The sequence below is a fragment of the Lissotriton vulgaris genome, unplaced genomic scaffold (genome assembly GCF_964263255.1).
Source record: "Lissotriton vulgaris unplaced genomic scaffold, aLisVul1.2 SCAFFOLD_706, whole genome shotgun sequence".
In the NCBI taxonomy this organism is placed as follows: Eukaryota; Metazoa; Chordata; class Amphibia; order Caudata; family Salamandridae; genus Lissotriton; species Lissotriton vulgaris.
The window spans coordinates 672,422-816,600 of NW_028253650.1; positions in this window are offsets into that span (position 1 = coordinate 672,422).

The window sequence follows — 144,179 nt, forward strand, 5'->3', positions numbered from 1 at the left end:
AATTCCACGTTGTCACAGAGTTGTTTTCCTGCAATAGGCTGCAATGTTGAAAGTTGTGTTACACTACTCCTGCAGTAGTTATCACGCGTTCTTTTGAATATACCCCAACGTTGCTACAATTGGATTCTGCAGAAAAAAACATAACTTGGTTTATGCTCTGAATTTTATGGGCATTTGGGCAGAGAAAGACCAGCCGAATGTGCAACAAAGTTCAAGACAGTGCCATATACCAACATTTAAAGGGCACTGGTGAGCTTTTTCAGTGTTTGTGGACTCCACTCAACAGCCAGCTACTGTGATGAGTCTCTCAATCTATTTCAAGTCTTGGGTAATTTGTAAGATAACCCTGTATTGAAATTCAGTGGCCCTAGATCTCGCGAGTGAACATACAGAACACGTTGACTCTTAGACGCCATCCCCAGCCCTAACTTTGCCCACAGATGTCACCTACATGGGCTTGTTTCTACTCATTGAGTAGCTCAGGCATTACATGATATCCTCGTGTGCTCTCTTTTACACTTTCCATGGATTTCTCCTCTTACTTTTCATGATAAGAAGTCTGAGGTATTGTGATGCCTGTAGGGCATCCACTCATCAGTGCAAGCTTGTCAACTATTGAAGAGCATATTTTACACTGTCTTCATTTTAGTAATGTATACCCTATTCTGTCGATCTATCATGTCCTTGTGTTCTTACCGAGCTAAACTGGAAGAGTGACAATATATTCACTAGCATTTAATGACTTTAAAAGTAAATTAATAACCTCGGTTTGGTCAATGTGACTGCCTTTACTCACAAAATGATATAAAGTGCAAGAATCTGTCCCTTTTATGGACATCAATTGGGCCCAAGGAGTAGCAACTGCTACTCCTGGCTTGCCCTTTGATGCCATTGGCTGTTGATGACAATGGTCTACGGAGTAATGCAGCCAGCAGCATGAACACAAGGTAACAGTCATGGGTGTGGTATCTGAAAGTGATGCATGGCCATCTGATGTCGGACCAAGAAAGAGAACAGTTCACTCATACAAGAGCGACGTCATTGTTTGTCTCAAAACTATCGGAGAATATTTGTTTTTATTTGTTTAATGAATACTTGCCGGAACCCATAGATACTGATACAGAGAGAAAAAAACTGAAGACATACCATGATATGGTTGTGCAGCATCAGAATAGAGGCGGGTTGCATACTTTGCAAACTAGCAAAGCATCTATTATGTTGATACACACTAAAAAACAAAAACATATATTGGTGTATCACAAATGGATGTTATTTACAGTACAGAGAGTCGTTTAAAACAGCTGCAAGGAACACTGACCGCTGAGTCTTCGAATACTTTACCTAAAAACTACAATTACGCCCTAATTTAATATTTCTTCCTCTGTGACCATTTTCATGTTGTATAAAAAAATCTTAAACCTCGTCAGTCGAGCATTCTATTACATTTTAAAGTCGACATAGGTATGCGCGTTGGTCGTAATATGTCGGAATAAGGGATGGCAGGCGTGCATAAGCAAGAGATAACATGCACAATCTTTGCCAAGTCCTTTGCCAGCAGTCTCCGGGAGAGCTAGCCAGCCTTATCTAGGCATTATTTTCGTCTGATCCCCTTTGTGTTTGAAAACTTGGACAATTGCATTTAAATCGCAAGTGGAACTGACTTCTCCTATTAACTGTCCAATTGACCTGGCCCGAGGAAGGTTAAAGGCCTCACCTAATATATGATCATTAAAGCGTTTCATGTCGCCCCTCAGACAAGGTAGTCTGGGAAAACCCGGAGACAAGTCATTTGTGGTGCCAGACTGATAAAGCATTTAGCGTATGTCAATTACAGCACAATGGCGGGTCATTAATGGCCACATCAGCCTAAGTACTGTGGAGGGAGAAAACTGGTTTGGATTAAGTTGTTCTCCGATTTCTAAAACATAAATGCATCCGAAGAAATTGTTCATTATTTTGCATTTATGAAGCCAGTGAGTCTGTTAAAACAGCATAGGTGCTCGATAATAGCACAGCACTATCACACACTGTCCATTATGATCAGCTGAGGTTTTCTTATTTCCTTTTTTCTATAGCGTTGGCATTAATCAAGCGAAGGTCAGAGCAATTTACATAGGTTAGACTATGATTAAATAACATATTTACATTCCATGACCTGACATGAGATAGTCATAGGGTTGTGTAGGCACATTTGTGTGACTTTACCTTCAGAGTAAACAGTTTCACATTACATTCAGTAGAGGTTGAGTTGAGTCAGGAATAAATACTTTTTCTATTTTACATTATAATACATATTGTGGCAACAAGTACGCATATTTTTACTGTCCATATTCAGATTCTGGCGCCAGCACAAAATCATGCGTTGAGAATAAAATGCGTTTAGCTAAGGAGATACTCGAAAGTGCCTGGGTATGTGCTTTAACGCTTTTCGTTTAAAATGGTTTATTTTTCATCTTTACGGTGCTTAATTATTTATTGTATAGTAGTGCTACTAAATTGCCCAGATTAAGCCACATGTGTTTCAGTATCGAAATGTTCAGAGTTAATCGATTAATAATTGAGTTTATTTTTTTTAACAAGCTCTAGGTTTTGAGAGCTAGATTATGAAAAAAGATTTTTCCTGAAAAGAAATCACAAAACAAGCTGCAGATGGCGCTTGTGTAATCAAGTATTTTTCTATTCTTGTTTCTGAGGGATATATGATGGTTCCACGCACCCCATTACCACGCATACCTTTACAACGCCTCCATTAAAACGCATATCCCATTACCACCCATGCCTTTACTAAACAAAATTGTACTTCACATGCCTTTTTGCATTTTGCAGGTAAGCATAGAGCCTTTATATATATATATACTAGCAGCCCGCCCCAGCGTTGCCTGGGGCAGAAGGGGGCTGGGGGCAGCATTTCAGGCTTGCGTGCACTCCCGCCCCGGCCCCCGCCCGCCACGACATTTCCACTCCTCCCGTGCTTCACTCAGCCGCACACGTTCCGCCTCCTCCCAGCGCTCCCGCGCTTCACCTACCTCAGCCCGACTTTACCGCTCCTCGTTCTGCCTCCTCACATCAGCCCGACTTCACCGCTCCTCGTTCCGCCTCCTTCCATCAGCCCGACTTCACCGCTCCTCGTTCCGCCTCCTCCCATCAGCCCGACTTCACCGCTCCTCGTTCCGCCTCCTCCCATCGCTTCTCTGAGCCGCACACGTTCCGCTCCTCCCCGCGCTTCATGTATCTCAGCCCGACTTCACCGCTGCTGTCCACCGCTCCTCCTCGCGCTAGATGATGTCAGCACGCACGTCCACGTTGTTAGCGCACACGGCCGGCGCTACTTCTTAGGGACTACTCTTTTTGTATTGTTTATTTTTTTTAAATAACGTTTATTTTTATATTTTGTATAGCCTATGTCCATCTACAGGACCCCCCTTTCCAACGCTGTATTGGGTATTGAGATTGGTGGTGTACTTTTCGAGTTTACCTGGCTCAAAGGACACAGTTCTCTCTTTATAATAGTAGTATAGATAATGCTTCGTAAATATATATTTCTTAAAGAGTTCTTCTTGGTGTGTGTGTATATATGTGTAGGTTTAGGGTGTCAGCATACCTGAAAAAGTCCTGCTCCAAAGATGTGTATGCAAACTATAAATCTCCAGTTGTATTCCCTGCTGGGCCAACTCTGCTGTTCACCATTCTGAGGTCGATAAAAAGGCATGCGCAAGGGTCAGATAATGCAGAACGGGTAACGGGCACTAAATGGCTGTTATGCGTATGCATGTGTGAGACTCTCTGTTCTGCGCCTAGCCGGGGTGGGGGGGTCGAAGTACCGCCAAACTTTTATTTATAGGTGTATGTGAAGTGCTGCATGCCATATATTTCCGCCTCAGGCGCTGGAAGGACAGCGGTTCAAGGAGCAGAGCCTCGCCTGGTGGTCTGGGAAGCTCTGGTGCGTCGGTGGTGGAGTCAACGTTTACAGACAGATTCCTCGAAAGTCTCTTGGTTGCATGTACAAACGGACAAGCCTAGAGCGTGGGCGCCCAGGCTGTCAAGTACCGGCCTTCGAGGTAAGTCTGCAGTGCACACCGACGAGAAGTGGCAGCGCACCGGAGAGACTACTGTTTGCCTACCGAGAGTCAGACAGAGTGCGTCCTCCAGGCCTCGGTTCGAACGCTCCACCTTTCAACACTCAGACAGAAATCAAGAGGAAAGAGAAAACAGCTTTTCTGTGCACAGATGGGTATTTGAGGTGAGACGGAACAAGGTTTAACTCGAGGCTGATGGAAAACCAGGTGGCTGCCTGCAGGAGAGTGTAGGCATTAAATCTTATTAGAGATACGGAGTGGGGTAATGGATGAGGGGGGGAGAGGCGGAGATAAGGATGGCAAGGAAGGGTGAACAGAGGACATGATAGTACACAGGGGGTCAACCAGTGGGTCAAGCCAGGGGTGAGAGGGCTTTAACAGAAGGAAAAGTGTTTTAATGGACTTGGATGCAAAGATGTCTTGTGTACTGTAAACACAACCTGGTTTAAAGGAACAGGAAGGTAGAGCGATTCATCCTTCCGAGGTCTATACAATCAGTTGCAATTTCGAGTGGGTATTAATCGTAGTATATTTGTTCTTTGTAAGGCGCTTTGACGGAAGCGCTATTTGATAACGGATTAATATTCACACAATGGGTAAGAGAAAAAACACAGTGGTTTAATGGAAGGGGGAGAGAATATCTGGGTGGGAAGGAGGCGCTTTAAAGCGTGGGACTCACGGGAAGTGCTTTACTTCATTTCCCGAAGGTTGCCAGGTATATATGCGGGAGAGACCAGATTAAAGGGGGCACTATTTGCTTATAGCTCAGGTGACTTTAAAAGGTTCGAGTGAAGCACTTGCACCAAGAATTCCGAAAACGATGGGTCCTGGGTCAGAGGGATCCCCTCCCAGCCCCCAGAGGCGGTGGATGCTCGCATGAACTGAGGGTGGTCTGTGGTCCCAGGTTCGTTCACTACCCCCCTCTCACAGACCCGAGGCAGCAGGGCTCGCACCCGCCCCCCTCAGCGGCAGCAGCCGGGGCTTTCCTCTCTTCCCTGTCCAGGGCAGTTCCTGCTAAAGTGGCGAAAGAAGGGCTCCTACAGGGCTTATGCAGGTCAGCAGCGCACCAGCAGTAAGGAGGCTGTTGTACCCGCTCTCCCCCTGCCCAGGTCCATCCGCAGGGTCAGACGGACAGCTGGCACCCTCCTTCAGCCTGTCCCCTGCCCAGCTCCATCTGCAGGATCACACAGACAGCTGGCACCCTCCTGCAGCCTGTAGTACCAGGAGTACCGCTCTCCCCCTGCCCAGCTCCATCCCCAGGATCACACGGACAGCTGGCACCCTCATGCAGCCTGTAGTACTCGGAGTGCCGCTCTCCCCTACCCAGCTCCATCCGCAGGGTCACACAGACAGCTGGCACCCTCCTGCAGCCTGTAGTACCAGGAGTACCGCTCTCCCCCTGCCCAGCTCCACCCGCAGGGTCACACAGGCAGGTGGCACCCTCCCACAGCATGTAGTACCCCTCTCCCCCTGCCAGGTCCCTCAGCAGGGTCACACGGACAGCGGGCACCCCCCTGCAGCCTGTAGTACCCGGAGTACCGCTCCCCCCTGCCCAGCTCCATCTGCAGGGTCAGCCCGCCCCGGCGTTGCCCGGGGCCGACTAGGGCTGGGGGCAGCATTTTCTGCTTTTCTTTAGTCCTGGCCGGGCCCCTGCCCGCACGTCCGCCCGCCCCCCCCCAGCCCCGACATTGCTTATACCGACCCCCGCCCGCCCCGAGTATAGATTATAGATATAGATTAGAACCACCGTCAGGATTCACTCAACGAATCAGAATGCAGGCATTCACTCATATTTGCCGCAGACTGAGGTGGGCGAGGGTGTATAACAGGTTCGAGAAGCAGACAGGCACAGTGCAGTGCGAGTGCCGGTCTGTGTTGTGGGAGATTGTAGTGGTGTACTTATAGCAGCGTTGCTCCCGCCCGCCTGCCTCCCACCCACCTGCCTCCCACCTCTGCCTTACCTCAGCCGCGCTCACCGCCACTCCTGGACCCCCGCCCGCCCGGACATTGCCCGGACCGCCTCCCGCCTCCCGCCTCCCGCCTCCCGCCTCCCGCCTCCCGTCTCCCGCCTCGCCTTACCTGAGCCGCCGCGCCACTCCTCGCCACTCCTCGCCACTCCTCACCGCTCCTCCCCGCCTGTCGTCATCACGCAGGTGTAGGTCGCGGTCAGCTCTACGTCGCGGCCGGCGCTAGTTTTGAGGACTACTTTGTTATTAAAGTAAAATTTTTTAATTTACGTTTTATTTTATTTTATGCAGCCTATGTCCATCTACACACCCTGAGGATTACAACAATGTATTGGGTGTGTGGATTGGCACTGTGGTTCCCGAGTTTACCTTGCCAAAAGGTGCAAGTTCTCTCTTTATAATAGTAGTATATATTTATATATATAGATATATATATATCTATATATATATATCTATATATATATATATAGATATATATATATCTATATATATATATATATAGATATATATATATATATATATATAGATATATATATATATCTATATATATAAATATATATATATTACCTGCTGGCGATAGCCAGTAGATATATATAGTTAGGGTTATTATTATTATTATTATTATTATATTTCTTATATAGCGCCAGAATCGACCCCCGAAGGGGTATCTCCGCGCTTGCCTTGGGAACCTGTCCTGGTTTTTTCCCTGTGAGATAGCCCCTACAGGGCATCCCCATGGTGAAAGCCAGGCATCCCGCCGCGGGGGGCCGTTGTGGAGATTAAGCAAGCTTAATGCCCAGAGTTGCAGAGTGTGAACCCATGATTAGGTCAGGCGCCGAAGCGAGAATTATCGAGTCCATGGACATTTGAGCTCAAGACCCTGCCGCGTCGGGAATTGAACCCTGGTCCTGGGTCTGACCTCTGCTTCAGGGTCTGCCTGCTCTAACCAGTGAGCCACACTTCTCCACAACCACTACCATAGGAAATCCGCAACATTCTATTAGGAATACCTTTGGCGCCGGTTGAGGAATTTGCGTGTATTTTTCCAAAATTTTGGCCAACTCCGCTCCTTCCCTGAAAGTTTTGGGGGGATTCGTGAAGTGGGGGCTGAGAAAAAAGGGGGGTCCCAAAACGTGTTTTCCCCATGTTAATTTCCATAGGACGGTCTGACAAGTCTACAATCCGAACTGCTGAACGGAATAACGCCAAACTTTGCAAAATTGTAGGGACTGGTACGCAGATGTGCCTTTGCTATGTTTGGTGAAAATTGCTCCAGTGGTTTTTATGAAAATTAACTTCAAAAACACATATATATCTGGGCGGAGCCTAACCACACATCTGATCTGATTGGCTGTCAGCACTTCATCCAAGAAGTGTTGGCAGCCATCTTGGGACCAATATACATGATAGCACCTCATTAAAAAGCATTGTGTTAATAGAGGGTTTTAGGACTTTAGTTACATTATAAATCATTTGCTGATGGTACCATACTCATTTTAGGAATTGTGGTGTGTTCTAAGGTGATTTTACCATGTGAAAAAGCCTTCTGCTGTGATATCATGAATCATGTTTGAAAGAAAACTATTATCTCATGCTTTTCCCACAGTGGTTTGGAAGGGGATCTATAAGCTAAACTGAAAGCATATTTTCTGTAAATTCACATTATCTTTCTCAGTCATGTGAGAATGAAGTCTGACATTTTCAGTAAAACATGTACATCCAACAAGGACAGAGACTGTCAGTTGATTCCTTTGTGTTCTACTGCAGCCTCCTAGAGTGTTCTAAAGAACAACTAGATGGCCACCAGAGACAAAAGAGCCCATATGTAGCCTAAATATCACCCAGATGTAGCCCAAGTATAGCCCAATGACAGAATGTCCCAGAGTGTTCTAAAGAACAACTAGAGCGCTAACAGTCCTACTTATTACAAAGGTATGGCACACCTGAAGCCATCTTGATTGGAATAAAGTGGTAACTCTTAAAACATTTAATTTAAAAAGGAACAAAATGAGGGGGTATATAATGCCATAGAAAGTATGATTAGTGCTGCAGAAAGAAAAATTAGGGCACATTTTGAGTGACTTCTCAAATCCTCTTCAATTTCATAAAAAAATTCTGACAAGCAGTCTCCCAAGATGGCCACCAGAGACAAAAGAGCCTAAATGTAGCCCAAATATCACCCAGATGTAGCCCAAGTATAGCCCAATGACAGAATGTCCCAGAGTGGTCTAAAGAACAACTAGAGCGCTAACAGTCTTACTTATGACAAAAGTATGGCACACCAGAAGCCATCTTGATTGGAATGAAGTGGTAAGTCTGAAAACATTTAATTTAAAAAGGAACAAAATGAGGGGGTTCATTTTGCCATAGAAAGTATGATTAGTGCTCCAGAAAGAAAAATTAGGGCACATTTTGAGTGACTTCTCAAATCCTCTTCTATTTCATGAAAAAAATTCTGACATGCAGACTGAAACATGCACTTTGAATACCAGCAGCAGACTTCCCTGGTGAGCAGTAGCTTTACTACAGTGATATAATGAGCAACTAGAGTGCTAACATTCAGAATTTATGGCAAATGTGTGACACATCTGAATGCCTTCTTGATGGAACCAAATTAAACAAGCATTGAAAATGCAATAGATCTCGCCCTCGTTTAAGTTAAAGCCATTCTGTTTGTAATGAGGTGGCTTTTTAGCTTTGCTTTTATTAGTGTTTTTTAAACTTTCATGTAAATAGCATGCATATGTATGCATATATGTATATGTATGCATGAATTTATATTTGTATTTATATAGATATACAGAATATATATGTGTATATATGTATGTATATATATATATATATATACATATAACGATTTGGCTCCGTTCACAATCGTTTGGCGCTCAATCCACCGGTGCCGTGACTCCTAAGCAGAGCCCCGGTTTGGAAATATTTTATACAAATCCCTTTCCTCAAGGGAATGAGTCAGCACTCATGGACCAGTCTTTCCCAAAGTACTTTATTTCTTTTCGTTCAATCTCCAACGATTAACACAAACCAACGCGTTTCGCAACAGAAGTTGCTTGTTCACGGTCATTTGGCACAGTGTTTACTCCTCCTATATTGCGAGGAACTCGCCTTGGATTTTGAACTCACTTCCTGTTGGAAAGCAGGAAATGAGTTGGGAAATGTAGTTTTTGCCATTCATCTGACCTCATTATACAATTGGTGAATTTTACAAATATCAGGAAGACAGGTGTGAGGGTGATAATTGTTTCCGTCCAAAGTATATATGTGCTTATTATACAACTGAGAAAAACAAGGTCAGCAAATGGGTCACATTATTCTCATGCCACGGAAAAAACGGAAAATTTGTGCCATTTAAAACCAAAATAAAGCCCTCTAGTGGGCAAAATGGTCTATACAAGCGCCGTGTACAATGCCTCCATTCTCTGGTCTATAATTAAGCCCTCCAGTGGGCCTGTAATACATAGTGACTACCCTTAATCACTCAATGAAGAATTATTATTACTGGAGGCTCCTGGTGGGCTAGTTCGCCCCCAGGGACCCCCAGTATGCAAGGGGAATTAGTTCCCCCTCTGCAAACGCGGCAGGGGGCTGCGTTGCAGAGAGGTGTAACAAGGGGCATAGCCTCATTACACCTCTGCAATGCAGCCCCCTGGCGCATACTGGAGGTTCCAGGTGGGCTAGTTGGCCCCCAGGGGCCCCCAGTATGCAAGGGGAATTAGTTCCACTCTTCAAACATGCACGGGGGCTGCATTGCAGAGAGGTGTAAAAAGGAGCGTGGCTTCATTACACCTCTCTACAATGCAGTCCCCTGGCGCATACTGGAGATTCCTGGTGGGCTTTCAGGTCTTATATAGTTAGGAATTAGCATTAAAAAAACCTTTGAAATTCACTAAAAAAACATGGGTTTCAGGCCTTATATAGTTAGGAATTAGCATTTAAAAACCCTTGCAAATTCACTGAAAAAACCATAGGTTTCTGGCCTTATATAGTTAGGAATTAGCATTTAAAAAACCTTTGAAATTCGCTGAAAAAACCATAGGTTTCTTAGTTAGGAATTAGCATTTAAAAAACCTTTAAAATTCACTCAAAAAACTATACGTTTTAGGGGTGTTATAGTTAGCTGGACATTTCACTCATACAAAACCACTGAAATTGCTCCTATATAGTTAGTTGTACTAACTATATTTCGCGCACCCGCAATCCACTGCTGATGATGTCACATATTAGATCATTCATAACATGGTCAGTGACATCACTGATGACATCTCCAATCACATCACTGATGACATCATCCACGTGACAATCACATACACCTTTTCATCCACTAGTAAAATCTTTCATCACTCTTTGTAAAATACAGAGTATCATATTTGAATCCATTGTCACAGCAATACAAGTATCTAAAAACCCAATCAGTGATTCATAGATGTATACGCGGATTGGTGTCAGTACAACGCGCTCTTTTACGTCGCATTCCGTTACAACGCTGATTTTACAACGCAGGATCCATTACATCGGATGCCATTACAACGCATGGCATTACATAGCAGATGCTATTACAACGCATGGCATTACATCGTAAGTATAGGTAAGTATACCTTTTTTTAAAAATGTTATTAAGTTAATTTAATTAATTTTATTTAAACAATTTAAATTAAATACATTTTAAAATAGTCATTAATTTATTTTAATAAAATAATATCTATTTAATAAATGTAATTTTAATAAAAATCGTAATTAATTTAATTTAATTAAAATAATGAAATTAGTTTTATGTACATATTTTTAAAATTGAAATGAAATGAAATTAAAATTATTAATTTATTTAATTTAATTAATTGAATTAAAAAATGTAATTAATGTAAAATAATAATTTAATTTATTAAATATATTTTAATTATTTTAAAAATGGTAAATATAATTTAATTATCCCTAAACACAAACCTACCCCTGAACCCTAAAACACCCCTGTACCCCAAAACCCAAACCCTGCCCTAAAACCTAAAAACACCCCTGTACCCCAAAACCCAAACCCTGCCCTAAAACCTAACAACACCCCTGTACCCCAAAACCCGAACCCTGCCCTAAAACCTAAAAACACCCCTGTACCCCAAAACCCAAACCCTACCCTAAAACCTAAAAACACCCCTGTACCCCAAAACCCAAACCCTACCCTAAAACCTAAAAACACCCCTGTACCCCAAAACCCAAACCCTAACCTAAAACCTAAAAACACCCCTGTACCCCAAAACCCAAACCCTACCCTAAAACCTAAAAACACCCCTGTACCCCAAAACCCAAACCCTGCCCTAAAACCTAAAAACACCCCTGTACCCCAAAACCCAAACCCTACCCTAAAACCTAAAAACACCCCTGTACCCCAAAACCCAAACCCTACCCTAAAACCTAAAAACACCCCTGTACCCCAAAACCCAAACCCTACCCTAAAACCTAAAAACACCCCTGTACCCCAAAACCCAAACCCTGCCCTAAAACCTAAAAACACCCCTGTACCCCAAAACCCAAACCCTGCCCTAAAACCTAAAAACACCCCTGTACCCCAAAACCCAAACCCTACCCTAAAACCTAAAAACACCCCTGTACCCCAAAACCCAAACCCTACCCTAAAACCTAAAAATACCCAAACACCCCAAAACATACTTATTAAAAAAATTACTTAAATTAATATATTTAATTTATAATATTTAAAAACATAAATAAATATTTTTATTTATAATTAATAATAATTAAAACAATTATATATTATTAAATAAAATAAAAAATAATTATATACTTACCAATACTTACGATGTAATGGTATGCGTTGTAATACCATCTGCTATGTAATGCCATGCGTTGTAATGGCATCCGATGTAATGGATCCTGCGTTGTAAAATCTGCGTTGTAACGGAATGCGACGTAAAAGTTGCGTTGTAAGTGTTACATACCGTATACACACATCTAATCACTTACCTGTAGATTCACTCATACAAGCTGTCAATGAACAATAGAACACTATAAAAAATACTTATACACCTATATCGACATTAAACAACAGCACACATTCTATTCACATATGACATCATCCAGTGACTGTGTGTTTTTAAAAATTTTAAATCGGTTTTACATATTGAAGAATGAGTGGATGTATAAGAGTATGGATGAAGGATTTGATTGTATCAGTGAGTAAGTATGTGTTAGTATAAGTGTGAAAATGTAAGGTGTTCTGTGTTTAACTGTATAGATGAAGAAATCAAAGAGTGATTGATTCTTTACAGGACTGACTAGGTGTGTGAGTAACTCCATGGATGAGTGGCAGTGTGTGAGTGTCTGCATAGGTGTATGAGTGCATATGATAGTGTTGCAATGATGAGTGACTGTATGTACGAGTGATTGTATGGGTGAATGAGTGAATGTGTGGGTACACGTAGGAATCAGTGAGTGCGTATGTAGTAAATGTTATTCGTGTGTCAATGATTTAAAAAATGATACTCTGTATTTTACACTAGGTGTAACAGAGGTTATATTAGAGTGTAAGGAGGTGCATTGTATTATCACATGAAGTATATCATCAGTGGTATGATCATTGATGTTAAATGAGATGTCATCAGTGATGTCATCAGTGATGTCATTTGAGATGTCATCAGTGATGTCATCAGTGATGTCACTGACCATGTCATGAATGATGTAATATGTGACATCATCAGCATTGGATTGCGGATGCGCGAAATATATAGTTAGTGCAACTAACTATATATGGAATTTCATTGGTTTTATATCAATAAAATGTGCAGCAAACTATATATGGTCTCTAACCTATGGTTTTTTCAGTGAATTTTCAAGGTTTTGTAAATGCAAATTCCTAACTATATATGGTCTATAACCTATGGTTTTTTCAGTGAATTTCATTGGTTTTTTAAAAGCTAATATCTATAGCTGTAAAATATATTCTTTATTACGTGACGTATCACGTAGCCACGTGAGACGCCTCATGGGTGAAAGAAATCTCTTCAGACGCGTTTCGGGCACGTCCGTGCCCTTGCTCACTGTGTGTGTGTGTGTGTGTGTGGAGGGTCAGTTAGCCTTACTGTGAATGGTATTAGGACAGGTATGTTTTGGCTCCGGTGTTTACTTTGACAGACTGGTGTACTTCATACCTGAAATTATTGTCCGTTACCTAGGTCACTCAAATACGTGTCCATTGTGCTTCCTTCTATGTATTGCTTAGTGAGAGGATCCAAAATTTCATATGGTTCAGCCACTGCTCCCAAAATCAGTTTCCACCCTGTGATGATAATCTCCCAAAACCGTTTTAGGAGTATGTCTTCCTTAAGAAGCAGCATTCATTCTACTTTTGTGACTGTATGTAAAACAGTGCTTTTCAATCATGCTGCACGGGCAGTTGTCAGGGCTGCGCATGCCATTGACTTCAGTGTATAGAAGACTTACGCTTAGCAGAGCTGTTTGTTTTCAGTGGATATCAGCGTTACTCACCGGCTGCTCTGCGGCGGGGGCGAGCACCGACAATGTGCCCCGCGCCCCCTCCGCCACTGCTCCAGCCTCCCTCTTGGTCTCCGGGGCTCCCTCGGCACAGGGGTGCCCCGCACATGTCCGTCCCGCCTCCTCTTCTTCCTGGTGCCGGCGGCTTCCTTCTCTCCTCGGGGCTCCCTCAGCACACGGGAGCCCCATCCGCAGACAACGCTTCTCTTCCAGGGGGCAGGGCTCCCTCCCATCACGGGAGCCCTGCAGAGTCAGCCGCCATCTTCCTTCTTCCCCCTCGCAGCGGGGGCGGGCATTTCCAGCCGGCCGCGCTGGGATTGGCCGGCCAGCCCCAGCACTACCGGGTCGCCGCAGGCAGCGCGGCGGCCCGATTTCAGGCCGGCAGGCGGGGACAAAAACAAGGTGGGCACTCAGCCGCAGACGACGCTTCTCTTGCAGGTGGCAGGGCTCCCTCCCATCACGGGAGCCCTGCAGAGTCAGCCGCCATCTTCCTTCCTCCCCCTCGCAGCGGGGGCAGGCATTTCCAGCCGGCCGCGCTGGGATTGGCCAGCCGGCCCCAGCACTTCCGGGTCGCCGCGGGCAGCGCGGCGGCCCTATTTCAGGCAGGCAGGCGGGGACAGTGCGCGCGCCGATAGATATATAATTGATTTTAAATGCAATTTTCTCAGCAAATACTGGACGGATTTACACCATTTAAAGAAAAGCGTAATCTGCGAACCAGTCTCTTCCATTTTACCAAATTTCAAATAATTCTGTTCAGCCGTTCGGGCTGTAGCCGTGTCTAAAGGTCCTATGGAAATTTGCATGGGGAAAACGCATTTTGGGACCCCCCTTTTATCTCAGCCCCCACTTGACGAACCCCTCTCAAACTTTTCAGGGAAGGAGCGGAGCGTAACAGGCCATCTTCTTTGAGAAATTCACGTAGATTCATTAACCGAAGCCAAAGGTATTCCCAATAGAATGTTGTGGAAACTAGGTCCTAACTATATATACCTACTGGCTACCGCCAGTAGGTAATATATGTATATATATATATATATATATATATATATATATATATCATTTTTTTCATTTTTTTGAACGAAGGACGCTACACTCAGCAACTTCGTTTTTAAGATTTATTCAACAGTGCCCAGTCTGACACACCAACGCATTTCAGCCTTGGGTCCTTGCTCACGGTAGGTGGCACTACTTTTTTGCAACTGTTTATTCTATTTCCTCTGTATTCTGGGACATGTAGTTTCAAATATTTACAAACAGATCACCTGTGACAGACATCATCCTGTTTCCAAATGATGTTACACGATCGTACTTTTCATTTCACAGTTACTCAATAGGAGTCATTGTTGGTTTGAATTACCCAAGTAATGTCACCATTCCATTTCAATTTGTACAGAAAACGGAAAGTGAAAAAAGAACATGTTGTATTACCATGATTATGTAGCCTGTGCAAATGCTTATTAAAACCACATATTTGTATAGTACATTGATTCATTATGCATCCTGTTATACATTCTGATTTTGTAGTAACAATGAATGATCAGATTGCACAAAATGTGGTAAAATGCTGAGGACTGCTCCAAAAGGTGTTAACAGTCCCGAAAAAATCGTTCTAAATACATGTGTGATGCCACTGGTATCAGACATGTTTAAGATTTGACTTAACATTTCTGCGAAATGTACTGGGCAGTTTGTTGATAACAAAGCATGTATCTCTGCAGAAGTCCTTGCAACTTGCAGATCATATGTTTCTTTAGACGAGGGTCAGTGGCACAGTTTTTTGCAAAAGAATGACTTTCATTCTACCTAAAGTATCAATTCGTATAGAAGAGATATTCAGTGAAGGCCATAGCGCCGTGTCCCTGTCTGTCTTGCTCTTTGGATACAATACTTGCATACAACAAGTGACCCTGGATGACACACTAACTAGATACGCTTTTCCTGGCATCATGCCACAACAGCTGTGGTCATTCAGCGCAACGTAGCTGCCATTGGATAGCTGCCTGAAAATTGGTTATATCACTGTGGAGGGTGTACTGTGCAGGTGGCAAGAGAGGTTATTTGCAGAACCTTTGCAGGCTCCGTATAAGTTAATACCTTGGCACAAAAGTGTACCACTTAGTGAGTTCTTACAATTTTTACCACTAAGGAATACCTCTTTTCCTCCACTCCAACATTTGTGTGTTTCAGGTAAAGTCCAGGTTGACTTAATGTATTCTTTACCCAACCTTTCATATAGGCCCGCTGGTATATGCTGTAGACAATACTGAAATTGGAAAATCGTCACTGGTATTGTAATGGTGCCATGTATTATTCATTCAATGACAGGCTTCTCAGAAACTGTCAATGGTAATCTCTCCAGTTTTTCAATGCTCAGCACAGTATAGTCTGCTCCTCTTTGTGCCAAAGACATTTGTTTATCTGTAAGGTTAAATACAGCAAACAATGACGTTGTGTTGATTAGACGCCATGGCACGTTGCCTGAACGAAGATTTTGTAACGTCCAGCCTGGCTACATTATAGAAGTAATTGAGACTGGCCATGTTGTAACATTAGCAAGTGCTGCTCTATTATGTCAAATGCAGATGATACAATGCTGTCCAAAGAATATATTCTTGAGAACAGAGTCATCAACCCATTGTCCACCACAGAGAGAGTTTTCTCTAAATTAATACGATCAATTTCTCGTATTCTTTCTGCAGTTTCCATTTGCGTTATTTTCCAAGCTTCGTTGTACGCAGCGTATATACCGGCGTATATGAAACGTTTTTGACGTGGTTTGCGAGGCCCCATTAAGAAATCTTGCAAATCATTGCCTTCTTTAAGTAAAGATAAGTGTTGTTTGATTTCTGGAAGAGTAGATTTCTGTAGCCATTCAAGGCATTCATGTTCTGTAAATTTATCTGACATTTCTAAGTCTGTCATCATGTTATTAACAGTTTCGAAGTCCCAATCATCAGAAAATATGCTGGGTGATACAAAGTCACTCAAAGAAACCTTGAACTGGTGTGGAATCTTGAGCAGTTCCACCGGGCCATAGATGTCATAATCAGTTCTGTACCATGCTATACCACCAGGTATAGGAACAGCTGTGATGTTCACTGATGACAGGTCTCTTAGTTCACGATGAGATGATTTGTGAAGTTTCAGGAGCAAGTTGATGTTCTTACTTGCCGTGTCCATTTTACTGTATTTTCCATCTATCATGTTTCCCAAGCTTAAAATCAGAATGAGCCAGTGCAAGAGGAAAAGAACACCTAACACAATCCGAAATTCAATCCATAGTGAAACCAGATATGTTTTTTCAAGTTGATTACAGAGTTCTGTTAATTTTTCTTTGAAAGTTCCATTTGCTGACTTATCTTCAGGTTCACTGGGATCCTCAGAAAATGTATCAAAGTTTATCAAATAGCCAGAGGCAGTTCTGTCAATTGTTGGAATTGCATCAGGATTGTTATTAATCTTTGGAGCTGCTTATTCCTTTGTCATATTGATATAGTCAGAGGTTACATCATTGTAGACAGGTGTTTCTTGACAAACTGATATTTATGTCTCAAGAGGCACAAGTTCCATGGCTTTGTTACATAGTCCTTCTTTTCTTACTGCAGGTTTATCGAAGGTGATAAGTCTTTCAGTTTGAACCTCTTGGATAGTAGCAAGATTTGGTCTTTTGCTACATCTTGGGAGCCCACTGGGCCTACTACTTATTATTGGCCACTTGATTTGGTTTTACCAGGTCGATGGACACAACTTTGTTCTTCCTTTTACCAGCAAGAGGCGGTATTACCACTGATCTTGCTCCTTGGATTGCCAAGATAGGTACTGCTTTTTTGTAAGAAGGCCCAAATTCCTTCTTAACCGCGATCTTTTCCCTGACTAAATCCACAATCTTTGGAATCCAGACAGGTCTTGCTGGGACAGGTGGTTTTTCTTCAGTGGTCGTTGGCTTCTGTCTGTATTGTGTTACTCAGACTTCTTCTTGTTTCATTTAAGTCCTGTGAAACAGCCAAACGATCTTCGACATCAAAGGGTTTTTGTTCCACGACTGAAGTTTGACAATTGAGGTCTTTGATTATCATTCTAGTACCATTCTAGTACCAAATAGTAATTCATATGGAGTGATTAAACCCAGAGAATTTCTTGGCAGATTGTTCAGACTACGTTGGACACTTATTAGATGTTTGACCTACCCATCACCCGAACCTAATACCTTAGCTGGTATGGATTGCTTTATGTCACGCTTTTTTCTTTCCACTACCGCATTACCAATCCAATCCAATCCAAAATTTCTTTATTTCGGTCCTTAAGACCATAAAAGATTCATACAAAATACATTTATACATCCATATTTGAAGAGTACATTACATTTTTAAAATACAATAATAAATAAGCTTTCATGATGTGCCAGAGATAAAAATGGATTGGAGAATCAGTTACATAATATTAGAAGGAATGATTTCAAAGTTTAAAAGGGATAATTCTCATTAGGAGAAACATTCAAATATTCTACATTTAGGCGAGTAGCAGTTTTTTCCTTATCTGCCACATAGCCATAATGAATTTAGCCACTGCAAATACAATATGGGGCAAAGTGCTTGTTTTTAAAATTCTATATACAGACAGGTAAAACCTAGATCCCAGGTTCCTGCATAAGGGCACCAGCCAATATTTTCTGGGTCTATTGTAGGCAGGGCAAAAGAAAAATAGATGAATTTCCTCCTCATCATGCATGTTACATCCAGGATAGGTTCTATACCACCCCTTAAGCCATTTACAGGTGAAGGTTTTTATGGGCAAAGTGCCTAACCTCCACTGTATAAACAATTTCCTCGCTAGGATGGGGAATATAATGTCCATAAAATCTTCAAATTCATAGGAATTCTTAAATTCCAAAAAGCGGTCAGTCAGGGTGCCGTTGGTGGTGGCGGACAGGAGAAGAGCTAGACTAGATTCCTTATGGATTTGCACCAGGTTTTTGCGGGAAATGGTTCGACATCCCTGCTCTGGGTCATCCCATAGCTCCTGCAATTTCAACCGATACAATTCCTTTTTGACAAAGGCCAGCCATGGGATTCTTTCGCGCTTGTTCAAGCTCATTACATGGGTGAGATCACGCCTGTAATGAGCGAGCTCGGTGGTCCATAGCCTGTGCCAGAATCTTAATGGCTTTGACTCCAGTTCTATGGCAATGGAAGGTAATCCCACATCTAATCTTAGGGGGAGCAGAGGTATGCCACGAGGGAGTGCCAAAAGGCGTCTTAAGAAGTTATTTTCCACATTAGCCAAATCACGCCCCGCTCTATACCCCCAAAGCTCGCTGCCATAAGATGCAGCTGCTTTGGCTTGAGTTTTATAAAGCTCTAATGCCGGGCTTATAGGCTTAAAGGTGGAGGTGTTCACAGCCTTTAGAATGGCACCTGAAAGTTGGCACAACTTCAACCGAGATTTTAATATTTGGGGGTCCCAGGAAAGATTCTCATGCAATGTGACCCCCAGGTATTGAAAAGTTGTAACCCTTTCCAGACTGGCTTCGCCCAGGGTGGGATTTGGTCTGGTCATTGGGGATGGGTTAAAGATCATGAACTTGGTCTTTTCGGTATTGATCTCTAGACCATGCTGTATACAGAAGAGACCAAATCCATGCTAGGATCCTTTGTATCCCCATCGGAGATTTGGAAAGCAGGAGGGTGTCGTCAGCAAACATAATAGCTGGCACCCTCCTGCCTGCCAAAAGGGGGGCATCATTGTCTCTAACGTTGTCCAGGTGGGATATGACATTGTTAACAAAGAGGCAGAACAGGGTTGGCGCCAAGATGCAACCCTGCCTAACCCCTCTGCGAACAGGAAACCTTGATGACAACGCTCCATCCCTCCCACACCTAACCTGTGTGTAATTGTTGTCATGGAGCCTAATTATGGCGTGCAGTATTTGTGAGGGAACACCTAGCTTTTTTAGGACCTCCCAGAGTTTCTTGCGTGGGACCATATCGAAGGCTGACCTCAGGTCCACGAACACCATGTACAGTCTCCCCCCCTCTATCCTCACCGTTTTCCAGTACAGGAGGACGAGGCGGAAGATCTGATCCATGGTGGACGTGTTTTTCCTGAAGCCAGCCTGGAGTGGGCTCAAGATTTCATTAGCCTCCATCCAATCCATGAGATGGTCCAGGAGAAGACGGGAGAAGAGTTTTTGGGGAACATCTATGAGGCTGATCGGCCTGTAGTTGGCTGGGAGCAGGGGGAACCCTTTTTAAAAATGGGCACTATCTCCGCCCCCAGCCAAGTACAGGGGATCTTCATGCCTCCCAAGATGGCATTAAAAAGAATTTAAAAACTACGGGCCCCAGATCTCCGGATGGTGTCTGAAGAGATCACCAGGCAATCTATCCAGTCCTGGGGCCTTCCCCATTGTTAGTCTCTCCATTGCACCCACCACCTACCCTAGGGTAAATTCCATACCAACTACAGAGGTGGATAAATCGCCAGGGGCAATATCGTCATTTGTGAGTTGTTCGGTCTCTTGATAAAGTTTACCAAAAATGCTCTTCCCACGCAGAGGATGCTATATTTTGCTCTACTGCGGCTTTGGGCTCTCCTGTAACAAAATTAACCAGGGCCCAAAATGTTTTTAAATCCCTAGATTCCAATGCTAGGGAGAGCTCCTGCCAGTGGTTCCAATCCCACTCTGACCTTGCCAGTGCCAGGGCCGCCTTATAATCCCTCCTTAGTTCGACTACCCTACCCCTGTCTTTGCCTGCTTTAATTGAGGCAATGAGCTCTGCTTTAGCCTTTTTGCAGGAGGAATTGTACCAGGTTGAGGTTCTGGTCTTTTTGCGTCGTGGGGGTGCCACGGGGTAAAAAACCTCACCTAGTGCTCCCACCAGGTTATCATGAATTTGGCCTAGTTGCTCGTTAAAATCCGGTTGCCTGGGCAGATTAATTAAATCCTCCATTTCTTCAAATTTGGGGAGTGCTACTTCATAAATTCTTCTTATATTATCTTCTGCACTAATTATTTTCCCCCATTTAACCCTACGTCTATTGGAGGTAAGAACCAAGTTCCCAGGGTCACCACATGGGTTGGAAGAGGGTGACTCGCCTACAGGAGCGGGGTGTTTCATTTCTAGTAACAGTGCGTTGTGGTCGCTATCTGTTCTAGGCAATATCCTAAAATCCTGGACCTTGGACCATAGGGAAATGTCAACAAAAATATAGTCCAATCTCGATTCATGATCCCTCCTATTAAAGGTACACAAAGAGGGGCTGTCGGACAGAGTTCGTCCGTTACAAGCCCTCATCGCATAGTTCAAAGTAAGGGACATGATTTGAACTGCAAGAGGGGACCAGGATTTTGGGTGAGGGGATTGACAAGGTGGAACACCCCAGTAGTCATCTTCGGTGGTGATAGCGCCCTCCTTTAAGCCTTCCAGAGGTTCAAAGTGACAATTAAAGTCACCACCCATCACTATTTTACAATCACTTGGCAATTGGCCCAGGAAAGACGAAAGGTCTTCAAGGGTAGGTGATTCCGAGGCCACACTAACAGGGCGGGAATATACATTAACAATTGCCAGGTCTACAGCATTTGGCCATCTGAGAAGCACACACTGGATGTCCTGGGAGAACGTGGGTATACTCTCCACAGAACACCCAATGTGAGTAGCCACCCAAACTGCCAAACCCCCCGAGGGACTCCCCCTGCGACACCAGCTAACCGGGATTTCAAGGACTGCATAGCCCGTTCTACTCAGGGAATCCCTTGCCCAGGTCTCCTGAAAGAGACAAATATCGCTCCCTTCCACTAGGAGATCCCAATCCTCTGTGTGAATTTTATTTGCAATGCCCGCCACGTTCCAGGACAAGAACTTCAAAACCTCAATAGAAGTTTTTGGAGCCTGCCCTCCGGATGATCCCAATGGATTTTTGGCTACATCGTCCGCTGATTGAAATGCGTGGCGGCGTACAGGAAATTCCAGAGTGGGCTGCAGAGTAGAAGTAGTGTTAAGGACACACTGAACTAGAGGTGTTGGGGTACTGTCACTTCTACTTTGGGGTAAAGTGACTGCAACCCTGCCAACGGTGGGGGACTTTAGTGTACTCCCTTGGATAGATACCAAGTCTCTGTTATTGTGAGACTCCAGCACGGTAGTTACCTCCCCCTGTCCCAGAGATTCACTCTCAATGTTTCCGTTGGATTGCAAGGAGACACCCCTACAGAGTCAATCCACTTCATCAAGGCAAGTGTATCTGTTGGGATGTGCGTAATTGACTTGGGAGGGGAAGATGTTATGCCTAGGCCTATATCTTGTCCCATCCACAGCAAAGCCCACCCGTGTCCAGCCTTCGTCCCTCCTCACAGTGTGAGATGGGGCATTAGGATAAAAGTATGAGAGAGGGACCAGCTCAATAGTAGTGTTACCTGTATTACCAAGCCAATTGCAAATATGTGTGACTACCTGGGGGTTCCTGAAGCTGACAATAATACAGTCCCCCACTCTTTTCTTGGCGGTGTACCCAACCCATGGGACCCTTCTAACCATAAGAACCTCTCCCTTTAAGTGCGGTGGTAGGGGTCTATTAATATTTAGCCAACTGATTACCTTGTTGCGCAAGGATTCATAAGGTTCCATTGCGCCGCTTGTGAGCTCAGGTGCCCCCTTCAAGATTACAGTGTAGCCCACCGCCTCTGGAGGTAAATGGACTGCCTTATGCCTGGATTTAGGGCCATCCGGCCTTTTAGAGCCGTTTTCCATCCCATTGGAAGGTCTCTCCTGTCTGGGTAAAGTGGCCGAAGTTAATTGCTTCGACCTTCTGGGAGCGGGTATCGGTGGCACTGACGTAGGAGGTGGTACAGGTGCTATTTGGCGCTCAGGTATAGCGCAATTGTTGATGTTTTCCCCAGGGAGAACTGTCGATGTGGTTGTAACTACGGGCAGTGTGGTCAGGGAAGAATGGGATGCTCCGGCGGTGGGCCCCTGTATGACCCGTGTACTGTCTCCCCTCCCCAACTGAACCTCAGTACCCGCACTTGATTTTTCAAGGGCTATTAGTCTAGATTCAATTGAGTCTAGTTTGAGGGCGAGGGGATTTAGAAAGCTCTTAAGGATATCAGTAAACGAGGTAATGAGAAGTTCTATGTTATTAGTGGGGACCCCACCGAAAATAAATGGCTCAGGGGGCACAGGTACAGAGGGGATGGATGAAGTTACCAGCACTTCCAAGTCGTCATTACCAGAAGCTAATAGCACAGAAGTACTTAAAATATCTTCCCTCACGGGCAATATGGGATCAGTTTTGGCCCTTTTAGCATTTTTGGCTTTTCTTGATCTTTTCCTTTTTAGCTTCGGTACCGGATCCACTCTACACCCCGCATGTTCGAATAAATTGGGATCCCCACCCTGAGCCCCGGACTGTGCCAGCTCCACAGCAGGGGAGAGCTCCACATCACTGATAACCCGTGATGTGTCCCTATCCCTCTGCGTGACTGATGGTGTCCTAAGCTGTTGCAGTACGGATTCTATAGTTTGGTCAATACTGTCCATTAAGGACAGGTGGGTGGCATCAAGCATTACTGGAGTGCTAGTGTTGGATACTAAACTAGAAGAAGAACACAGACCATTATTTTCTACACCCTCCTCTATTGATGTTACGGGTAACAAGGGGCCATTGCTGACCGTCATATTGAATTTAGAGAGGAATTTGTCCATAGTACCTGAGACCGCAGTCGCAGCATTACTTCTTGTTTCTCTACTGGCCATGGTGTATCATCCAACGGTTAGGGCAGTCAACAGGACGAGAGAGAACCGGAAGAACGGCCTTAGAGGGGTGGCCCGGTCCGGTCTCTTCCGTCCTCCAACGGCCTCAAACAGCCCGCCCTTTGCCCGGGCTTAGCCCGGCGCGTCCCGCGTGGCGCGTTACCCTCTGTGATCTTATACCCAATGATCCAGCTAGATTCCTGGGAGGAGGAGGCGGAGTCAGGGTTGAAGAGTTACACAGGTGCGGCCGATGACTGAGCCGCTGGCGTTCCTGGGACTCGCAGTCCCGCTCTTCCTACCGCCGTCTCGTCAGGTCACTTGAGCTCCCAGGGACACGAGGCAAACAGCAGACAACTCCTTCCACAGAGTCCTTTCACGCAGCTTCGAGCTGCACCCGCGAAGCAGGGGCCGCGAGGGGTGGGTTTGAGCACCTGGGAGGAGGCGGAGTCAGGGGGGAAGAGTCACACAGGTGCGGCCGATGACTGAGCCGCTGGCGTTCCTGGGACTCGCAGTCCCGCTCTTCCTACCGCCGTCTCGTCAGGTCACTTGAGCTCCCAGGGACACGAGGCAAACAGCAGACAACTCCTTCCACAGAGTCCTTTCACGCAGCTTCGAGCGGCTCCCGCGAAGCGGGGGCCGCGAGGCGTGGGTTTGAGCACCTGGGAGGAGGCGGAGTCAGGGGGGAAGAGTCACACAGGTGCGGCGGATGACTGAGCCGCTGGCGTTCCTGGGACTCGCAGTCCCGCTCTTCCTACTGCCGTCTCGTCAGGTCACTTGAGCTCCCAGGGACACGAGGCAAACAGCAGACAATTCCTTCCACAGAGTCCTTTCACGCAGCTTCGAGCGGCTCCCGCGAAGCGGGGGCTGCGAGGCGTGGGTTTGAGCACCTGGGAGGAGGCGGAGTCAGGGGGGAAGAGTCACACAGGTGCGACGGATGACTGAGCCGCTGGCGTTCCTGGGACTCGCAGTCCCGCTCTTCCTACTGCCGTCTCGTCAGGTCACTTGAGCTCCCAGGGACACGAGGCAAACAGCAGACAACTCCTTCCACAGAGTCCTTTCACGCAACTTCGAGCGGCTCCCGTGAAGCGGGGGCTGCGAGGCGTGGGTTTGAGCACCTGGGAGGAGGCGGAGTCAGGGGGAAAGAGTCACACAGGTGCGGCCGATGACTGAGCCGCTGGCGTTCCTGGGACTCGCAGTCCCGCTCTTCCTACCGCCGTCTCGTCAGGTCACTTGAGCTCCCAGGGACATGAGGCAAACAGCAGACAACTCCTTCCACAGAGTCCTTTCACGGTGCTTCGAGCGGCACCCGTCAATTAAATAGGCACGTCCAAGTTAGCTTTTAAAGTACTATGAAATCCCACAACGAAGTCACTAAGTATTATACTAAAAAAAAAATAGGTCATTCCTTATAAGTTGCAGAAAGAGTTACTGCCCCTGACATGCATCTTACCAGCATGGCTTCTGCCTGACTGCAGCAGGGCCCATGCTGCCTCATATTAGCAAACTGAATCGAGGCACCAGAATCGCAGACTACATATTACTGAGACTGCCTTTTAGTGAGGCCTGCTGCGCAACACGCTACTTCCGTCCTCTGTCTTCGGCGTCCAATTAGTAATGAGGCTGCGCAGTATCCGCATTACCCTCAGGATGGAAGGGACTAGAATACCGCAATGCAACGCCCGAGCTAGCCATGGCCTCTTTGTAAGCTCAAGAGCTAAACACTGTACCCTGGTCAGTATGTATCGTGCCGATTGCGTATGTGCCGATAAAGACTCGCAAATTCTTTATAACAGTTCCAGCATCAGCCGAATGAATGAATCTTGTGCAGGAATCCACTGCGACCATGATATATTTATAGTTACCATCCCTTATTAAGGGACCACAGTGGTCCAGGTAATGTAGAAACTTTCATTTTTTGGCAGATTTCACATTCTAGAACATAGTTTCTAGTTTGTTTCCTCATAAGTGGCCACCAGTATCTCTGTTTTAATAATGATACCTTGGCGGAAACTCCTGAGTGTGTAGAGGTGAGTCCTTCATGTGCTGCTAAGATTAGTCCTAACCTATGTTCCATGTTTGGAATTGCCCTATCCCCCACTCCAGGGATTCGAGCAAAAGGAACATTATTTGCATCAGTTATATATGAGTATTTTACTGGAAATCCTTTTGGGAGATTCTTACCACTGTCTTTGACTGAAGCAGTGAAGGCTTGCATTATCTCGCTGTCTATTTTTATTTTTGACCGAGTGATTGCAGCTACGAAAGCCGTTTGCACAGCTGCCTTAGAGACCCCTGGGTTATAATGCGCTATACAAATCAAATAAGTAAATAAATAAATAAATTAGCAGCTTCATCAGCCAATGAATTCCCTGCAACGTGGTCGCCATCACGCTGATGACTTTTGTAGTTCTTTCTGTAAAAGAACTATTTGTTCCCAAAGCATTTTATGCTTGATTGTGCCAACTTTTGCGTCTTTGAAACTATTTTGAACTCAGTTTTGCAGATATTCGTTGTAAGACTGGACGCAGTAATATGAATCGCACACTATTAGTGTGGGGAATTCGCGATCGGTATTTTCAAGCGCCATCTTGAAAGCCTGTAGTTCAGCTCGCTGAGCTGTACAGTCTCCGAGTGATTGAGTTTTAGTGACCATAGGTCTAGATTTACCTTCATGCCAGCGACCTTTAACAATCGCGCACGCAGCACTATAGGCTTGTTTACCCCCAATTGCGGGCTGTGCTGATCCCTCTGTATAGATTATACATCCTTAAAGTTCTAGAGGCAGAATCTCGGTCGTCAGAGGACATTCGTGTTCGTATTGTAGGAATTCTTGTGTCTTCAAATAGGGGTCAAAGACGTATTCAACGTCTGTTGCAGAAAGAGAGTTAGCCCATTGTATCCATCTTGAATGTAAAGCTTTAGCATTCCAAATGCTCGCTTTCGTCACTGCTTCTAAAGCAGGCACAGGTGTAACGATCATTATGCGTTTACCCTGTGCGAGACCTCTCTCTTTTGCTACTGCAGTTTGAACCGCTATCAGAATTTTTTCATTAGAAGTGAATTTTATTTCAGCTTGTGTGTACAAGTGTGATTTGTATGCTATTGGTACCTTTTCACCTTCATTAAAGGTCAGGTACGTGAATCCGCATCTCCCTGGGAAGATTCGGATCACAAGATTGCGCACATTGTCGCATTTCTCTAACTGTGTTTTTGCTAACATGTCTGTTTGTACTGAACGCAAAATTTCTGTATGGTTTTGAGTCCAATTAGTTGGTTTGAAATCAGGTTTGATTCGTTCATAGAGAGGTTTAACCCTTTCTGCGTAGTTTACAACATAAGTTCTTCCAAATTCTGGAAACCTAGAATTGACTGTCAGTTTTTCCGCATCTTTGGAGGCTGGAGCAGTGCACATTTCTCTAGAAAGTTTGCTGCCAGGCTTTTGCCTTCACTTGAAAGTTTGTATCCTAAGAATAGGACATTGTGGTGGGCAATTTGTGATTTCTTAAAATTGAATTTGTACCCTTCGGAAGCGAACCCAAGTATTATGGTGTTCACTATTTTCAAGCGCACGTCCAAATCGTCGTCTGTAAGATAGATGTCATCGACATAAGATAATGCCTCATCATCATACATTTGTAGTAACTCTGTTACCCTGGCTGAAAATAACCCTGGACTATTCTTGAATCCTTGGGGCAGACGGCAAAATTGTCCCTGTGTCCCCATAATTGAGAAAGCGGTCGAAAGCGGTCAAATGCCTGATTTCAGGTGCAATGTTTTAACAGAAAAACTCATTTGAAATATCTAATGTGGTTTTATATTTTTTCCGCATGATGTTATTCATCAATGCTGCACTGTGTGCATTTTGTACTGCAAATGTTTTGAAACAGGAGTTTAGATGTCTGTAATCCAAAACTAGACGATATGAATTGTCTGGTATGGAGACAGGAAACATAGGATTGTTCATTGACGAGGTGCATGTTTGAATCACCCCTTGGTATTCAAGTTGATTTAAAATCTCCCTGACCTGTTTTTTAGCTTCTTGCTTAACTGGATACTGCCTTTGTGCAGTTGGATGAGTTTTTAACTGGATTTTATGGTGAGGAGAGTCCTCATCCTATCCTGCTTGATTTTTGTATAATGCTGGAGCTTGAGCCACTGCCCATTTCCTAGCATATGTGTATTTTTTATGAATTGGAATGTGATTTGAGAAGGCTGGCATATTTATCTTGTCGTCTTGTGGGCACTCCCTGACAAATTCAGGTGGCCACTCTTGTTCAGCTAGAAGAATGTCATAGCCTTTAGAGAGCTTCTCCCAAAAGAGTACTCTTATTTTTCTAGTTATGTCCCCCTCTATCCGGAGTGTTATTTCATATAACTTGTGGGGTACACTAACCCTGGTGTCTGCAGTTTCAACTTGAATGTATTCATTCAAGTCCACTGTCTCCAGATGATCCTTCAAGATCTTGCAAACTATGGTGACTTCTGATGAGCTCTCTAACATTGTCTGGGCCCACTCAACGTTCTTGAGTTGTGTCCTCAAGATCCTCGGCATGTCTCATTTTTATGCTTGCTACCTTCTTCTTGGTAAATTGAGTTTTCTTATTGTTTGGAACGTGCTGTTTTTCTTTGGACTTCACGTGTTCCGAGAGAAAGCACTGGAGTGGATCATCTCGTTCCTCGCCGGAAGAACCCAGAAAGTCCGCCTCCCTCCGTTCAGATCCGAGGCCACCGAAGTCATCTGCGGCGTACCACAAGGATCTTCACTTAGTCCAACCCTCTTCAACGTCTACATGAGCCCCCTCGCAGCCATCGCACACCAACACAACCTCAACATCATCTCCTACGCCGACGACACCCAGCTGATCCTCTCCCTCACCAACGACCCCACCACCGCCAGAGCCAACCTACAAGAAGGGATGAGAGACGTCGCCGACTGGATGAGGAACAGCCGCCTTAAACTGAATTCAGACAAGACGGAAGTCCTCATCCTGTAATCATCACCCTCCGCCTGGGACCATCACCCTCCGCCTGGGACGACTCCTGGTGGCCCCCGGCCCTGGGCACCGCTCCCAAACCAACGGACCACGCACGCAACCTGTGCTTCATCCTGGACTCCTCCCTGTCGATGACAAGACAGGTCAACGCCGTCTCATGTTCATGCTTCAACACCCTGCGCATGCTCCGCAAGATCTTCAGATGGATCCCCACTGAAATCAGGAACTCGTCACCAGCCGTCTGGACTACGGGAACACCCTCTACGCTGGAACCACAGCCAAACTTCAAAAAAGACTCCAACGCATCCAGAACGCCTCCGCACGACTCATCCTGAACATCCCCCGACACAGCCACATCACTGGACACCTGAGAGACCTACACTGGCTCCCCGTCAGCAAGAGAATCACGTTCAGACTCCTCACCCACGCACACAAGGCTCTCCACGACCTGGGCCCCAAGTACCTCAACGACCACATGACCTTCTACACGCCCACGATCGACCAGCCGTGCCCTCGCCACTGTACCACGCATCCGCAGAGCCACCGCCGGAGGAAGATCCTTCTCCTACCTGGCAGCCAAGACTTGGAACTCCCTCCCCACCCACCTTCGGCGAACCCAAGACCATCTCTCCTTCAGGTAGCAGCTCAAGACCTGGCTGTTCGAGCAGTAATATACACCCTCCCCCAGCGCCTTGAGACCCTCCCGGGTGAGTAGCGCGCTTTACAAATGCCGTGATTGATTGATTGATTGATTTCTGTTCTGATCATCCTCTTCTTTCAGATTTCTGCAAGGAAGTCTGAAAGATACGAGAGGAACGTGTATCATTATCTTGATATCTATCAGGTTTTCTCCGATTATCCCTATTTCTAAGGATATATCTTTTTTCAGAGGGCTCCCGTTGTGGAGACCTACCTCCCCGTTGGGGAGATCTTCCTCTGGACAGAGAACTTTTCTCTTTAGGAAGTATCTGTTTAGTATTTTCCCACTTCTTTTTAGGAGTAGTAAGGTTACTTTTAATACAAACTTTTTCAGGATTTTCTGTTAATTCGGGTTTTACTGGTTTCCCGCCCAAACTATCTCTTCCTAGCTCTTCATAAGATTTTTCAATAATTTTAGCAAGCTGATATGGTTGGTCTGTTTGATCTCTTTCTTTACATTTTTGGCGGATTGCCACTGATGCTGCTTCACCTTTAATGTTGGCTAATAGTATAGCCGAGACCTATTTAAAATCTTTTAGTAATTTCATACCAAGATTTAAGGCAGGTTTTGGTCCGTATTCATTTTAAATCTGTCTGAGAACGTCTGGTATTACCGCCATGGACGGTACACCATGTGTTTTTGTGTAGATTGAAGCAAACACTGTACCCCAAGTGTCACAGTCCTCCAATGTGGTGCGATCCCCATTGGTAAACAGATTGTCAGAATTCTGTGTTTCCCATGAGATATACTATCAGAGAATACTGCCTCTATTTGAGAAATTTTCGGAGCTAACTAGAACGGAATGTGTTCCTTCTTTGCGGGCAATTTACCAATGACTGATTGTATTGTCTGTGGTGTGATTTTATTTGTGTTCCCCTGGTGAGGGGTGTGCTGTGGAATCCTTACAGCTGGTTGGACTGTTAAAGTCCGCATGACATATTGAACCAATTGTCTGTGTATTTTAATTAACTGTTTCAGCTGAACTAACAGTTCTGGACCTGTCATTTCGTTAATGTCAGGATGTGGTGTGTAGCTGGCTAGTACCGGCCATGTTGGTCCTGGTCTACCTAGTAGACCGAGCCTGGTAATGTGATTTTGATGTTGTAGGGCGCCTTTAAACCAGAGCTGATGCTCTTGGTAAGTTAGTGCAATTTCAACGTCCTCGAAAGGAACGTATTCTGCTGGAGGTTCCTCTACTTTGTCGTAGTGGAACTCGTGTGTTCCTGCATCTGCTGCAGGGAACTGAATCCATGAATAGAATACCTCTGTCTGCCGATAATCATGTGCCTCTATAACAAAGATTACTTTACCACCTCTCAATGATACCCCATTGTTTATGAGTTTGTAAGTTATAGTTTTTCTTACATTTGCCGGGATGATGATAGCATCATCCTCGTTTTGTTGAAGACCTGTGTCTTCTATGACTGGTCGAGCTGCTGCTGCAGTTCTATGCCTTTCCTCTTCACTATCCGACATTTTTGTCGACTGGAAGTTTTTTTCAGAGCAAAGTTTCAAGGAAACAAAGATTAGGTGCACAATATTTTGGAACACTGTATCCTTCAACATTGAACAAACCAAAAACTAATACATAGGATTGTTGTCCTACTCAGTTTTGGCGGATATTATCCTTTTACCCACTCCAGACGTCTATTGGAGTATTTTACGGTAAAAAGGGGTCTGTGTGAAAAAGCACGACTGAGTTACTCTAGTATCTAGTATCTAGCGTTAAATGCCTTACCAAACATTGGGCGCCATGTAGTGTAGTTTCTATATTCCCAATAGGCTTGTGCATTGGAATAACATATACTATAGTTTAGATGTAGGACTGAGGTTGACTAGGTCTCTATTGTATATATTAGACTTAATAGTGAATGCCAGCTAGCTCAGAGGTCACTAGAAACTTTCTCGAATTCACAAGAAGGGATTAGTTTCTGACAACCGCATAAACATGACAACTTTGTTTCCCAAGAATAAGAAATCAATCTCTAGAGTCGCGGAAACAATAGATAACTATTTTACTCAGTCAATCGTGCATGCTTCGTTTCACCAGAGGTGCTGAGAAAATAGAGAGACAGGCGTTTTCAATAAAAAGTATTTATTTAACAGTCTTCTTTCTCAAGCATAAGAAATGTACTGCTACAATCGTAATACTGGTTATAAAGTACAAGGTATATAATACGAAAAGTATTATAAAGTAGTACAGTAAAAGCATGATATGGTTTCTAAGCCATAAATTGCCTTAAAACATATAAAATACATACAGTGATAAAATAATGACTAAAAGTACTCAACTGGTGCTTCTAAAATACGCCTACCCCGGTGTACCTAACCTAAGTCTAGTACGAGGGAAGAAGTAAGTGAGGTGTAGCTCAAGCTTAGTATTCTTTGCCAAGAATCTATTCCGAAAATTCTCTAAGGGTCTAATCAGCTCCGTACCTTGATTTAGAATGAAGGAGGTCTTGTATCTCTTTCTCAGGACTCGATTTCCCAGCAACCCGCAAGGGTAGCCTGGAAACACTGGAGCTGGATTTCTCGGCTGGAGAAAAGACAGTCTCTCAGTGCCTCTGCTGGAGGGTCAGCTTCCTTCGGCACTTGCTGATGCAGGCGTCGGGCAAGTAGATAGTCGATCTGCTCCAAACCACTGTGTGTTTGTCTGGGCAAATGTAGGCATATTTATACTTTGAAGGTGCCGAGTTTGACGTATGATTGGACTTAATAACGTCATTGAAGACTCAGTTCTTCGAAAACTCCATGATTTCCTAGATAAATTAGTATTCTGGCAAGGGGATGTCCCTAGCTGCTGAAGGCGGGTTTCTCTAAGAAATCGTTGTTGATTCTCGGAACTTTGTGGAAGTAGCCATGCCGTATTTGGACCGCATAGGCTCAGTCTAAATATGGTAATGATTTCTATGCCTATATAAGGATCGGGTAATTTATACCTATATAAGGGCATGAATCGGGAAAATTACACTAGGGTCCTAGATTCATTTACAACACCATGAGATTTTAATCTGGAACCCCAGCAGCCCTGAAGAAGTTGCCTGAAATTTCTCTGGGGCAACGAAACATGTCTGCGGCGTAATTAATTATGGTTTGATTGGAACCATTTTTACTTTAGGAAGCTAGCAGCACCAAATAAAGGTAGTTTCAGCTAGGTAGCTTCACCAAGTTTTAGTTGTGAGGATTTTCTGTTAATATCCTCCTGGGGTCCATTGGGTATACATGCTAGTAACATGTTATGACACTTAGGTTTTGAGTTTTGCCTGATTTCATGGGTTAAGGTTTTTGTTAAATAACACACACACATATGTTTCTTTAAACAGGAAAGGTGGTAACCGATGATGGTAAGTGGACTTGCTGACAAGTACCAGGTAGCAGTCCCCTTGGTGTTACAACCATGAGATGCCTCCTTTCCTTTTCCACACTTTTGTTCTTGCTCATTGGGTGGATTATGATGGTATAAACAATTTTAGAATTTGGATACACCACAGCCTAGGGATCTAGTGAGGTCCACGACAACGTTTTTGGTGACCTCTCCATTGCTGGATATACAGTGTTGGGTGAAGTGTCTGGTGCTCCCCCTATGGTCCCCAACGTTTTATGTAAGCCCCGTGGGATGGGGTCTCCGGGGATAATAAAGATTAGTGATTAGGGCTATTTTTTTTTATGGTAAAATGGTACGCTCTCCAAAGACCCGGGGACCCCCACTGCCCGGGGCTTTATGTATTGTGGGAGGGACGGATTTTGTAGTGTCCCGGGGTGCCCATCCCACCGTCCTATAGCAAGGAAATATGTTTTCTCTTTCAAAATTTAAATCAGATTGCTTTTTCAGATGGGGAGCTGCATGTTAGTAGTTCCTGCTGTGGAAAGGTAATGGCATCTCTCAAACGCGTAGAAGTTGTGCACCAAAGGTGCTGCAGTCGCGTACCCTACAGATTATAAGTTGTGCACCCAGGGCGTGCACAATATGAGGGCGCACTTAACTGGGTGCGCAACTTTTACTTTTTCCGTTAAAAAATAGCCCCTATCAGAACTTTCTAATATTCCTGGGGATCGTATCCCCGGGTCTTATAAAAAAATGTTGGGGACTGTGAGGGGAGCCATTATGCCCCCATGGTCAGGCCGGCTTTCCGCGTTCTTCGGGAGCCGGCATTGCTTTTACACATGGGGAGATGCTAACTTGCATGTGGAAATGCAATCTTGTTTGGATTTTGAAAGTCAGAACAGATTTCACTGCTCTGTCTTTCAAAATGCAAACTAAGGGCCATATTATCAAGTAAGGGCGATACATTATCGCCACTTTTATCGGCAGGAAACTGCCAGAACACCAGAACCTGGGCTTCTATGGGAATTCACAAGGGCATATTATCAAGCTCATTATCGCCGCAAGACCAAGTTTGCTATGAAATGGTGGGAGCCGGGAGACTTCCGTCTTCTCATAGCAAACAGCAGTGTCCCGGGGGTCGGCACCACAGGATACTGGAGAATCCACTCTGGGGGTGGCGGTCTCCAGGGCTCTCGAGGGCACCAGGTGGAGGTCCACGCAGCTCCTGTCACACAATACAGAAATCTCTGGGGGGTGGTTGTTCCCGGGGTTTGAGAGGTGTCATTGAGGCCCACACACTTTTAATTTGGGGGGGGCTTGGTCGCGAAAGTGGCACAAGGGTGTTGTAAATCTGGTATAGTGTTTTGTTTTACTTTGATTTCCTTTCTATCTTGTAGCGGATCCAGGGTAAATATAACGGTTTTTGTACAGCCAGTACCTTTGAACTCTACACCCAAACGGCTTTCTGCCTGTTACCATAGTAACTGGTCATGGAACACTTACGTGAGAACAGAGGTTAGAAGTTCACCACACTATGTTGGTAATTGAAAAAAATACTGTTGTGGAGTTTTAAAACTTTTATAATTAGTCGTGTCTATAAACTCTGGTACAGATCTGGTAAATAGTCTCAGAATTCTCCTTCAAATTATAAATATAATTTCTATTGGGGATCGCTACCCCCCAAAAAAAAGACATATATAATTTTTTAAATTAACTTTTATTAAAACAACAATAAATAACTGGAAACGTAACTTAAAGATAACAATACAATAAAGAACTAGAAACATAACTTTAATAAAACAATATAATAAACAAAATGTGATGTGTACTCCAATAGACGTACGGTAGGTAATCTGCAAAACTAAATAGAAACATAGGGGCCTATTATGATTGCGGAATTTCCGCATCCTCCGGGCCTGCGGAAGCCACCGCCGGCCCAGAGGATGCGGAAAAACCGCAGCGGACCCACCAAAGACCCACAGCCACATTAGGATGGCTAGTGGGTCTTGGTTTCAGTCCGCAGCTTTTCCGAGGCGAGAAAGCCCTAATTTGGTGGCGGTGTCTTCCAGACACCGCCAGCCATATTAGGATTGCTGCCAAGATATGCTTTTCCGCGGCGGGTTTTTCGCCGTGGAAAAGCATACGGATCGTCACTGCGGGGGCCAGTTGCAGGCCCCCTAGGTGAAGGGGGGTGGGGGTGCACATGGGGGTTACCTATGGTACCCCCCTGCATTTGTATGCAGAAAGCGGCAGGCACCGCCTGCCGTTTTCTGCATACCCTCCTCCTCGGTGATCGCGGACGGACTCAAGTCCGTCCGCGATCATAATCGGCCCCATAGTGTTTAAAATTAGATCGATGTGACTAAATGAGGACAAACATTACAAGTCAAGGTAACACTTGCCGATATTTTCTTATTTTTATGTCTGCAGTGTGCCTGATACATTTCACTTGTCTTATAGGTTCGCGTTCAAGCGGTGTCTCTATGGAAGTGCCTACTGCGTCATTTAAATTACAGATCAGCAGGTCTTCAAAATGATTCAGAGATGAGACAGAATTAGGTGAGAGATCAAGTCATTATGCAGGATAATATTCTTTAGGGCTTATTTACAAGAGTCTTGCGCCACTTTTGTGTTACTTTTTTCATGTTGAAAGTGAATCAAAAGTGGCGCAAGGGACTTGTAAATAAGCTCATTTATTTGTAATGTATTTAATCGGAGGTATTGTATATCTAGGCCACTCTGCTTACCTTCTGTAAACACTGTGGCCAACAGAGTTCACAACTTGAAGTCACCTAACGTTCTACCCAGCGGAGTGGACAGCAGTGTCCATAACTTTAAAAGAGAAAGAGAAATGATGGGAGAGAGAGTGAGAAAGAGAAAGAGAGATAAAACGACATTAAAACGTGGGAGAGAGAAAGTTATAGATGGAGCTGTTAATACTGGAGAAAATACTCGTAGCTCACCTTTTGCATCCGTTGTGTGTTCAAGCACATGCTGGTTGATAGTGCACCCTCTAGTGATCTGAAAGATAGTATATACAGTTAGTAGTAGCATAGCACATACAACTGCACGCGTATATTTTTGCTTCATTTATTTGCATACTCAGGATAATGTATTTTTTTAACTTCCACTGTAAGGAGGTGTCTGTGCGCTGTTTTTCTTCCAAAGTTGTATATCACATACACTCACACTGCATAGCGATGAGTTCTCAATATTGCAGGGCAGATTTACAAGCCCCCTTTGCCACCAGTACGTCACTTTTTGTGATGTACTGGTTGGCGCAGGGGACTCCTCTATATTTACAAGGAGAGGAAAAGGCACCCTGCGTGACTTTTCCTCTAATTCTAGATATGGCCCCTTCACACTCAGCACTTTGCGTTGAAGGGGCGTTTCATGGATGTTGCTCTGGGTGTTTCCACGCAACACCCATGAAATAAGACACATCTTCAGCTTTACGAGAAATCGTAAATCTGGAGATGCGTCTGAATGCTACGCCACCCTAGGCGCAACAAGGACAAATGTTTTAATTTCTCCTTGTTTGTTTCCTCTTTCAATGCGTGCTACATTGTACACAACCATTGATAAAGGAAAAAGCCTTTAGTGATTGTTGTTGTGCAGGAAGGTGCAGGAAGGTGCTCCTTCTTACACAAAAACAATCTCCCCTTGGCGCAGGCGTCCTTGCACCATGGTGCAAGGGTGCCAGCTCCGGCGCATGGCAGCTGTTTGTGCGCCAGCGGAGGGGAGAGCACAGGAATGCGACATATTCCTGTAAATATGTTGCATTCCTACACTCTGAAAGTGCTGCAGCGTGGTGCATCCAAAGGGCTTACGGTGCCACGCTTTGGCACTTTCTTGTAGACCTGCCCTTGCGTACCTAGACTGTTGCACCTCATTAACTCGCAGAGTCTGGAGGTGAGTGTTTTTCTTGAGAATTCAGAGGCAGATTTACAAGGTCCTTGCGCTACTTTTACCATGTTAAAAGTGGCACAAAAGTGGTGCAAGAAGCTTTATAGATCTGTTCGTCAGACTGTTGTAACCTATCTATTCCCACTGCCCAGAGGTAATTGTACATTTCTATTCATTGAATGTGTTGGACACTACCCACTCTCTCTTTTCACAGATAACTTATTATTGTTTCGGAAACAAGCTTCTTTGCTTACCTAGTGACATTGGCGTGATTCAAAGAGGGTGCACTACGTGTCGAAGCAGGCTTCACTGTGGCTAACAGGGTTCACTACTTGTACTTAGCTAATGTTGTGCACGGCAGAGTGGACAGCAGAGTCCATAACTTTAAAAGAGAAAGAGGAACGATGTGAGAGAAAGTGAGAAAGATAAAGAGAGAAAAAACGACATAAAAAAAGGGAGAGAGAAAGTTATAGATGGAGCAGTTAATACTAGAGAAAATACTCGTAGCTCACCTTTTGCCTCAGTTGTGTGTGCAAGCATGTGCTGGTTCATAGTGCACCCTCTACTTTAGTGATCTGAAAGATAGTATAAAGAGTTAGTAATAGTATAGTCCCACTTTCTCCTTTCACTGATGATTTGTCGTTGTTTCGGAAACAAGCTTCTTTGCTCACCATGTGCTATTGGCGTGATTCAAAGAGAGTGCACTACATGTCGAAGCATCTTTCTTAGAAGTTGTTCAATGGCCACGCATCATCGCAGAATCCTTGAACATTGAGTTTTAGAGGGTTGGGGGGACGCCAATTTGTGAAACACAACCTGTAAGATAAAAAGGAAGTTAACTTTGTGTGTAATTTTTTTACGAAAGGAGAGAAGAAGTGAGAGAATGACTGCAAAGTATATTCGCAGCTCAACTTTCTGTCACCAGTGTGTTATTCACACGTGCTGGGACATAATGCACACTGAAGCTCTACATCTAAAAGATAGTAAAAGAAAGATGTTATGATTGGTAATTGTTACTATCTTAATGTGGAGTTGGGTAACATCACCTTTCACACACATTCCTTCTCACATTTAAAATAAGTATTTGTATAGTTTATATTCCGGACGTTTGAGCGATTATAAAAATGTTCCTGCTATTGTAAAAAAATATATACATGTCATTTCATACACTATATAGGACTGCATTTTTCTAAATAGCTGCGTCGCTTTTTTTGTATCCAGTCTGCTACTGCCCTTCGACTCCCTCTGATGTGTACCCAGGCCTCACTGCTAACCTTTTCGTGGACAGGACACCTTTTGCATCATGTAGTCCCGATCTGCCACAAAGAAGTCTCATATATGGTGCTGAGTCTTGATATCTGTCTGGCTAACGACATACTCGTGGTCCCATCATCATCATCGCAGGTTCTTCACCCGTTCAGTGCTTCGGGTACCACTAACTCAGTGACCAAAGAGGTCACGCATGTGGTAGTGGGCCCCCTTGTTCGGTAGTTTGGGCCTACATGAAGCGTGTGAACCACCACGGCGGGCCATCACAGCGCTTGCAATGGGAGCAACTCTAAAATGGCGTACAGCATGTGCGCCCAGTCTTTTTTATAGGTAGGGTCACATGTGTAGTGACATATGTGCTGGATGGGTGGGGTGTGGGTGTATACCAGCCATGAGGGAGTGTGTGTGCCGATCTGACCGCTAGACCTGGAACTAAGAAATCACTACAATGGAAATCTGGGCCTCGTAGTGTTATTGTGTTTTCTTGGTAGTATAACCGGAGTGGGCTGTACTAACGTATTCAGTCCAAATCAATTTACCACCACACCCTGGGGCTTTTAAATGTTGGGAGGGGGCCACGTGGCTCTGGGACACTGCAAGAGCTGGCCCTGGGGTGTCGCAGTCTCCAGGGCCTTCGAGGGCTCTAGGCATAATCACAGAGCGTTTCTCCTCGCACCCAGACAAAAGAACAAAGTAAATGAGGAACGCATAGAATGTACCACTACTTTCTCCACCAAAAGTAATGCAATAAAAAAGATTATTAATCAACACTGGCATTTGATCTCAGATGAACTAGGGAACATGCCACCACCTCTACATGCCTTAAAAAAAGACAATAATATGAGGGACCACGTCATGAAATCACTATTACCTACTCTGTGTACTCTGCGCCCAATGACATTATGGAGGATCCCGCCCATCAAGGGCCATCAAAAATGTGGCCAGTGTAAAGCTTGCCCACTGATACAAGAAGTCACTCAATTCACTCACAATGATCCAACCCACACACTGCAGGATCACAGTAACTGCAACACCACTGGCGTTATTTATGGCATCACTTGCCCCTGTGATTTTATGTACATAGGCCAGACCATCCAAAGAGTCAAATGCTGCATTCTACAACACTGTAGCCGCATACGATGCCAAGTACAGGGTGCACCTTTATTGGACCACTTCACCACTTTTGGACACACCCCAGAGAGCCTAAAATGGTGGGTCATAGAGAAGGTTAAGCCCAACCCCAGAGGGGGTGACTTCACGAACATACTGAGTACACTTGAATGTAGGTGGATACATTTGCTTGATACAAAAGCACAGGGCCTCAATGAGTACGAAGCGATCAGTAGGCAGGTGGCCGTACTGAATAATGGCTAAACACCTCCATTACCAAGTTATGAGACGATAGGACACACTCAACTGTTAGGCTTATTGCAACACTGGGTGCCCCAAGCGTGGGATATATGTTTAATTTTACTATATGTATGGACTGACGCAGCCACTAGGCGGTATCTAACCTGAGGTTCCATAATGTGTACTTTGATGACATTTAGCCACATCTATCTCCAGCTCACCCTGGAAGTTCATTTACAAGGTTGTGAATTGTTTAACATGCCACTGTACATTACATGAATACTGTAAGTAAGCAGGCATCAGTCGTGCCCATTTGTTGTAACATAGGCTCTGGTGGACAATGTGAGCGTGCTTGCACCCACATCAATGTATGTAGGGCTAAGGCTTATAGTGCATTCAACACTATTGCCCATCATGTGACACCCTTGATCTCCTCTTGACTAAATACTGCATCCATGCTGCTGTGTTAATAAAGTTTTGGACTGATGCTTGCAGCAATTCGTATCACTGTATATATTATCACTATGTTTATTTTTTACGCCATTTCTTATCAGTGAGTACATTATCAATATGGTTTTAATATTTATTGATTACATTCGAAGGCCGTTCATGCTCTATGTACCACTGTGGTTTGTTCACCACTATTTACAAATGTCAGTTATTTTTGTTGAAAAATGAGCAATGATTCATCATGAATTGGTTTTATAATGTATATAGTCATGGATAGCAGAATTCAATCTCGCTGACATATCCACCACGATTCGGTTTTATAATGTATACTCTTGCTGTCATATCCCTTTCACAACTAGTTAGAAGTCTTTCTTTCATTTCCAACACACGCGCCACTAACGTGAGGTTCACGCCACCGGAACTTCATAAGGAACGTCCTTGCGGTTAGTTTCCAGCCAACTCGTACGGAAGACGGATGCCAGCTCTTCCGATTCCAGGTATTGAACCCTTGTAGGCTTGGCATTTCACGCACATGTGATTAGTTTTACTCCAGGAGGTGTCAGTCCTAACACTTCCCCTTAATTTGCCTTACAGCGTTTGCATTCGTTGCTTTGGAACTGAATTAGCAACCTTCATTAACGGGAGAACATGCCCAGTATGGCTTAACAATAAGTGAGGAAACCACTCCCCGCAATTAATTAATTGCAGGTTTATATAGCGCTAGGGTCGACTCCCGGAGGAGTATCTCCGCGCTTCGACCGCTGCGAAACCCTTCCTGGCTTCCCTGAGAGATGGTCCCTTAATGGGTATCTCCAGGGTGAGACCAGGCATCCCCGGCGGTCTGGTGGGGCCGTTAGTGAAGATGAGGCAAGCTAATGCCCAGAGTTGCCGAGTGTGATCGCTGATCAGAGTGGGCACCGAGGCGAGAGAATTATCGAGTCCGCTGACCCTGGTCCAGAAACCTGCCGCGTCGGGAATCGAACCCTGGTCCCGGGCCGTCCTCTGCTCTCGGGTCTGCCGCCTCTAACCAGTGAGCCACACTACTTCACAAGACCCTGCGTGTAACAAGCTCCCATTAAGAATTTTCTACCCTTTCATTGATTTAGTGCAACATCATGACCCCTTACCCTGTAGGTGTGTGACCCAGCCATCATACCTACTTAGGTGGCCACACACAGTCCTGAGGAAGACCCGCAAGGCTGAGGCCCCGAACCACCCTCGCAGCCCTAAGTCGGGTCAAAACATTAACACCCCCATAAGTAGCCTGTATCACGACCCCAATTCTAACGTGCCACAAAAAGATACATATTTGTGTATTTATAAACTGTATAAAAAGAAGTTTGACTGCTTTTTATGTGGCCAGGCCAGAAAAGACAGAGATGCATTACCAGTCTAGCATCTAAATGTTTCACCCCTTCTACACAAGAGCACTTCTTTTTCTACATGTTCCTTTGGGAGCAATCAACTTCCCTACAGTCGTTAAAGTCTAGGGGCTAGATGTAGGTAATCACATTTTACCGATTCCTAAATACCGAATTTTACCGATTCTGTATTTAGGAATCATAAATGTGATGTAGGTAATAAATCGGTAAAAATTACCGATTCAGTAATGTTTCTTATTACCGAATCGGTAATACCGATTCGGTAATAAGAAATAGCTTCCCTTTCATTCCTATGGGCTTGAAGGCCCATAGGAATGAATCGGAAACCATTCACTAATACTGATTCGGTAAATACCGAATCGGTAATAGGGGGGCATATTCAAGGGTGGCAGGTTGTCACATTTACACCCTGTTGCACCCCTGAATCATGCATGTGTGCACATATGGCGCACATACATGCCCTACGGGCATGTATGTCTGCCACATGGCACTGAGTAAAATGCAAAACATTGCTTTGTTGTAGGTATTCGGTATTTACCACCAACTTGTAGTTGGTGGTAAATAACGAATCCTTAAAGCTAAAATGCACTCACTTGAGTGCTAGCTACATAGGTTTTAAGGAATCAGTAATTTACTGATTCCTTAAAATAACGAATCGGTAATTTACCGATTGCATAAAATAACGAATCAGTAATTTACCGATTCCTTAAAATAACGAATCAGTATTTTACCAAATCCTTATTTTAAGCCTCCTACATTAGAAAGGACTAAATACCGTTCGGTAACGGACAAATTACCGATTTTCGGCCGTTACCGAACGGTATTTAGCTACCTACATCTAGCCCTAGATCATTTAACTAGGTGGCGATCATAGAAGAAGTGGAATATAGAGTTAGAAATCTGACTGCCATGTGTAATGAGGACAAAGTAATACATATCTTCTTGTACACACATTTAGAATATAAAAGTGTACAGTAATTTATAAATCTTTTCTTTCATACTTTCAACCATTTACAGTGTTGCTAATGTGCATATTAATGTTAATGTTAATGTTAATGTTAAGTTACTGCTAAAGCGCAAAATTCATCCTGGATAGGATATCACAGCGCTGGGATTTCTGGAGTAAACGGTGGGCTAGTACATGAGTCATAAAGAGCTAGTCGGGTTTAGGAAAAAGTATGGTTTTTAATTTTTTCCTGAAGGTCAGGTGGCAGTCCGTGAGTCTAAGATCCGTGGGCAGATCATTCCAGCTGGTTGCAGCTAGATGGGAGAAGGCCCGCCCTCCCATCCTGGTTCTCTTAACTCGAGTAGTGGCCGCTCTTGCTGTTAATTGAGATCAAAGGTTCCGGGTGGGTACATAAAATGTAATCGTGTTTTTTAGGATGTAGAGGCCGGTGTTATGCAGTGCCCTGTGTGTTATGCATAGCATATTGAAGGAGGCTCTTTGCCTCATTGGAAGCCAATGAAGGTCTCTCAGGCAGCTCTTGGCTGGATCATACTTTTTCCTGTTGCAGATTGCTTTTGCTGCTGCGTTCTGCACTAGTTGCAACTTAGAAAATAGGTAGTCTGCCATGCCTACAAACAAGGGATTTCCGTAGTCCAGCCTGCTCATCAGTAGTGACTGGACTAGAATCTTTCTACAACCAATGGGAATCCATGGAAAGACTCTTTTGAGCATTTTTAACAGGGCGAAGCTTTTGCCACAGATTGTTGCCACAAGGTTTTTCATGGACAAGGTATTATCAATAAGGACTCCTAAGTTCCTTGCTGTCAGTGTTGGATTGGGGGGGTACCCAGGACAGCGGGCCACCAGCTGTTATCCCATAACTGTTGTGATCTACCGAACAGGAGGATTTCCGATTTGTCTGCAGGTAACCTACATATTTATTTGTTATGAAGGTAATGCAATGTAATTGTAAGCAACTGCTTATAGATTATGAATATTAATATATCATTAATTTAAAATTCTTAATTGATGTAACAAACTATTGAAACAGTTGTTTGTTTTTTCGATATTTTATTTATTTGCAACACAAATTCCAGATGGCAAAAAAAAACATGAAAAGAGTAAACAAAAAAGAAAACAGTTGTGCTTCAAGAAAACAATATATTAGATGATGCGGAGAAGGTTATACAAGAAAAAAACTCTTCTGAGAATGAAACGGTTTCTTAAAACTGTTTTAAAGAAATTGAAATTGTTAAAAATGTTCAAAAGAAAATGATTTCAACAAATCTGAAGCAAAACAAGAATTGTCAGTAAAACAACCTCATTTTATGGAAAAAAAATGCATATTACAAGATGGCAAAAAGAGCAGAACGATATAAGAAGAAGAATATTTAGAAGTAGAGTAATTCAAAATGTATTAAAAGATTGTGAAAAACATAAAAAAGATTAGCAGCTTATAATAAGAAGCCACAGATTGAAAGTGTAGTAGATAAAGCTTTTTTTGTATAAAACATACATTATTTATAATAATATTGAAAAGAATGAGAACATTGGACAAAACAATGGTGTTTATGAAGGAGAAAAGCAAAAGAAAAAGACTTGTTAATAGAAGTAACTTTTGTAAGACGTTTATTGGTGAATGGAAGCACATTTCCAGTACTGAGCCTTTCTTTAATGAAGAAAGCTATTTTCACATTAGTACATGCAGTTGATACTGGTGGTCGATGTTATGAGGTGAAAGATGGCTGTCACATTCCAAAGGAAAAAATTATTCCTAGGAATGTTGAAGAAGTAATAGCTGAAGAGGTTCAAGGAAAACGTACACAAATTCCTGTATATAAGTGGGATGATAGCAGTATTTGCTGTATTCAACAGGAGTCTATTGACATATTATGATTTTTTTAATGACATTATTCAAAATAAATTGTTAAACAGAAGATTAAGATTTTACAAGGATGAGATCCATGTAAAATAAGAAAATATACTAACTGGCAAGGTCATTCTCTGGCTTGTCTTTCAAGAAAAGTGTGCCAAAGTCCTTTTAAGAATGTTGTCTGTATACCACTCTGAAATGAGGAAGTTTGTAAGGAGGCTTGACTATGTAAAAACTCCTGCATTATGTTTAGGTGAGATTAGCACAGTTCTTTTGCATGGTTCTGTATCAGATGCACAGAAAGTTTGTGATGATATACAGTTTTGCTTTTTGATTATGAAGAGGAGTGTAGAGAAACTGAGAGTTTGGTAAGTATACTTGTTGAAGGGCAGGAGATTAGTATTGATGATTTTGCTGAAGAAATTACAAAGTTTAACACACTTTTGTCTGAGAAACTGAACTGTATTTGTATTTGTTGTCAACGTACTCACTATTGAAGTCAAACTAGGAATGTTGATTTATATTTAAAAAGTGAAAACAAAATCATTGATAAGTGACAGTTATTTGGTCTTTATTTGTTTGAAGAAGGTCAGTTTGAGTTGGTCAGTGATCAAGTTATTTGTAAGTACTGTTACAGCAAATTAGAAGAAACCAACATGCAGTACATAACATCTACGAGTTGGTACCTATTCCTTAGGAACTAGCAGATTTAAATGTATATGAGTCTCTTCTTATTCAATCTGCACACCCATTTCAGGCTATAGTTTGTATGGAGCCTAAAACAGGTAAGCTGTCACCAACAGATTTGCAAAAAAGCCTCAAAGGAAGAGTTGTGCATGTACCTTTAGATTTTAAGAAAAACATTCAAACGGTTGGTGTAGAGAAAGACGAAAATAAGGCAGTAGTCATTCTAATAAATGGAGTACCAACAAAGAGTAGAAAAATCTGGCAAGAGATGGTAGATGTTAAAAAACTTCGAAAGGCTATATTATACATGGTATACATGGATACAGTACAGGCTCCTGGGCTAAAGGGATATTCAATGGCGAGGAACATTGCAGGGTGGCGGAATAAAGCTTCAGCCTTGGGCTGGAGGGAGCACATTAGGGATTTTGACATTCTATGCCTGCAAGAAACGTGGTCAGTGGATGATATTCATTATGATGGTTTTGTCTCATACAATTGTAATGCTGTTGAATCCGTAATGGGGAGGGCCAAAGGTGGATTACTGATCCTATTATCTGTACACCTCCCTATACATGTAAGGGAAAGTCACTTAGTGGGGTCCCATTCACAAATATTGGAAATACTGGTTGGTAGGGATAGAAACCTTCTATTGATTAACCACTACAACAACATCTTTGACCCTTCCAGTACCATTGTAGTAGATGAACTAGAAACTGTTATGGACTCAATTCTCTGTAAATCTGCCATATCCTATGATATTGTTTGGGGGGGAGACTTTAACATCAAAACTTGCCCTCTCTCTTATACAACTACATGTGGATATGATGGGGACAATGGGGAGTATTTATTACACTTTCTGCACTCTCCCTACGGTACTTCGCTTAACAACTTGATGTTAAAGTATGATGTGTCCATTCACCAACATGCCCCTGACAACGAGGGTAACTTGGACCCCACCTTTACGGGGAGAAATACCATCTCTATTATTGATTTTCTGCTCATCTCCAACCGGTTAGTCCCGCATTGTTCGGTCCCACAGATCTTGGACCTTGGTCTGAGCGACCACAATGCACTAACTATGACCATATTCTGCGAGATTTCTAGGAAGGTATTTTCCGGTAGGGTTGTTGATGATATTATCCCATGCAGGCCAAACGGGATACGCATCAAGTGGTGCGGGGAAAAATCTGAGAATCTACACCGTAGTGTTGTGAAAGCTGGCCTAAACACGATACTTAGCTGCCTTGATACTGAAGCCCCACCAGAGCATTCCATAAATAACTTTGAGAAACTGGGTGCCATAATTAAGCAAACCCTTACCATCAAGAAGGTCCAAAATAAACGGGATACACAGGCTTGGTTCAACCAAGCATGCACAAGGGCACTAAAAGCCCTTAAACTTGCCCTCTCCACTACCCCCAGAGATAGGGAAGCAGTTATATCCCTGAGGGCTAATTACAAAAATGAGCTGAAACTCAGGAAACAAGAACTAAGAGAAATAGCCTGGGAAGATTTGAATAAAGCTGCAGCCCTCCGGGACAGTAAGCTGTTTTGGAGTACCATCAACAGCCCGTTCCTCCAAAAGGAGGAATTTCCAGTTCTTACCGCCCAAGTAAGCGAAGATGGCTGGGTGTTACACTTTACAGGGATCTTCGATCCAACTGGAGAACCTAATGATAATCCCTATAATAATCTTATCACCCCAGTTGAAACCCCGAGAATTACGATCCACGAGGTGGATATGGCAATAATGAATAGTAAAGGGGGAAAGGCACCGGGCCCAGATGGGGTGCCAATCGACCTATATAAATACGATCTGGCCCTCTGGAGTCCATTATTAACCATAGCATTTAACGCTGCTATGGATAATGGGGCTCCCTCTACCTGGGGTGAATCCATCATAATTCCGATCTACAAGAAGGGGGATAGAGGAGAGGCTAAGAACTACCGCCCTATCTCCCTTCTGGATTCCTCATTAAAAATCTTGAGTAGGGTCTTGTTAGCACGTTTGGAAGACTGGGCCATAGATAATCATATTCTTGCCCCATCCCAATACGGCTTTAGAAAGGGCCTTGGTACTATTGAACACTGTATTAATTTGAACCTCTTAATTGGGAAATATACCAAGGCCAAACCGGGATCACTATTTTTGTGTTTTGCGGATCTTTCTAGCGCATTTGATCTGGTTGACCATGCCTTGTTATGGTCAACTTTATTGGGTATGGGAGCCCCCCCTGATATTATTCATTTTTTAGCCACACTTTATTCTAATTTATCGGCTCAAATTCGTTATGGTCCAGCGGGGGAGTGTACACGTAAGATTAAGGTAAGATCTGGTATCCGGCAGGGATGTGTTTTGGCCCCGTTACTTTTCTCGCTCTTCATTAACTCGGTTGAGCAAGATCTAAAGCAAATCCATGCTGATGCCCCCCAAGTAGGAGGCACTCCCATACCGGTGTTACTTTATGCCGATGATACTGTTTTACTTTCCAGGACTCCTATAGGCCTCCAAAAATTGATGGATGGGTTTTATGATTTTATACAAAGAAGGAAACTTAAAATCAATAATTCTAAAACCTTTGTTATGGTGTGTGGTAAAAAGCTGAAACTTTTTAAACCTTTTTGTTTTAAGGAAAACCATATTGAGACTGCTACCAATTTTTGTTATCTGGGTGTTACTTTTAATAACAGAGGCTCGTGGGCCCCAGAGGAGATTAATGTTAAAGCTAGAATGGGGAAAGCATCCCTAGGCGTCTTCCGCTTTGCCTCTAAAGTAGGAAGCCGCCGTATTGTAGATATGCTGACTATATACAAGCACAGATGTACATCAATAGCATTGTATGGCTCTGGGGTGTGGGGACACTGCAACGTAAGGGCCCTGCAAATTATGGAAAACAAGTTCCTTAAACGGTTGCTTTGCCTCCCATCTTTGGCATCCACTGTTTTAACACACTCGGAACTAGACTTGGATTACCTATCCGATCTAACAGGACTAAGGCCATTGCTGGTATGGAAATCCATTTTTACCAAGACGGAAACTGCCTTTACCAAAGACATTATTAAGGACTGCTTACTCTTGGAAAAAGCCTCAAATATTCCTTGGTTAAAATATGTGATCTCAACTGTTAAGGATCTGTTTGATATGGACATATGCAATGACCCCACTTGTCTGAATTCCCTGAGTAAGCAGGAACTAAAAAACGATTATCTGAGGGCCAAAACTGATTTACGAAGTAATGCAACCAGAGATTATTCTACACATATTTTTCATTATTCATTGAAAGAAGATAGCCGTGGCATACCCATGTACCTTAATGTTATCCATAGGCAGTCTCATCAATTTGTACTCTCAAGATTGAGACTTGGTATAGCACATAACTTGGTTGCCTTCCCCACAATGAAATGCCACCCGACCACCCCTTTTCCATGTGACGGTTTTACTAAACAAAGCACACCGCACTTTTTGCTACTCTGTCCATTGTACAAAGCTCAGCGTATTTGTTATCTTAAGCCTATGTTCTTGAAATATTCCATGTATACTACAGGAAATGCCATGAGGCTTTTATTCTCACTCGCGAGCCCAGATATATGTTTTTTTACTGCTACTTTCATTTTGAAATCTATTGGAGCAAGACTCAGTATGGTTTTCCCATAATTTCATGTACAGTAATCCCCACATCAATGCCAAATTTTCCCTGTTCATCAATTTTGTTCGTAGTCCCCTTTACCCAGGGGTTGTATTTGTATTTTTATAACATACTCACGCAAATGTAATGTTTTAAACTGTATACTTTTATGATGTTTTTTTAAACAATCGAATAAAGTTTATAAACTGAAACTGAAACATGGTACAGATTTATATTTATTACAAGAATGTATATTTTGATGAACAAGTAATATACTTACAAGATGAAACACTAATCTCAAGTGGGCAAATTGAAAAGTGGACAAGTCAAGGACTGAAGAGACTTATGAACATTATACTATACATACTTTGCATTCGAAAGAAATCATAGGAAACTGTATTGAATTATTTCAAATGAAAGAAGCAAAGGGAACTCCCATGAGTGTGTGGGGAAAAAAGTTTAGAAGCTCGTTGTTTTCCACAGCTATTCCCCACTGGACAAGTGGATGATTTGATGAGTGAGTTGTACGGATTCTAGCATCATAGTACTGATCAACAAGGCAGTATTGTGAAGATCCAAGATTTTGACAGTGCATTTCATATATATTTCATCTTCTGTTTGAAAGTGATTTGCCTGCACTTTCATATGCAGTAAACAATATATTAAAAACAGGAGTTCGTCTTCAACATGTTTCTACAAAAGTGTTCATGGACAAAGTTCAAGAAAGAGATGAAAATGTAGAATCTTAGTTAATGAAATGCCAAGGTGGTACCAACGAATATTGGTGTCAATGTCACAGTGAACTTAAATGCATTTTAAGAAACCTAGGTACACCTACAAGGTTTCTAGCACTTAGCTGTGCTGAATATGTGTGGGATGATTTACTTGAACACAAACTACTGAAGACGGGGGACAGGGAGCTCTAAGGAAGGATAAGTTCAGTACCCATGCTCCCAAGATTAATGCAGTAATCACTAAGGGGTAACTGTTCCTAATCAGGATCACTATGATTTACTTGAACTCCTTCGAGAAGCAAATTCAAATGGGAAAAATAATGAACTAAAGACAGCTGGAGAGCTCTGTTGTTTGGATCCTGTAAATGTCTGCAGATATTTTAACAATAGGTTTCAAGCTATGATGTAATTTATCAGCAATAAAAGTGTATGACCGCTTGGAGAGGCAAAAAGAGTACCAAGCCATAGGTGCTCCTCATCTACACATGCTTTTATGGATAAAGAACAGATAGTGATAAAACTCTTTTGTCTTTCAGTGAACAGTATGTTACATGCGCCATTCCAAGAGGAGGAGAAAAGAGATTACAGCAACAAGTTTTATGCTATCAAAGTCATAGATGTGGGAAATACTGCAGACGGAAATATGAATGTAATGGAAAATATTATATAAAATGTAATTTTGGATTCCCACATCCTATAATTTCTAAAGGAAGAGTAAATAGTTTCTTCTCAGCGGTAAGACATACAATAACTCAAAAATCTCCCAAGAATACATACAGCTTAAAAAGAACAGAAGCATCAAAGTATATTAATGACTACAATCCAGTTATTTTTAAAATGTGGAAAGCAAATATTGATATTCAGTATGTTACAGATAATTCAATTGCTGTTGCTTGTTACGTTACATCATATCTTACAAAACTTGTAAAGTCAGAGATGAAAGAAATGTGAGAAGAAATTTTGGCAGAATACTGAATTATGTATTTAAACTACTTGAAAGGTAGGAATACTTAATAAAATATTCATGATAAGCTGGAGTCATGTTTAAAATTGATGTACATGTTATTTGTTTCCAATATAAATCATTTTCAACCTTAATACTATTTGAAAAGTATCATCATATTCCTGAGAAGCAGTACACACTCTGCAAAAGTGCATACACCAATAAAAGTGGTATAATGATAGTTGCATTTTTATTTTGAGTTACTTTCTCTTCATTATAGAGGGCAGGTAGGTATTGAACTCTATTTAAGGACTTCTGTGACACATACATGGGTAACATATGTCTGCTCCTGTGACTGAATGCTCTAGTAAAACTGATAAAAGGTGTGCAGCTGTATGATAAGCTACATAGTTTTTAAGTTAGGGTCCTCGGATGGACAACATGTGTTAAAATACATATAGAAGTACATACATGCCTCAGACATGATAGCACAAACATATTCAAACTTGACAAAGTGGCCTTTCCATTTAAAGCATACATCTAAAATAATGGGGCCTACTTTAAGTGAAGCTTTCCAGACACTCATATGAAGTAGCATAAATACAAATCCTTCTGCTCACATGTTTTAAACCTTGCATTTCTCTTGCAGCTTCATTATTCACTAACACCTGACAAACTTAGGCCTAGGCAAATATAAAATGCCAACTGTTTTCATGTCACTGCTGTAAGTCTTACTATGTTTCGGCGTTCATTAATGTGTGTGTCTGTGTCTATTTGTGGTGACAGGATACATGAAAAAAAACTACAAATACTACAATATCTCTGTATCACACCATATGCTCTCCAAATGTGTGTACAAGAAAGTGCATATATTATATTCTTCTCAGTATATAGGGCAGGTAACAATCGAACTCTCTATTTGACGGCCTCTGTGACACCTACATAGGTAACAGTTGTCTGCTTTTGCGAGTGAATAATCTAGTTGTACTGATAAGATTTGTGTACCTGTATGATAAGGTACATAGTTTTTAACTCGGGGTCATCAGATACAAAACACGTATCAGAATACATGTAGAAATAGACACATACCTCATTCACGATAGCACGCATATATTCAAACTTGACAGAGTACAGTTTCCATTTTAAGACACTTAACTTAATGCAGTCTATTTTAAGTGTACCTTTCCAGACACTCATATGAACTACCGTAGACTCAAATTCATGTACCGTCATGTTTAAACATCACTTTTCTCTTGCAGCTTAATTATTCACTATCAGCTCACAAAGTTAGGCCTAGCCAAATATGAAAGGTCAGCTCTTCTCATGTCACTGTTTTAAATCTCACTATGTTTCTCAAGCCGTCAATGTGTGTGTTTTTGCCTCTTTGTGATGTCATGATACATCAAAAGAAGCCTATATAGACCTGAATATCTCTGTTTCACACCACATGCATTCTAAATTTGTGTACAAGAAAGTGTATGTATTACATGTTCTTCCTTAGATAGAACAGGGGAGTATTGTAAGAGCTTTCTATTATATTTGAAAGGAAGACAGGTTTAAAGTTTGATGTATGTTCTCATTTGAAGAAGTATTTTAAGATATCTCATGGAGCTAATAGGTGTAAGATTTAATTGATAGAATCTACTGTATATGGCACAACCCATGCACACATCCATTTATGTACACACTACCTGAACACTTATGAATCACATAGTGACTAGCTTCGCACTCATCCATATGGCCGGGATGCCCGCCACCCCCTCCCAACACCTATCCCCAAGGATGGGAGAAGTCGGACACTGGTTGAACTTTTGGAAGGCGGGAGGGAGTCACCCTCCCGGCCGTATTTATTAAAATATGAAACAAAATTTAAAACATTAAATAAAAGTTTCATCATTATGCATTATGTACAATTTTACATTTATTACATTTCGATGAAGACATGTACTTTGGCTAACCTTAACATATCTCTAATACAAAGGTTTCCTAGCCGAGTCTAACATCCTGAAAATGCATACATTCTAAATTAAAATTGTACATCCTAGCATAAACGGCCAACTGGAAGGTCTTAATCGGTGTCAGATCCCTACTACCAGACTCTCGCCCTCACGGTGTGAGCGGCGCATGCGCAGAGGACTCTACCCTCATTGCCAACTGTAACTTCCCTTGTCGTGGTGGGGGCCCCCTTTCTACTCGACGCCATCTTAAAGGTCGTCCGAGTTCCCGTGTGAGGTATCTGTAGGAAGGACAGCGTGGACTCCCCCCCCATCCCCACACTCTCTATCCGCCGTCGCGGATATCCGGCCCCCGGGAAATTAGTAGGAGGGGCATCTAACCGCCTCCCCCCCTGGGAGGGGCCAATGGCCGTCTCCCCATAGGCGACCCATCCTTAGTGGGTGCCGCCTCCCCGTGGGAGGGGCCAATGGCCGCCTCCCCCCGGGCGCTCCCATCCATTCTGGGTGGCGCCCCCTCTAGGGACCTTGAAATTACTGCTCACCGATCATGACCTTACCGCCCGACCAAAAAATAAATACGACAGTTGTTTGCCTACTAAGGAAGAAAAAATTCAGACATAGCCTTGATGCGTCATCAACTGCTCTCCCCTGCCAGGACACATTCTGCAATGCAAAAGTCAAATCCTTATCCAAAAATTCCTTTACTCTTTCTCAAAAGGGAAAAAAGGCCTATACTCCTATTTCTCAGCAACACTTTATTTACTCAAACATTTGCCATAAGGGGCTGGTGGGTGGGTCAAAATTGCTGCTTGTTCCGTCGAGGGCTCACGAGCAACGAGTGGGTGCAGCCTTCCGAGCCGAGGAACAAGAGGACGCTTCTTCGGATTCCCGCTCCATTTATTCTTCTGCGGGAGGGCGTGTACCCTCCTCCTGTACGCCTACGGGGCGTGGTCTTCTGCGGAGGTGTCTAGGACAACCCCTCTTGGACGGGAGAAGGCGCGCCCCGGCTACGCCACTTCGGGCATACCAGCCGGGCCACGCCCCCCGCCCAAAATGGTTTCCCGGGGGGATCGAGGCACCCAACCATACGTTCGGGGGGACCGAGTGGTCGCCCCTTTCCATATGGCCGGGATGCCCGCCACCCCCTCCCAACACCTATCCCCAAGGATGGGAGAAGTCGGACACTGGTTGAACTTTTGGAAGGCGGGAGGGAGTCACCCTCCCGGCCGTATTTATTAAAATATGAAACAAAATTTAAAACATTAAATAAAAGTTTCATCATTATGCATTATGCACAATTTTACATCTATTATATTTCGATGAAGACATGTACTTTGGCTAACCTTAACATATCTCTAATACAAAGGTTTCCTAGCCGAGTCTAACATCCTGAAAATGCATACATTCTAAATTAAAATTGTACATCCTAGCATAAACGGCCAACTGGAAGGTCTTAACCGGTGTCAGATCCCTACTACCAGACTCTCGTCCTCACGGTGTGAGCGGCGCATGCGCAGAGGACTCTACCCTCATTGCCAACTGTAACTTCCCTTGTCGTGGTGGGGGTCCCCTTTCTACTCGACGCCATCTTAAAGGTCGTCCGAGTTCCCGTGTGAGGTATCTGTAGGAAGGACAGCGTGGACTCCCCCCCATCCCCACACTCTCTATCCACCGTCGCGGATATCCGGCCCCCGGGAAATTAGTAAGAGGGGCATCTAACCGCCTCCCCCCTGGGAGGGGCCTATGGCCGTCTCCCCATAGGCGACCCATCCTTAGTGGGTGCCACCTCCCCATGGGAGGGGCCAATGGCCGCCTCCCCCCGGGCGCTCCCATCCATTCTGGGTGGCGCCCCCCTCTAGGGACCTTGAAATTACTGCTCACCGATCATGACCTTACCGCCCGACCAAAAAATAAATACGACAGTTGTTTACCTACTTAGGAAGAAAAGTATTCAGACATAGCCTTGATGCGTCATCAACTGCTCTCCCCTGCCAGGACACATTTTGCAATGCAAAAGTCAAATCCTTATCCATAAATTCCTCTACTCTTTCTCAAAAGGTAAAAAAGGCCTATACTCCTATTTCTCAGCAATACTTTATTTACTCAAACATTTGCCATAAGGGGCTGGTGGGTGGGTCAAAATTGCTGCTTGTTCCGTCGAGGGCTCACGAGCAATGAGTGGGTGCAGCCTTCCGAGCCGAGGAACAAGAGGACGCTTCTTCGGATTCCCGCTCCATTTATTCTTCTGCGGGAGGGCGTGTACCCTCCTCCTGTACGCCTTCGGGGCGTGGTCTTCTGCGGAGGTGTCTAGGACAACCCCTCTTGGGCGGGAGAAGGCGCGCCCCGGCTGCGCCACTTCGGTCATACCAGCCGGGCCACGCCCCCCGCCCAAAATGGTTTCCCGGGGGGATCGAGGCACCCAACCATACGTTCGGGGGGACCGAGTGGTCGCCCCTTTCCATATGGCCGGGATGCCCGCCACCCCCTCCCAACACCTATCCCCAAGGATGGGAGAAGTCGGACACTGGTTGAACTTTTGGAAGGCGGGAGGGAGTCACCCTCCCGGCCGTATTTATTAAAATATGAAACAAAATTTAAAACATTAAATAAAAGTTTCATCATTATGCATTATGTACAATTTTACATTTATTGCATTTCGATGAAGACATGTACTTTGGCTAACCTTAATATATCTCTAATACAAAGGTTTCCTAGCCGAGTCTAACATCCTGAAAATGCATACATTCTAAATTAAAATTGTACATCCTAGCTTAAACGGCCAACTGGAAGGTCTTAACTGGTGTCAGATCCCTACTACCAGACTCTCGCCCTCACGGTGTGAGCGGCGCATGCGCAGAGGACTCTACCCTCATTGCCAACTGTAACTTCCCTTGTCATGGTGGGGGCCCCCTTTCTACTCGACGCCATCTTAAAGGTCGTCCGAGTTCCCGTGTGAGGTATCTGTAGGAAGGACAGCGTGGACTCCCCCCATCCCCACACTCTCTATCCGCCGTCGCGGATATCCGGTCCCCGGGAAATTAGTAGGAGGGGCATCTAACCGCCTCCCCCCCCTGGGAGGGGCCTATGGCCGTCTCCCCATAGGCGACCCATCCTTAGTGGGTGCCGCCTCTCCGTGGGAGGGGCCAATGGCCACCTCCCCCCGGGCGCTCCCATCCATTCTGGGTGGTGCCCCCTCTAGGGACCTTGAAATTACTGCTCACCGATCATGACCTTACCGCCCGACCAAAAAATAAATACGACAGTTGTTTACCTACTAAGGAAGAAAAAATCCAGACATAGCCTTGATGCGTCATCAACTGCTCTCCCCTGCCAGGACACATTCTGCAATGCAAAAGTCAAATCCTTATCCAAAAATTCCTTTACTCTTTCTCAAAAGGGAAAAAAGGCCTATACTCCTATTTCTCAGCAACACTTTATTTACTCAAACATTTGCCATAAGGGGCTGGTGGGTGGGTCAAAATTGCTGCTTGTTCCGTCGAGGGCTCACGAGCAACGAGTGGGTGCAGCCTTCCGAGCCGAGGAACAAGAGGACGCTTCTTCGGATTCCCGCTCCATTTATTCTTCTGCTGGAGGGCGTGTACCCTCCTCCTGTACGCCTACGGGGCGTGGTCTCCTGCGGAGGTGTCTAGGACAACCCCTCTTGGGCGGGAGAAGGCGCGCCCCGGCTACGCCACTTCGGGCATACCAGCCGGGCCACGCCCCCGCCCAAAATGGTTTCCCGGGGGGATCGAGGCACCCAACCATACGTTCGGGGGGACCGAGTGGTCGCCCCTTTCCATATGGCCGGGATGCCCGCCACCCCCTCCCAACACCTATCCCCAAGGATGGGAGAAGTCGGACACTGGTTGAACTTTTGGAAGGCGGGAGGGAGTCACCCTCCCGGCCGTATTTATTAAAATATGAAACAAAATTTAAAACATTAAATAAAAGTTTCATCATTATGCATTATGTACAATTTTACATTTACTACATTTCGATGAAGACATGTACTTAGTCTTACCTTAACATCTCTCTAATACAAAGGTTTCCTAGCGAGTCTAACATCCTGAAAATGCATACATTCTAAATTAAAATTGTACATCCTAGCATTAAGGGCCAATGGCAAGGTCTTAACCGGTGTCAGATCCCTACTACCAGACTCTCGCCCTCACGGTGTGAGCGGCGCATGCGCAGAGGACTCTACCCTCATTGCCAACTGTAACTTCCCTTGTCGTGGTGGGGGCCCCCTTTCTACTCGACGCCATCTTAAAGGTCGTCCGAGTTCCCGTGTGAGGTATCTGTAGGAAGGACAGCGTGGACTCCCCCCCCATCCCCACACTCTCTATCCGCCGTCACGGATATCCGGCCCCCGGGAAATTAGTAGGAGGGGCATCTAACCGCCTCCCCCCCTGGGAGGGGCCTATGGCCGTCTCCCCATAGGTGACCCATCCTTAGTGGGTGCCGCCTCCCCATGGGAGGGGCCAATGGCCGCCTCCCCCCGGGCGCTCCCATCCATTCTGGGTGGCGCCCCCCTCTAGGGACCTTGAAATTACTGCTCACCGATCATGACCTTACCGCCACAGACCGGATAGTTGACCGACTATCTGGTCCCCCCTACTCCTCCTAAAGGTCATGCTTCCTCAAACCCCTTAGCCATGCTATGAAGTCTCCTATGAGTAAGTCATTCCCCTCCCTGGACAGGTGAACCCCATCGTTCAGATACATGTGATCACCCCGAATACACCCATGAGTAATGCTATGTAACTGCGCAGAGCGGAACAATTTACCAATTTTATTATTGACTCGTTTCACTGAATGGTTCAGTGCTGACACCGAAAGGCCCCCCGCCATACCTTCCTAGAAATCATGTGGGACCAGGCTATCGTGCACCCCGGGACTCTTTTAGCCAACCAGCTAACAGCCGACAAAATGTGTTCCAATAACACTCGTCTACCCCGTGACACCAAGTCGTTGCCCCCCCAGATGTACTATGACTACAGATGGCGGTGACCTATGCCGCCCTAACAAACCCTCAAAAAATGATTCGAATTGGTCAAAACAGAGCCCGCCCTTCCCATGGAAGGCCACTCTGTACCCGTATTCCCCAGGTGCGTGAATCGCGTCACCTGCCTTGAATACGTCCCCGGCGCCCCTCACGTATGAGTGGCCCACGACCCATACCATCTTCTCTCCAGTCGGTGATCCTTGACCGCTGGTCTCCTGATGTTGGGTCGACTCCAAATTCCGCCCCGCGTGACAGGCTCGCGAAACTGCAAAGCAAACAAAAGACAAGAAGCGTGAGTGCATGTCAATTGGTCTTACAACATGTGCAATCGCACATACCTTTTGAAACAATTCGAGGACCAACGGCCCAGCTGTTTCACTTCCTCAGCACTTTGACCCCTGGCTGTAGCCTCAGTAGCAGCCCCTATCCTAAAGGAGTGGGTCCCAAAATCGCACGGGTCCATGCCCGCGGCTGCGATTGACAGTGCTAGCACCCTCTGAAACTGAAATCTCGTCAGTGGGGTGCCATCCTTGTGCCGAAGCAAACTCCCCCCCATGCAGCCGTCCGTAGCGCCAAATACTCCTCTACGCACTTTAACGGGCAGATGGGGGACCCTCACGCGCGCTGCACAACAACACTATCTCCCATAGCTCCCTGGTCAGTCTTGGACCTGGCTATCGAGAGTACCATCGAATCACCCCTTATTTGCACGTGATCCCTACACAAGCCTCCCTCAGTATCTTTCTTGTTCCTTGCGACAAGTTCGCTCACCCGCATAGCCCCATGGAATGCCAATGCGAAAGCTGCCCGGAACAGAACTGCTTCGAAATGGGAGGAACACGTCTCATCCAGCTTCGCTAAAAGCAGAGACAGTCTGTCCAAGCCGATCGGGCGCCGCGTATCACGCTTGCGACCCTCAAGGCGCTGCCAGCCCCGAAGGGCCTTCTTAACCAAGAAGGAACCTGTCGGGTCTTCTATGCCATGCACCTGTGCCATGAATGAAATGGCCGCTCTATGCCTACAGGCCGTTGCCGCTGATCGGCCCTCCCTGTGCAGCGCTACCAGGAACCCCAGGAAGGATTCCTCCTGACCCCAGCTCTGACTCCCTGTGGGACCCAAAAATGTGCAATAGGAACGAAACGCTCCTTCGTATGCCTTCCTTGTCCTGGGGGCTAAGCTTGCTGCCACGAGGTCCTGTAATCCGGGGCACCGATTAGCCATAGTGCTTCGGGGAATGGTGCCGCCACTAGGTCCGCTGTAGGTAGATAACCCCTGAATGCCTGCATACGTGAACGAGAGAGTGCATCAGCCGCATGATTCAGTACGCCCGGCACATGTTTCGCCCTGAACTGTACATTCAATCTCATGCAAAGCAGTACAATTTCTTTCAACAATCTCAAGATCCATTTGCAGCGTGCTGCCTGTTGGTTAATGCAGTCGACAACAGTCATATTATCAGACCAAAACAAAACTGAGCGGTTCCTGAAGTTGTCAGGCCATGCCATCAGAGCGACCCAAATGGGGAATAACTCCAAGAACCCAATGTTACCTGTGAGACCGCTGGAGTGCCACCACGTCGGCCATGTTTTCGCCGACCATCGATTACCTAAGATGGCGCCAAATCCCACGCTCCCCGCTGAGTCAGTCCATAGACCTAGTTCATCTGATGACGCTGGGGGCGAGTTCCACACGACTCGACCGTTGAAGTCCGCCAGAAATGCCAACCAAATGCGCATATCCTGGCGAACCTCTGCTGACAGTCTCGTACGGTGGTGACCCTCCTTGAGACCAATCATAGCTTGTGCAATAGAGCGTGAGAAGGGGCGGGCCATCGGCATCACCCTCAAAGCAAAATTAAGCTGACCCACTGTTTGTTGTAACTGGTGCAGGGTCACTTTCTCCTTGCCCAGGCATTGCGTCAAGGAAGCCCTAAACTTGGCCACCTTTTCCATCGGTAAACGGAAACATCCCTCCACAGAATCGAGTTCAATTCCCAGAAACTCCAGTGAAGTAGATGGTCCCACCGTCTTACCTGGTGCCAACGGAACTCCAAACTCCTGCATGAGGATGCAGAAGTCATGCAGCGCCTGCGCACAGTTCGTATCGCCGGCTGCCCCCAAGAAAAGGAAATCATCGAGACATAACATGCCTATGCCCTGTAGCCTCGGTGAATGCCCACTCTAAAAAACAGCTGAACATTTCAAAATAGGCACAAGAAATGGAGCAACCCATAGGCATGCATTTATCCATGAAATAACTTCCTTGAAATGCAAAACCTAGCAACCGCTGATCCTGTGGGTGCACCGGGAGCAGCCGGAATGCCGATTCGATATCTGATTTCGCCATCAGCGCCCCGGGGCCCAGGTGGTTTAACATTGCCACGGCATCATCGAATGATGCATACCGTACTGAACAAACTTCTGGGTCAATAGCATCGTTCACCGAGGAACCCCTTGGAGCAGAAAGGTTATGTATAAGTCTAAACTCCCCTGGGTCTTTCTTCGGGACAACCCCCAAAGGGGAACAGATGAACTCCGCCACCGGCGGGCGATGAAAAGGCCCTGCCACTCGCCCTAAACTGACTTCTTTTGCTATCTTCTTCTCTGCCACGCCTGGGTTGTGCTGTACTGATAACTGGTTTTTACAAAAGGAGTCCCCCCGAAAATCCCCCGCCGGGATCTGGAAGCCATGCAAGAATCCCTTCCTCAGCACCCCAGCGGATATATGATCAGGGTATTTGTTTAACCAAGGAGTCATATCCATGAGATCAACGGGTGTAGGCAATCGGTCACAACGGTCTACCTCAATCCTGCTTAGACCCTCCTTTTCCTCCGTCCCGCTATTTTTCGATCTACATGAACTTTCCGGGTGTGAGGAATTCCCACAGCCGGCACACACATGCTTAAACCTACATGTTACCTGCGGCCTGTTACAGTTGCCTCGATTGAAGCCCCAACAGACCCCACGTTTGCCGCCATTCCCACCGGTCTTAGGCTGGTAATCCCCACCGGTGCCCGCTCGAAAGGGCACCGCTGGCTTTTGGCGTACAACCCCTGACCCGCTCCCGCCTGGCGAGGACGTACCTGCCGCCCCTGGCAGGAGCTGCTTGTGCCATGACACCGAATCCAGACAATCCCAAGTCAACGTAGCATCATATTCTTTTGCTTTTCGGAACTTCATGTCATAACCTTTCCATTCCTCCCCCTCATACATTGAATAAAAATCCATAATGCGATTCTGATAGCAAGTTAACTCAGTCATAACCTCGGGTTTACGTTCCCCCATAACTGCAGTAAATATAGAGAAGGCCTTAACCCAGTTTGTTACTGTTTCATCCACCCTAAACTCCGCCATCTTGGCGCGCCAGACGCTCGGGTGCCACAAATCCTTCTGTGTTTTAGCATATTCCATCTCGCGATGGTCAGTTAATAATGAAAACATGTTGACATACTTGTCCCCCCATATTAACTCTTTCGTGGCCTAGGAATGTGCTGTGCAACCTTTTCCCGCCTCGAGGGTATTGAGCCCTCTCTCGCCATTGGCAATGCGAGCTTACCCGGATCGGCCGTTGCTCCCGCCGTCTTCTCCTGACCAACTGCTGGTCCTACCGGTGCAACCTGTGGGGGAACAAGAGGAACACTCGCTTTTGCGACATCTCTCGACTGCCGCAACTGCTTGATTAGTATTCTGAACTCTTCTGCCGGATCTCCGGGGGCCACTGTGCCCCCCGCCTTTGTCTTGAGCCATGCTGCCAACTGGGTGGCCAATTCTGGGGGCATTTCATCATCCTCGGCCGGAGTGATCACCACCGGGATCGGCTGGCCTAAATCTGGGTTTTGTCCCGGGTTGTCCATCGGCACGAGGGGGGCGACTGGGGGTACCTCTGGAACCGGGACCTCCCCCGAAACCGCCCTCTGCTTAACCCGTTTCCCTCTACCCCCGGGGACGACTCCCGGCAGGGCCGGGCCTATTACCTTTTTTGGATGACCCGGGTTGCTCAATACGGCCAATTGCTTCTTTACCTCCGCCAAACCTCTACCGATCGATTGGACTTGTCCGAGTTTTCGGTCCATGCAAGCCATCCGGTTCGACAATAGGCGTAAGACCTTATCCGTCTCGGAACCCTTTTCTGCTTTCTTGCCGGCCATGGTTTCGAGTATTCCGCCTTTGGTCGATCTACGAGGTCCTGCTCTCTTCGAACTCCAGATAACTGAAAGAGAAAAAACAAGATTACAAGTTCTCAAAATTGATGCTTGTTCCGTCGAGGGCTCACGAGCAACGAGTGGGTGCAGCCTTCCGAGCCGAGGAACAAGAGGACGCTTCTTCGGATTCCCGCTCCATTTATTCTTCTGCGGGAGGGCGTGTACCCTCCTCCTGTACGCCTACGGGGCGTGGTCTTCTGCGGAAATGTCTAGGACAACCCCTCTTGTGCGGGAGAAGGCGCGCCCCGGCTACGCCACTTCGGGCATACCAGCCGGGCCACGCCCCCCACCCAAAATGGTTTCCCGGGGGGATCGAGGCACCCAACCATACGTTCGGGGGGACCGAGTGGTCGCCCCTTTCCATTTACTCAAGCAGTACCTGTGCACTCATTCATTGACACAAGCACTATTCATGCACTCATGCATTCACCCAAGGACTACCTTTGCACTCATCTTATCAATCATACACTAATATTTGTACTTATCCATTTGTTCATGCACTATACATGCACTAATGCAATCACTCAGGCACTACTCTTGCACCCAACCATTCAGTTAGGCACTAACCATGCACTCATCCAATCATTCACGCGCTATCCTTTCATTTAACTATTCACTCAGGCCCTGCCCATGAACTCATTCATTCTCTAAGGCACTACCCTTGCACTCAACATTTCACTCAGGTACTACGCATACGCTCATCCATTCTCTCATGCACTACCCTTGCATTCATGTAATGATGCAGGCACTACCCTTGCAGACATCCATTCACTCAGGTACTACCCTTGCACTCATTTATTTACTCAGGCACTACACATACACTAATCCAATGACAAAGGCCCTGCCCTTGCACTCATCCATTCACTCAAACACTACCATGCACTCCTCCAGTCACCCAGGCACTACCCATGCACTCATCCAATCACTCAGGTACTTCACTTGCACTCATCCGATCACTCAGGAACTACTCTTGCATTCAACCACCACTCAAGCACTATCCATTCACTCATCCAATCACCCCAGCACTACCAATGCACTCATCCAATCACTCAGGTACTAACCCTGCAGTCATCCATTTACTCAGGTACTATCCTTGCACTTATTCATTCATCAGGCACTACCCATGCACTGATCCAATGACCCAGGCACTACCTATTCATTCTTTCAATCACCCAGGCACTACCCATTCACTCATTCAATCACTCAGACACTATGCTTGCACTCATTTGATCACTCAGGTATTACTCTTACACTCAACCATTCACTCAGGCACTGTGCATACACTCATTGATTTGCTTAAGCACTACGCGTGCATTTATGTAATTATGCAGGCACTCCCCTTGCACTCATGCAATCACCCAGGCACTACCCATGCACTCATCCATTCACCTAGGCACTACCCATGCACTCATCCCTTTACTCAGACACTAACCTTCTACACATCTATTCACCCAGCCCCTACACTTGTTAATTCACCCAGGCACTACCCATGAACATATCCAATCACACAATCACTACCTATGCACTCATGCAGTACCCATGCAGTCAACTATTCACTCAACCAGTAACCATGCACTCAGTCATTCACCCAGGCACTACCGCTGAACTCAACCATTCATTCAAGCACTACCCATGCACTCTTCGAATCACACATGCACCACTCATGAAGACATTTATTCATGCAGATAGTAATTATACCATCATCAACCCACTGATACACAACTCATACAACTACTCAATCTGCCAGACACCACTTATACACTCTCATAACCATTAAAAAAATAGTGATTTATTCATAAGTAACATATTCACACAACAATTACACCAGTTTGTCTATTTTTAACCAAATGGGCAGTTCTCAAAGAAACATTTAAAAAAAATGTTTTGGGTTTTTCAAACTCTTTAATTTACTTTATTGGTGTTTTAAAAAATATTTTGAAAAACAAGCCAAGAAATTGCAGTAAAGCAGTGAAAACATTTTGCAATTTAAATATTATTGCAAAAACAAACAAAAAACTAGCATTTGTGGCTTCTTGCACATACAATAACTGCAGTGATAGACTGCTCCCCAGCAGTGTTTTCCCAAACCAAACTAGAGTAATTCAGAATCTAATGAAAACATGCTGCAAATATGAAAAGAAAGTGCTGCAATTCAAACAGAAGCAGTGTATTGAAAGTATAGTGGCCACTGTTCCCTCTAGGGCGCTCGTGCACATCACCCCTGACGTCAGCGCGCACCACCTCGCGTGGAGCGCACACACAGGATGTCGCTAGAGAGAGTCGCGCCGACGGCCGCTTTAAAGAGGCGAGCAGCGCGAACATGAGCCAATTTTTGTGGCGGTGGCGGCGGAGCGGGCGTGAGGAGTGCAGGTAAGGAGACGGGGGGTTGGTGGGGCTGTGGCGCTTGGGCTATTAGGGAGCGCGTGGCAGGGCTTTTGCTATTAAAGCGCGGGGCAGACTGTGGCCTTTTGTTTAAGTATTGCTGTTAATCAGAGCCCCTTCACGGGTTCCGATTAACAGCAATACTTAAACAAAAGGCCACAGTCTGCCCCGTGCTTTAATAACAAAAGCGTAGAGATAGTACACGCTGTGTTTAGAAACTGTCTATACGCTTTTGTTATTAAAGCGCGGGGCAGACTGTGGCCTTTTGTTTAAGTATTGCTGTTAATCGGAGCCTGTGAATGGGCTCTGATTAACAGCAATACTTAAACAAAATGCCAGAGCGGCTGGGGAAACGAGCAGAACCGAAGGCAAAAGGGGCACAAAAACAAGGAAAAAAACGAGTGGCACAGAGGGCAGAAAGGCACAAAAAACGAGTAGGACAGAGGGCAGAATGGCACAAAAAACGAGTAGGACAGAGGGTAGAAAGGCACAAAAAACGAGTAGGACAGAGGGCAGAAAGGCACAAAAAACGAGTAGGACAGAGGGCAGAAAGGCACAAAAAACGATTGGAACAGAGGGCCGAAGGGCACAAAAAACGAGGAGAAAACAAAGTGGATCAGAGGGCAGAAAGGCACAAAAAACAAGTGGAACAGAGAGCAGAAGGGCACAAAAAACAAGGGGAAAAGAGTGGAACCGAGGGCTAAAAGGCACAAAAAAACAAGTGGAACAGAGGGCAGAGGGGCACAAAAAACGAGGGAAATACGGGTGGAACAGAAGGCAAAAGGGGCACAAAAACAAGGAAAAAAACGAGTGGCACAGAGGGCAGAAAGGCAAAAAAAACGAGTAGGACAGAGGGCAGAATGGCACAAAAAACGAGTAGGACAGAGGGTAGAAAGGCACAAAAAACGAGTAGGACAGAGGGCAGAAAGGCACAAAAAAGAAATCTTTGGGAAGTATTGGAAATGTGAATCTGTGGTTACAATTTGAATATAAAGAACTCACTCAAAATATGCGACAAGGAAGAGATGAAGATTATGCAAATATTCTAAAAGATGTAAGAATTGGTCTTCTAAGTAAACATGGTAAACAAGCTTTTCAAAGTCGTCTACTAAAGAACTTGTTTACAAATGACCATTGGTTCTGCAACTGAGCCATTATCGAAGTACATCGATAAATTTCTCAACCCGATGGTCATGGAATTGGAGTCATATGTACGGGATACCGGGCATTTTATCCAGCAAGTGGAAGGCACTCCGTTCAATGAAAACTCTGAAATTATGGTCACACTTGACGTGGAGGCCCTATACTCAAATATTCCACAGGAAGGAGCATATGATGCCATCGAGACTGTCCTTTCCCGAAATGCCAACATTACTAACTCGGCCTTTATCCTCGAATGCCTCAAGGTAGTTCTATTTGAGAACTACTTTGAATTTGACAACACACTATATAGACAGGCTTCTGGTGTAAGTATGGGAGCGAGCTGTGCACCCAGTATTGCCTGTCTGTATATGGGCGAATTCGAAAGAATTAATATCTACAATGAGATGGCCCCCTTCTTCGAAAACGTCGTGAACTGGAAGCGGTTCATCGATGATATTTTTTTTATTTGGAGGGGAGCAGAGGACCAACTAACTGAATACATTGAATGGTTGAATATGGCAGACAAAAATCTGAGATTTACCAGCCACACCAGTAGGTCTAGAATTGAATTCCTGGACATATGGATTGAACATCAGAACAACATCATCAAAGTATCATTGTATACGAAACCAACAGCGCGAAATACTTTGCTTCAGTACGCGAGTTTCCACCCGCGCAGCCAGAGGGATAGTATCCCCTATAGTCAGTTCCTTCGCATTAGAAGGAACTGTACTAATCTACAAGACTTTCTGACCCAGGCGGACATACTTCAGGAGAAACTACGTTTCCGGGGATATCCCCCAAGACTGATTAAAGAGTCCTTCAAACGTGCCAGATACACGAACAGGGAAGCCATGTTTACAGAGAAAGAGTCGGAGAAATTGAACCAACTAGTTTGTGTAACTCGTCACTCTGAAATGAACCATAAGATCAGGCAAGCAATAAATTCCAGTTGGCACATCTTGAACCTGGAAAGTGACAGAACACACCTAAAACGACCTATCTTCGCCTTCAAAAAAAACCAGAACTTAAAAAATCATCTGGTAAGAGGAAAAATATTGGAACCACCGACCAACAAGCAAACTACCATAACAGGAATGGATCCAATTTATGGCAATCACAAATGTGGAACGTGCCATATATGCCCTCAAGCCATTGTAGGCGATACTGTTAGTACCAACACCCGCACAGTCTCTGTCAGTCGAAATGCCACTCTGACCAACTGTCGTACCAGTAACATCGTATACCTAATAATGTGCCCGTGCAATCTCCCATATATTGGAGAAACTGGTAGAGAATGCCGGGTACGCATTGGGGAGCATAAGTCCAATATAAGAAACAAGAAGATGGCAGCCCCCATTGTGGCCCACTGGTAGGAAAAGGATCACAAGGAAACAGAAATACGTTGGTTCATCCTTGAAAAGATAAAAGCAAATCCTGGGATCGACCCTACATGCCTCCGAAAAAAACGGGAAGTGTTTTGGATCTTTTTTCTAGATACTGTCCAAAAAGGATTGAACGAAGAATGTCCCTGGCATCAGGCCCTTTTATAACTACACTGTTATAGTCTCATGCCTCTAAAAGGGAAATATGAAACTGAAAATAACAAAATGGGGAAACCGATATTAGGATGGATACCATAAAGAGGAGTGTCTCTTAAAATCAAATACTTTAATAGTTCTATGCTTCTTAAGGGTAATATTAGACTGTAATGATTACTATGATGAAATCGATATTAGAACGAGTACCATAGGAAAGAGTGTCCCTTACCCTAGAAACGCTAGCCTCAACCCCTTCTACAATAAGGTCCATTATCTATAGCCAGTGAGCTAGTTACAACCTGCCTCCTACTTTATTAGAATTGTTCACAGGACCATAATTATAGAAATAGATAAAGGACATGTGAGCATTAATACAACTAAGTGAATAAAAAATCTCCCTGTTACAACCAAAAGACCCTGTCTATAATAATACCTTAATATTGGTTCATAAAAGCACCAGTTCGATACCACTGAATTAGGAATTACAATCTTTAAAAATAAAAATCATGCACTGCCAGTGCCTCATTTATAGGATACCACAAACGTGACCCCAAAATCGCCGTAGATGTATAAATCGCTTAAAGTTAATAATAAATAAACGTTTGTAAATATATAATAAATTACGGGTTTTATCAAAATGGCCACCGCGATGCTTCGCATTATACTTAGAGAACGGCATATTTTGCCTTTCTCAGGTACACACAAGATGGCGGCTATAAGCAACAAGGAAAGTCGATAGCCCGTCGTCTATGTTCACCGGTAGCATTCACAGCTGGTATCACTTAAACAATGGCGCGAATACGGCGCTACTTAAACGGTGAACTGGAAACTAGGAGGGAGAATCATTTGGCCGGAACACTTGGACGGCGGAACCCCTGCTCCATGGAGACAGTCTTTTTGAACCAAGGTAAGCCCGCGAAACTAAGGGTGCTTGACTAGGAATTCAGCATAGGATTAAAAGTAATTGATGAGACTATCCTGTCCCCCTTTCTACCTCTTGGCTCTAGATTAGCCAGCCCCCCATGGGTCACCTACCGCCGATGGAGGACGGCACATAGACTTGGATTCCACGGAGAAAAATCCTTTTTATACTTAAAGACCTGCTCATCAGAACCCCAGTCTAGGAACAGCCTTTGTTTACACGGAAGGTAAATTCTGAGACAAACTTGTAAATGTATCTAAACCTGAGTGGCTTTGTATTTACTAAATGCCACGCTCTTTCTATAGGCAACTAAATCTACATAAGGCTTGGAATAACAGGACGTATATAAAAAGACAGTGCAGTCTATATGATCCAGCGGCGCTGGTATGTATCAAGACCTTTAGCTACACTTAAGTGTGATCTTGACACCCCAGAAAACATAGACTGTGTCTCCAATCCAACTGTGCTAAGAATCTTGTATGTTAGACATAAGCATTAGAGTGATCCATGCCACTGTTTAATCCATAGGCAAGACGGATGAACAGCCCTACTCAAAACCAGCTTGAGAGTTGTGAGCCCTGAATGAGAAAAACATTACGCTGAAGTACTGTTGACAACAGTAGGTATCCTAAAGTATGAAAGTGTTATATCGTCCCTAACCTGTTAAAGACTAACTCCCACTTAGTAGATCATATGTAGGAGTACTGTCTCTATCTCTTTAAAAACAGCAAGAGGGAGATTGAAAAGAACTTTTTTAACTACTGTAGTAGCCCAGCGCTTTAGGAGTATGGGTCAGCTATCAAACCTAGGGCCCAAATTGAAACTCTCGAGCCAACTAAACTAGGACGATATTACTTTGTCTCCCTTACAGGATTTGAATCGACCTGAAGTCTTGTTCACTATAAATTATCTCCAACTTTGCCCTGACATCTCTTAAATGGCTGAATAAGACACTCATACAGGTAATCAGACTAAGAGAGAAAAAAGTGACAGTGACTAGCTTGTCTAGTTGCCCTCTGAGGACTAGGCTCTGTCCTCACCTATAGGATCATGTGTGTACAATAGAAAATAGTTCTGGTTTGTGCTATGAACTGGGTGAATGTGGTTGATACCCAAACAAAAGGTTTTCTTTAAATACTGGCCTGATAATGAAGACTGAGTGTTGGGATAAATTGTTCTCCACGGTCCATTTGGTTAAGGCTATCAAGATGCCTTTATAGATTCCACTCGATAGGGAATCTCTCCTAGGGAGTGTTTCTAGAGGGTTTGACATGGCACGGCAACCACTGGCCAAATGTAGAAGCGTTGCTCTGAACTCCATCAGTTGATTAAAATCCAGTCTCTCAGATCTAAATGACTTGTTTATGGTTAAAAATGTTGAACCACATGATTTACTGTATATTAAATTGTATTTTTAAAAAAAAACCTTTTTACATTTAGATATAAGTGAAATGAAATTTGTATAAGTGAAATGAAATTTGTTCTCGCTCTCTATCTTTCAGATTGTGTTTCCTCTCCTGTGCCCCCTCCCAGTATACTGCCCCTTGCCCTGACGAAGGTGTGGCCCCATTGGCCGTCCACCGAAACGCGCGTCGGCTTATGTCCCCAGGAAAATGACTATTGTCCTCTTCACATCAGGACCTGTAGTCAAAACCATCTCCCTGGACTAAAACATCCCGACCTATACAACACGTGAAACCATTCTTATGTTGTATTCGCCAGGATTAGATGAATGGATGTAGCTTGAATGGTGAATGAGATCAATTAGGAATGAGTGGGTAAAGATTGAAGTGAATGAGTTAGAATGTGTGTAGTGTGGCCGATACTGGGCAGGATAGAATCTTCTTAGTTATATTGCTTGCTTATCTATGTCTATTTTATTGGTGATTTATTTTGTATATGTGACAAAAAAACTTTATATTTATATCATTGCTATTCTTAAAAACAATAAAAAAAGATATATATTTTCAAATATGAATTGTTCTGTTTATCCTTGATTTGTCCATGTGATTGTGATGTGTTGTGTCAACCCCTAGGTTAATCACCCCTCTACCTACATTTGTTGGACCCCTTTGTTAGGGCCTTTATATCCCAAGGCAGGGTTCTCGTCTTTTCTATTTGCATTGGTTTTTCCCCCCATTACCTGCCTATATCCTAAAGCTACCCTTGGGGAACCCCCTTCTGTGTCTACTTTATTCCCAGCCTTGAGCTGTGGGGGTTGTTTTGGGTTCTTCTTGCTAAATGGACCAGGAGAAAGTGTAAGGATAGTGTGAGTGTTGTTCAAGAGTGCTAGAATGGTATGATTGACTGTCTTTGAGAGTAATACACACATGACCTATACCCAAACCTGTTTGAGATCAACTGAATAAAATATCAGTTGGCACTCTTATCTAATATTCATAAAATCTGGACGTAAAAAGACCCAGAATGGATGCTATAAAAACATTTGGCTTCACGGACGATGATTTTGCCAAAATGCTTGGCCTCCCAGTGGATGGTAATCAAGATTTCACTGTACCAAAAGGCCTAAACGGAGATTGGAACAAATTACTAAATCTCCGAAAGAAATCAAAAAGAACGGAACTACATGCAAAATTCATGTTAGATTACTTACGAGCTGGTACGATTCCCATTGGGCTTAGAGTCCGTAATATCCCTGGAATGTTTATTGAAATCAGACAGTTCCTGGAGCGGTGGGCCCTTATATCCAACCGCTGCTCCAGGGACTGGATGATGCTGATCGTGGAAACAGCACGAACAGTGATGGAGATCCTCGAGAAAGAAATCCGTGAATTAGAGGACAAACTTAAGGATGGGGACTCAGTCGAGGAGGGGAAAAGGAAGCTAGAAGAAATCCAATTCGAACTGGAATCCTTCTCCGATTACCTACTTAAGAGAAAGACAGAAAAACTAAGGAAGGATGTCCGCATGTTCTCACAGGAGAGGGCTTACCCCTATTTAGGGACCAACTTCTATACCACCCAAGAAGAAGGTGCCCCTCGAGGGCAAACATCGAGGTGGGGACAAGGAAGGAAAGTCACCACTTTCTCTGAAACAACTGATTCCGAGGGAGAAACCCCTGAGGAATATGACCCCAGTTATGAACAAGGACACAACTCTAATCAAGGACACAACTCGAATAGGGGAAACAGGAATGGAGGGTATGACCGCAACTACCAACCAAATCGTTTTTTAGGGAACCGCCGGGGCAATACCCGTCCCCCACTAAGAACGCCTCAACCGAGGAATTACCATCAGGGTCGCGGACAGCCACAAATGTACGTCCAGACTCGCCACCATCAGTATTGGCGAACATAAGGGGGCTCCCTGTGTTCAATCTATCAAATGAAACAGTAAATCCTGAGGCCATCCAACTTCTATCTAGGGGCCTATCATTCGTACCTTCCGCCAATTTCAACAAATTTGAACTAAACAGAGATTTACAACTTTTCTTTCGAAAGGTACGACTTCAAAAGTTTTTTCAAGATGCGCCCCCAACCGACAATGAAACTAATAGATCTGGTTGTAAACCACCCTCCTCCTTCACACCGTCTTTGGAAATGGTGGGACCAGAAGTCGACATATTTGAAAAGACCGTCATGCAAAAGGTCAACAAAATGACTAAATATGTGCCTATACCAAAAGCCAACCTATCCATCCAAGAAAGTAACGCCCTGAAAGAACTTGAAGCCAACAAGAATATCACAATTAAACCTTGTGATAAAGGTGGAGGCATTACACTTCTTGATACTATGGATTACAAAAAGAGGATGAATGATTTGTTGTCGTCCTCAGGCCATTATATTCAGGTTACCAGGAACCCCGAAAAATCCCTTAAAAAACGAATCTTAAAAATGGTCCAAAAAGCGGTCAATGAGGATTATATCTGTGAAGCTGAGGCTGAATATCTGACTCCCTCAAATACCAAAATGCCCATCATATATGGCTTACCAAAAACACATAAAAACAGTGTAGACCCCCCTATGCGACCAATAGTCTCGACCATTGGTTCTGCAACTGAGCCATTATCGAAGTACATCGATAAATTTCTCAACCCGATGGTCATGGAATTGGAGTCATATGTACGGGATACCGGGCATTTTATCCAGCAAGTGGAAGGCACTCCGTTCAATGAAAACTCTGAAATTATGGTCACACTTGACGTGGAGGCCCTATACTCAAATATTCCACAGGAAGGAGCATATGATGCCATCGAGACTGTCCTTTCCCGAAATGCCAACATTACTAACTCGGCCTTTATCCTCGAATGCCTCAAGGTAGTTCTATTTGAGAACTACTTTGAATTTGACAACACACTATATAGACAGGCTTCTGGTGTAAGTATGGGAGCGAGCTGTGCACCCAGTATTGCCTGTCTGTATATGGGCGAATTCGAAAGAATTAATATCTACAATGAGATGGCCCCCTTCTTCGAAAACGTCGTGAACTGGAAGCGGTTCATCGATGATATTTTTTTTATTTGGAGGGGAGCAGAGGACCAACTAACTGAATACATTGAATGGTTGAATATGGCAGACAAAAATCTGAGATTTACCAGCCACACCAGTAGGTCTAGAATTGAATTCCTGGACATATGGATTGAACATCAGAACAACATCATCAAAGTATCATTGTATACGAAACCAACAGCGCGAAATACTTTGCTTCAGTACGCGAGTTTCCACCCGCGCAGCCAGAGGGATAGTATCCCCTATAGTCAGTTCCTTCGCATTAGAAGGAACTGTACTAATCTACAAGACTTTCTGACCCAGGCGGACATACTTCAGGAGAAACTACGTTTCCGGGGATATCCCCCAAGACTGATTAAAGAGTCCTTCAAACGTGCCAGATACACGAACAGGGAAGCCATGTTTACAGAGAAAGAGTCGGAGAAATTGAACCAACTAGTTTGTGTAACTCGTCACTCTGAAATGAACCATAAGATCAGGCAAGCAATAAATTCCAGTTGGCACATCTTGAACCTGGAAAGTGACAGAACACACCTAAAACGACCTATCTTCGCCTTCAAAAAAAACCAGAACTTAAAAAATCATCTGGTAAGAGGAAAAATATTGGAACCACCGACCAACAAGCAAACTACCATAACAGGAATGGATCCAATTTATGGCAATCACAAATGTGGAACGTGCCATATATGCCCTCAAGCCATTGTAGGCGATACTGTTAGTACCAACACCCGCACAGTCTCTGTCAGTCGAAATGCCACTCTGACCAACTGTCGTACCAGTAACATCGTATACCTAATAATGTGCCCGTGCAATCTCCCATATATTGGAGAAACTGGTAGAGAATGCCGGGTACGCATTGGGGAGCATAAGTCCAATATAAGAAACAAGAAGATGGCAGCCCCCATTGTGGCCCACTGGTTGGAAAAGGATCACAAGGAAACAGAAATACGTTGGTTCATCCTTGAAAAGATAAAAGCAAATCCTGGGATCGACCCTACATGCCTCCGAAAAAAACGGGAAGTGTTTTGGATCTTTTTTCTAGATACTGTCCAAAAAGGATTGAACGAAGAATGTCCCTGGCATCAGGCCCTTTTATAACTACACTGTTATAGTCTCATGCCTCTAAAAGGGAAATATGAAACTGAAAATAACAAAATGGGGAAACCGATATTAGGATGGATACCATAAAGAGGAGTGTCTCTTAAAATCAAATACTTTAATAGTTCTATGCTTCTTAAGGGTAATATTAGACTGTAATGATTACTATGATGAAATCGATATTAGAACGAGTACCATAGGAAAGAGTGTCCCTTACCCTAGAAACGCTAGCCTCAACCCCTTCTACAATAAGGTCCATTATCTATAGCCAGTGAGCTAGTTACAACCTGCCTCCTACTTTATTAGAATTGTTCACAGGACCATAATTATAGAAATAGATAAAGGACATGTGAGCATTAATACAACTAAGTGAATAAAAAATCTCCCTGTTACAACCAAAAGACCCTGTCTATAATAATACCTTAATATTGGTTCATAAAAGCACCAGTTCGATACCACTGAATTAGGAATTACAATCTTTAAAAATAAAAATCATGCACTGCCAGTGCCTCATTTATAGGATACCACAAACGTGACCCCAAAATCGCCGTAGATGTATAAATCGCTTAAAGTTAATAATAAATAAACGTTTGTAAATATATAATAAATTACGGGTTTTATCAAAATGGCCACCGCGATGCTTCGCATTATACTTAGAGAACGGCATATTTTGCCTTTCTCAGGTACACACAAGATGGCGGCTATAAGCAACAAGGAAAGTCGATAGCCCGTCGTCTATGTTCACCGGTAGCATTCACAGCTGGTATCACTTAAACAATGGCGCGAATACGGCGCTACTTAAACGGTGAACTGGAAACTAGGAGGGAGAATCATTTGGCCGGAACACTTGGACGGCGGAACCCCTGCTCCATGGAGACAGTCTTTTTGAACCAAGGTAAGCCCGCGAAACTAAGGGTGCTTGACTAGGAATTCAGCATAGGATTAAAAGTAATTGATGAGACTATCCTGTCCCCCTTTCTACCTCTTGGCTCTAGATTAGCCAGCCCCCCATGGGTCACCTACCGCCGATGGAGGACGGCACATAGACTTGGATTCCACGGAGAAAAATCCTTTTTATACTTAAAGACCTGCTCATCAGAACCCCAGTCTAGGAACAGCCTTTGTTTACACGGAAGGTAAATTCTGAGACAAACTTGTAAATGTATCTAAACCTGAGTGGCTTTGTATTTACTAAATGCCACGCTCTTTCTATAGGCAACTAAATCTACATAAGGCTTGGAATAACAGGACGTATATAAAAAGACAGTGCAGTCTATATGATCCAGCGGCGCTGGTATGTATCAAGACCTTTAGCTACACTTAAGTGTGATCTTGACACCCCAGAAAACATAGACTGTGTCTCCAATCCAACTGTGCTAAGAATCTTGTATGTTAGACATAAGCATTAGAGTGATCCATGCCACTGTTTAATCCATAGGCAAGACGGATGAACAGCCCTACTCAAAACCAGCTTGAGAGTTGTGAGCCCTGAATGAGAAAAACATTACGCTGAAGTACTGTTGACAACAGTAGGTATCCTAAAGTATGAAAGTGTTATATCGTCCCTAACCTGTTAAAGACTAACTCCCACTTAGTAGATCATATGTAGGAGTACTGTCTCTATCTCTTTAAAAACAGCAAGAGGGAGATTGAAAAGAACTTTTTTAACTACTGTAGTAGCCCAGCGCTTTAGGAGTATGGGTCAGCTATCAAACCTAGGGCCCAAATTGAAACTCTCGAGCCGACTAAACTAGGACGATATTACTTTGTCTCCCTTACAGGATTTGAATCGACCTGAAGTCTTGTTCACTATAAATTATCTCCAACTTTGCCCTGACATCTCTTAAATGGCTGAATAAGACACTCATACAGGTAATCAGACTAAGAGAGAAAAAAGTGACAGTGACTAGCTTGTCTAGTTGCCCTCTGAGGACTAGGCTCTGTCCTCACCTATAGGATCATGTGTGTACAATAGAAAATAGTTCTGGTTTGTGCTATGAACTGGGTGAATGTGGTTGATACCCAAACAAAAGGTTTTCTTTAAATACTGGCCTGATAATGAAGACTGAGTGTTGGGATAAATTGTTCTCCACGGTCCATTTGGTTAAGGCTATCAAGATGCCTTTATAGATTCCACTCGATAGGGAATCTCTCCTAGGGAGTGTTTCTAGAGGGTTTGACATGGCACGGCAACCACTGGCCAAATGTAGAAGCGTTGCTCTGAACTCCATCAGTTGATTAAAATCCAGTCTCTCAGATCTAAATGACTTGTTTATGGTTAAAAATGTTGAACCACATGATTTACTGTATATTAAATTGTATTTTTTTAAAAAAAACTTTTTTACATTTAGATATAAGTGAAATGAAATTTGTATAAGTGAAATGAAATTTGTTCTCGCTCTCTATCTTTCAGATTGTGTTTCCTCTCCTGTGCCCCCTCCCAGTATACTGCCCCTTGCCCTGACGAAGGTGTGGCCCCATTGGCCGTCCACCGAAACGCGCGTCGGCTTATGTCCCCAGGAAAATGACTATTGTCCTCTTCACATCAGGACCTGTAGTCAAAACCATCTCCCTGGACTAAAACATCCCGACCTATACAACACGTGAAACCATTCTTATGTTGTATTCGCCAGGATTAGATGAATGGATGTAGCTTGAATGGTGAATGAGATCAAATAGGAATGAGTGGGTAAAGATTGAAGTGAATGAGTTAGAATGTGTGTAGTGTGGCCGATACTGGGCAGGATAGAATCTTCTTAGTTATATTGCTTGCTTATCTATGTCTATTTTATTGGTGATTTATTTTGTATATGTGACAAAAAAAAACTTTATATTTATATCATTGCTATTCTTAAAAACAATAAAAAAAGATATATATTTTCAAATATGAATTGTTCTGTTTATCCTTGATTTGTCCATGTGATTGTGATGTGTTGTGTCAACCCCTAGGTTAATCACCCCTCTACCTACATTTGTTGGACCCCTTTGTTAGGGCCTTTATATCCCAAGGCAGGGTTCTCGTCTTTTCTATTTGCATTGGTTTTTCCCCCCATTACCTGCCTATATCCTAAAGCTACCCTTGGGGAACCCCCTTCTGTGTCTACTTTATTCCCAGCCTTGAGCTGTGGGGGTTGTTTTGGGTTCTTCTTGCTAAATGGACCAGGAGAAAGTGTAAGGATAGTGTGAGTGTTGTTCAAGAGTGCTAGAATGGTATGATTGACTGTCTTTGAGAGTAATACACACATGACCTATACCCAAACCTGTTTGAGATCAACTGAATAAAATATCAGTTGGCACTCTTATCTAATATTCATAAAATCTGGACGTAAAAAGACCCAGAATGGATGCTATAAAAACATTTGGCTTCACGGACGATGATTTTGCCAAAATGCTTGGCCTCCCAGTGGATGGTAATCAAGATTTCACTGTACCAAAAGGCCTAAACGGAGATTGGAACAAATTACTAAATCTCCGAAAGAAATCAAAAAGAACGGAACTACATGCAAAATTCATGTTAGATTACTTACGAGCTGGTACGATTCCCATTGGGCTTAGAGTCCGTAATATCCCTGGAATGTTTATTGAAATCAGACAGTTCCTGGAGCGGTGGGCCCTTATATCCAACCGCTGCTCCAGGGACTGGATGATGCTGATCGTGGAAACAGCACGAACAGTGATGGAGATCCTCGAGAAAGAAATCCGTGAATTAGAGGACAAACTTAAGGATGGGGACTCAGTCGAGGAGGGGAAAAGGAAGCTAGAAGAAATCCAATTCGAACTGGAATCCTTCTCCGATTACCTACTTAAGAGAAAGACAGAAAAACTAAGGAAGGATGTCCGCATGTTCTCACAGGAGAGGGCTTACCCCTATTTAGGGACCAACTTCTATACCACCCAAGAAGAAGGTGCCCCTCGAGGGCAAACATCGAGGTGGGGACAAGGAAGGAAAGTCACCACTTTCTCTGAAACAACTGATTCCGAGGGAGAAACCCCTGAGGAATATGACCCCAGTTATGAACAAGGACACAACTCTAATCAAGGACACAACTCGAATAGGGGAAACAGGAATGGAGGGTATGACCGCAACTACCAACCAAATCGTTTTTTAGGGAACCGCCGGGGCAATACCCGTCCCCCACTAGGAACGCCTCAACCGAGGAATTACCATCAGGGTCGCGGACAGCCACAAATGTACGTCCAGACTCGCCACCATCAGTATTGGCGAACATAAGGGGGCTCCCTGTGTTCAATCTATCAAATGAAACAGTAAATCCTGAGGCCATCCAACTTCTATCTAGGGGCCTATCATTCGTACCTTCCGCCAATTTCAACAAATTTGAACTAAACAGAGATTTACAACTTTTCTTTCGAAAGGTACGACTTCAAAAGTTTTTTCAAGATGCGCCCCCAACCGACAATGAAACTAATAGATCTGGTTGTAAACCACCCTCCTCCTTCACACCGTCTTTGGAAATGGTGGGACCAGAAGTCGACATATTTGAAAAGACCGTCATGCAAAAGGTCAACAAAATGACTAAATATGTGCCTATACCAAAAGCCAACCTATCCATCCAAGAAAGTAACGCCCTGAAAGAACTTGAAGCCAACAAGAATATCACAATTAAACCTTGTGATAAAGGTGGAGGCATTACACTTCTTGATACTATGGATTACAAAAAGAGGATGAATGATTTGTTGTCGTCCTCAGGCCATTATATTCAGGTTACCAGGAACCCCGAAAAATCCCTTAAAAAACGAATCTTAAAAATGGTCCAAAAAGCGGTCAATGAGGATTATATCTGTGAAGCTGAGGCTGAATATCTGACTCCCTCAAATACCAAAATGCCCATCATATATGGCTTACCAAAAACACATAAAAACAGTGTAGACCCCCCTATGCGACCAATAGTCTCGACCATTGGTTCTGCAACTGAGCCATTATCGAAGTACATCGATAAATTTCTCAACCCGATGGTCATGGAATTGGAGTCATATGTACGGGATACCGGGCATTTTATCCAGCAAGTGGAAGGCACTCCGTTCAATGAAAACTCTGAAATTATGGTCACACTTGACGTGGAGGCCCTATACTCAAATATTCCACAGGAAGGAGCATATGATGCCATCGAGACTGTCCTTTCCCGAAATGCCAACATTACTAACTCGGCCTTTATCCTCGAATGCCTCAAGGTAGTTCTATTTGAGAACTACTTTGAATTTGACAACACACTATATAGACAGGCTTCTGGTGTAAGTATGGGAGCGAGCTGTGCACCCAGTATTGCCTGTCTGTATATGGGCGAATTCGAAAGAATTAATATGTACAATGAGATGGCCCCCTTCTTCGAAAACGTCGTGAACTGGAAGCGGTTCATCGATGATATTTTTTTTATTTGGAGGGGAGCAGAGGACCAACTAACTGAATACATTGAATGGTTGAATATGGCAGACAAAAATCTGAGATTTACCAGCCACACCAGTAGGTCTAGAATTGAATTCCTGGACATATGGATTGAACATCAGAACAACATCATCAAAGTATCATTGTATACGAAACCAACAGCGCGAAATACTTTGCTTCAGTACGCGAGTTTCCACCCGCGCAGCCAGAGGGATAGTATCCCCTATAGTCAGTTCCTTCGCATTAGAAGGAACTTTACTAATCTACAAGACTTTCTGACCCAGGCGGACATACTTCAGGAGAAACTACGTTTCCGGGGATATCCCCCAAGACTGATTAAAGAGTCCTTCAAACGTGCCAGATACACGAACAGGGAAGCCATGTTTACAGAGAAAGAGTCGGAGAAATTGAACCAACTAGTTTGTGTAACTCGTCACTCTGAAATGAACCATAAGATCAGGCAAGCAATAAATTCCAGTTGGCACATCTTGAACCTGGAAAGTGACAGAACACACCTAAAACGACCTATCTTCGCCTTCAAAAAAAACCAGAACTTAAAAAATCATCTGGTAAGAGGAAAAATATTGGAACCACCGACCAACAAGCAAACTACCATAACAGGAATGGATCCAATTTATGGCAATCACAAATGTGGAACGTGCCATATATGCCCTCAAGCCATTGTAGGCGATACTGTTAGTACCAACACCCGCACAGTCTCTGTCAGTCGAAATGCCACTCTGACCAACTGTCGTACCAGTAACATCGTATACCTAATAATGTGCCCGTGCAATCTCCCATATATTGGAGAAACTGGTAGAGAATGCCGGGTACGCATTGGGGAGCATAAGTCCAATATAAGAAACAAGAAGATGGCAGCCCCCATTGTGGCCCACTGGTTGGAAAAGGATCACAAGGAAACAGAAATACGTTGGTTCATCCTTGAAAAGATAAAAGCAAATCCTGGGATCGACCCTACATGCCTCCGAAAAAAACGGGAAGTGTTTTGGATCTTTTTTCTAGATACTGTCCAAAAAGGATTGAACGAAGAATGTCCCTGGCATCAGGCCCTTTTATAACTACACTGTTATAGTCTCATGCCTCTAAAAGGGAAATATGAAACTGAAAATAACAAAATGGGGAAACCGATATTAGGATGGATACCATAAAGAGGAGTGTCTCTTAAAATCAAATACTTTAATAGTTCTATGCTTCTTAAGGGTAATATTAGACTGTAATGATTACTATGATGAAATCGATATTAGAACGAGTACCATAGGAAAGAGTGTCCCTTACCCTAGAAACGCTAGCCTCAACCCCTTCTACAATAAGGTCCATTATCTATAGCCAGTGAGCTAGTTACAACCTGCCTCCTACTTTATTAGAATTGTTCACAGGACCATAATTATAGAAATAGATAAAGGACATGTGAGCATTAATACAACTAAGTGAATAAAAAATCTCCCTGTTACAACCAAAAGACCCTGTCTATAATAATACCTTAATATTGGTTCATAAAAGCACCAGTTCGATACCACTGAATTAGGAATTACAATCTTTAAAAATAAAAATCATGCACTGCCAGTGCCTCATTTACAGGATACCACAAACGTGACCCCAAAATCGCCGTAGATGTATAAATCGCTTAAAGTTAATAATAAATAAACGTTTGTAAATATATAATAAATTACGGGTTTTATCAAAATGGCCACCGCGATGCTTCGCATTATACTTAGAGAACGGCATATTTTGCCTTTCTCAGGTACACACAAGATGGCGGCTATAAGCAACAAGGAAAGTCGATAGCCCGTCGTCTATGTTCACCGGTAGCATTCACAGCTGGTATCACTTAAACAATGGCGCGAATACAGCGCTACTTAAACGGTGAACTGGAAACTAGGAGGGAGAATCATTTGGCCGGAACACTTGGACGGCGGAACCACTGCTCCATGGAGACAGTCTTTTTGAACCAAGGTAAGCCCGCGAAACTAAGGGTGCTTGACTAGGAATTCAGCATAGGATTAAAAGTAATTGATGAGACTATCCTGTCCCCCTTTCTACCTCTTGGCTCTAGATTAGCCAGCCCCCCATGGGTCACCTACCGCCGATGGAGGACGGCACATAGACTTGGATTCCACAGAGAAAAATCCTTTTTATACTTAAAGACCTGCTCATCAGAACCCCAGTCTAGGAACAGCCTTTGTTTACACGGAAGGTAAATTCTGAGACAAACTTGTAAATGTATCTAAACCTGAGTGGCTTTGTATTTACTAAATGCCACGCTCTTTCTATAGGCAACTAAATCTACATAAGGCTTGGAATAACAGGACGTATATAAAAAGACAGTGCAGTCTATATGATCCAGCGGCGCTGGTATGTATCAAGACCTTTAGCTACACTTAAGTGTGATCTTGACACCCCAGAAAACATAGACTGTGTCTCCAATCCAACTGTGCTAAGAATCTTGTATGTTAGACATAAGCATTAGAGTGATCCATGCCACTGTTTAATCCATAGGCAAGACGGATGAACAGCCCTACTCAAAACCAGCTTGAGAGTTGTGAGCCCTGAATGAGAAAAACATTACGCTGAAGTACTGTTGACAACAGTAGGTATCCTAAAGTATGAAAGTGTTATATCGTCCCTAACCTGTTAAAGACTAACTCCCACTTAGTAGATCATATGTAGGAGTACTGTCTCTATCTCTTTAAAAACAGCAAGAGGGAGATTGAAAAGAACTTTTTTAACTACTGTAGTAGCCCAGCGCTTTAGGAGTATGGGTCAGCTATCAAACCTAGGGCCCAAATTGAAACTCTCGAGCCGACTAAACTAGGACGATATTACTTTGTCTCCCTTACAGGATTTGAATCGACCTGAAGTCTTGTTCACTATAAATTATCTCCAACTTTGCCCTGACATCTCTTAAATGGCTGAATAAGACACTCATACAGGTAATCAGACTAAGAGAGAAAAAAGTGACAGTGACTAGCTTGTCTAGTTGCCCTCTGAGGACTAGGCTCTGTCCTCACCTATAGGATCATGTGTGTACAATAGAAAATTGTTCTGGTTTGTGCTATGAACTGGGTGAATGTGGTTGATACCCAAACAAAAGGTTTTCTTTAAATACTGGCCTGATAATGAAGACTGAGTGTTGGGATAAATTGTTCTCCACGGTCCACTTGGTTAAGGCTATCAAGATGCCTTTATAGATTCCACTCGATAGGGAATCTCTCCTAGGGAGTGTTTCTAGAGGGTTTGACATGGCACGGCAACCACTGGCCAAATGTAGAAGCGTTGCTCTGAACTCCATCAGTTGATTAAAATCCAGTCTCTCAGATCTAAATGACTTGTTTATGGTTAAAAATGTTGAACCACATGATTTACTGTATATTAAATTGTATTTTTAAAAAAAAAACTTTTTTACATTTAGATATAAGTGAAATGAAATTTGTATAAGTGAAATGAAATTTGTTCTCGCTCTCTATCTTTCAGATTGTGTTTCCTCTCCTGTGCCCCCTCCCAGTATACTGCCCCTTGCCCTGACGAAGGTGTGGCCCCATTGGCCGTCCACCGAAACGCACGTCGGCTTATGTCCCCAGGAAAATGACTATTGTCCTCTTCACATCAGGACCTGTAGTCAAAACCATCTCCCTGGACTAAAACATCCCGACCTATACAACACGTGAAACCATTCTTATGTTGTATTCGCCAGGATTAGATGAATGGATGTAGCTTGAATGGTGAATGAGATCAAATAGGAATGAGTGGGTAAAGATTGAAGTGAATGAGTTAGAATGTGTGTAGTGTGGCCGATACTGGGCAGGATAGAATCTTCTTAGTTATATTGCTTGCTTATCTATGTCTATTTTATTGGTGATTTATTTTGTATATGTGACAAAAAAAACTTTATATTTATATCATTGCTATTCTTAAAAACAATAAAAAAAGATATATATTTTCAAATATGAATTGTTCTGTTTATCCTTGATTTGTCCATGTGATTGTGATGTGTTGTGTCAACCCCTAGGTTAATCACCCCTCTACCTACATTTGTTGGACCCCTTTGTTAGGGCCTTTATATCCCAAGGCAGGGTTCTCGTCTTTTCTATTTGCATTACAAATGAAAACACACCAGCAAAAGTAATCTACAAGAAAATTAAAGCAAAAAAGTCTATAGTTTGCTTAATGCCTACAGTGGAAGAGTGTTATACGTTTAAGCTTATGAAATTGGAAAATCAAGAAATAGTTCACATTGAAGCTATTGATAAGATCGAGCATCAAGGAATAACAATTCTTCTTTCAAAAAAACTACAGACTAAATTGGATTCTTTGGAAAAGTTTGCATCAAAAACTGATGACTTAGAAACAAATGTAGATGTATGTTTAAACTGTTGGGTAATTTTGAAGCGTAATCTGAATGTATAAGAAGGTTTAGAGAATGGAGCAATAGGGAAAGTTGTTGATTTTGTGAAATATCAAAATAAAAATGGAATTGAATTCTTGAAAGTTGAATTCGATCAGATTACAGAGGTAAGACAGATTGCGTGTCCTAGTGCACATTTTGCTTGTAAAAGACTTGTATGTTCGCAGAAAACAGTTTCCCTTATTTTTAGCATATGCAATACGTATTCATAAATCTCTAAGTTTAAGTGTAGATAATGCTTTGGTAAATGTAGGAAGAACTGTGTTTAAAGAGGGAATGGTATATGTTGCATTATCTCGAGTTAGAACGTGGTCTGGTTTGTATTTAGTTGATTTTGATGAGGACAAGGTTAGTGCTGATGTTAATTGTGTAAGAGAATATAATCATTGGCTTTATGCTCCAAAGTTTAGGTGAATATCCTATTTATGAGAAACGTGTTGTGTGTTCAAAACGCAAACATGTTGAAGAATCAAGTATGGTTGAAAAGCAGAAACAAAATGAAGAGAATAAAAATGATGTAAAGAAGCAAAAAATACAAACAAGTGATGATGTTGTCGGATATCAATTAGAAAATGCTTCTTCTGTCAACTGCTATTAATGTTATTTTAAACGATATATTTTATCTTGAAGATGTTTATGGTGAAATTATGGAAAGTCAGGAAAAAAGATTATGTTTAGCACTTTATACTTTATTTTCAAGAATTTAGAACTGATAGAACTAAGACCCATTCTGCTTCTGGTATTCGCCAAATGTTGGATACATGTACTGGATATTTAACGTTCAGTGCTACTCTACAGCAAGACTCACAAGAATTTCTGATGGTTATGCTTGGAGTACTAGAAGATGAAGGAATTCAGATTTAGAGTTTATTTGGGCTCAGTTACAATTGGGAACATAACTGTGAACAGTGTTCATTAACTTCAAGCACTATAGTTGACAGAGAACGATTTCTATATTTAACAACACTTGACTGCAAATCTGTACCATTTACAAATTAGTAAAAGAATCTGATCACGAAATGATGTGTTCTCATTGTAAATCAACAATGCTATCTACATTATGCCTATAAGATATGGAAATATTTGATTATAATGCTGCAACGTTGTAGACCAAATGGAAGAAAAGTGGAAACTAAAATTAAAAATGTTGCTAGTCAAGAATCTATTTCTGGAAGAACTTTTGCAACAGTTGCTATTGTTTTCCATGCTGGTAGTACTACTACAAGTGGACATTATACAGTTTATTTAAAGTGTAATAAAGGTTGGAGTCACTGCAACGATACACACTTGGAAATGAAATTGAGATTGCCTTATGAATTACCCAACTCATACTTGATATTTCTGAAACAAAGATTTTAGATACATCATTCGGCCTCGTGGAAAGGTGTACAGATACTTTAAGGAATTCATACTGGATGCTTTCAAAGCAAAATGTTTGATACAATATTTGGCGTATGGAGAAAATGTGAAAAAGAAACTACGAAGTAAAGGTAAGATTTGACGATTGGAAATAGTATTGGGCGTGTTATTTGTGTTGATTTTATATTATATTTGCAATAAATATCGATTTGTTTTTTTTAACAATCTAGTTTATTGTTTTTTTCCCTGCTGTTTATGATGAAACTACTCTAACATAGCTGATTTGTGAAATATATTACATCACATAGTAGTTTTGTAGTTTATTTTATGTAGTTGAAAAGTTAGAAAAAACAGTACTAATGACAAATAGCACAATAGTAGTTAGATATTTAAAAAACCTTTGAAATTCACCGAAAAATCATAGGTTTCACAGATGTTATAGTTAGAAATTTGCATTAAAAAAAACTAGAAATTCATAGAAAAAAACATAGGTTTCAGGGACGTTATAGTTAGAAATTAGCATGTAAAAAAACCTTAGAAATTTACTGACAAAACCATAGGTTTCAGAGACGTTATAGTTAGTTGGACATCATATAAAACAGAGAAATTCACCTGTTATAGTTTATTGAGCTAACTATAACTCGTGCCCCCGCAATGCACTGTGGATGACATCACATATTACATCACTCATGACATGGTCAGTGACATCACTCATGACATCACTGATGACATCTCAAATGAAATCACTCATGACATCATCCACATGATAGTCTGAAACACCTCTTCACACTCTAATATAACCTTTGATACACACACTCTAAAATACAGACTATCATTTTCGAAACCATGGACACACCATCCACTGATTCCGATCTATATATTGTGAGCCAGACATACACTGGTACAGTCACTCATACATGCTGTCATGCATCCTTACATCAGTATATCCACTCATACACCTATACATACATTCGCACAGTGCTACTGATCCATAGAGTTACTCACACATCTAGTCAGTCATGCCAAAAAATCAATCAGACACCCATGTACTCACTTATGCAGATATATACACACCACCTGACTTATCTATACACACAGCACTTCTCTTATTTATACAGATACTATCACATACTTACTCTCTTATACAATCACTAATACAAGTACACACTCGTGTATGTAGACACTTTTGAAATCACTCTCTCTCACGTATAGTCAATTATACACCCCAACACTCACATATACTCTCTAAAAACATATATAGTTACTCACATATACACAACTGAGACATCAATTCACTAACCAACATACCTGTACACACAGTCAGCTTCCCATACAGCCCTCCGTGATGCCCTTTTGAATCTATAGAACCAGTGAATCAGCCATTCAGACATGTATGCACAGAGTCAGACACCGCCCACCCACCCACATAGACACTCAGACACCCATACAGATACTCATAAAATCAATCAATAACCCATTTAGACACTGATATAGCTACTCACCAACCCATGCACCTGCTTACACACCAACTGAGAGACTAATAGAGACATTCACACAGTTTAGTCACTAATTTGTGCATTCAGTAACATACGTTCAATCAGTGACTTATAGACTCAGTCATGCATCTACTAAATAATCCATTCAGGCACTTGTACATCAACTCATTCTTCAATAGACCTTGGCATAGATATATATGAAAAATATTTAAACTTTACAGAAAGACACATTCAATGGATGATGTCATCAGTGATGTCATCAGTAATATCATTTGAGATGTTATCAGTGATGTCATGAGTGATGTCACTGACCATGTCATGAGTGATGTAATATGTGACATCATCAGTAGCGGTGGGCGTGCAAGTTATAGTTAGTCAACTAACTATAACAGGTGAATTTCTCTGGTTTTATATGAGTCAAATGTCCAACTAACTATAACGTCTCTGAAACCTATAGTTTTTTCTGTGAATTTCTAAGGTTTTTTAAATGCTAACTTATAAATATAACGTCCCTGAAACCTATGTTTTTTTCAGTGAATATATATATACAGCTCACAATCCAACCAAATGAAGAGACTGCACTCATGGATGGTGAAAATGACTCGGTATTTATTTTACAGGGTCCACAAAAACAGGATGCATTTCGGCTCACTCCTTTGATTGATTTGGCATAATACTCAATTCTAATTCAATTAGATTTTATCATGTAAATTGATCACCACAAAAAATAGCGATGACAAGTGGGTTGGTTCTTGTAAATAGTCTGTTCTTTATGTTCATAAATGAATGAAATTATGGTATGGACTATTAGAACAAGCCACTCAAAGATGGCGGTGATGATTTGACCATTTTTGTAAATAGTTCTCTATGTTCATGAATTAATGTAACTGGTATATTAACTATGAGAACTAGCCAGTCCAAGATGGCGGTGACAATGTGATTATCATTGTAAATAGTCTGCTTTCTATGTCAATGAATTGCAAATGTGTATTAAGATATCTAAAAGTGGCTCTGCTGCCTGTAAAAGTTGTGTTGAAAAAGGCACGAGCCGAAATGCATCCTGTTTTTTGTACCCGGTAAAATAAATACTGAGACCTTTTCACCTTCCACAAATAAGGGGCTCTTCATTTGTTTGGATTGTGAGCTGTATATTTTGTGGATCCACTGCCACGGGTGACCACAAACAGTCCGGAGTGCTCGATGCCCTTTCTGGTGAACTATATATATATATATATATATATATATATATATATATATATATATATATATATATTTATTCTCCAACAAAATGATCACGAAGCGGTGCGTTCTCACTGTTGGTGCTTACATAGGGATGTGACCATTATCCACGCTAATCTCAGCAAACAAAGGGTGCAAAGTACACTGCTGCACTCCCAGGGGGCTTCCAATTCACAGCTTTTATTTAGCAACCATGACCAGCATGTCACCTATGCTTTTTAACCTTTCGGTCTTTTTCACGGTGGCTGGATATGATGTTTTTCAACATCCTGTGCTCACATCCAGTGCTCACATGCCTTATATTGGTTCAGGCATTGTGGTACTTGTAGTCCACTAGTTGTTTTCCCTTTATAATAATTGTGGTGTTTGCACTGTTATTGGTATAATGAGAGTCTTTTGTTGTTCATTTTTAATTTATAGCCAGTGTCTCTGTGGGAAGTTGATATAATACCTTTTAGCTCAGTGCGATTATCGTCCCCTTGAAAACATCCTACTTTATTTTCATTTTCTTAGATTTGCTATTTAAGTGCGTTTTCATTTTCCATCAGTATTAATAAATAATAAAAGGGAAAGAATTTCCTTACAAGTTTTGTGTTTTCTTCGGTTAAGCACTTTGGTTTATAAAGTTGCCAAAGTCAATTTTGGAATCCTCGGACCTCACACATAAATGAGGTTGCATCGAAAGAAAAGCCATGCGTAGAGGGTGTTTCCGTAGTCCAGTCGGCTCGTGACCAGAGCGTGGGTGACTGTTTTCCTTGTTTCGGAGGGGATCCAGCGAAATGTTTTTCTGAGCATGCGAAGAATGTTGAAGCAGGAAGAGGATACGGCGTTGACTTGTCTGTTCATTGAGAGTGAAGAATCCAGGATAACGCCAAGGTTCCGTGCGTGGTCTGTCGGGATGGGTGCTTTTCCGAGGGCTTCCGGCCACCAGGAGTCGTCCCAAGCAGAGGGGGATGTGCCTAAGATGAGGACTTCTGTTTTATCTGAGTTGAGTTTCAGACGGCTTTGTTTCATCCATTCGGCGACTTCTTTCATTCCTTCGTGTAGGTTAGTTTTGGCGGTGCTGGGGTCCTTGGTGAGAGAAAGGATCAGTTGAGTGTCGTCCGCGTAAGAGATGATGTTGAGGTTGTGTTGGCGGGCGATGGCCGCGAGGGGGCTCATGTATACGTTGAAGAGGGTGGGGCTGAGTGATGATCCTTGAGGCACGCCGCAGATGACTTCAGAGGCCTCGGACTTGAATGGTGGTAGGCGGACTCTCTGGGTTCTTCCGGTGAGGAACGAGGTGATCCATTCAAGTGCTTTTCCTTGGATTCCGATGTTATTGAGGCGTTGTAGAAGGGTGCTGTGGCAGACTGTGTCGAATGCTGCAGAGAGGTCGAGGAGGATGAGGGCGACTGTGTCTCCATTGTCCAGTAGAGTTCGAATGTCATCTGTTGCTGCGATGAGGGCGGTCTCAGTGCTGTGTTTTGCTCGGAAGCCAGATTGTGAGGGGTCGAGTGATTTGTTGGCTTCGAGGAAGGCGGCGAGCTGGTTGTTGACGGCTTTCTCAATGACTTTGGCCGGGAATGGAAGAAGCAAGATGGGGCGGTCATTTTTGAGTTCGGTGGGGTCCGCTGTTGGTTTTTTCAGAAGGGCGGTGAGTTCAGCGTGTTTCCAGTCTTCTGGGAAGGTCGCGGATATCAAGGAGCAGTTGATGACGTCTCGGAGGTGCGGTGCTATGACGGAGTCTGCTTTGTTGAAGATGTGGTGAGGGCATGGGTCTGTGGGGGATCCAGAGTGGATGGAATTCATCAGGCGGATGGTTTCCTCAGTGGAGATTGGGTTCCAGGCGTTAAGGGTGTTTACGGGGGGAAGATGGTCAGCAGATGGTGGGGTGGGTTGGTGTCCGGGTTGGTTGTCAAAGCTGTTGTGGATGTCTGCAATCTTGTTGTGGAAAAAGGAGGCTAGGGAGTCGCAGAGGGCTTGAGAGGGGGTGATGTCGTTGGAGTTGGCCGAGGGATTGGAAAATTCCTTGACGATGTTGAAAAGTTCCTTGCTGTTGTGGGCGTTGTTGTCAAGTCGATCCTTGAATGCTGTTTTCTTGGCTTTTCAGATCAGTTGGTGGTGAGTGCGGGTGGCGCTTTTGAAGGCGTCCTTGGTGCTGGTGGATGGGTCTTTTTTCCAGGCTTTTTCAAGGGAGCGGCAGAGTTTCTTGGATTTCTTAAGATCATCGTTGAACCAAGAGGCCTTCTTGCTGCCAGGTTTGCTTTGACGTTTTTTCAGTGGTGCTAAGGTGTCGGCGGTGTTGGATAGCCATAGGGTGAGGTTGGCTGCGGCTTCGTTGGCGTTAGAAGAGAGGGCTGGGGAGTTTCGAAGGAGCGATGCGGAGATTTGTTCCGTGGTGATTTTCTTCCAGTTTCTTTGCAGGGTAGGTTGGGGGTGGTTGATGGGTTTCGGCTTGTTGTAGGTGAAGTGAACGCAGCTGTGGTCGGTCCATAGGAGGTCCGTAGTGTGGCTGAAGGAGACATGATTGCTGGAAGAGAATATGGGGTCGAGTGTGTGGCCTGCGATGTGGGTGGGGGAAGTGACTAGTTGTTTAAGTCCAAGGTTGGCGAGGTTGTCCACGAGGGTGGCGGTGTTGTGGTCGTTTATCTTTTCAAGGTGAAAGTTGAGGTCTCCCAGAAGAATATAGTCTTTGGAGGGGAGCGCGTGTGGAGAGATGAAGTCCGTGATGTCTTCACTGAATTTTGCGCGGGGTCCTGGTGGTCTGTAGAGGAGAGTGCCTCTGAGAGTGGTTTTGGGGTCGATGTGGATCTGGAAGTGAAGGTGTTCGGAGTTGGCGAGGTTGGTGTCAGAGCTGGTTGAGATGCGGATAGATTTCTTGTGGACGATAGCGATTCCTCCTCCTGGGTGGCTGGTACGGTCTTTGCGGGTGATCTTATAGTCTTCAGGGATGGCAATGGTGATGTCTGGGGCGGAGGAAGCGTTCATCCATGTTTCCGTAAGGAAGGCGACGTCTGGAGAGAAGGTGTCTAGAAGGTTCCATAGGTCAATGGCGTGTCTGTGCACCGAGCGGGTGTTGAGAAGGATGCATTGTAGGTGGTTGGGGTCGGGAATCTGTGGTGTAGTCGTAGCGGAGATGTTGTCGGTGCCGCTGAATTTGCAGGAGTAGCAGGAGAAAGATCCATGGGTGTGTCCAGGAGCGGCTTGGACGCAGTTGGGGGCGCGACCGGGGTTAAGGGCTAGGAGGGTGGCGGCATCGTAGGTAATGCGGGAGGGTTGGGCGGCGCGAGGGGCAGGGGGTCTGGCGCTGGGCGCGGTCCAGGCGCGGACGGGCGTAGACGGGCTTACCTTTGGCGCACCTTCGGCGCGGATTGGGCGCGAACGCTGCGCGTGGACGCTGCACGCTTGGGCTGCTGTCATATATGGATGGTGGGAAGGGGGAGGGGCGAGGGCGGCTCAGCTGGGAGGCGGGGCGGGCTCAGGTCAGCACGGAGCACAACAACAACAGATCCAAAATGGAGGGGGGAGTTGAGCAGGGCGCCGGGGGTATCGCGCAGTAAAGTCTATGTCAGAGCAACAATGGTGCGAGGTGCAGTTAATATACTTAATTAGCTGTTCTACAAAAAATGAAAATGCACAGGTCGAAATATGGCACAAACACACAATGCAGCGCACTTAGAGATATCAGACAATGCAGCGCACTACACGATACCGGCAAGCAGGCGAGTTCAATGCAAAGCAGGCGAGTTCAATGCAAATAATTTAGCAGTTCTGAACCGGGTACAATCACGCAATGCAGCTCAGGAAAACGATATTGCTTCAGGTGGGGAGGCAGGGGAGCGACCACTCAGGGCAGAAGCAACGAGGGGTCACAGCGCTTCTGGGATAGGGAGCGCTGTAAATACTTAGTGGGAGGGCGGCTCAGCTGGGAGGCGGGGCGGGCTCAGGTCAGCACGGAGCACAACAACAACAGATCCAAAATGGAGGGGGGAGTCGAGCAGGGCGCCGGGGGTATCGCGCAGTAAAGTCTATGTCAGAGCAACAATGGTGCGAGGTGCAGTTAATATACTTAATTAGCTGTTCTACAAAAAATGAAAATGCACAGGTCGAAATATGGCACAAACACACAATGCAGCGCACTTAGAGATATCAGACAATGCAGCGCACTACACGATACCGGCAAGCAGGCGAGTTCAATGCAAAGCAGGCGAGTTCAATGCAAATAATTTAGCAGTTCTGAACCGGGTACAATCACGCAATGCAGCTCAGGAAAACGATACCGCTTCAGGTGGGGAGGCAGGGGAGCGACCACTCAGGGCAGAAGCAACGAGGGGTCACAGCGCTTCTGGGATAGGGAGCGCTGTAAATACTTAGTGGGAGGGCGGCTCAGCTGGGAGGCGGGGCGGGCTCAGGTCAGCACGGAGCACAACAACAACAGATCCAAAATGGAGGGGGGAGTCAAGCAGGGCGCCGGGGGTATCGCGCAGTAAAGTCTATGTCAGAGCAACAATGGTGCGAGGTGCAGTTAATATACTTAATTAGCTGTTCTACAAAAAATGAAAATGCACAGGTCGAAATATGGCACAAACACACAATGCAGCGCACTTAGAGATATCAGACAATGCAGCGCACTACACGATACCGGCAAGCAGGCGAGTTCAATGCAAATAATTTAGCAGTTCTGAACCGGGTACAATCACGCAATGCAGCTCAGGAAAACGATACCGCTTCAGGTGGGGAGGCAGGGGAGCGACCACTCAGGGCAGAAGCAACGAGGGGTCACAGCGCTTCTGGGATAGGGAGCGCTGTAAATACTTAGTGGGATGGCGGCTCAGCTGGGAGGCGGGGCGGGCTCAGGTCAGCACGGAGCACAACAACAACAGATCCAAAATGGAGGGGGGAGTCGAGCAGGGCGCCGGGGGTATCGCGCAGTAAAGTCTATGTCAGAGCAACAATGGTGCGAGGTGCAGTTAATATACTTAATTAGCTGTTCTACAAAAAATGAAAATGCACAGGTCGAACTATGGCACAAACACACAATGCAGCGCACTTAGAGATATCAGACAATGCAGCGCACTACACGATACCGGCAAGCAGGCGAGTTCAATGCAAAGCAGGCGAGTTCAATGCAAATAATTTAGCAGTTCTGAACCGGGTACAATCACGCAATGCAGCTCAGGAAAACGATACCGCTTCAGGTGGGGAGGCAGGGGAGCGACCACTCAGGGCAGAAGCAACGAGGGGTCACAGCGCTTCTGGGATAGGGAGCGCTGTAAATACTTAGTGGGAGGGCGGCTCAGCTGGGAGGCGGGGCGGGCTCAGGTCAGCACGGAGCACAACAACAACAGATCCAAAATGGAGGGGGGAGTCGAGCAGGGCGCCGGGGGTATCGCGCAGTAAAGTCTATGTCAGAGCAACAATGGTGCGAGGTGCAGTTAATATACTTAATTAGCTGTTCTACAAAAAATGAAAATGCACAGGTCGAAATATGGCACAAACACACAATGCAGCACACTTAGAGATATCAGACAATGCAGCGCACTACACGATACCGGCAAGCAGGCGAGTTCAATGCAAAGCAGGCGAGTTCAATGCAAATAATTTAGCAGTTCTGAACCGGGTACAATCACGCAATGCAGCTCAGGAAAACGATACCGCTTCAGGTGGGGAGGCAGGGGAGCGACCACTCAGGGCAGAAGCAACGAGGGGTCACAGCGCTTCTGGGATAGGGAGCGCTGTAAATACTTAGTGGGAGGGCGGCTCAGCTGGGAGGCGGGGCGGGCTCAGGTCAGCACGGAGCACAACAACAACAGATCCAAAATGGAGGGGGGAGTCAAGCAGGGCGCCGGGGGTATCGCGCAGTAAAGTCTATGTCAGAGCAACAATGGTGCGAGGTGCAGTTAATATACTTAATTAGCTGTTCTACAAAAAATGAAAATGCACAGGTCGAAATATGGCACAAACACACAATGCAGCGCACTTAGAGATATCAGACAATGCAGCGCACTACACGATACCGGCAAGCAGGCGAGTTCAATGCAAAGCAGGCGAGTTCAATGCAAATAATTTAGCAGTTCTGAACCGGGTACAATCACGCAATGCAGCTCAGGAAAACGATACCGCTTCAGGTGGGGAGGCAGGGGAGCGACCACTAAGGGCAGAAGCAACGAGGGGTCACAGCGCTTCTGGGATAGGGAGCGCTGTAAATACTTAGTGGGAGGGCGGCTCAGCTGGGAGGCGGGGCGGGCTCAGGTCAGCACGGAGCACAACAACAACAGATCCAAAATGGAGGGGGGAGTCGAGCAGGGCGCCGGGGGTATCGCGCAGTAAAGTCTATGTCAGAGCAACAATGGTGCGAGGTGCAGTTAATATACTTAATTAGCTGTTCTACAAAAAATGAAAATGCACAGGTCGAACTATGGCACAAACACACAATGCAGCGCACTTAGAGATATCAGACAATGCAGCGCACTACACGATACCGGCAAGCAGGCGAGTTCAATGCAAAGCAGGCGAGTTCAATGCAAATAATTTAGCAGTTCTGAACCGGGTACAATCACGCAATGCAGCTCAGGAAAACGATACCGCTTCAGGTGGGGAGGCAGGGGAGCGACCACTCAGGGCAGAAGCAACGAGGGGTCACAGCGCTTCTGGGATAGGGAGCGCTGTAAATACTTAGTGGGAGGGCGGCTCAGCTGGGAGGCGGGGCGGGCTCAGGTCAGCACGGAGCACAACAACAACAGATCCAAAATGGAGGGGGGAGTCGAGCAGGGCGCCGGGGGTATCGCGCAGTAAAGTCTATGTCAGAGCAACAATGGTGCGAGGTGCAGTTAATATACTTAATTAGCTGTTCTACAAAAAATGAAAATGCACAGGTCGAAATATGGCACAAACACACAATGCAGCACACTTAGAGATATCAGACAATGCAGCGCACTACACGATACCGGCAAGCAGGCGAGTTCAATGCAAAGCAGGCGAGTTCAATGCAAATAATTTAGCAGTTCTGAACCGGGTACAATCACGCAATGCAGCTCAGGAAAACGATACCGCTTCAGGTGGGGAGGCAGGGGAGCGACCACTCAGGGCAGAAGCAACGAGGGGTCACAGCGCTTCTGGGATAGGGAGCGCTGTAAATACTTAGTGGGAGGGCGGCTCAGCTGGGAGGCGGGGCGGGCTCAGGTCAGCACGGAGCACAACAACAACAGATCCAAAATGGAGGGGGGAGTCGAGCAGGGCGCCGGGGGTATCGCGCAGTAAAGTCTATGTCAGAGCAACAATGGTGCGAGGTGCAGTTAATATACTTAATTAGCTGTTCTACAAAAAATGAAAATGCACAGGTCGAAATATGGCACAAACACACAATGCAGCGCACTTAGAGATATCAGACAAGCAGCGCACTACACGATACCGGCAAGCAGGCGAGTTCAATGCAAAGCAGGCGAGTTCAATGCAAATAATTTAGCAGTTCTGAACCGGGTACAATCACGCAATGCAGCTCAGGAAAACGATACCGCTTCAGGTGGGGAGGCAGGGGAGCGACCACTCAGGGCAGAAGCAACGAGGGGTCACAGCGCTTCTGGGATAGGGAGCGCTGTAAATACTTAGTGGGAGGGCGGCTCAGCTGGGAGGCGGGGCGGGCTCAGGTCAGCACGGAGCACAACAACAACAGATCCAAAATGGAGGGGGGAGTCGAGCAGGGCGCCGGGGGTATCGCGCAGTAAAGTCTATGTCAGAGCAACAATGGTGCGAGGTGCAGTTAATATACTTAATTAGCTGTTCTACAAAAAATGAAAATGCACAGGTCGAAATATGGCACAAACACACAATGCAGCGCACTTAGAGATATCAGACAATGCAGCGCACTACACGATACCGGCAAGCAGGCGAGTTCAATGCAAAGCAGGCGAGTTCAATGCAAATAATTTAGCAGTTCTGAACCGGGTACAATTACGCAATGCAGCTCAGGAAAACAATACCGCTTCAGGTGGGGAGGCAGGGGAGCGACCAAAGGTCGGAGAGGTCGTGGTCAGGGGGCCACTGGATCCGAGATGCAGGGGGAGCCGGAACTATTACAAAATTCGGGTGCGCATAGTGTAACAACACCAACACGAGCTCCCGCTGGGGCACCTAAAGTATCGAGTGCAGTGAAGGGTAACACTCGAGGGGAGACTCGTGTCAAAGAGCCTGACAGAACCGGGAAAGGCACCTCCCGCTTGAAGAAGAATGCAGCGCTCGAGACGTCCAAGACATCCAAGACAACTAAAGGTATTCCCGAGTTATTCATTTCAATGAAGAATAAGGAGACTTTAAAATCCGCTAAGTCTGTTTCGACTTTAGACCATGCTAAAGACTCTGTGCCTATCGAGTCTGTCGAAGCATTAATTGAGCGGGTGGAAAATGGGCTGGGGTTGGAAGTAATTCCAGATAGCTTGGAACCTAATGGTGCCCACTTGACTGAACTAGATGAAGAGGAGGAGGGAGAGATTGATGGGAATTTGACAGAGGCACTGGAAAAAGACCCTGGAGTGGAGGCGACTCTAAATGAGAACTTAACTGCAACCTCTGCCCAGGCTAAGTACATAGAGAGTACAGACTCAGCTGATTTTTTTTCCCTGTCGGAACATTCTGTGTCATCTACCGAAGACCTAGCACAGCAAAATGCTACGCAAATGAGTATGGTTGAAGGAAGTTTAAATAGTAGTTTTGAAATTGAAGATCAAGAGTCTGAGCACGCGGATGACCATACAGTCCGTAGATTGCGTTTAACGCAGGAGGGAGAAACTATGCAAGGAGATAAAGGCCGCAGAGGGGCCGCATCTTTGTAGGAGAAGAGAAAACTGAAGAAATTTCACTTGATCTCATATACAAGACTATGATGCTGCATAGAGATGAACATAGACAGAACATCTTGAGAGTTCAGAATTCATGTAAAAAACTTCAAAATTCTGTCAGACGCTTGACTAAATCGCACTCGGAATTTCTGGAAAGAGCAACCGAAGCTGAAGTGCACATTTCTACGCTGGAAGATGAGGTAACGCAACAGAAGAAGGCATTAGCAACACAGCTTGCTAATAAGGACGATATCAATTGGAAACTTATCGATTTAGAGAATCGCTCTCGCAGAAATAACCTGCGGTTTCTACAAATTCCAGAAGGAAAGGAGGGTTCAGATCCTCGAGGGTTCATTATTGAGCTTTTAAAAAAATCATTTCCAGACTCCACAAGATGGGATTGGGACCGGGAAGTGGAAAGAGCACACCGGTTCCCTTTTAATACCAGACCAAACCATCAGGATCACTGCGACCAAAATCCAAGAGCTATATTAGTGGCATTTAATAGCTTTTTGGCACGAGAGGATATTTACAAAAGCACAACCAGATAAGAAGATCAAAGCTCTTGATTGCGATTTTCTTGTGCGTCCTGATCTTTGTAAACAGACTGTGGATTTGAGATGGCAATTTCAACAACTTATACCTGATTTTCAATCTAAGGGAACTCAAGCCTATTTAATGTTCCCCGCAAAAATGAAAGTTGTGTATAGAGAACGCACTCATTATTTCATGACGGCACTAGCAGCTAAGACCTTTATGGATACAATGTAATGATGTTATTTAATTGAAATGAGCATATAATAGGCCTAATGTTTCTTGATTTACTTATGATTTAAGGTAATCTTGGTGTGCTTTATGTCTGTGTCAAAGGCCTCTTATCAGTTGGTTGGCGCTTAAGTTTTTTTTCCTGAGTTAAATTAAAGTAAATAATATGTTTGCGGGCGAAGGCAGGTAGACAGGGGCAAGCTCGCCTCAACAGGACCATAAGTCCTAAAGCCTCAGTAAAGGGTGGGGGGGGACACTTCGGTGGGGGGGCTGCAAGGGTGGTACACTGGGTAGGTGCAGGGGGAAAACGTGGGGAAAAAAAGTTCTGGAATACAGCGAACTGCGTACAAAGCATGATATTTACGACTTTGTTACTGTTTTGAATATTCAGCACTTCAAAGTTTTTGATTGGTATGATTCATTAGTGTTATTGTTTCTGTATGGACCTCCATGGTTGGAGGGGAAGAATATGTCTTTGGTAACCCTGGAAGAATCAAATTATATGATAAATGGCTTCTAAACGATAAAAAAATTGCTCTTTAAATGTCTCTGGCCTAAACAATGTGACAAAAAGACAGAAAGTTGCAGCTGAATTAAGATATATAGCACCACATATAGTATGTTTGCAGGAAACTCATATACCCTGGTCAAATAGAGGTGTTTTAAAATAACTTGGATTTTCATTTGTGACTGCAACAGGACAATCTAGTTTGATACAGGGCGTGGCCATTATGTGTAAGGATAATAATGTAGTACCAGGTAGAACATTGGCTGACAAAAAAGGAAGATGGGCAATTGCTGAATTTAATGTGGAAGGTAAAAAACTGACGCTATGTAATATCTATGGTGCTAACTTAGACGATCCAGATGCTTTCGTTGAGATAAATTTGGAATTAACTACTTGGCCTCAGCCTATATTGATTTGTGGGGATATGAATATTAACCTGACCAATAATTCTTTGAAGGATGGGTTCGCTAAGTATAAGGGTCGTAAACCAAAAGTATATAAGGCATTATCAAACCTAGTGCAAGACTATGGGTTGGTGGATGTTTGGGGGTATATAAGACCGCAAGATAGCGGATATACGTTTTATTCTTATCCTCACAAAAAATTGGTCAGACTCGAGTATTTTTTTTGCCCCTGTCTCCGTAATACAAGGAGCGATAATTTCTGTATATCCCAGGATCTCATCAGATCACTCTCCGATAATGCTGGAGATAGGCATGGCGTTAATCAATTCTAGACAATCTTGCTTTACATTTGATACAAAACTGGTTGCCAATGCTGATTTTAGAGATCATATTAGGAAGTGGATCAAATTATTTTTTGAAGAAAATAAGGGATCTACTTCGCAGGCCATAATCTGGGATACTTTTAAAGCCGGATTTCGGGGAGAATGTATTAGCTTTTCCTGTAAGAGTAAAATAAATCGAGACAGGAGTTAGATAGATTATATTCGCAATTAAGCCAATCCGAAATATTACTGACGCAGGGGATAGTCAATAGGGGGAGCGATTTAACTATACTGGAGGACAATGTGGCTATTGACAGAGCGAAAGTATTAGGATTCTGGTCTGTAGAAAATGCAAGGAGATATCTCACATCTAAGATGGAAAAATATGAATATGGTGAGGCAATTGGGAAAAAATTGGCGGCCCAATTACGTATAAAAGAATCAGCCAGAAATATTGTTCAAATGTTAGACTCTGCTGAGGTGGCTCATTCGGAACCACAAGAAATACTTAAGATTTTTCAACAATTTTATTCTGAGTTATATGAAAGACCTGTTGGTGATAGATCAGACTGGGTGGCAATGTTAGAAGAGGGCTTAAAAAGGGTTGACCCTATAGAGGCACAGTGGCTAGAGGATATGATCACAGAGGAAGAGGTGGAAAAGGCAGTTAAAAGTCTCGCAAATGGAAAAGCTGCAGGTCCTGATAGAATACCCAGTGAAGTATATGTACAATTTTATCAAGATATCAAAGAGGAGTTATTAAAAATTATGCGAGATGCTCATTTGGGATATCCACCAAAATCGTGAGCAGAAGCCACCATTGCAGTTTTCTGCAAAAAGGGTAAATCACCAGAGTTAGTAGGGTCTTATCGACCGATATCATTGTTAAATGTAGATAATAAAATATATTCTAAAATATTAGCTAATCGACTGACCCAATGCATGACCTCCTTAGTTTCACACCATCGACATGGATTTATTCCTAGAAGGGGGCCGGTAGAGCATGTCAACAAAGTTATTTCTTTATTTGACATTGCCTCTGTGAAAAAGAACGATTTAGCGATGATTCTGCTTGACGCGGAAAAAGCGTTTGACCACATGCAATGGGGATATTTGTGGAAATTAATGAGAAAAATGGGCTTTGGGCCAAAATTTATATACGCAATTCAATCTTTATATTTACACCCTATGGCAAAGATCTCCGTTATGGGTTTACTTTCGGATACAGTTAAAATTACACGCAGTACACGACAAGAGTGCCCCTGTTCCCCTCTTTTATTTGCCCTTTACATAAATCCCCTTATAGAGTTATTGAGTCTGAACATTTTGGTTCCTCCTTACAAAGTCCAGGATTATAATTTCTCGGTTTTTGCCTATGCTGACGATATTGCAGTGGTAACAACTAACCCCGAAACTGCAATAAAAGAAATTGAGCGTTTGGCAAAGGTATTTGGGACAATAACTGGATATAAACTGAATGAGGCAAAAACCCAAATTCTTTGTTCTGAGACGGTCATATGGCAAGATCGTAGGGTGGTAAAAGAAGTAACGTATTTAGGCATTTTGATAAGGGCAAATATGACGGAATTAGTTCAAGTAAACTGGAATATGTTAATGGCTAAAATTAAATCATCCCTGGATAGGTGGGAGCGGTTATACCTAACTAATATTGGTCGATCAAATGTTATAAAAATGAATATATTACCAAAAGTTCTATACCTATTCAGGTCCATTCCTTTAGAAATCACTAAAGATAAAATACAGGCATTGCAATCTAAATGTGAGAAATTTATATGGAGCCCCGGAAGACCTAGAAGGGTAATGAATTATATGACTTTACCATATTTAAGGGGAGGGATGGGGGTTCCAGATTTTTTTTTATATTATGTAACTTGTTTTTTGTTAAAGATGAGGGTCTTGATTACTGGAGAGCAAGAAATCGAGGTGGCTAATGCCCGAGCAGTTTTGATATATGGCTAGGGGCATTTGCAAAGCACACTTTAGTCAAAGAGATTGATGGGAGTTATTGCAAACGAACAAGGTTTAAGGTAACCCTAGGAGCATTCAAGGTTTGGAAATGGTTTATAAAAACAATGGGGATAGGAAGAGTATCGTATTACACCCCTCTTAATGCACATAGGATTTTACCTGGAATTTTTTCAGATGTAATGACCGCAAAATGGTAACAGAAAGGAATCCGGTTCTTAGGAGATATGGTAAAGGAGAACGGGATTTGTAAATCCTTTGCAGAGATCAAGGATAAATATTCACTGCCTAGATGTTATTTTTTTAAATACTTACAAATTCGTAACTATTTAAATCGAAGAGGTACGAACCTAAATCAAAATAAAGCCATTGAAGGAATCCGGAGATCTGTAAAAATTGGATATATCAATTCTTGGTCTCACTTAAGAATGATGATATGGAGAAAGTTAAGTTGAAGTGGAGAGATTCCTTAGGAGATTTAGAGATAGAAGTTGAGGACCTTTTATCAAAGGAGGCCTTAATGTCCGCAAATCTGAAAGCCCAGTTTTTTTAAAACGTTATATGATTTATACTATACTCCTAAACGAATGGCAAAATGGGGAGCTGGAAATGAAGGCAAATGCTTCCGGTGTGGGGATAATGATGCTGGGCGAGACATATTTTTTATAGTTGTGTTAAGCTTCAGGGCTTTATTGGACACCTGGAACAGTTCCTTTCTTTGGTGATTAAAACAACGGGTGTTATCACCCCAGCAATGCTGTTATTAGGCAAAATTCAAAAAGATAATTCATCACAACCACTCTTTCAATATCGCCATTTCATTTTTTTTGCAATGACAGTTGCACGCCTGTGCATAGCCACAGAGTGGTTACAGGAAAAACCACCGGACTTTCATCAATGGCGTGCTAAAATGCTGAGTCTATACAATCTTGAGTGAAGTTTATTTTCAATCAAAGGACTAAGGAAAAAAAGACTGGGTATAAGAATTTGGAGTGCGTTTCGAGATTATTATGAATCATGAGTTTTTTCATTTGGATGTAAATATATTTGTATTTCTTTTTTATGTGAGAGATGTTGGAAAGATGATTTGATTGATGCGTATTTTCTTGCAGTGTCGCTATACAAGAACAATAAAATATAATTTAAAAAAAAGAAAAACCATTGCAAGACGCAGCTCAGTTATTGGCTCTGGGTTCCTCTGGTTCTTGGTGAACCTACAAGTCCTATAAATCTCCACAAGCAGACAGAACCAACAGATGTAATGGTATACTACTTTAAAAAATCTGTCAAACTTAGAAGAAGTTACTGGTGAAAACGATGGCACAAATGGCTGTTTTTTCAACTCATTTTCAATTTTCTTATTTTCAACCGTTAATTTCTATAAAACAAAAACCTTGATGGATATACACAAATAACCCCTTGCTAAATTTAGAGTTTTGTCTACTTTTCAAAAATGTATTGCTTTCCGTGATCCATTTTTGCTTTAATATGCATTTTTAACCACTACCTGGAAGGAGGTTGAAAGCACAAGAATAGACTATGTCACAGTAAAATGCCAAAACATCATAGAAAAGTTTTTTTTTAATGACAAAATGCTGCTTGTCCCTGAAAGCTGGGAAGATGGTGATTTTAGCACTAGAAATGCTTTCTTGATACCATTTGCAGGAGACAAAACAGGGGCTTTTTTCTGCAGCACTTGTGCCCCATTTTTCCAACAAAAAAGCACAATGTTGCTGTATTTTGTCTGATTTCTGGGTCCCCTCCAGGGGAATCCACAAACCCTGGGTACCTTTACAACCCTCAAGATATTGGAAGAAAAGGATGAAAGTTTGGTGTGGATACTTATGTGGACAAAACTTTACAGGGGCCTAAGCACGAACTACCCGAAATAGCCAAAAAAAGGCTTAGCACAAAGGGGGAAAAGGCCTAGCAGCAAAAGGGTTAAAAAATATTTCAAAGTGTGGATATTTCTAGTTGCACTAAGCAAAACCTAGCATTATTACATTTGACACTGCATCCTACTGTTTCTATATTGAACAGCCTGTATTACTACAGTGAAAGCTGCATTTTTTTTGTTTTAACAAAAAAACACATTGAAATTCACCAGTGGTATTTTTTTCTAGCAAACTATAATAATAATAATAATAATAATAGGGGCATTTATATAGCGCTGGGTTATTACGCGCACCGGCGTGTCCCCGCGCTTCGACCGCTGCGAAACCCTTCCTGGCTTCCCTGAGAGATGGTCCCTTGATGGGTATCTCCAGGGTGAGACCAGGCATCCCCGGCGGTCTGATGGGGCCGTTAGTGAAGATGAGGGAAGCTAGTGCCCAGAGTTGCCGAGTGTGATCGCTGATCAGAGTGGGCACCGAGGTGAGAGAATTGTCGAGTCCGCTGACCCTGGTCCAGAAACCTGCCGCGTCGGGAATCGAACCCTGGTCCCGGGCCGTCCTCTGCTCTCGGGTCTGCCGCCTCTAACCAGTGAGCCACACTACTCCACTAATAATCTGTGCAACAGCCATGCACTGCTTAAGCCCTTAAATGAAACATCACTGATGACATGATCAAATACATCATGGATGACATCATTGATGATATCACTGATTACATCATTCAATGAATGTTTTTGGTATATGCTTATCATTCACAAAGACATTCATTAGAATGCAACTAGGCCACATTTCCTATAGCCCCTTTAATGGGTGTATGCTTTTGTAGTGTTTGGAGGAAATATCAAATTAAAAATATTGTGATGTGTTGCAGCAAAGAAATGATGGACGGAATGCTGACAATGCACACATTCTCCCCCAGTCAAAAGATCTGGGTTAAATCCATCCTTCTTTTGTCCACTACGCCACCCCAGTTTGGATTCAGCCATATGCAAATCAGTCTTGATGCTGTGCCCCATGGGACAGTCCAGACCGAACTGCAAGGCCAGCTCCTCCCTGGACCGGAAACAAGCATCCTGGGACCGGTTTCGGGGTATGTCACCCTTCTTCAGCCAGGCTAGCTTGAATCCAGTGGCACAGTGAGCAAGGGACCCACAACGTGGATCCTGGGCTTACTGTGCCTCTGGAATAAAGCTATCCTGGGTGATGAGGGGTAAAACCCCGAAACCGGTCCTAGGATGCTTGTTCATAGTCCAGGGAGGACCTTTCTTCCACAACAAGATTGCAGACATCCACAACAGCTTCGACAACCAACCCGGAGTCCAACCCACCCAACCACATGCTGAACACTCTCCCCCCGCGAACCCCCTTAACGACTGGAACCCAATCTCCACTGAGGACACCATCCGCCTGATGAACTCCATCCACTCAGGATCCCCCACAGACCCATGCCCTCACAACATCTTCAACAAAGCAGACTCCGTCATAGCACCGCACCTCCGAGACGTCATCAACTGCTCCTTCAACTCCGCCACCTTCCCGGAAAGCTGGAAACACGCTGAACTCACCGCCCTTCTGAAAATACCCACAGCGGACCCCACCGAACTCAAAAATTACCGCCCCATTTCGCTCCTTCCATTCCCGGCCAAAGTAATCGAGAAAGCTGTCAACAACCAGCTCGCCGCTTTCCTCGAAGCCAACAAATCCCTCGACTCCTCACAATCTGGCTTCCGAGCAAAACACAGCACTGAGACCGCCCTCATCGCAGCAACAGACGACATTCGAACTCTACTGGACAATGGAGACACAGTCGCCCTCATCCTCCTCGACCTCTCTGCAGCATTCGACACAGTCTGCCACAGCACCCTTTTACAATGCCTCAGCAACATCGGAATACAAGGAAAAGCACTTGAATGGATCACCTCGTTCCTCACCGGAAGAACCCAGAGAGTCCGCCTTCCACCATTCAAGTCCGAGGCCACCGAAGTCATCTGTGGCGTACCACAAGGATCCTCACTCAGCCCCACCCTCTTCAACGTATACATGAGCCCCCTCGCGGCCATCGCCCGCCAACACAACCTCAACATCATCTCTTACGCGGATGACACTCAACTAATCCTTTCTCTCACCAAGGACCCCAGCACCGCCAAAACTAACCTACACGAAGGAATGAAAGAAGTTGCTGAATGGATGAAACACAGCCGTCTGAAACTGAACTCAGATAAAACAGAAGTCCTCATCCTAGGTACATCCCCCTCTGCATGGGACGACTCCTGGTGGCCGGAAGCCCTTGGAAAAGCACCCATCCCGACAGACCACTCACGGAACCTAGGCGTTATCCTGGATTCTTCACTTTCAATGAACAGACAAGTCAGCGCCGTATCCTCATCCTGCTTCAACATTCTTCGCATGCTCAAAAAAACATTTTGCTGGATCCCCACCGAAACCAGGAAAACAGTCACCCATGCTCTGGTCACGAGCCGACTGGACTACGGAAACACCCTCTACGCAGGTACTACCACTAAACTCCAGAAAAAACTCCAACGAATCCAAAACGCCTCAGCCAGAATCATATTAGACATCCCACGCAACGAACACATCTCTGGGCACCTGAAAGACCTCCACTGGCTACCCGTCAACAAGAGAATCACTTTCCGACTGCTAACCCACGCACACAAATCACTCTACGACATCGGACCAGAATGCCTCAACTCACGACTGTCCTTCTACACCCCCTCCCGCCAACTACGCTCTTCCAGCCAAGCCCTCGCCACTGTACCTCGCATCAACAAGACCACCATGGGAGGCAGATCCTTCTCATACCTGGCTGCTAAAACATGGAACTCACTCCCCACTTGGATCACTGAAATAATATAGACTGCCAAAATATCGACCTGCAAAAATATCGTTGCCAAAATATCGACAGACAAAATATCGACTTTCTATCTACAAACAGGTAAGTACAAAAATATCGAGTACAAAATATCGTTAACAATAATATAGATGTAAAAAATATCGACTTTATTAAAAACAGTGTTAAATTAAATTAATATTAAATTTTAATTACTAAAATATACTTAAAAATACTTAAATAAAATTATAATAATTAAATAATAAATGAAAATAATGAAAAAAATTACAATCTTATTTGTTGACCCTGAACCCTAAAATATACCCCTTTACCCAAAAACCCAAAACTGACCCTGAACCCTAAAAATAGCCCTTTACCCAAAAACTAAAAACTGACCCTGAACCCTAAAAATGCCCCTTTACCCAAAAACTGAAAACTGACCCTGAACCCTAAAAATGCCCCTTTACCCAAAAACTGAAAACTGACCCTGAACCCTAAAAACGCCCCTTTACCCAAAAACTAAAAACTGACCCTGAACCCTAAAAATGCCCCTTTACCCAAAAACTGAAAACTGACCCTGAACCCTAAACATGCCCCTTTACCCAAAAACTGAAAACTGACCCTGAACCCTAAAAATGCCCCTTTACCCAAAAACTGAAAACTGACCTTGAACCCTAAAAATGGCCCTTATCCCAAAAAACTGAAAACTGACCCTGAACCCTAAAAATGCCCCTTTACCCAAAAACTGAAAACTGACCCTGAACCCTAAAAATGCCCCTTTACCCAAAAACTGAAAACTGACCCTGAACCCTAAAAATGCCCCTTTACCCAAAAACTAAAAACTGACCCTGAACCCTAAAAATACTCCTTTACCCAAAATGTATCAATATTATTTAATTACCAATTAATTATTAATTAACAATAACAATAAAGTAAATATATTAGCACATTAGCTGTAATTATTTTAATAATTAATATTATTTTTTCCCAAATAATTACTTAACAATAACACAAAATTATATATATTAAAATGTACTCTAATTAATGTAATTAACTAATTACAATTAATCAATTACCAATTAATTACTAATTCAAAATATGTACAAAATTATATTAATTAATTAACTAATTATTATTAATTATCAATTAATTATTAATTATAAATATTTACAAACATATATTAATTAATTAATTATTATTAAATTACTTCCCACCCTATTCCCCTATAAACCCACAACCCGCTACAGAATTACATAACGCAATTATTAAAAAAAAATTCCATTTAATAAAATATTTTATAACATTAATACACACTTTTCACACATATTATTACATAAAAATACACTATAAAATATTATATATTATTAAAAATTCGATATTTTTGCTATCTATATTTTAAACAGTCGATATTACTTCACTTACCTGAAAAACGATATTTTTGTAGTCGATATTATGTCCAGTCGATATTTTGTCCAGTCTATATTTAAAACTCGATATTATGTCCAGTCGATATTTTGGAGTCGATATTTTGTCTGTTCACCCCCCACTTACCTTCGCCTTACCCAGAACCACCTGGCATTCAGAAAGCAACTTAAAACGTGGATATTTGACAAGTAATCCTCCTCCCCTTCCTTAGCGCCTTGAGACCCTCTGGGTATGTAGTGCGCTATATAAATTCTTTGACTTGACTTGACTTGACTTGACTGGGGGTGAATGTTTTGATTTGTTCTGCATTCCGTCCATCAATTGTGTGTCTTTTGCTTTCTTGCCCTAAGTGTGCTAGGTATGCCCAGACGTGGGTCCTTGGCTCTCTCTGCCACTGGAATCAAGCTATCCTGGCTGATGAGTGGTGAAACCCTGAAACTGGTCCTAAGATGCTTGTTTCTGGTCCAGAGAGGACCTGGCTTGTTTGTTCGGGCTGAACTGTTCCCATGTAGCACAGGGTCAAGACTGATTTGCATTTGGCCAGGTCTAAACTGGGGTGGCATGGTGAGCAAAAGAATGATAGATTTAACCCAGATCTCTTGACTGGGGGTGAATGTTTCGATTTGTTCTGCATTCCGTCCATCAATTGTGTGTCTTTTGCTTTCTCGTCCTAAGTGTGCCAGGTATGCCCAGACATGAGTCCTGGGCTCACTGTGCCACTGGAATCAAGCTATCTTGGATGATGGGTGGTGAAACCCTGAAACTGGTCCTCGGATGCTTATTTCTGGTCCAGGGAGGGCCTGGCTTGGCAGTTCGGGCTGGACTGTTCCCATGAGGCACAGGGTCCAGACTGATTTGCATATATGGATTGGTCTAAACTGGGGTGGCATGGTGAGCAAACAAGTGATGGATTTAACCCAGATCTCTTGACTGGGGTGAATGTTTTGATTTGTTCTGCATTCCGTCCATCAATTGTGTGTCTTTTGCTTTCTCGCCCTAAGTGTGCCAGGTATCCCCAGACATGGGTTCTGGGCTCTCTCTGCCACTGGAATCAAGCTATCCTGGCTGATGAGTGCTGAAACCCTGAAATTGGTCCTAAGATCCTGTTTCTTGTCTAGAGAGGACCTGGCTTGTCAGTTCGGGCTGGACTGTTCCCTTGTGGCACAGGGTCAATACTGATTTGCATTTGGCCAGGTCTAAACTGGGATGGCATGGTGAGCAAAATAAAGATAGATTTAACCCAGATCTCTTGATTGGGGGTGAATGTTTCGATTTGTTCTGCAATCCGTCCATTAATTGTGTGTCTTTTGCTTTCTCGCTTTAAATGCACCAGGTATGCCCAGACGTGGTCCTGGGCTCACTGTGCCACTGGAATCAAGCTATCGTGGCTCATATGGGGTGAAACCCCCAAACCGGTCCTAGGATGCTTGTTTCCAGTCCAGGGAGGACCTGGCTTGGCAATTCAGGCTGGACTGTTCCCATGAGGCACAGGGTCAAGACTAATTTGCATATGAACAGGTCTAAACTGGGGTGGCATGCTGAGCAAAGTAATGATGCATTTAACCCAGATCTCTTGACAGGGGGTGAATGTTTTGATTTGCTCTGCATTCCATCCATCAATTTTTTGTCTTTCGATTTCTCGCCCTAAGTGCCCCAGGTATGCCCAGACGTGGGTCCTGGGCTCACTGTGCCACTGCAATCAAGCTATCCTGGCTGATGAGGGGTGAAACACTGAAACCGGTTCTAGGATGCTTGTTTTTTGGTCCAGGGAGGACCTGGCTTGGCAGTTCGGGCTGGACTGTCCCCATAAGGCACAGGGTCAAGACTGATTTGCATAAGGCCAGGCCTAAACTGGGGTGACATGGTGAGCAAAAGAATGATGGAGTTAACAAAGATCTCTTGACTGCGGATGAATGTTTTGTTTTGTTCTGCATTCCGTCCATCAATCGTGTGTCTTTTGCTTTCACGCCCTAAGTGTGCCATGTATGCCCAGACGTGGGTCCTGGGCTCACTGTGCCACTGGAATCAAGCGATCCTCGCTCATGACGGTTGAAACCCCAAAACCGTTCCTAGGATGCTTGTTTCCGGTCCAGGGAGGACCTGGCTTGGCAGTTCAGGCTGGACTGTTCTCATGAGGCACAGGGTCAAGATTGATTTGCATATGGCCAGGTCCAAACTGGAGTGGCATGCTGAGCAATGGAATGATGCATTTAACCCAGATCGCTTGACTGGGGGTGAATGTTTTGATTTTTTCTGCATTCTGTCCATCAATTGTGTGTCTTTTGCTAAAATATCATGATGTCAAAGATCTCGTGGATAGGAGATTCAAAGGTAGGAATGTAATTTTGTTTTGTTTTCAAATTTCATTGTAAAAACTATTGTTTTAAAACATATTGTTTGCCATATTGATTATTATGGGTTAATTTATAAGTGTTTTTATATTGTTTTGTTTTAGTTTTATGTTAACTTTTGTGTTATGTTTTGTAAATTTTAATTTAAAAAAGTGTAAATAAATATTTTATTATATATTTGATTGTTTGCATTGTATATGTAAATATGTTTTAAGAGTGAAATGTTGGGCTTTGAGGGCAGAAGGGAGGGGAGATTATTAAAATATGTGAATATTAATTTCTTTGTACAGTAAATAATTTTTAATATATTAAAATGCTTTTATTTTCTTATTTTTAAAGTAAATGAATAAATTTTGAAAATGCTAATCAATTTTTCTTTTTATTTATTTAGTTTTTTAAAAATTATATTAACACTTGAATTGATGCGAATTATTTTTACAAGAAATATACATGTGTGTTTATGTAATTATTCATTTTAGAGAAGAAATAAAAAAACTATGGTCATTTTTTAACATGTTTTGTAGGATAATAATTTTATTTTACAAATTTTATATTTCTTTTGTATTTTTTAAAAATGATTGGTTTTATGTCATTATTCACTAATAATGATATTTATATTTCAGATGTATCTGTATTTCTTTTAAGTTTAATCACAATATAAAAGTGTATGGTTTTAGCTTAAGGAAATAATAATAGTTAATAAAACATAATAATGTGATCTTGTAATAATTATTTTATTATTAAAGAAGTACATAATAAAATGTGACAACATTTAATATTTGATTTAATGTAATCGTTTTTGTATGATTACTTTTTAGGTATTGCATGCAATTATTGTGTGTGAAAATGAGTTTATACCTAAAAATGTAAAAATATGAGTTTATAATTATTTTGTTAATAACATATATTATTTGTTACTTTTTTATGGAAAAACTTGTATAGATATTTTCAGATATGTATGTCTGTAATCAGAAATTAATATAAATGATATATGTATTATAATTAAGGCTTCCAGATTTCCAGTTTTTCCCTGATTTTTACAAATACATTCAGACACAAAACAACCTCTTTTCTGTCTGCTTTTATTTTTAAAAGCAGAAAAGTACAGAAAATGGTGCTTCTTGTGACACTCATTGTTGTCCTTGCTAAGCAGATAGAAACATGTGGATTTTAAAACAGGATGTGTTTCCCTTAAATACAGGCATATGTTAACATATATTTGTGTATAATGCTAATATTTACCTGTTGGTGTAGTTTTGTATTTGGCTGCTCAATTTGCTGAAACACGACAGTCATCAAAGTATGAGTGCATATTTATCTACTAAATTAAGTTGGAAATATACCATTCTACTACTCCATTTATTCTCAAAACATAAATAAATAAGAACAAATACCAATAAAATGATCAAAAAATATATATGGATAAATAGACGGAAATGTTAAATGAATAAATAAATACCATAAAAATCCGGGAGCTCAAATTATAATAAATACACGTTTTTCAAATACATATTATATATATACTGTTTATGATGTGGTAGATTGGGCACTTACTGTTAATTTTTGATGTTATGTGGTACTTGTAATATTTTAAAAATTTAGCTTTTCTATGACTCTTTCTAAATTGACCGTTGGTCTGAGCATTGTAATGCTGATTGTAAGGCTACAAAGCTAGTATTCCAAGGCATTACAAACATTTTCCCTCACACGCTCATTTTCAGGTGGATGTGCATGTGATCTGAAAATGCCATTACTCACAGGACAAGACAGCCAATGACTAATGTGGAGTGAATCATTACACAAATGCAGTAAACTGCCACATCAGAGCCCACCTCCCCAAGCCTTAATAGGCCCCAGGAACCCAACACCCAGGGGCAAAATTCCATTAAAAAAGGGGAGGGGCCACGCAGCCCCAATCCCCAAACCTCATTTAGCCCTGTGGACTCCAAACTGTGGGGTCAAATGCTATAAAAAAAAGGGAGGGGCCCCCCTCTCTGAGTCTTAGTAGGCCTGGGTACCCCATCTCTTAGAGCCTTTATCTATTTTAGGTGGGTGCCCCGGTCCCCACCTATGGCTTCAATCAAACAGCAAGTTGGGGGCAACTGGGGGAGCCCCAGGGCCAAGTGCCCACCCAGCTCTCCGCATGCTGTGGGATCCAGCATAGCTCCTGCCTGGTGGGGGCAAATGTTTCTGCATGCTCCTGCTTATCGGAAGCAGTGTGTGTTTCCATGCCCACAGGAGCATGGTCCGTAAAAAAGAAGTCTGCTCTCACCTGGTGTGAGCATTTTTAAATCTGCTGCTGATTGAGAGCAGAAATGCCTAAGATGGCTGCTGCCAATTCCTTGTTTAGTTCCATTGGCTCTATGCTTCCTTTGTGGCATGATATTGACAATTCTTTTTTGTATCCTTGTAGCTTGAACAGGAGATCAGCCTTATGACTCTGGGAGTCCACATATTTGTCCTGATATGGAGGCAGATTTGAATTTAATTTGAATTTAAAAGAATTAGTAAAACGCACATATACCATGCGGTTTCTTGGCGCTAAAGGATACTAATACAGAGGGCAGAGGGGCGGGCGCCTAGGACAAAAAGGCTTGCCGGAAAAGAAGAGTTTTAAGAGCTCTGCGAAACTCCATGTAGGAGGTAGTCGATCTCATGGCGAGAGGGAGTGTGTTCCAGAACGAAGGGGACAGGACGGAAAATTTCAGGCCTCCCATTCTGCGTTTCTTAAAACGAGGGACTAGGAGAAGGCATTTGGAAGAGGAGCGCAGCTCTCTAGAAGGGTGATAGGCCTGGATAGCAGAAGAGATGAATGAAGGCAGGGGCTGTCCCTGCACGGGCTTGAAAAGTCATACAGCCCATCTTGAAGAGAGCCCGCTCTTTATTGGGCAACCAGTGTAGTGCCTTCAGTAAAGGGGTGGCATGATGGAATTTGGATAAGCCGTGGATCAGGCGAGCAGCCTGATTCTGTACTAGCTGGAGGCGTTGGAGGGCATAGGCGGGAACATCGTTATACATGATGTTCCCGTAGTCCAGCCGCGACAGAACCATGGCCATAAGGATCAGTTTAAGGGCCGGGGGAGAGAAAAACCTAGAAACCTTGCGGACAATACGAAGAATAAAGAAACCAGAAGAAACAACAGAACTGATCTGGGAGTGAAGTGTGAGATGTTGATTTAAAGTAATACCTAGTGTTTTAACTGAAGCTGAGGGAGAAGGAGAAGGACCAAGAGAGGAGGGCCAAATGGTGGGGGACCAAGGGCTGGCGCTGCCACCGGTCAGGACTAACTCAGTCTTATCCGGGTTGAGTTTGAGTTGGTTACAATTCGTCCAATCCCGGATAAACAGCATAACTGATTGGAAACTGTGGATACCAGCTGGAGTGGGAGAAAGATTGAAAATTAGCTGGAGGTCATCAGCGTAGTTATACACCGTGACCTCCATCTGTTGTAGTGCAAAAACAAGAGGAAAAATATACAAATTAAACAATAAAGGGGAAAGGGAGGACCCTTGGGGGACACCGCACTGCACTTTACAAGGGGTGGTAGAGAAGTCAGCCAGGTGGACGGCCTGGGTACGGTCGCTCAAGAAGTAGACAAGCCAGGCCAGTAGCGAGCCCCCCAGGCCCGCCGCCTTGACACGGGACAAAAGAATTGAGTGGTCAACCATGTCAAAGGCGGCGGACAGATCTAAGAGGACGAGAGCCTGAGGGGTGTTTGTATCCAATCCCTCCCTGAGCTGATCTAAAACAGAGATAACGACCTTCTCGGTCGAATGCCGAGGGCGAAAGCCCGACTGGCAGGAGGCCAGATACCCACTGTCTTCCACAAAGGAGCTGAGAACCTGGGTGACATGGGACTCAAGGACCTAGGCCAGAAAAGGAAGGAGAGAAATTGGTCGATAATATGCGGGGCAGGAGGGATCGGCCCCAGGCTTCTTTAAAATGGGGATGATGGTGGCCGCTTTATGAGGAGTAGGGACTATACCTTGTCTAAGGGAGTCGTTCATGAAGGTGAGGGAGGGCAAAGGCGAGTCAGAGAGGATTTTTCGCAGGACGTGAGCTGGACAAATGTCAGCAGGGGATCCTGACTTATCACGAGCCAGGAGAGGAAGGAGGGTTTCTTCGGTCAACAGCTGTACCTGAGATAGAGTAGACCTATTGGCAGGGGGCTGGGGGTCACGAAAGGAAGGGGACGGGAGGGGTATGTTGGCCTTGATCAATGAGACTTTCTCGACAAAAAATTTGTTGAGGGAGTCGCACAAAAACTGAGAGGGAGGGGTTTTGAGGGATGTCCTATCAGAGGACGCCAGCTCCCGTACAGTGGCAAAGATTTCTCTTGGCTGGTTCTCTGCGGCGAGGATCCTCCCCGAAAAATATTCGGTCTTAGCGTGGAGGATGTCCCTTATATATTTGTTAAGGACTACTATGTAGTGTGCTTTAAGAGTGGGACAATAAGCGCGCCTCCAAGCTCGCTCTGCTTGGCGCACCTCCAATTTTTTTGCTTTAAGGCCAGGGGACAACCACTTGTTGGCATCATGGGCGTGTCTAACCGTGACGCGCTTCATGGGGGCCACTTGATCGCAAGCCGTCGAAAGCCAGCTATTGAACGTGGTTACTTGAGACAAAGGGGTAAGGCCAGTGAGGTCCGGGCACTAGATTGACAAGGAGGCACATAGGGAGGGGATATCCACTTTGCTCCAGTTCCTAGCCCAGGTATTTCTTGGGAAGGAAGGTTTTTTTGCTAGGCTGAAGTCTAGAAAAAAAGAAATTAAAAAATGGTCAGGCCATGCACACGGAGTAACAGAAGGGGCGGTGATCGGGACATTAATAGTCCAGATTTGGTCCATGGTATGGCCGTGGGAGTGGGTGGGAGTATGGACATGTGAGACAAAATTAAGACTAAGTAGGAGGTGAGAGAAGTCTCTAGACAAGGCGCTCTCTGTCGGGTCATTGGGCCAAAAATTAAAATCCCCTAAAACTAGGACCGATGCGTTGTTAACTACCAGAGTGGCAAGAAGGTCCTGAAATGCAAAAATAAAACCAGGGATAGACTGAGGTGGGCGGTAGACCAACACACATGTAATAGGCACCTGAAAGGTAAGCAGAGCGCACTACTAAACAGTCGACTGCTAATATAGGGGGGGAGGGGAGGACCTGAAAATGAAGTCCAGCTCGAGTGATCAGAGCCACCCCCCTCCCGTCTTCCCCTCCGGCCGATCAGCCCGAAGGACAACATAGGGGGGGGGGGGGGGAGAGCTGCCAAAACGTTCGGTAAGGAGTCTGGCCGAAACCAGGTTTCTGTTAAAAACAGAAGGTCCAGCTTGTAGGAGTCCAGAAAGTTCAGAGGATTCATCTCTCCTTATTCAGAGCAGGCTATTGTTTGCTCCTGGGAAGCATTTTACGCCCTTTTCACGCTTATTCAAATGATAATCCATGGCTGGGAGAAGGTTGAAAGCAAATGAAAATTAGCCTCCGGGCACTTTAGGCAGGGAAAAGGTAATGTTTCAAAAGTCACTTTTACTTCATTTTTTATTAAAAAGACAACTTTGAATTGGATTTTGAAGGACTATTAAACTTAGTTCTTTAATTATTTTTCTAGATGGTCCCTTTACCGAGATATGAAGATGTTTTATCTGTGCTCTGGTTTTCTATAAAGGCCTTCCACAGTGCAAAATAGCTTCTGAGGGCTAGTCATGATAAGGATATGTTAACATCAAAATTCAACATGCCCTTCTTTCAAATACCACATGCCTTTCCTTGTGTGTTGCAAGGCCTACATAGGAATAACGTATTAAAAGTAAATTTTTTACCTGTCAAAAGGATTTTGTTTAACAGTTTGAGTTGCCGTTTTTACACAGCTGCAGTCAGATCTTAGACCCTACCCTGGTATACCTGAAGTCATGTTTGCAATACCACTTTAGTGGATGGCACCATAAATGCTACAGTCCAATGGAAGCATTTAATTTTCAGGCCTTGAGTACCCTTTGTATCATATTCTAGGGATGAATACGTACGTTAAACATATCAATTTGGCATATTCCAAGTCAACCAGGTTTAATGGGAGAAGTATAGTCACTTTAATATTGATTAGTAGGGTTAAAGTGCACAGCGTTCTAAAACCAGTAAAAATATATGGTCCAGCAAAGGCTGGAGAATACGAGGTAACCACCCAGAAAAGGCTGATAGTCTACATTCATTATAAAAAATGGGGTAACCCAAAACGGTTTTTGTTGGACCTGGGTAGTCAATATTGGCATAGAAACAATGGCCCAACCCGAAATCGATTATTAGCTCAATGAATCAGTACTCACAGTTACTCATTTTTTGTGACTGAATAGGTGTTTACAGTTAATCACCTCTTGTAGATTTTATCAAACAACTTAGAAATGCATCCACCTTGTAATAATTAATTTATTAAACTCCCTTTTTTGAATAAATTAATTATTACAAGGTGGATGCATTTCTAAGTTGTTTGATAAAATCTACAAGAGGTGATTAACTGTAAACACCTATTCAGTCACAAAAAATGAGTAACTGTGAGTACTGATTCATTGAGCTAATAATCGATTTCGGGTTGGGCCATTGTTTCTATGCCAAGATAGTCTACATTCAGCATAACCAACTCAGTCCACTTTAATGACCTTAAGCTTTCCTACAAGGGAATGATCAGGCATATAACCATAACATTACAAAAGTATGTCAAATTACAGCTGGCAAAGATAAATATTATCTCTCTTAAGAGGGTCTAACAAAGGTTCTCACATTGCAAATCTACTCACCCTGCAATTTGACAGACGGTTGGTGTCGGTTGGGGGGAACCAACACCATAAACCCTTGCCTTATTTTTATCTGTGGGAGTTCATGCAAAAACTACCTTTCTCCAGGCTTTAATACAGAGTAATATCAATCCACATTTAAATGTCTATTGACTTTATCAATTGTTATTTTCGATAAATACATCAGGCCTACTTGCTTTAATTCAACAATCAGGCCTCAACCTTCATCACTGTCTTGTAATCATAGCAAAGTCAAACCTACAATGTTGGGCATAAGCTTTCATACAATGAAACCAGCAGGTATACCTTAGTAAAATTACAAATATGTAAAAAAGTTCAATTGGCAAAATAACATCCAACCAATCTCAATAGGGCCTTGTAAGAATCATCACAATTAAAATCTAGTTCCAATGGTTTGTCAGAATGAATGACCAAAACTTTTACCTTCTAGTGTCATCTGTGAGATTAAATGTAGCAACATACTTAGCTACAACCTGTAACTTAGTGTGATGACAATCCACTGTTAGAAGGCTATTGGCTTTAACAAATACTTTGCATAAATAATAAGCAAGGCCTACTGCTTTTGTCATAATTTTTCATGACAAAACCTGACATAACCTGACATAACCTTTCCAGTGCACCAATTAAGCCTAATATTGTTATTGTTTACTTGCATTTGGCTTTCTTTAGAGGGACTTTTCCAGTGAGCAGGGCACAGGGAAATACATTTTCAATGGCGGTCATCTTTTTAGGACAGCACACTGAAGTATAAAACAAAACATTTTAGGTGCTGCTTCATTAACTTATCATATACTGACTGATTCTGGTCACAATATTTGTGAGGATAAGCAGGTATTCAGCAGTCCACATTCTACCAGCAGAGGTTTGCAGTGAGATAAACATTTAGAGAGAAAAAAAAAGATTTGTACTACTGAAGAAGGTAACAACTGTATGCCAGGGTGATATTTCTGTTGGTGCTTTCATGTGCAGGTAGCTCTTGGTTTCCAAAAACCTACTGTTGCTGCTCTTTATGTGAAATAATCACTGTTATGAAAACAAGACCCCTTGCTTATACAAGCTCACTTTTACACTCTATAGGTAAAGAATCAAATAAATCAAAGAATATGTTGTAATTTGAAAATCAAATGTTACTAAAATCTCATTTAAAATGTTCAGATACAAATGTTATTTAGATGAAAGTCGTTTTCTTGATACTCTGAGGCCCTATTCACAAAAGTGTTCCTATGATCAGCTTCATCTTACTACTGTCTTATTTCCAAAGTACCAGCCTTATTCACAAGGGGGCTAAGTCACAAATTACTTGCTGTGACTTATGGACAGATTTAGAGGTTTCCAGACAAGCTACTCCAACACAAATGTGATAGAGTATCCTCTCCGCCAAGCCATAGGTCCCTCTGCCTCGTTAGGAGATGTGTAGAACATCAGCTTGCCATCGGCAGAGCCCCCATTGGCTCAATTGATGGGATGCTTCTTCGAACAGCATGATGGAGCAGAAGCTCTGAGGAAAGGCATTACACAGCCCACCCTGTATAGCAAGGACTGCGTAATATCCTTTTTTCTGCCTGTCAGCATCATGTAAAACCTGACAGTGAGGAACAGAAAAAAACAATAATGACCCCAAACTGAGAGAAGAACCCTGCTGGGTGTCGGGAACATTAACTGTTTGTTTTTTAATAACAACTCCCCAATTCAGGAGATTGTTTTTGAGAAACAAAAACATTGGTAAAGTTTGGTGAATAGCTATCTAAACCTTTTATAGCTGTCCACCAAACGCGTTTTATATTGACCTGAACCGCCATGATGATGATTCCTATCAAGATCCAGAGATCACTGCTGGGCCAGCAGTGATCTCTAAATTTGGCAGACAGTAGTCTGTTTGAGTGGCAGACCTAACATCCTCCATCACCCTGAAGGACTGTACACTGTCCAAACTATAAATAATGGCCCATATTTACAATAAAAGTGACTCAGTGCATGCCGCAAGCCATTTTGCTGTGCCACACTAGGTCACTTCCAAAGCACAGGAATGCAACAAATGTACAACAATATGTCGCATCCCTGTGCTTTCCCTTGCGTTTGTGCACAATTAGCTGCCATGCGCTGACGCAGGCATCCTATAATACAGCAGCAGCTCACTAATATTATTGTAAATATAAATGTACATGTATTTATATAGCGCAAATCGCCCACATCGCAGGCATCTATGCGCTTGCTTTGGGAACCCGTCCTGGTATTCCCCTGTGAGATACCCCGGCAGGGTATCCACAAGGTGAAAGCCAGGCATCCCGCCGCGAGGGGCCGTTGTGGAGATTAAGCAAGCTATTGCCCAGAGTCGCAGAGTGTGAACCCGTGAGTCGAGTAGGCACCGGAGTGAGAATTATTGAGTCCGTGGAATTATTGAGCCCAACCCGTTGAGCCCAACCCCTGTCGGGGCGGGGAATTGAACCCTGTTCCAGGGCCGATCTCAGCTTCCGGGTCTGCCGCCTCTAACCCCTGAGCCACAATTCTCCTTCCAAATAATCTTTGTGATGCCCTCCAATTTCACATATGTGAGGTCTTCTTTTGTTTTAAAAGAAACTTGTTTATGTCTGTTGCATATTGTTGAAAAACCAACATGTGCGAAATGTCTGTAATAGGCTCCTATACATCACCAACATTAGAAAGAAATTATAGAAAATTGATATTTAGAGCAATCTGTTTAAGAAATATTCAAGGTCATCAGGGCAAGACTCTCTGCAGGACAGAGTTAGATCTTTCAGGGGGCCCCTGTAAGGCTGGGGCCCTGGGCTAGGGCCCACTTCGCCGAGGCCTTAAAATATCTCTGTGCAGCTTAATCTTCGTGGACCAAGAGAGTAAGCGTTCTTCTTTGGCTGTTACCGACAACATCTAAAGATGTCAGGACAACATGATTTTTATTGTAGAAGGGTTAAACAAGCTGTTCTTTTTGTTGTGTCAGGCTGCACATTAAAAGGCCACGTTATAAAATCGCTCGGCTCTCATTGGCCTGCCAAAGCAAAGAGCGGTGATTTAATGCGACATTATCCTGTTTCTAATTCCTTCTTGCAGTGGAAGCATAATTAAAATAAGCTGAGCCAATGGATTGGAACATTTGTTTCTGTGTGAGTCCTGAAGCAGTCCATGAAAACCTTTTATTGGTGATATTTCAGCATTGTACACTGTGTTCAAATTAGAAGAGACAACACAATGGTTTAGTGTATACTGAACATATCATCTTAATGCACCCAACCAGCAACTGCGCAGTTGTGGAATAAAAAACCTGCAATCCTTGTTCAATGTTACTGCAATCAAACTGTATGTTTATGAATAATAAAGGAGATTGTTTTTACAAATGCATTTCAGTGCATTTCAAGCAAGCAGTTAAGCCAATTTGTATTTTTATTTATTAGGGGAAGAGCCTAGGGGAAGAGTTGGTAATAATTTGGCTCATACAGCAATATAGTGGCCTGCAATAATATTAGCACAGGGGGTAGAATTCTATGTCAGGACCGGAGGCTTCAGATTATGCTATATCTTCCTTCGCTTTATTAACATAAAGACTCCACAGCAGCTTAGGAAAAGATATAATAAGAACAAAAATGCTTTAAACATAAAGCATTAACGTAATGTTCAACAAAAAATAAACAACAACTCCCAAGAGTCTCTTGCGTAACAATAGTCCATAGTCCTTTTACTCTGTCCATCATCACTATATAACCGGACTTCTCATCATCTTCCTCTCTTTCTTCGCTGCTCCCGCAGCCAGATAAGTGCTTTTCTATTTGTTACCTTTTCATTGTGATTGATTGTCTTGTGTACGATCTTTGGGGGGACTCCTTGCATGGTTTATTTCCTTACAGAGTCCCCAGTTGCGGGAACGTTCTTCGTTCCTACGCGACTTTATTCCCACTTGTGTGCGGTGTGTACATAGACCGCAAGGGGGCGGCCTGTCGTCTCGCCGACCCTCCGGCGCGCCTCCGCAGTGCGAGGAGCCACGCCGTAGGGTCTGCTTGCGCGGGGGGCGATCCTCGCGTACCCCTCTGACACCTGGTGATCCGGGTCAGTACTTTGCCCACTTTTTGACGCCCTCTGGGGTCTGTATGGCGGTTCTGACCGCGTGAATCGTCTTCGGGCGAGATCTGTGCACCTCTTTACCCGTGTGTGGCCTAGCGCGCTTGAGGGGTACGTAGACCCGGTCCCGGCGAGGAGGGTCTGCGCGCTTGGGGGTTGGTGCAGCCCACCTGCCACGTCAGCTGGCCCAAAACGTGATCGCAGCCGCTTGGCCTGCCCACATTCGAGAACTTTCTCGGTTGCCGCCCTCTTGGGTGCCCCGCATTTGCCCTTGGTTCCGAGATGGAAGGGGAATACGATGAGGAAGCCTGCCCCTATCTGCAGGATGATGAGTTCTATCAGGCGGTAGACAACTCCATCTATCGTTGCGTGACGGAGGTGGTAGGGCCCATGGAGGACCGCCTTTCCGCCCGCATCGTGGAGGAGTGCGCGAAGCTGGCAGCGGCACAGGTGCCTCCGTCCCCCGAACTCCCGGGGACGTCCGGCGGGTTGCCACCCGCTCCGAAGAGACCTCGTGGGGAGGGACCTTCATCAGAGGCCCAAGGCGTGGACAGGGGCGCTTTCGAGCGGCTTCGTGACGCCTTCCTGGCCAAGGTGACGGCGGTGCCCCCTGCACCCTTGGTGGATCCTGGCACTTCGGGCGACGTGTCTACGGCGCCCGCCTCCCCGATCTACGACTCTCCGGACTCGGATGATGACGGGGAGTCGACCCGTTCTTGGCTTCCGACACCTTCAGCGAAGGAGATGCCCCGAGACGAGTCGGGCATGCTGGACCCGGATGAGATCGTCCACCCCCGATCCGCGGCCTGGGCCCCGGGGGAGACGGTGGCGAAGTTTGTCGCGGGCAGGCTGCGCAAGCCCCTAGAAAAGGAGGTGAGGGGTTGCCTGCGTGGGGAATGCCCTCGACCTACCCTGGAAGGGAAAGTGGCCATGACACCAGAGTTGGACCCCAAGATGGCCACCTTCCTGGCGAAATTCATGAAGGACCCCAGGAAGGGGATCGACCGGTCCTGGCGGGCTTGCCAGGACAAGTTGTTGGATGCGGTCGGGCCCGCCACGAAGATCCTCGATATGGCGGAGGAGGCTCGAGTGAATGGCACTGCCATTTCACCGGAGGTGCTCTCCAACTGGGCCCAGAGGGTGATCGTATTTTTGGGCAACGCCAACTGTGCCCTGTCCACGGAGAGGCGGCGTTCGCTCCTTATCAAGCTGGATCCGAAGCTGGGGGACCTGGCCTCGTCGGAGGCAGGTGCCGTGGCTCAGGGTGGCCTCTTCGGTGAGCCTTTCATCCGCAAGCTGGGAAAGTTCGTGAATACGTTCACGTCGCTGGACAAGGCTCAGTCCAGCATCAAGAAGGTCTTCCACCAGCGTTTTTCTGGAGGGGCCGGTCGCGGCAGGGGCCGCGCGATCGGCCGTGGTCAGCAGACCAACAACCGAGGACAAGGCTCCAGAAGAGGTCAGTACCAGACCTCAGCCAACTACACCAACTTCTACCCCACGAGGGGACAGCGCTATGGTGGCAGAGGGTTCAAGAAGAACTCCGGACAAGGAAATGCCCCCGGTAAGGGTACTTTGCTTGGATCAAGTTCTGATTGGGGGGCGGCTGGCAAGCTTTTACGGGGAGTGGGAATTGCTCACTGCCGACGCTTGGGTTTTGCAAACTGTAAGAGGTTTCCATATCGAGTTTTACGACCAGCCAACTCAGGCGAGGCCCCCGCGCCCGATGTTTTTTTCAGAATCCGACGCGCGATTGATAGACGAGGAGGTCTCAGACTTGCTGCGCAAGGGAGCCATCCGTCTATCAACGCGCCACCCACATGGGTTCCTCAGCAACGTCTTCCTAGTGGACAAGACGGATGGGGGCAAGAGGCCGGTGATCAATCTCAAAGAGTTCAATGGGTGGTTGGTCTACCGTCACTTCAAGATGGAGGGGATCCACCTCCTTCGAGACGTGCTCCTCCCTCGGGATTGGATGGTACGACTGGATCTCAAGGATGCCTACTTGGTCGTTCCCATCCACCCCCCTCATCGTCGTTTCCTACAATTCCTGTGGGACGACAAGGTGTTCGAATTCACCGCCCTGCCGTTCGGTCTTTCTTCGGCCCGTGGTGCTTCACGAAGGTCCTCCACCCGGTGGTGGAGTTTCTCAGAAGTCAGGGGGTCCGGATGCTTGTATACTTAGACGACATCCTCCTCATGGGGCAGTGCCCGGAGGTGTTGGCGGGCCAGCTGCGTCAAGCTGTCGGCCTGCTTCAGAGACTAGGGTTCGTCATCAACGGCTCCAAGTCGGTTTTGGTTCCCACTCAGCAGATCACCTTTTTGGGTTTCGTGGTGGACTCGGTACAGGCGGTCTTGAGCCTGCCGGGTCGGAAGGTCGCGAAGATTCAACACCTGCTTCGGCAGACGATCGCAAGAGAGCGTACGTCACTGCGTCATATCGCCAAGGTGGTGGGCCTTCTCTCGTCCTCCATCCAGGCGATTTTCCCGGGCCCGCTGCACTACAGGGCTCTGCAGCGCTTGAAGGCGCAGCATCTGCGCCGTGGGATGTGTTACAACCAGTAGGTTCCCCTCACGGACGAAGTGAAGGAGGAAATGTCATGGTGGCTGTCTCACATGGAGGCATGGAATGGGCGAGCGATCTTCGGTTCGGCTCCGGACCTGATCATAGAGTCCGACGCAAGCAGGTCGGGCTGGGGCGCCCGGTGCAGGGATTTTTCCACCGGCGGCGCCTGGTCGTCAGAAGAACAACAATTGCATATCAATTGTTTGGAGCTCCTTGCGGGCTCCTTCGCAGTTCGCTGTTGGACCAAAGATTCGGTCACGGCTTGTGTCCTGTTAGGGATGGACAATATTTCGGCGGTTCGGTATGTGAACCACCTAGGAGGTCCTCGTTCCCGCGCCTTGGCGGATTTAGCGAAGGATTTCTGGGATTATTGCCTGTCTCGTCACATTGCGGTGACGGCGGAGTATCTGCCAGGCCAGTGCAATCAGGTAGCGGATTGGCACTCTCGACATCTCAGGGACGCCAGCCAGTGGAAACTGGATCCGGAAGTCTTCCGGTGGCTACACTCCCTTTGGGGTCCCTTCTCGGTGGACCTCTTTGCGTCCTGTCTCGACCACCAGCTGCCGCGGTTTTACAGCTGGAGGCCGGACCCTCTAGCGGAGGCCACGGACGCGTTCTTGCAGGTTTGGAGTCGGGAACAGCCGTTCGCGTTTCCCCCGTTCTCCATGATCATGCGAACGGCGGCTCAAATACGCCGCCAGGGTGCGGAACTGGTGTTGGTTACACCGCTGTGGAGGTCTCAAGTATGGTTTCCGGTTCTTCTGGAACTTTCTTGGGATTTTCCAATCCTACTCCCCCTGTTTCCTCTGCTCCTGACGAACCCGGATCAGGATCCTCACCCTCTCGTCGTGCAGAACACTCTCCGCCTCGTGGCGTGGAGGCTCTCAGGAGACGCTGGGCGCTCCCGGGCCTTTCGGGGTCGGCTGAGCACTTGCTCTCCAAAGCATGGGCCGACAGTACGACGAAGCGTTACAGATCCGCTTGGCTTAAGTGGATGCGTTGGTGTTTACGAAGGGATCTGGATCCCGTGGTCGCAGGCCTTGTTCCCGTGCTGAATTTCCTGGCGCATTTGGCTGACAAGGGTCTAGCGTATAGGACGATCAATGCTATCCGGTCGGCGATTTCTGCGGGCCATGATAACATCGATGGCCACCCGGTAGGGGAACATCCTTTTGTGTGTCGGCTTCTGCGGGCTGTTCGCCTCGCACTGCCGCCAGAACCCAGGTACTCCGTCCTTTGGGACGTCAATTTGGTTCTGAATTTGTTCCTGTCGTGGCCAGCCAATTCTTATCTGTCTCTTAAGGAGCTGTCGGCGAAGTTAGCCATGTTGTTATGTCTGGTTTCTTGTAGGCGCGTCTCGGACGTGCGCGCGCTGGATGTCTCTGCACGCATTTTTTCCCCGGATGGGGTTACTTTCACCGTGGGCCGGCGTACTAAGACGTCGTCGCGTTCCATTTCTTATCCAGCCTTTACTGACACTCCTAAGTTGTGTGTCGTGCAATGCCTCAAAGCATATGAGGACCTGACCTTGGATCTGCGCCCTCCGGGCGAGCGTCAGTTGTTGATTGCCCTGCGGAAGCCACACAAAGCTGTCTCCTCCCCTACTATTGCTCGGTGGGTGCGATGGGTCATGCAAGAAGCAGGCATCAATACTTCTCTCTTTGGAGCACACTCCGCCAGGGGGGCCATGGCCTCTAAGGCATTCTCGGTGGGTGCTCGTCTGGAGGACCTAATGCGCGCGGCGGATTGGTCCTCGGATTCCACCTTCAAGAGGTTTTATTTTAAGCCGGTGGTAGATTTGGCTCAGTTGGTGGTAAGTAAGCTTTGAACTAGCATAATCTGAAGCCTCCGGTCCTGACATAGAATCGAAATTTGCCTAGCTTACGTAACGGTAAGTTTCAATTCTATTAAGGACACGGAGGCGAGGATTATCCCACCCGGGCCACAGTGGTGTCTCTACCCACCCGTATGGCAGTAAGTAAAGCGTTTTCCTTTACATTGTCAGTACTGTGTTAATCACTGAATGCTCCTCGCCTTGTTGTCGCATTCCTGAGCCACCTCGCTGATGCTGTTCCTTTTTTGACAGGCAACGACGGTGCTAAGCAGGACCAATGAGGCTCAAGCGTGATCTGCGCGAAGAAAGAGGAGGAAGATGATGAGAAGTCCGGTTATATAGTGATGATGGACAGAGTAAAAGGACTATGGACTATTGTTACGCAAGAGACTCTTGGGAGTTGTTGTTTATTTTTTGTTGAACATTACGTTAATGCTTTATGTTTAAAGCATTTTTGTTCTTATTATATCTTTTCCTAAGCTGCTGTGGAGTCTTTATGTTAATAAAGCGAAGGAAGATATAGCATAATCCTCGCCTCCGTGTCCTTAATAGAATTGAAACTTACCGTTACGTAAGCTAGGCAAATTTCGATTCGTTTACTTCATAGATTACTAACCTAGAGTCAAGATGTACCCTCAGAAACTGCATTGATTACTACCCTTGAGTCAAATTGTACCAGCAAAAAAAAAGTATAAGGAGGAGTTGGAAGAGAAAGTTTGTCTTTGTGCCAGCAAATAAACCAAATAACACTCACTGGCTATCAATTACAATCCTTCAGATAGTAGGAGCTTTCTACAGCCAGGCCGAAAAACAGGCACGTTTTGCTAAATGACTTATTTCTTACAAGCTGGCTTTCATTTGGGAGGCAAAAATGCAAAGAAATTCTATTGGTAATAACGAATCTTCTTCTATTCTATAGTGCTATATGTATCTCTTGATAAAAATGTTACCCGACTAGTGTGGCTGGGCCTAGCACCTGCGACACAATAAACCTCAAAACATGACTAGAAGGCATCATATTTTATCCAGCAGATTCAATGCTTTTTTTCCAGTGTGGGCAGCTGCAGATTTTGGACCCTAGTTGAGCCGCTACCCAGAAAAACCTACCGAACTCAGACATATCTGAAAAGTAGAAACCCGGGAGAGTTCAGAGTGACATGACTTGCATGGCTTGTGCAAGGTTATATCACCCAGAAGCCCTTGCAAGCCTCAAAATTTCCTCAAATTTCTCAAATGGAAAGTTGTGGAATCTACGGAGAGCCATACATTTCCTACCACCCAACGTTCCTTCAAGTCTCTCGTTAAAAGGGACCTCATGTGTATGGATGGGCCTAGCCCCCGCAACAAACAAGGGCCTAACAGGCAACATGGACATATCACCCTTTTCCCCTGATAATCAACCTTTTGCAATTTGGTTGGGTGTGGCTCTTAGGCTCTAGCACAGCCAGCACTTAAGCAAACATATCAAATCTACACATTTTCAGGGTGTCATGATTTGCATGGCTCTCACCAAGTCATTTTACCACGAAGCGCTGCAAACCACTAACTTTGGTTAAAAGCGCACATTTTTCTCATATTTCTGTGATGGAAAGTTCAGGAATCTGAGGGGAGCTACAAATTTCCTGCCGCCCAGCATTACCTCAAGTCTCCCGATAAAAATGGTATCTCATTTGTATAGATGACAACAGGAAAGGGCCAAAAACGCCACATGGACCCATCACCCTTTTCCACTGAAAACCAATGTTTTGCAATTTGGATATCAGTGGATATGGACCCTAGCTCATCCGGCACCCAGGGAAACCTTCCAAACCTGCATGTTTCTAAATGTAGACACCCAGCAGAGTCCAGGGTGGCATGTCTTGTGTGGCTCTCATGAGCTAATTATATCCAGAAGCCTTTGCAGACCTCAAACTTTTGCTAATAAGAGCCATTTTCCTCCCATTTCTGTGACTGAAAGATCTGGAATCTATGGAGATCCAAGGTTTTCCTACCACCCAGTCTCCCCCCAAGTGTCACAATAAAATTAGTGTCTCACTTGTGTGAGTGGACTTAACCCCTGCATCTGTAAAAGGGCCTGGGAAAAACAAAATGGACATGCCCCCTTTTTTCCACTGAAAACCGACTCTTTATTCCAATTTGGGAAGCTATGGATTTTGGACTCTAGCTCAGCTGACACCTAGGGAAATCTACCAGACCTGCCTATTTCTGAAAACTAGATACATGAGAGAGTCCAGGGCAGTGTGACTTGCATTGATTTCACCAGATAATTTTACCCAGAAGCTCTTGCAAACTTTTACATTTTGATTAAAAACACATGTTTTGAACATATTTCTGTAACAGAAATTCTGGAATCTGTGGGGAGCCACACATTTCCTACTACTGTGAGTTCCCTCTCATTTCCTGTAGGAAGGTAGGATCTTTCTGCATGGTTATCCCTGCTTTTTGCCTGGTGCTAAGCTGTATTTGACTAGTCTGACTGGGATCCTGCTAATCAGGGCCCCAGTCTATCTGCTCCCTCCCTTAACACCTTGCATGCTCATGACGAGCTGAGCTCGTCATGAGCCACAGCGCTCCGGTGCTCATGAAGAGCTCAGCTCGTCATGAGCAGTGGAACGCTCACACGCGGGGATAATTCCCCTGCTGTGCTGAGCGTTACACGGGAACGGGTGCAGCTTTGACGAGCTCAGCTCGTCACGGGTACCAGAGCGCCGTGGCTCATGACGAGTTGAGCTCGTCATGAGCATGGGGCGCTGTGCGTGCCCCAGCACAGCGGGGGAATTACCCCCCGCAGCGAAGGGGTTAAATTGTTGTGGTAAGTATATATAGGTAGATCCCAGATTGGATACTAGGGTACTCTAATAAGTTCCTAGTATATGGTACTAAGGTACCCTGGGCATAGGTACCCCAGAGGTCTCCCATGGGCTGAAGCATGTATTATGCCACCCATGAGAGACCATTCAAAAAGAAACTACGGGCCTAATATTGCAAACTGTCTAGGCTGGTGCTAGCACCACTTACTAAAGATATAGGTTTCCGATATCTACGGTCACTGCACTTAAAACCTATAAGTGACCCCTATAGCTGGACTGTTCCCATGAGACACAGGGTCAAGCCTGATTTGCATATGGCTGGGTCTGAACTAGAGTGGCATGGTGAGCATAAGAACAATGGATTTAACCCAGATCTCTTGACTTGGGGGTGAATGTTTGATTTGCTCTGCATTCTGCCCATGATCTGTGCATCTTTTACAGTAAATGAATAGGAAAATAATGTTGCTACATGAAAATCTGTTGTAATGCTGAATATTTCCTCCAACAAAAATATTCTTAATGAAAAAAGCTGAGTGAACTTCTTTCCATCCAGCGCACCCCTAAATAAAAGGAGACCACAATGTTTTAATATTCCATTAAAAAAGTGCTCCTTTGTGTAAAGCCAAATGTTCCCAGCTATGAGTCATTGTTGCAGCATCAGCGGTGCTCCCTCTTACTTGATATGCTTTTTACAAGTCAGAGTTACACAAGACCAGAGTAAGGGTGAGAGGGATAGCACTCCATTTTTAGTCCCCTGCAGATCAATAGAATTGTTATCTCACCTACAAGAGATGTACGTCTTCCCCCAAGTTCAGTTAGATAATGCTGAACCATGCAGATGGTACACCCTATGCACAAAACAAAATTAGTTATACGTCAACTAGCAGGCATGCCTTCACAAATTACAGCTGGCATTGATTCACCGCTGTTTAGTCCCAAAAATAACATAAGTGTAACCAAAGTAAAGCACTTTCTCTAATGTAGTGTAGAGTAGGAACAATAAATGTACCCCTCCACCCCTAAAGTACAATATTTTTGGCAGTGTGGGTTTAAGTTTGAAGGCGAATAGTAGAGATAGTAAAGATGAAATTCCTAGATTTTCCCAAAAGTAAAATTTCTACACATAGTTTAAAAGCAATGCACCAAATAAAAACCAGGTTAGGTAAATTCAATAAAAGCAATTTACAATTTGTAATGTTTCCTAATTAGAAAAACAATTTTGATAAAACTAAGCACAGAGCTGCAGACAGTAAAAGTTAATAGCGACCTCAAATGGTTAAAACCCTCTTTGTAAGAACAGGGACGAATGTCCCTTAAAATAGGCTTACTAAAACGGGCTCTTGGGTCTTTGTAGTGTGTGCAAAAAAGCATAAGGTGCATTGTGCTCTGTTGGGCTACATTGTTACATAGCCATGGGGGAAGTCTCTCACACCAATCTCCCTGTTTCAGAAAAGCCATAATACAGTGCAGTGCGCCTAAACGAAATCTAGTCATTAGAAAACGTGAATGGAACTGGGTAGTAAAAGACAAATACAATTGTTGCTGATTTAAAAGTGCACGATCCACTGTGTCACTGACCTGGTTAGACAAACTTAAAATATTATGATATGCGGTTTAAATGCCCATTTTCATATTGGGCTGAATAGACTCCGGATTATCATACAAATCTTCAAGGCCTATCTTATAAAAAGTTTATTTAATATAACATAACCAGGAGACCACCATTGCATTGTCAAGATTCATACAGTTTCTAAGATATCTCTTGAAAATAATAGGTCCTCTCAGGTCCAAATTTTTCCCCATAGAAGCAAGGAGGCAATATGGATTCTGTCAGTCACGTAGTCAATACCCAACTTAGAATGACAGAATTGAGTGGGGGACCTACAGGGAATAAGTAAAAGTCTTTTTAAAAAATGTTCAATTCAGCTATCGGTTTATGACCAAGTTTACTGGCAAATCGAAAAAGCTCCTCTATAGTTCTGCTAGTTTGTTGGAGCCTTGTCGTAATCAAGTGGTCCCAACTTAGTTTGTTATTAAAAAGGTTCCCCAAGTAAGTAAAATTTGTCACTTTGTCAATAGCAATATCATATACTATACATTTACGTGTTTTAGTTTTTGGACCGCAGACCATAATAAAAGATTTACTAAAATTAACCCTAATGTCCAGTCCTGTCATAAACTCAGTGAATGCATTAAAACATTTTTGTAGGTTTGGAGTTATAATAATAAGTCTGAGTCCCCAAAGTTGTACACTTTACCCATGTGGTTAAGTTTAGAATGGAACTAGTACACCTAACCACCAATAAAGTTTAAACTCGTTCTCCTATGCTTAAGTTTGGAGTTGAAATAGTAAGTCTGACCCCTCCAAGTCCAACACTTTCCTGAATGTGGTTAAGTTTGTAGTGGGAATAATATATTTGACTCCCCAGTGTATTTACATTTGGAGGTGGAATAGTAAATCTCCCACACCAAAGTCTATAATTTGCCTGATGTGGTTAGGTTTAAAGTGGGAACAGTATATTTGACCCCACCACCAAAAATAAAACACTTTCCAGAAAGTGGTTAAATCTGGACATCGAATAGTAAATTGGAGCCTTCAAAGTCCGATATTGTCCACAATGTTGTTATGCTAGGATTGGGAATAGTAAAGTAGACCACCCTAAAGTTCAATACTTTCCCTAATGTGGTTAAGGTTGGTATTGCAATAGTAAACTTGCCCTCTCCAGGTCCAAGACTTTACCCTTTGTGATTCAGTTGGAGTGGGAATAGAAATGGTACCCCCCAAGTCAAACTCTTTCTCAAATGTGGATAATTTTAGGGATAGAATAGTAGGTCTGCACTCCCAAAGTATAATACTTTCCCCAATGTAGTTAAGTTTTGAGTGGGAATAAAAAAGTTGACTCTTCCCCATACCAACACTTTCCCCAGTGCAGTTAAACCTTTTTGGGTTAGAGCAGCTAATTTGAATCTTCCAAAGTACACTTCCCCCAATGTGGTAACATTTGGAGTGGGAATAATACATTTTACCCTCCCAAAGTCAACACTTTACCCGATTTGGTTAAGTTTGGAGTGGAAATAGTACATCTGACTCCCTCCAAAATGCAATACTTTCTCCACTGTGACTAGGTCTTGAGTAGATATAGTGTATGTAATATCCATACATTGTTAGCATTTATTTGGATTTTATATTTTGCACCTCAAAATACAAGTATAATTGTTTATATTTTTTGATATATACATTTTCTCAACATTTCCTTTATTATAAATCATTTTACTGTGCATTACCTGGATTGGCAATGTGAGGGGGTGCAACAACAATGGATGGTGGTGTCAGAGGTCGTGTCCAAGATGCCTGGGTCTCACATCCCCTCTTCGCCTGTTGTAGCCTTGATGGGATACACGGAAGAGTTACCATCAATGCACAGGAAATTTACTGCACTGAGCCTATTACTAGCTAAAAGGTCAGTGGCATGCAGGTGGGGCCGGAGGCGCAACTCCAAATTTAAGAACTGGCTTGAGGACTTGATATCCTGTAAAGATCAGCTTACTACGTATGCAGAACTGTTGCCGCCATCATCGCGCCCAAGGGTTATCTGGGATCCCCTGTTGGCCTACCTGTGCAACTACACAGTGTATGTGGTTCCCACTCGAAATCCTTTGGTTTTGTCAACATTGTAGAATACTTAGGATTCGAATGCTGGGCTGGCCTATTGCAACTAGATATGGGTTCTCTACTAAAGGGTCAAGAAGCTGATCTTTCCACTTGCCTACTGTGCGCGCCGGCCTCTAGAAAACACCATCCCAGCACTGTCTAATGTAGAAGGCTTTTGTAGGTGAGATACATGTATTAGATCTTGTTGCTTATTGAAGGGGACTTATTGTATATTGGACACTAGTTGCGAGTAATAATATGCTGTATAGATATCAAATGATGTATGCCCATGATATAACGAAAGGTACTTCTGTATTTGGTTAATAAAATCAATCAAAAAATAATAATAATAAGACATGTTGTTTGTCCTTCAAACTAATGGAAAGGGGCGACCACTCGGTCCCCCCGAACGTATGGATGAGTGCCTCGATCCCCCCGGGAAGCCATTTTTGGGCGGGAGGCGCGTCTCGGCTGGTATGCCCGAAGCGGCGTAGCCGGGGCGCGCCTTTTCCCGCCCTAGAGTGGGCTGGCCTAGACACCGACGCAGCCAGCCACGCCCCCGGGGCGGGCAGGGGCGGGTTTTCGCCCGCCCTGAAGACGGATAAAAGAAGGCGCAAGACCAGAAGACGTCCTCTTGTTCTTGTGCTCCGAAGCTGCACCTCCTCGCTACACGTGAGCTCGGGACGGAACGAAGAGCCAATTTTGAGCGTTTTGATCTTTTTCTTTGTCTTTCAGAGACTTCGTCGGAGAGATGCCCAAGAAAGGCCCAAAGAGAATGACGACCGAGCAGATGGTTCGGGCCCTTTTTAAGGATATGTCCGACATAAAGAAGCGGCTGGCGGAGCGAGATGGGGAGGAGGGATCGGGCCAACCACCGGCTGGAGGGAGACCGAAGAGATCGAAAAAGGTTCCAGCTGGAGGGGACGTCCCGGCTCCCTCTGCCCCGCTCGAGGCGCCGACCCCGGTACCGACCGAGGGGAATCCAATCCCCGTTGTCGTCACCCCGACACCTAGGGAAGACATGCCCCCCGAGCTGGCAGCACAGCTAGCAGCATGGTTGGGGGATAGCAGTGATGGCGCCACGGCTGCTGAGGCACAGGCGCTGATCAAAAAGCTTCGTGAGAAGAAGGAGGCGGCTAGAGTGGCCGTACCGTTGGCAGGGATAGACAAGCCGCAAGCGGCAGAAGCTGCGTCCGGTTCAGGTAAGCGGCCATTGCCGATTGCACGGGACGAGTCAGCACCCTCTCGTAGAGAAAGATTGGGACAACATGTGCCTTTAGCTATAAAGGAGAAGATCTGGGCAGGGGAATACGTGAATATATTTTCCTTGCTTGTTGACCATTATGATGTGGAGCATGTAAAAAGTCAGAAGGACCTAATGCATCCGAGTGTTTGGCGCGCAAAAATGGCCGCCTTTAAGGTAAATGAGAACATTGGCAACTGGGGCAATGCCTGGGGTATTTTTACATCGATTTTGGGGGAACGTAGGCCCGAGTTGCTTCCTGAGTTTCCCGTTTACCAATCACGTATTATGGGTTACTCGACGGCGTATCAAGGTAACCATTGGTTTTGTTATGATAATCTGTTCAGGAAAGAAAAGGAACATAACAAGAGTTTGACCTGGGATTGTTACGATTCTTTAACATGGGATAAAATGAAAGAATCGGGAATGTTAAGAATGCCATTGGTCGGGAGCAATGTTGTTGACTACTCCCGCCAAAATGTGGGGTCGCCCTTTCGACCAAGTACGAGCACCGACGACCAGTCGAGGCCCGCAGGTAATAATGGGAGAAAGGGTTTCTGTTATAACTTCAACAAAGGGAAATGTACCAGGCCTCCGGGGTCCTGTAAATTTAAGCACGAATGTAGTACGTGTGGGTCATCCCATCCTGAGTCAGTGTGCAGAGCCAGAACGGGTGAGAACGGGGGCAAGGGAGGCGCCAAACAGGTCTAATTTAGTCCGAGGGGCGCCCCTACCGACCCCGATTGATACCTTGGCAATGATCCCCTGGCTCAGTGATTACCCGGATCGTGCGTCTGCCGGGGTGCTGCGGAACGGTTTTACACATGGTTTCCGCATCCCGGTGGGGGACTTTCAGGGTGTAGGGATTTGCAAGAATCAGCTCTCTGTCTTACAACATTCATCTGTGGTGCAGGAAAAAATTCTGAAAGAGGTTAGCCGGGGACGGGTCGCCGGCCCGTTTAGTGTACCCCCGGTACCGGATTTTGTTTGTTCTCCGTTAGGGGTGGTCCCCAAGAAGGACCCAGGTGAGTTTCGTCTGATCCATAATCTGTCTGCGCCACACGGCCTTTCGGTGAACGACGCAATTGATCCTGAAGTTTGTTCGGTGCGATACGCATCGTTTGATGAGGCTGTAGCCATCTTGAATCGCCTGGGGCCCGGGACGTTGATGGCGAAATCAGATATCGAGTCAGCGTTCCGGTTGCTCCCGGTACACCCAGACGACCAGCGTCTTTTGGGATTCGGGTTCCAGGGATCATTTTACATGGATAAATGTATGCCAATGGGATGCTCTATATCATGTGCCTATTTTGAGCAATTCAGTACTTTCCTGCAATGGGTGTTCACTAAGAAGACGGGTTTTCGAAATGTAATGCACTACCTTGACGACTTTTTGTTCCTTGGCCCCGCCGGAAATCCCGAATGTGCCCAGGCCTTAAACGAATTCTGTGGGTTAATGGGTCATTTTGGCGTGCCGTTGGCACCGGGTAAAACTATGGGTCCCACGACTTGCCTCGAGTTTTTGGGGATCGAGTTGGACTCAAGGGAGGGGTGTTTCCGTTTACCGGCTAGCAAAGTGTTACAATTCGGGTCAGCCCTCCGAGTATGTTTAAATGCACCCAAGGTTACACTGCATCAGTTGCAACAATTAGTGGGGAGATTGAATTTTGCCTTAAGAGTGATCCCAATGGCTCGCCCTTTTTCCCGCTCCATTGCCCAAGCGATGATCGGCCTGAAGGAGGGTCATCATCGCACGAGGTTATCGGCTGAGGTCCGCCAGGACATGCGGATATGGTTAGCATTCTTGGCGGACTTCAATGGCCGAGTCGTCTGGAACAAGCCAGCCGTGTCCTCGGAAGAGCTTGGGCTATGGACGGATTCAGCAGGAAGCATAGGGTTTGGCGCCATCTTCGGCACAAGCTGGTCTGCTCAAAGATGGCCCCTATGGTGGCACGAGAAGGGGCTAACGAGTAATATCGCTTTCCTTGAATTATTTCCCATTCTCGTTGCCCTGAGAACCTGGCCAGAAGGTTTCAGAGATCATTCTGTCGTTTTTTGGTCCGACAACATGACCGTGGTAGAATGCATCAACAGTCAGTCAGCCCATTGTAAATTGATTTTGAGGCTGCTCAAGGAAATTGTCTTACTATGTATGCAACTGAACGTGGTTTTCAGAGCAAAACATGTCCCAGGGGTGTTGAATCAGGCTGCTGATGCACTGTCTCGTTTTCACATGCAGGCTTTCTCGGGTTTCCTTCCTTCAGCGGACCCGGAGCCGGCACCCTTCCCCGAAGCTCTCTGGTCTCTCGGTGCCCCGAACTTCGTCACCTCGTGGGAGAGAGTCTAGCACCCAGGACAAGGAAGGCATACGAAGGGGCGTTCCAGGCTTATTTAGCCTTTTTGGGGGCAGAGAGAGGGGGTCTTTGGGGGCAGGAAGAGTGGGTAGTACTCTTTCTCATGTCTTTACACAGGGCTGGGAAATCGGTGGCTACGGCCCAGAGGCATCGTGCCGCCATTTCCTTTGTTGCCAGGGCCCATGGCATCCTGGACCCAACAGCGTCTTTCACAGTTCAGAAAGCGCTGCGTGGGTGGCAACGCCTAGAGGGTCGCAGAGTAGACGTGAGACGACCGATAGGTCTGGATAGGTTGTCCCTGTTACTGTCCACACTCCCGAATACATGCTCGTCCCCTTTTGAGACCAGTTTGTTCCGAACTGCATTTACGCTGGCGTTTCACGGGGCTATGAGAGTTAGTGAGCTGGTTGCACGGAACAAACAGGATGTGACGGGGGGCTTGTGCAGGGAACATATTCAGATCAGGGGGGACGCGATGATTGTCTCCTTTCTCCGGTCCAAGACTGACCAAGATGGGAGAGGGGACTGTACGATCATTCGCAGGAACCCCGAGTCATCCATGTGTCCGGTACAGTGCTTAGAAGATTACCTAGCACTAAGGGTGGCATCATGGGGGGGGACATTGTTGAGGCATGCAGACGCCACCCCGCTGACGAGGTTTCAGTTTCAGCGGGTGCTTGCAATGGCCATTGCCGCAGCGGGCTTGGACCCGGGCGAGTTTGGGACCCACTCCTTTCGTATAGGGGCTGCCACTGAAGCTACAGCCAGGGGTCTTAATGTGGAACAAGTGAAACGTGTGGGGCGCTGGTCCTCCAATTGTTATAAGAGGTACGTGCGATTGCACATGTTGTGAAGCTGTATTCATGTACTCACGCCTCTTGTCTTTTGTTTATTTTCAGTTGTGCAAGCCTACGCGGCAGGGCAGACTGAGCAGTCGACCCAACTCCAGGCCAGCGGTCGAACGTCACCGGCTGTGAAGAAGGAGGTGTGGGTCGTGGGCCACTCATACGTGAGACGGGCCGCAGACGTATTCAAAGCAGGTGACATGATTCACGTACCTGGGGAATACGGGTACAGAGTGTCCTTCTACGGAAGGGGCGGTCTCTGTATTGACCAGTTTCAGGAATTTTTTGAGGGCCTGTTAGGGCGGATGAGGTCACCGCCGTCCATAGTCATAGTACATTTGGGGGGCAATGATTTGGTCACCACCGGTAGACGACTGCTCCTGGAGGCTATGCTTTCCACGGTAAGTTGGTTAGCGAGGAGAGTTCCGGGGTGCCTAATTGCGTGGTCTCATATGATTCCACGAAAAGTGTGGCGGGGGGCTATCTCGGTCCCTGCTTTGAATCATTCTGTTAAAAAGTTGAATAACAAAGTGAGTAGGTTGTTCCGGTCCAAGACATTGTATTCAATCTCGCATAACTGTATTAATGATGATAGTATGTATCTGAGGGATGGTGTGCATCTGTCGAGGGCGGGGAACGAGTTACTCATAGGAGACTTCCTAGCCTGGTTAAAATCTTTAAAGCATGACCTTTAGGTAGGAGTTTTGTGGGGGGTCCGGATAGCCGGTCAACTATCCGGACCTGTGGCGGTAAGGTCATGATCGGTGAGCACTAATTGGTAGATCCCTATGAGTGGGCGTCACCCAACACGGATGGGAGCGCTCGGGAGAGGTGGCCATTGGCCCCTCAGTGGGGAGGCGGTCCCGTCTAAGGGCGGGTCGCCGGAAGTAAAGGAAAGGCGGTCAAGGCCCCTTCCTTTGTAGGAGGGGTTACAGCCCCCTCCTGGGGAATTTCCCGGGGCTAGTGTCATCTGCGACGGCAGATGCGGTAAGTTGTGTGGGGTGGGGAGAGGTCAACGATACCTTCTAGATACCACACACAAGTGTTCGAACGACCTTTAAATGGCGTCGAGTCTTAAGTGCCCCCGTCAAGTCAAGGGAAATTGTTAGTAGTTGCACTTGTGGTAAGCCCCTGTGCCATCGCCCCTCCTAAGTGGGAGGGGTAAGTCTGGTTAGGGATCTTGACACCGGTTATGACCTTGCCGTTGGCCCTTAAACGTTAGGATGTACAATTTCAGTGTTCTTAGAGAATGTTTTGTAGGATGCTAGTTCGGCTAGGAGAACCTCTGTATTAGAGATTATGTTAAGGTTAGCCCAACATCGTAATGTGATAATGAAATTGTACATAACATGAAAACGTTTAATGTTTAAATTTTTTGTTTTAATAAATACGGCCGGGATGGTCACTCCATCCCACATCCAAAAACTTTAAGAACAGTTTCCGGTTTCCCTTCCTTTTGGGGATTGTGTTGAGAGGGGGTGGCGGGTATCTCAGCCATATGGAAAGGGGCGACCACTCGGTCCCCCCGAACGTATGGATGAGTGCCTCGATCCCCCCGGGAAGCCATTTTTGGGCGGGAGGCGCGTCTCGGCTGGTATGCCCGAAGCGGCGTAGCCGGGGCGCGCCTTTTCCCGCCCTAGAGTGGGCTGGCCTAGACACCGACGCAGCCAGCCACGCCCCCGGGGCGGGCAGGGGCGGGTTTTCGCCCGCCCTGAAGACGGATAAAAGAAGGCGCAAGACCAGAAGACGTCCTCTTGTTCTTGTGCTCCGAAGCTGCACCTCCTCGCTACACGTGAGCTCGGGACGGAACGAAGAGCCAATTTTGACCCACCCACCAGCCCCTGAGGACAGCAAAGTTGTTGTGCAATAAAGTGAATTGATAAGTTTGTTTTTTCCGTTTCGTTTACAGGCTGTAACAGTATCAGTTTGTGGTTAATCATAATAAAGTATGGTGAATATCGTTTAGGTTGTTACGATTAAAATAATTTGATGTAGTGTTGCATTTCTAGCATGTTCTTTTCGGTCGTAGCGACCAATGTTTTCATAGGTTTAAGAATTGTCGTATTTATTTTTTGGTAGGCGGTAAGGTCATGATCGGTGAGCACTAATTGGTAGATCCCTATGAGTGGGCGTCACCCAACACGGATGGGAGCGCTCGGGAGAGGTGGCCATTGGCCCCTCAGTGGGGAGGCGGTCCCGTCTAAGGGCGGGTCGCCGGAAGTAAAGGAAAGGCGGTCAAGGCCCCTTCCTTTGTAGGAGGGGTTACAGCCCCCTCCTGGGGAATTTCCCGGGGCTAGTGTCATCTGCGACGGCAGATGCGGTAAGTTGTGTGGGGTGGGGAGAGGTCAACGATACCTTCTAGATACCACACACAAGTGTTCGAACGACCTTTAAATGGCGTCGAGTCTTAAGTGCCCCCGTCAAGTCAAGGGAAATTGTTAGTAGTTGCACTTGTGGTAAGCCCCTGTGCCATCGCCCCTCCTAAGTGGGAGGGGTAAGTCTGGTTAGGGATCTTGACACCGGTTATGACCTTGCCGTTGGCCCTTAAACGTTAGGATGTACAATTTCAGTGTTCTTAGAGAATGTTTTGTAGGATGCTAGTTCGGCTAGGAGAACCTCTGTATTAGAGATTATGTTAAGGTTAGCCCAACATCGTAATGTGATAATGAAATTGTACATAACATGAAAACGTTTAATGTTTAAATTTTTTGTTTTAATAAATACGGCCGGGATGGTCACTCCATCCCACATCCAAAAACTTTAAGAACAGTTTCCGGTTTCCCTTCCTTTTGGGGATTGTGTTGAGAGGGGGTGGCGGGTATCTCAGCCATATTAGACAAACACATATGATCTAGTTGTAAGGCACATACATCTTCATTTTAATTGCTCTATTTGCTTTTGTATGCTGGAGGGTAATGTTTAGGAAATATGATTTTTTACACTACCTACATTTTTTAAACAGCTTAATGGTTTATATTTTTATTAGTTTCATGTAATGTATATTTATACACAAACATTTTAAAATATTTTTTAAACCTATGGACATGTTTGTAACATTTGGAACATATTTATAATTTGAAGCATTTTGGTGAGCCTTTTTTCATTTTATTTGCCTTTCTTTGTCATTTAGGCTTTTTGAGGAGATTGTAGTTTCTCATATGTGGACTCTGGTTCAAATAAAACAATTTCAAATAAATTTTCTAGAAATTAGTGGTAGTAGAGTGTTTAGACTTAAGCTAATCTTTGTAATTGGATGCTGTTTTACTGTATTTGTTTTGAGTGCTGTATATGTTAGTTTATGGTATTGTGGGAAGCCTGATTGTTTATGTAAGTGAATTGTTTTGTCTTTTGTATGTGTGTTTAGCATTGATTGTAATGTTTTTTTCATTGTGCTTTCTATTATAGTAGAGCTGTAAGTATTTTGGGTTGGGTATAGACATTTTTTCATTGATTTTATTTTCAGATCACAGACTTTATTTGTTTTTCTATATGTGTTTTTAGGAGTAGATGATATTTTACCAAAATTATTTTCTACTTTTTCCAGATTTTTGGGTTTTCCTGGAGGGTTTATTTATTTTTCATTCTCATTTTTCTATTTGTAGTGGATATTCTATTTTTCTAAAGGTTGTTTTGCATTTTTGGGCTTGTTCATACTAATATTTTTTGGGGTTGCATTTTCAGGAACATAATTCCATTAACCAGGACTTGAGCTACGAAAGTGTAAGTGTTCTTTTAGTTTATTTGGTTATGTTATTAAGTGGATAATATTATTTTTTTATCTTATTTTTGTTTTCTGCTATCTATATGCATGATTTTTTAAGTGTTAGTACACTTTTATAGGTGGTAGAAAAGGCTTAGCATATTTCGAATTATGTTGTTTATTTTTTATTCTTTATTTATTTTCTACTACTTGTTATCGTATATTTTAATCATACAAATCAGAATTGTTTTCTTTTGAGTTTGTTTTTTTCAGTTTGGGATTTTAGATTTTTTTTAATGATATTTGAATATCAATTGGGGGGAGGAGTTGGCCTAAAGGCTGGGACAGTCAACTTCTGACCTGAGGAACCAGGTTAGAGTCTCGGAGGGGCGCTCAACATCCTGTGATTATGGCAAATCCCTTAATCTCCCTGTGCCTTACAAAAAATTAATGTGTCCTCATGTAATACAACTGGTGCTCGTGTAAAGCGCTCTGATACCCGATACCTTCGGGTCAAGTTCACACTATATAAAACTCCTTAAAAAAGAAATATCTTATAAATTATGAATATTCGTGTTTTAGGGAGATTAAATGGTGCTGTTGTTTAGCGTGTTTTTTAAAAAAAATTGATGCTGCTATTGAGTCTAGATATGGTAGGTCTGGGTTGTTAGTAAAGAGTCTTACGTTGAATGCTAGGAGTTATTGCATTTGATTTACTTGTTTCAACATTTTTTTACTTGGGTTAGGTTAGAGATTGTTCAATTTTTAGCTCCCGGTAAGTATTTACAGGGATTGGTAGACTTTAGGGTGGCTTCTTCCAAGTATTCCTTGAAAGGATTTGTGTCATCAATTAACTGTGTTATTCGCCTTTGCTTCTTGGGACATGGTGCTGTCATTGATGATGGAGTGTGATGGCTTTCCATCCATAAGGGAAAAGCAAGCCCTGCCCCTTCCCGAGTCCTCCTTAACCTGGATCTTGGTGTGGCCTCCTTGGTGCAGAATTCTTCTTCTAGTTCTGGGTTGTAAAGCTTCCCTTCGCTGCAGTACTCAAAAGGACTGCAGATACCCGCGCATTGAGAATGGAGATCGTGTTAAGGTCTCCACTCTCCATGCGAGCGTATGTGCAGTCCTCATGAGACCTGCAGTGAAGAGAAGTTTCACAGCCCAGGACTGGAAGAAGAATCCTGCACCAAGAAGACAGTTTGGAGTCAGGAAGGATCGACATCAGGATCACCGCCATGGGTGACATGCAGCCAACAAGGGTAAGATGAGGCGACCGTTTAGGGTGGAGTTGAATTCGACAGAGTTTTTAGGCAACTCTGCGGAATTCTGCGTAGTGCCACTCTGCCAGCTCCACCCACCCTTGGGTGTCCTGCTGCCATTTTTATTCAGGCAGCATTTTGTTGTACATTTGTACTGCATTTTTATACTGTGTTTATTGAAAAACATAAATATTTAGTCACTGTTATTAAATTTAATTTGATAGGTTGTTTGGAACACACTATTTGGTGTATTTGTTATTTTTTGAATGTATATTGATTTGATTCTGACTTCAATTATACAGTGTTCGATATGTTGATTTCATAATTCAGTATGTGCCTGGTCTAGCAGAGGACACATAATCCAATGAGTGTGCGCTACCAATTGGTAACATGTTCCTGATAAATAAGCAAATCCTGGAGCTCATGCACCTTCTCTCAATATCGAAACAGTAATTTGGATCAAAAGGATAATGGAGGACTTTCTAAATGCCTGCTACTCACAACCTGACAGACAGTTCTTTTGGAGGCAAAACTTTCTATTTGATTGCCACCATTTCCCTCACCTCATTGGTGCACAATAACTGGTTTGGAGGACTATGGTCTAGTATGCTGCTGAACATTTTCTTCTCTCCTAAGGCCAACAAACAACACTCATTCAAAGCAACATAGTCAAGTCTTTTGATCTGATTGTTCTCACGTTTGTCCTCAGAATCAAACTTTCAAACAACTTCAGTGTACATCTTACAATGTGTGACCCCCATCGACCACGCCTGGACCCAAGGCATCACGACTCCTTGTAAAGATGAAGTGGAGACGGATGATGGATGTTGTAGATTTATTGCAGAGAAGAGAGCCGTCCAACCAGTAGAAGAGACACAGCAGGTGACATCAAAGTATTCCGTGATGGCATGACAACAGGCAGCATAAAGTACAGATTACAGATCACCACACTCCTCCCTCTCCATGAACCACCAGATCAACGCCGTCACCTCCACCAGTTTCAACTGCCTTCGCATCCTCCGTAAGACCTTCAAATGGATCCCCTCCAACTGCAGAAGGACTGTCACCCACGCACTCATAACCAACAGACTTGGCTACGGCAACGCCCTCTACTTCGGAATCAACAGAACTCTTCTACAGAGACTCCACACCATCCAGAACGCCGCAGCCAGACTCACCTTCAGAACTCTGCGGCACGAGCACGTGACCCAACACCTAAGCGGCCTCCACTGACACCCTGTAGAGAAGAGAGACACTTTCAAACTCTTCACCCACGCCTCAAAGCCCTCAACAACATCAGACCCAAATACCTCAACCAGAAACTCTCCTGCAACGCACCCAAGAGAAACCTCTGCTCCGCCAACCTTTCCCTGGCTGAGGTCCCCTGCATCCGCAGAAACAAAACAGGAGGAAGAGCCTTCTCCTACATCATGGCCAAGACCTGGAATGAGCTCCCGGTAAACATCAGACGCTCCCCGACCGTGCGCACATTCAGGAAGGACCTCAAGAACTGGCTCTTTGACTGATTTGGAGCCTTGGCCCCCCCCACCCAAGAGCCTAGAGACCCTCACGGGTGAGTAGCACGCTATATAAACCCCTGATTGATTGATTGAATATTTAACTTTGTGCATTCCTCAGTTCCTTCCCCGAGAATGTACTCATCTTGTCTTCTCATATGAGGTATGAAAGGGTCCTGAATCCGCCACCATTCTCAGCTCAGCCCTTCCACAAACTGGATTATTAAGGTGGAAAGGGTGTTTACTTATCAAATCAATAAATAGACCATGTAGGCTAAAATCTATTTGTTAAAGAACTCTGCTTAACCACTGTTAGCTGTGGCACAAGCAGCATCTAATTCCCAAGAGCAATGGTGTCCAAGTGAAGCAATAACAACATTTTTCAAGTTAAAGAGACAACCAAATAACATACTCAAACCAATTTAGAAAATGAAGGAAAAAAAACTAATGAGGTAAAATACCAATCAAAATTAGACGAGAGGCAGAGGAGATGTGAATTGTCTAAAGTTTAAGGAAAAAAGGCCTTAGAAAAGTGTGAGCATCAATGTAACATATCAGTTCATTTTGGCTAGAACCTATGGTTGATTTCAGGCTGAGGGCAATAGAGCTGGTGTCAAATTCACCAGGTCGTATTAGTGAAAGGTCTGATCTTGTGGCTTAGTCTTTTGATACTCATAGTCTTTCTTGTGGCATGCTCCAAAACTTAAAGAAGCAATAGTCCCTCAGAATCAGCTACATCACTGTCAAGCTCCTTCTGATGCCATCGAATTTTGGTGCTTACTCTCCTACCTAGTTGTTCTCAGTCTGCGTTATAGCACAGGTTCTGAAGCAAGCACAGGTTCTGAAGTACCGGGGAAGGAAAGAGGAGTAGAAAAGAACGAGATCTAATGAGTGTTGTGAGGGCCCCATGGAAGGCTGACTGTCCAGTACAGTCTTCTAGTCACTCATGCAGCATCGCTATGAAATCCTTGTGCTTCAATTCAACCTTAAAGCACGTAACTGAAAAACTACATGCAATTCCTTATTCTGGTGTAGCTTTGCCTTTATCTAATTCTTGGTCCTTATAGTGATATGGATTGTAGGTGTTTATACATAGCAAATCTATCCTTGTGAGTTCCTTTGAAACTCATTGTCATTTTACTTGTCATTTATGTTCTTGTCATCTACTCACTATTCATTGAATCAGAATCACACCTTCTGTTTCACATCTCATTCTCACTGTAAATGTAAATTTTCAAAAACTCCTTTGTTGAAGATTATTTTGCTGACTCATTATCTCCTGACTTTAACAACATACACATGAAATCTCAAAATGTCCTTATATCCCTACCAAATGTTCATTAATGAAAACTGAGACTGTTCATTGGCAATTAAGCCAGTTCTCTTGTTTGTTTGTTTCTACTTCTCTGAAGGCTGATTGCTTCTACTGCCCAGAAATCCCACAAAGTCTAGCTCAGTAAAAAAGTCTTTTAATCTGTGATGCTGATGCCTTGCCTTTTTGAAAGTTAAATTCACTTTGGGGCATATTCATCAAGTAGTTGCATCGCACTGGCACTACACAATGGGGTAGAAACATGAAGCATCTAAGAGAGATTTATCAAGCCATGCAAGGCCACCTTGATAAATCTGGAGTAACGCTACACAGTGCAAATCGCTGTATTGTGCTACTCTGTCCCAAGGAGGCGTTCCATGGGTGGTGCATTGGTGTTCCCACTACACCTATGGATTTTGACATATTCCCATATTTATCTTAATTGGTAGACCTGGGAATGTGCCAAAACCACTACGTCTCCCCAGATGAGGTGTAATGAGGAGAAATGTGTTTATTTCTCTTCGTATTTTCCTTGTTCTATGTGTGCTGCATTCTGCGGCACACATAGAAAGAGAAAAAGGCCTTGGGGGATTGTCTTTTGTGCAGGAAGATGTCCCTTCCTGCACAAAAAAATCTTACTTACAATGCAGTCATCCTTTCTCCATGGTGCAAAGATGTGTGCCAAAGCTAGGAAAAGACAAGAATTTGCCATATTATGTGAAATACGGTGCATTCCTTCCCTTTCCCTGTCACGCAGTGCAGCAAGGTAGCTTATTGCACTGCGCAACTTTTAATAAACATGCCCTCTTGTTACTTCTACTCTATACTGTTCATCTCCTCTCTTACTTTTTGCTCGTTGTCGCATACAAGCAGGATTGCAGCAAACTAACTTTGAATCATGTAAGTTTTCTTGAGGTCACATGGTAGAGAGCTCCTACCACTTAAAATGCTTCCATAACAAGCAAGTCTTTGAATAAGGGGTGTAGCCAGCAGATGATCGCCATACTTGTAGGATTTTGAAGTCCCTTTAGAATTTGCTATATGTTACTGAGGAGCTAGGTGACTACACAACAATCTCCAAGGTTAGCCCTTATTGTGGTGTGACAGTGAAGCACATTTAATGCTACAAACATAATGAGGGTGTTCCTAACCAGTTAGCGCTTGGCAAGCTCTAAAGGGTAATTCCATGTCTTTACAAAACCTGAGAATGATGACAGTGAGTGCACACGTACATAGGCTACTTGTGCTCTTGGCTGGAGCCTGACATCATGTGTCACTGCACTGCTTTTAAATTGCAGCCAGCCAGAGAACAAGCTGCCTGAAGCCACACATTTTTATCATACATGCGACTAGTGCAAATACACACTGCAGCCCACATATAGCATCTAACTTCCATACCACTGATTCCATTTCTGCATTAGCTTATAATGGCCTTACAGGTAAGTTAAATGCACCAATTGGGTTAAATGAAATTTACAGTCGACTTAGGGACAGAACACACTCACCGTGGCAAATGAAGCAGCGTCACAGTGCACACAACTAAAGTAGGGTCAGAAAAGGAGAAAATTCCATGGTGACCAAACAGAAATGGTAATTTTGACACAAGCCTCAGTTACTGTTACATGCAGTAAGGAACATTTCAGTACTTGCTTTCCACCAAACGCACATACATCCTCTTTCTCAATGGCCCCTTTTCACTAGACACCTCACCACCCTTCATCAGGACACTTATGTTTTTCTTTCCACTGATGCTAACTTCACATGCTCATGCTAGCTTTCGCTATTCACACAAAATGTTCCTTCTTGTTACAATTATGCCCAACTGCGACATAACATGATATATCATTGCACTTCTAACTTGAAATTTACTCCCACATCTCTTTTTCATTCATTAATCTGTTATTTAGTTCCTTCATCATGAATTGTACATTTCATTTTTTAAAAAACCCAGGATCATCATTTCTCTCATATATAAGAAGAGAGATTCAGAGCCCGAATCACAAAGTCTCTGCAGTCGTGGCGGAGGCTCAGCAGCCAGGACTGAGGTGCCTCACTTATGAGGAAATCTCCCCATGGAAGACTCCCCGTACAATCTATGATAGACTCAATGAATTAAACAATGAGTATCAAATTACACCTTTACACCCAGAAACTAAACTAAGACACAGCAGGGAACTTGGAGTTGCAATTTATACACATACACTGAAAAACTGGGAAAGGTCAGGAGTTAATCAAATAAAAGGTTTAGTAATACAAAGAGAGATGAAGTCTTGGGAACAAATTAGACAAGATAAAATAGAAGTCTCGACCCCTGTATTTTCTTCTCTTCAAATCTCGAATCTAGTTAAGGAGTTACAGCTCCTCGAGGGATCACTTCCCGAAGCTGTTGCTCATGCATTATGTTTCAAACAAATGTCGGGAATCGGGAACTGATATCATATCCTGCAGTGACAAATTTATGATCAAGTATTCCCAAGAGCCTTTCTAAAAATAGAGGAGAATACGGGGTGTCACATAGAGGCAGCCCAGCCCAATGGAAGGACTACAATGGATGGTCCACCAAGGAACTCGTGAGTCGAATTTTAAATGAACGGCACCCTTTTCCAAATGGCAATTATGCTACACCCCCCGATAAACTGCACAAAATAGTCCCTTAGATATCATTAGGTTGTCTTAGGTGTAATCACTTAAGAGGGGACTTGTTTCATATCTGCTTCTCTTGCCATAAACTGTCCGACTTCTGGACCAGGATCATTCAGTCTGTTAGTCGACA